At 47.9% G+C, this 136,005-nt stretch overlaps 11 protein-coding genes across 26 annotated transcripts in view; 4 read left to right on the top strand and 7 right to left on the bottom strand.

The window, feature by feature from the left end:
• Positions 1-6,755, bottom strand: part of KCNJ4 (potassium inwardly rectifying channel subfamily J member 4) — a 20,940-nt gene extending 14,185 nt beyond the window's left edge. The window contains exon 1 of one of the 2 annotated variants that reach the window (XM_038155206.1): positions 4,487-6,755. The gene's annotated coding sequence lies outside the window, so the exon portion shown is untranslated. The remainder of the gene's footprint in view (positions 1-4,486) is intronic. The other variant, XM_038155208.1, reaches the window with a different exon arrangement.
• Positions 6,756-9,202: 2,447 nt separating this feature from the next.
• KDELR3 (KDEL endoplasmic reticulum protein retention receptor 3) lies at positions 9,203-17,365 on the top strand. The gene is made up of 5 exons (XM_038155081.1): positions 9,203-10,465; positions 11,401-11,501; positions 12,000-12,158; positions 12,488-12,740; positions 15,636-17,365. The coding sequence occupies exons 1-5, from the start codon at positions 10,375-10,377 to the stop codon at positions 15,674-15,676; spliced, it is 645 nt and encodes a 214-aa protein (XP_038011009.1). The 5' UTR covers positions 9,203-10,374; the 3' UTR covers positions 15,677-17,365.
• DDX17 (DEAD-box helicase 17) lies at positions 16,438-37,157 on the bottom strand. The gene is made up of 13 exons (XM_038155078.1): positions 35,802-37,157; positions 31,623-31,773; positions 29,586-29,685; positions 29,327-29,460; positions 28,641-28,706; positions 28,197-28,338; positions 26,449-26,609; positions 26,188-26,360; positions 25,742-25,852; positions 25,230-25,291; positions 24,699-24,758; positions 20,264-20,503; positions 16,438-19,600 (listed from the first exon to the last, which is right to left on the bottom strand). Exons 1-13 carry the CDS (start codon positions 35,843-35,845, stop codon positions 19,077-19,079), a joined length of 1,968 nt encoding a protein of 655 aa, XP_038011006.1. The 5' UTR covers positions 35,846-37,157; the 3' UTR covers positions 16,438-19,076.
• A 1,171-nt stretch (positions 37,158-38,328) lies between these two features.
• DMC1 (DNA meiotic recombinase 1) lies at positions 38,329-52,714 on the bottom strand. Of its 2 annotated transcripts, XM_038155079.1 has the most exons (15): positions 51,657-52,714; positions 51,050-51,152; positions 49,312-49,399; positions 48,646-48,690; positions 46,278-46,424; positions 45,893-45,975; positions 44,726-44,778; positions 43,804-43,845; positions 42,542-42,614; positions 41,805-41,896; positions 41,215-41,288; positions 41,010-41,124; positions 40,115-40,175; positions 39,465-39,581; positions 38,329-39,023 (listed from the first exon to the last, which is right to left on the bottom strand). In XM_038155079.1, the coding sequence occupies exons 3-15, from the start codon at positions 49,366-49,368 to the stop codon at positions 38,954-38,956; spliced, it is 1,029 nt and encodes a 342-aa protein (XP_038011007.1). In that variant the 5' UTR covers positions 49,369-49,399; positions 51,050-51,152; positions 51,657-52,714; the 3' UTR covers positions 38,329-38,953. The 2 variants fall into 2 exon arrangements, with proteins under 2 accessions (XP_038011007.1, XP_038011008.1); XM_038155080.1 differs by lacking the exon at positions 46,278-46,424 and having other exon boundaries at positions 51,657-52,712.
• A 15,537-nt stretch (positions 52,715-68,251) lies between these two features.
• CBY1 (chibby family member 1, beta catenin antagonist) lies at positions 68,252-71,315 on the top strand. 2 transcript variants are annotated; one of them, XM_038155088.1, is made up of 5 exons: positions 68,252-68,443; positions 69,034-69,143; positions 69,847-69,952; positions 70,036-70,151; positions 70,968-71,315. In XM_038155088.1, the coding sequence occupies exons 2-5, from the start codon at positions 69,066-69,068 to the stop codon at positions 71,046-71,048; spliced, it is 381 nt and encodes a 126-aa protein (XP_038011016.1). In that variant the 5' UTR covers positions 68,252-68,443; positions 69,034-69,065; the 3' UTR covers positions 71,049-71,315. The 2 variants fall into 2 exon arrangements, with proteins under 2 accessions (XP_038011016.1, XP_038011017.1); XM_038155089.1 differs by lacking the exon at positions 68,252-68,443 and adding an exon at positions 68,460-68,712 and having other exon boundaries at positions 70,968-71,270.
• Positions 71,316-71,651: 336 nt separating this feature from the next.
• On the top strand, positions 71,652-73,574 carry TOMM22 (translocase of outer mitochondrial membrane 22). Its single transcript, XM_038155087.1, has 4 exons — positions 71,652-71,812; positions 71,913-72,031; positions 72,327-72,444; positions 72,854-73,574. Exons 1-4 carry the CDS (start codon positions 71,702-71,704, stop codon positions 72,926-72,928), a joined length of 423 nt encoding a protein of 140 aa, XP_038011015.1. The 5' UTR covers positions 71,652-71,701; the 3' UTR covers positions 72,929-73,574.
• Positions 73,575-73,803: 229 nt separating this feature from the next.
• On the bottom strand, positions 73,804-84,615 carry JOSD1 (Josephin domain containing 1). Of its 5 annotated transcripts, none has more exons than XM_038155085.1 (5): positions 84,376-84,615; positions 82,859-83,665; positions 77,748-77,876; positions 77,443-77,637; positions 73,804-76,229 (listed from the first exon to the last, which is right to left on the bottom strand). In XM_038155085.1, exons 2-5 carry the CDS (start codon positions 83,041-83,043, stop codon positions 76,130-76,132), a joined length of 609 nt encoding a protein of 202 aa, XP_038011013.1. In that variant the 5' UTR covers positions 83,044-83,665; positions 84,376-84,615; the 3' UTR covers positions 73,804-76,129. The 5 variants fall into 5 exon arrangements, with proteins under 5 accessions (XP_038011013.1, XP_038011012.1, XP_038011011.1 ...); XM_038155084.1 differs by lacking the exon at positions 84,376-84,615 and adding an exon at positions 84,041-84,093; XM_038155083.1 differs by lacking the exon at positions 84,376-84,615 and adding an exon at positions 83,931-84,067.
• A 423-nt stretch (positions 84,616-85,038) lies between these two features.
• Positions 85,039-104,142, top strand: GTPBP1 (GTP binding protein 1). Of its 4 annotated transcripts, XM_038155077.1 has the most exons (14): positions 86,517-86,660; positions 87,608-88,310; positions 90,406-90,517; positions 92,760-92,940; positions 93,989-94,337; positions 94,795-94,918; positions 96,866-96,980; positions 97,425-97,569; positions 97,712-97,894; positions 98,702-98,837; positions 99,383-99,561; positions 100,060-100,257; positions 101,364-101,405; positions 101,857-104,142. In XM_038155077.1, exons 3-14 carry the CDS (start codon positions 90,412-90,414, stop codon positions 101,947-101,949), a joined length of 1,851 nt encoding a protein of 616 aa, XP_038011005.1. In that variant the 5' UTR covers positions 86,517-86,660; positions 87,608-88,310; positions 90,406-90,411; the 3' UTR covers positions 101,950-104,142. The 4 variants fall into 4 exon arrangements, with proteins under 4 accessions (XP_038011001.1, XP_038011002.1, XP_038011005.1 ...); XM_038155073.1 differs by lacking the exons at positions 86,517-86,660; positions 87,608-88,310 and adding an exon at positions 85,039-85,254; XM_038155076.1 differs by having other exon boundaries at positions 86,519-88,310.
• Positions 104,143-105,396: 1,254 nt separating this feature from the next.
• SUN2 (Sad1 and UNC84 domain containing 2) lies at positions 105,397-116,688 on the bottom strand. The gene is made up of 18 exons (XM_038155072.1): positions 116,563-116,688; positions 116,042-116,202; positions 115,306-115,478; positions 115,020-115,154; positions 114,734-114,829; positions 114,451-114,544; positions 114,202-114,272; positions 113,817-113,944; positions 113,248-113,469; positions 113,092-113,169; positions 112,961-113,004; positions 111,718-111,883; positions 111,406-111,633; positions 109,963-110,047; positions 109,760-109,875; positions 109,446-109,613; positions 108,933-109,025; positions 105,397-108,817 (listed from the first exon to the last, which is right to left on the bottom strand). The coding sequence occupies exons 2-18, from the start codon at positions 116,170-116,172 to the stop codon at positions 108,704-108,706; spliced, it is 2,142 nt and encodes a 713-aa protein (XP_038011000.1). The 5' UTR covers positions 116,173-116,202; positions 116,563-116,688; the 3' UTR covers positions 105,397-108,703.
• Positions 116,689-116,818: 130 nt separating this feature from the next.
• LOC119708547 (extracellular serine/threonine protein kinase FAM20C-like) lies at positions 116,819-128,384 on the bottom strand. 4 transcript variants are annotated; one of them, XM_038155061.1, is made up of 11 exons: positions 124,725-128,384; positions 123,393-123,752; positions 121,763-121,938; positions 121,598-121,676; positions 121,019-121,111; positions 120,718-120,833; positions 120,246-120,426; positions 120,021-120,130; positions 119,268-119,349; positions 119,097-119,156; positions 116,819-119,017 (listed from the first exon to the last, which is right to left on the bottom strand). In XM_038155061.1, the coding sequence occupies exons 2-11, from the start codon at positions 123,692-123,694 to the stop codon at positions 118,783-118,785; spliced, it is 1,434 nt and encodes a 477-aa protein (XP_038010989.1). In that variant the 5' UTR covers positions 123,695-123,752; positions 124,725-128,384; the 3' UTR covers positions 116,819-118,782. The 4 variants fall into 4 exon arrangements, 3 of the variants coding, with proteins under 3 accessions (XP_038010989.1, XP_038010987.1, XP_038010988.1); XM_038155059.1 differs by lacking the exon at positions 124,725-128,384 and having other exon boundaries at positions 123,393-124,324; XM_038155060.1 differs by lacking the exon at positions 124,725-128,384 and having other exon boundaries at positions 118,809-119,017; positions 119,268-119,429; positions 123,393-124,324.
• Positions 128,385-128,536: 152 nt separating this feature from the next.
• Positions 128,537-132,711, bottom strand: DNAL4 (dynein axonemal light chain 4). 3 transcript variants are annotated; one of them, XM_038155062.1, is made up of 4 exons: positions 132,649-132,711; positions 131,367-131,578; positions 130,577-130,660; positions 128,537-129,706 (listed from the first exon to the last, which is right to left on the bottom strand). In XM_038155062.1, exons 2-4 carry the CDS (start codon positions 131,436-131,438, stop codon positions 129,542-129,544), a joined length of 321 nt encoding a protein of 106 aa, XP_038010990.1. In that variant the 5' UTR covers positions 131,439-131,578; positions 132,649-132,711; the 3' UTR covers positions 128,537-129,541. The 3 variants fall into 3 exon arrangements, with proteins under 3 accessions (XP_038010990.1, XP_038010991.1, XP_038010992.1); XM_038155063.1 differs by having other exon boundaries at positions 132,461-132,680; XM_038155064.1 differs by lacking the exon at positions 132,649-132,711 and adding an exon at positions 132,461-132,611 and having other exon boundaries at positions 131,367-131,581.
• Between the last annotated feature and the right edge of the window lie 3,294 nt (positions 132,712-136,005).

Here is a 136,005-nt window from a genome sequence, read left to right as displayed (position 1 = left end):
AACACCCTGCTGCCAAAACTAGACCCCAAAGGGTTGGTGCAAAACCTGCAAGAGCTGAAAAACTGAAGGCGGTGTCCCTGAGGTCCTCACATCCCAGGCAGATGCAGTGCACTCAGGACTTCAGCTTCCCAGCACAACTGCACAGTGCAAAGGGTGTCTTCACTAATCTCCGCATCCCTGGAACTCCCTTCACTGGGCGTCCTGCCCTGTGGGAGCCCTGATGTAAGGCCATTCCCAGCAGCATCCCTTCAGCATCTCTTCAGCACAAAGTGCCTGGCCATGTGAGATGTCTTGATGGCTTTTGGATAGTCAGGGGACAAGGATAATTATCAGTGTGCAGGAAAAGGGGGTAAGAGTGGCTTACATCATCTGCCTGCCTGCTGTAGTTGTGGTCTTGGCAGGGATGGACTGCTGGTGACTCTGCCAAGCACCCAGCAAGGCAGGTGCCTGCAAATAGTTTATGAATGATGATAACAACAGTGACAGCAGCAAGGGCGAGCAATAACCAGGGCAAAGCCTGCTCTGCACCAAGCCCCCGAACGAGAGAGGCTGCAGCCGCTTCTCCGCACCCAGCTGCTGCACGACAGCTGAGTTCCCAGCCTGGCCTGGCTGCTGAGCACTTACCCATCAGTGACAGGGAAAAATCTCCCTTCACCCCCCTTGTCGCTAGGCTAACAGGGAGCTGGGCAGAGCCACGAGCCTCCTGAAAGGGCCCCAGCTACTCCCCTTTCAGCCGTGCCTGCTAGGCGCCAGAAACAGAGCAGAGGGAGCATCCCAGGTAAGCAGAAAATCGCATTCCCGCAAGGAGCGGATCAAGTATTTCACTACAGGTTTGCTGACTTGTATTCCTGCCGCTCGAATACAAGCGGCAGGAATACAAGTCAGGTTTAACAAGCGCACCTGGAAGGTGGCAAGCCTAAGCGCTGCCCAGCTCCCGCAGTACGGAGGACAGCTGCCGCTGCTTCCCCTACCCCCCAGCTCTCCCACAGCGAGGGGCTGCCATCGCGGGCAGGGTCGGCCCGGGGGAGAGCAGTGCGAAGCGGGACACGGCAGCTGCATCCGCACGCTGCCAGGACTGCCACATCCCCCCCGCCGTCACTACGGGTTCCTGTCATACCCCTGCTTCTCCGGGCTGCGACAGTCGCTCCCGCTGGGATCCTGCCTGCTCACCTGCCCGTCGCCTGCTGGCGCTCGGTGCTGCCCGCAACTTCTGCCTGCTCACCTCCGCCCAGACACGAGGCTGTTTCTTGGTGCTGGGAACAACGGGCACAGGAGAGGAGAGGAGTTCTGGGGCCGCTGTGTCTGGTCCCGTAGCAGGCACCGCCTCTTCACAACGCCATCGAGCTTTCAGAGGGGTGAAGCGCCTGCCTGCCCAGCCTCTGGGACCCCCGCTGCCCTCCAGCCCCCGCACTCACCGCGCTGCTGGCGGGGCCGATCTACACAGCTCTCCCGGGGCTCTACCCTCCTCTCGAGCAGAGCCACTTTCGACATCCACCTGCTCTAAGACTCCTTTCAGCTGGTCAGTCTGCGCGGGTGCTTTAGCAGGCTGCTAGCAGAAAGGGAGCTGGAGAGAGAAGAGGGGAGAGCCAAGCTGGAGGCAGGGGAAAGGAGAGAGCAGGCAGCAGAGAGGCAGCTGGGACAAGGCCAGCAGCTCTTTGTACCAATGCTGGTACCGCTTGCCAGGGAGGGAAGGAGGTGGGGAGATGTGTCAGGGTCGTTTCTCTGAGCCTTTTGCAAGGGACAGAATGGGGGATGCTGCTTCCCTCATTATGGCTTCTTCTGAAGTGTTTCAAGAGAAATGTTGCCATAGAAATAAAGCAGCCGTCCAGATTGTGAGGGGCAGACCCACTGCCATGGTGGCAGGGGCGTGGGCAGAGTGGCGGCAGGAGCCCCTGGCTGGCAGCGTGGGGAGGTGCCGGGCTGGAGAGTGCCTTGTTCTCTACCCTCCAGTCTCTGATTTCCAGTGAGAGCAGCAGTGGGGCTGCTATGCCAGCATGGCTGGTGCCAGGAGATGGTGGGAATCTCCGCCCCAGATAAACCAGTAGTGAATGCCAGAACTGTCCCTGAAGCAAGCTGCCTGCTGCCAGGCTCCCAGGAGGACAGGCATGGAGGTGCATGGATCTCTGGGGCCACGGGAACAGGGTTACATTGCAGCCACCTCTCATCCCTCAGCAGCCGGTGCCACGGCACCACCTTCCCTGCTGCAGAATGAGCCTCAGAGATCTGAGGGCGAGAACCAGCTCAAAGGCAGCCCTTGCCTGTCCCAAGCTCCCCACTGCCAGAGAATCAGCATCTCTCCCAAGGAGGGGCTCCAATCCCAATCATCACCATTGAAACCGCCTTGTCTGGCGAGGAAAACCTGTGCCGGTGCCTCTGGGGGTTCCCTGCGAGGCCTCTCCGCCCCGGTAAGGGGCACAGGAGCAGGGACGTCAAGGAGCAGGAATTTAGCCTGACTCAGTTTCGCAGCGTTGCGAGGCAAGCGCAGACGGCTTCACTCAGCCCGTGCCATTCACAGAAAAGCGAGCACCAGCAGGAGGCTGGGAGCCGCGTGGATGAGTAAGGGATCGATTGCTGAGACGCCAGCATCCGTCTATCGATCCCTGGCCGTGCTGCCGGGTTAAGCCAGCCCAGTGCAATAATGGGGCGAGACAGCGGGGCTTGCTGAGGGCACAGGGCCATCAACTGCTCCGCTCTGCGTCCGCACTGATGTCAGCGCACGGCGGGCACAGGTATCCATCGCCGTGCCCTCCTCCCCCTTGCTGGCACCCTCCTGGCACTGACACCACCCCAGGGATGCAGCTGCTTCCCGGGCGTGGCCGATGGCTGAGCTTGGGGTGGCCGAGAGGCTGGAGGGGCCAGTGGGGATCGGTCCTGCCAAGAAACTCCATCCCTCCCCAGCCACCTCCTGGCTTTCCGGTTCTCTTTGCAAACCGTGGCAGGGGGCTGCAAGGGACAAGGACCACTGCCAGCACCACACGTCGGTGCACTTGATCTTAGCACCCAAACAGGGAGAGATGGAAGAATGAAAAAGGTGGTGGAGAGGGAACCCGCTTCCCTCCAGATCAACCCTCTACAGCTTATCCTCTCTGTGGCCATCCTCACCGTTTGTCTCTCCCCAACACTCCCTGTCCCCAGCAGATTCACGCTTCCCCCTAAGGCACATATTTGCCCTGCATTGGTTATTATTTTCAGTGGCTGCAAACAGGAGCAGCCACACACTGCCGGGGTGTCTCTGTGAATGCCACTTCTGATGGTGAATGGAGAAGGGGCACGTTCCCATGTCTCTGCCAAGATGTGTTCCCCATGCACCTGCCTGATCCCTCCCAGGCTCTGGGTAACCCCAAGCCCTGGGCTCACCTCCACACCTCCCACCTCCTGTGGATGGCTCCTCCCGAGAAGCCAAGGAGGGCACAGAGCAGGGCTTGAAGGTAGCCTTGGAGCTACGTCACCTCTGCCACGCGTTCCCGCGTGCACTGCCACTGTCTGCCCTTCACAGCACACCCCCAAGGGGAGGAAGGGGAGAAGGGAGAGGCCCCAGAGCTGCTGTTTGCTGTGCCATGGATGGAGTCAGAGCTGGACAGCAGGGATAGGAAACTCCAGGCTCTTGCCAGAAGGATTTGGATGACTTCAGGTTATTTGCCCAGGAGGGAGGGCTGTGGGGGCTGAAGGGCCAGGGATGTCCGAGGTGATCTGCCTGCACCATGCAAACCTGCCTGCCTGCTCCTGCCCCAGTGGGGAAGCCGACCTTGTGAACAGGGAGCAAAGACGGAGTTTCTCCGGTAGTTTGCTCATGGTTTCCTCCTGAGCTCCTTCACCCGAAGCCACTATCCAGAAGACCCTTTGCACCGTGCCTGTCTGGGGGGGGGTTGGACCACCACCGGCAGGATCAGCCATGCTGGGGACTAGGAGAGGTGGAAGGCAAGGGAGAGGGGGGCAGATCTGGAGCCCGAAAAGCTCCACAGGCAGCGGGAGAGCAAACACATCCACTCCAGCCCCATTTGCACCTGAGAGCTTGGAGTGCAGGCCTCCAGCTGCCTTCTTCTGTGTGAACTGGCCAGGGCCAGCACAGAGAAGAATCTGTAGAGCAGGAGAAGAAAAAGGTGACCAAGACCCAGCCCAGGGCTAGGAGACACTAAGAAAACACGGGCAACTGAAAAAATGAAGAAGTTACCTGCAAAGAGACCGAAGTCAGGGTGACAAGGGGGCGGGGTGGGAAGTTTGGGGAGGTCTAGAGGCAGGAGTCCACCCCTGCCCCTCGGCCCGCGGCCGCCCCGGTAGCTGTGTGTGCATACGCCATGCACACAAGGCAACTTTATTATTCACTGGCACGCTCACACGAAGCCACGCATCTCTCCCCAAGTTATATTTATAGCTGTTCCTCAGAGCGACGCAAATGAAACAATACATTATTTTCCTAAGGGAGAGAAAAACCCTTCCCGCTCTCATGCCGGTGAGGAGAGCAGCGCGCCCCGGCACCGCCTCTTACCCGGGTCCTGCCGAGGGCTGCCGCCGGCTGCAGCCGTGCCGAGCCAGCATCAGAGGAAGGGGAAAGCGGCCGCTCTCTCCATCTCACCATGAAATGTCTCAGCCGGACCGGAGGAATCAGGGAAGCCTCTCTGCAGTCCTCGCTCGCCTCCAGCCTAGGTTTATTTTTTTCCCCTCCGAAGAGCTACTTCTCCGCTGCGACCCGCTCCTCTCCTAACTCTGCCCTGCCCACGCCAGCGCTCTCCTTCTGCCTCTGCCTCTCAGAATTTTTTTGCTCCCAGGAGCGTCCATCCCACGGAGTGCTGATGTGCCTTCGTGGCTCAGCGACGGGTTTAGGTCTCCCCCTCCTGCCTGGCTCCCTCCTTCTCTGGCATTATTTGCCCGTGCCCCTTGCTGCCCCCCTGCTCTAGTCCCCAGATCCCCCCTCTCCCTGACACTCTTCCTCCCTTTGCGCTCTGCTCCCTTTCCCTGGCTGCCTCTCCCCCTCGCTGATTGCTATGCAGTCTGTAGCTGAGAAGTCAGTAACTCTGTGGTAGGATCCAACAGCTTTCCGCTACTTTAGCCCATCCTCGCATGTGAGCTCAGAGCTGCGGAGCCGCCATGGGGGAGACGGAGCGACCATCGGCAGCGGGGAAAGGGATGGTGGGGCCACCAGGTGCCCCCAGGGAGGTGAATCCTCCTCCTGGGCTGCTGCACAGAGATTAAATAACTACCGTCAGAGGGTTTTTTCCCACCTGGATTTGGGGTGCTGGGCTGACACCTCGCCCTGAGGAAGGACCAGGCTCTCCCAGCTGATGCAGAGTGTTTGCTGTGGGGAATTGCCTCCCCACTCTACAGAGCAGGGGATTTCCTGCCGGGATGGGTGATGCTGGGACGGGAGCTGGACACGGAGGCACCAGCCCTCGGGGCTCCAGGATAGTGCACAGCCATCCCGGGAAACCTGTCTGAGAAACCTCTCTTGGGTCTCCATGGCCAGCAGCATCTGAGAGGCTCTAAGAAGGTGACGAGGAGAGAACGCAGGGGACTGTGCTGCAGCAAAGACAGAGGCTGAAGAGGCCCCAGCCTGCACAGGCAGTGGCTGTGGGCACAGGGTCCTGGGGACAGCCCTGCTCCAGGACAGCGTTTTTGACAACATGGTTTCCGTCTTTGTGTCTCATATGCTGTCCCCAGTGTTAAGGCCTGTGCTGAAAAGTAAAAAAAATATTTAAAAAACATATTTTGGAATCTCCTGTGGGCCCCAGTCCTGCAAGGACCATGACCCTCCCTCCCAAAATCCTCCCAAGATGTGGCACAGGGGATGACCCCTGCACAACATGCTGTGCAGCCTGCTGTGCCCCGCCAGTAGCAGTGAACACTGCTGTGGTGAGCACAGCCTGCTCCCACCTGGCAGAGCCACAGCCGGGGCAGCAGAGGTGCTGGGGTGAGGTTAGTAGCTCCTTGCAGATGAGCAACTGCAAACCAGGAGCACATCAGCCTCCTGAATGGGTCAGTTCACCCCAGTGCACCCATGGCTGCTCCCTACAGCTCCTGGGGGGCTGCTGCACCTGGATGGAGCAGGGCCAGCCTGTCCATCCCCTCTGCAGCCATCCCTATGAGGACCTCGTTCAGGTTCAGAGGGGTACTTACTTTCCCAAAAGCTCTGTTTCTAGGGCCTGTTGTGGGGCTGCTTCCCAAGAGCTACTGAGCAGTATCTGCCCAGCTGCTCTTTGGCAGAGTGAACCATCCCTCTGGCACCACAACAGGCCTTTCCTCTTCATGTGGTGAGGGATAAAGATGGGGCTGAGACGCCTTGCTCCTTCCCACAGCGGGCAAAGCCATCAAGTGCCCTGTGGCCACCTCAGCTTCAGGTTGGGTTTCGCCCTCTCTGCCTTTTGCTGCTCATTACTGGCTCCCTGCAAGGCCTCGCCACATTTCCCTCTGCTTTTGTGGCAGGAGGATGGATAGCTGCACCTCGTGCATGGCGTGGCAGCCCGGCACCGCCAAGAGACAGGTGGCACTTCCAGAGCCAGCGAGAGGGGCATGGGGACACCACATTAAGGATGTGACCGGCCCCTTGCTGTCCCTGTGCCCCCCAAGTGCCGTGCCCTGACCGCCCCATGGCCGCCGGCCCCAGCAGCGGGGTGGCTCACACTCGCCACCCCCGCCCGTCTCCACCAGCACCGTCTTTAATAAGAAGTGTGGAATATTTTAGCACCTATGTAAAAGCCACCACAGACGGTGGTGGCAGCCGTTGCCAGGGAGACGCTCCCAAAAATAGCCCCACTCCGCCAACCTTTCCCAGTGCCGCTGTGGGGATTGAGGGAGGTAGAGGGATGGAGGGATGGAAGGGTGGAACGAGGGATGGATGAAGGGATGGATGAAAGGAGGGAAAGAGAGTCATAGAGATGGACAGAGGAATCTTTGGAGGGATGAATGGAGAGAGGAGGAGTGAAGGGTGGTTGAAAAGATGGAGGGAAGAATGGATAGAGAGAGAGAAGGGAGAGAGGGATGGCTGGAGATGGATGGAGAGATGGGTGCAGAGGAAAGCAAGAGCTCCTGGGAAGGTGAGCAAACGCTGCCTGCCCCTTCTCCTGCCTGGGCATGAAGAGAAGAGCTACCTCAATGCCAGCAGCCTCTGCTTGGACACCCGTGGTCCCGCACTCCTGTGATACCAGCTAAGCCAGCACAAACCCTCAAGCCCTCTCTGCACAGAGCAGGTCTGACTTTGGGAGTTTAAACCAGAGAACTAAGTTTTGGGCTCCTTAGCACTGCCATGCTCCCTCTGTGATCTTCTACCAACCATCTCATCTCTGTCCCCAGTGTTCCAGAGCTGCCCAGCCAGCTTGACCTGGTCATGGAGGCAGAGATGGTGAGACACAGAGATGACCCACGGTGCTCAACCCCACCGTGCCCCCCAGCGCCTCTGGGAATGCAGAATCACTTCCCTCTCTTAGACAAATCCCTGAGGCTGCCCACTCTCCCAGGAGGTCTGGATGCAGCCTCAGCTACATCCTGCAGCTGAAATGGAGGGAGACACCCGGAGCACCACCAGGGGCAAAAGCAGAGAAGCCCTCCTGATAGAAGGAAACAAATGTTTGGTTAGGAAATGCCCTTTTGTCCCCCTTCTCATCCCTTAGCCATCACCTGACAGGCAGAGGTGGAGAAGGGCCCTGGATGAAGCTGCTGCTGCCTGGTCCAGGGGCTCTGCAGGAGGAGCCTTCCAGACTCCTGGAAGGCTTCCTTTCCCTCAGCTGAGGCAGAGAGGGAAACCCCAAAAATAGAACTAAAGGAGGAGAGGTTGGGGGGGGGGGGGGGAGGGAAATAAACCAAACAACCCCAAAATCTCATTTTTAATATCAAATCCCAGCTCACTTGCCTCCTTGTCACCCTGGCGACATTCCTTGTGGTCACCATGGAAACGGGAGGCATGGAGAGAGCATCACCATGCGGGGTGGTGGCAGCACCCGGCATTATTTTGGGAGGCAGGGAGACACCCGGCGCAAGGCGCTTTGCATTGTGGCAGGGCGGGAGGAGGGAAGGTTTATTTTTACTTGGTCCCACTCCATGTGCCAATTTTTACTTCTGTAAGAGCCTGGGTGTCCCTTGCCCTGCAGCAGCTTTCCTGTGGCCCTCATGAGCCACACAGGGATGGTGTTCCACGGGGACAGCCCAGCCCTACCACTCTGTTCCAGCTGGGTGAACTTGACTGGGCTGCTCCCATGAAGTCCCCGTAATGGTCACCCCAGCTGGTGGTTCCTGGTGCCAGAGTGGGACATAATGCTGGGAGTTGGGCCCATCAGTTCTTCTTGGGAAGGTGCAAGATGAGGAGAATAAACCTTTGCCACCCCTCTGCAGGGAGCTTCTTCCCGTGGCTGGGACAAGAAGCTGCAAAGAGGAGTACAGGGACAAGACAAAGACGAGGGCTCTCTGGCATTGCACACCGGCGATTGGAAGGGGATCTCTTGGAAGAGAGGACCCCAAATCTGTTCCTTCCCCCCAACTTTACATCCCTGCTCCATGGATGGAGCCCACCTGCAAAAGGACCTGCAGGGCCACAAGGGCTGGGGCTTGGCTTTCACCAGCACCCACTTGGCCTTGCAAAGCTCTGCTGAAATCCCAGGCAGCTCCACTCTGATGTCTGGAAACCCAATTCAAGCAGTCCCTGCCCTTTGCCAATCTTGTCCTTTGATGTAGCCCACCCTTGTCCAACCGCAGCAACCCCTGCCTCAGTGCTCTGGCTGGGAACAGGCAGGGGTGTCTCCAGTTTTGTGGGGCTGAGCAGGTGTTTTCCTGGCCTGTGAATCCATCTGGAAAAGCCCTGTGATGCAGGTGCTGAAGCGTCAGAGAGGGAAAACACAACCGCCAACCTAATGGGCAGGGAGGAAATGTATGCAAATATATTCAGCAAGGGAGCGGTGATGCTAATAGGCTTGTTAATCCTCTCGGAAAGCACCAGGAATAATACTTTTACACCTTGGTTGTTAAGGATGTTACTCCAAGCAAGCCCATAAGGACAGGGAGAGATGCGTAGGGGATGGCCACAGGTCGTGGCTGGGGACAGGGAGGGCAGCAGCCAGCGACAACTTTGGGACAGGAGCAGGCAGGATCACATAATCCAAGAGTAACCAAATTAGACCCATGGCCCGATGTGATTTGCTCAGGGACAAGGAGACAAATTACAACTTCCATTAGGTTGTACTAGAGCAACTTTAAAGTAGTGATTGGATATTGACTATCTAATTGCTGGATCTTGATGCAGACATCCCCCTGCTGCTGCCATGAGATCTCCCTGCGTAACTGCTGCTCCGAGGACAAGGTTCATCCAAAACAAGCTGGTCACCCAGCTTAATTTATTTTCAAATGTATTAAAACTTTTTAACAGTCACTACTGAGTGCCTTTCTGTGAAATCTATAAAACCAGCAGCAACCACGTGCTTCTTTCACTCAGCACATTCCCTACGTTACTTGCAACCCTCTTGCAGGAATCCAGGATTAATATTTTCAGTGAAGTTTGTTTCAAACCAGTCCTTGGGAGGATCTTCTCTGTGCTCAGGGATCCGCACTGCTCCAGATAGGGCACCTGAAGGAAGGGGTGCCTGGTGGGGCAGACACCAGGGAATGGCTGTCCATGAACAGCTGTGGAAGAGCCCCAATGGCTTGATAATTCAAATATCTCTCCACTTCTTTAGCTGCCGGAGCCAAGGCAGAGCACTGATGAGAAGGTGCTGCAGGTGGGATGGGGCCGGCAAGGGCACAGAGCAGAAGGCTGCCGACTGGGAGCAGGACAGAGGTTACTGCACCCGTGGCGGGTGTCCCTGGAAAGCCTGGCCCTCGCCGGAGGGTGTGTCCTCAAGGCCAGAGGATGGGAATCCTGTTCCCTCTGCCTTTTCCCCTTTAACCACACTTCCGTGTGTAACTTGAGACAAGCAGGGGAAGAAAGAAGAGGAAGGGGAAAAAAAAAAGAGAAAGGGAAAAATAGCGCAGTTATTCCCGCCTCCGCCTCCTCCTCTCTCTCCTCCCCGGCCAGCCAGGAGCCACGTCACCGTCACCCAGCGCTGGCTTCGGGGCTGCTCAGCCTGGAGAGCTCTCCGGGACACTAACTCCAACTTCTAGCCCAAAGCAGAGAGAGGAAGGCCCTGGGCTGGGAGAGGGAGAATCCCCCTCGGTGGGAAAGTAAACAAGCGAGACATCCAGCCTGGCGGGGGAAAGGCATCTGCAGCCACGGGGCGGGGGAGACTGAACTTTGTGCTACGAGAAGGAAGAGCTCCGTGCTCAGGGGAAAAGGAAAGCTGAGCAGAAGGAGACCGTTCATTCAGCCGAGGATCGGCGGAGAAAAACTTCCCGCCCTCGCCCTCCCTGCCTGCAGAAAGAGGCCCACTCCCTCCATCCCAGAGGAGTGCCCCCGGCACCATGAACATCTTCCGCATCCTGGGGGATGTCTCCCACTTGCTGGCCATCATTATTCTCCTGCTGAAGATTGTGAAGTCCAAGTCCTGTGCTGGTGAGTGCTCCCATGTCCCAGGGAAGGAGGGTGGCCCTTCTCGGAGGGCAATTCGGTGAACGGTACAACCAAATGGGAGCTGGAAAGGCCAGTGGTAGCCCATAGGAACTGGCAGCCCTCCCCCGTGGGCTCTTTGAGGGAAGTCATCCTCTTTCCCTGGGAGGTCTCCCCGCCAGGAGAGGGCTGTGTTGGAAGGATGTGATGTGGCAAGGCGCACAGCCTCAGGCAGGTATTGGTCTCAGGGTAGCGAGGCGGAGAGGGTGGCAAGGCTGGAGCGAGGTGGAAAAGGAGAGCGGCACCAACACCAACAACCTGGAGAGGAAGCTGCTTTACGTTGGAGGTTCTGCCAGTGGTGGGCAGGTGCCAGAGGCTGCCCCATCCCAGGGCAAGGAAAACGGGACAGCAGCTTCCTGCAGGAGAGCTTTGCTCTTAGCTCCCTCCTCATGAGATTCCGGGGCTGGGCTGCTGGGGCTGTGGCCATTATCACAGGTACAGAAGCGGGTGGGCCCGACTGCATCTCTCTGCCGGCAGCGGCCAAGTTCCATCAGTGCCCCGGGGCTGGTCCTGCAGCTCTTCCCTCCTGTGGCCGATGTCACATCACACAGTCCCTCCCCTGCTGAGGTGGGCAGGCAAAGGGGGAAGGGAGGGAAGAGAAAGGCTTTTTGACAACAGCAAGGACCGAACTGGCCGAAGTGGTGAACATGCCCACTGAGCACCAGTTTCAACAGTTTCAGGGCCATCAGCAGGAAGCTGCCCTGTTACTTGGGAGACTCTGGCCACTCTGGGGTAGAGCTACCTCAGCAGCCACAAACCAGCCCTGGCTCACAAAACAACACACATATCAGTGTTTCCAAAGGAGGTGTAAGGGGAAACCACCATCCCACAGACCCTTCCCTTCATCTGCTTTACTTTCCTTTCATCTCCCTGCCACGCAGGAATCTCTGGGAAGAGCCAGATACTTTTTGCCCTTGTCTTCACAACCCGCTACCTGGACCTGTTCACGAATTTCATCTCTGTCTACAACACTGTGATGAAGGTAAGGAGAGGGCAGTACAGCAGAAGAGGTTCCCCTCAGCTCTCTGTGCTTTCTTGGGGAGGTGAGGGTACACAGTCACTGAGTTTTTCAGCCTGGAAGGGTGGGTAAGGATGCTTCCTTTGGTGCCACTGTCCCTCCATTGACCAAAAGAAACCCTTGCCATAGTCAGTGAGTGAGCTGAGCCATATTTAGCACCACTAAAACCAGAACAAGATGCCATGAACCAAGCCTGGGTGTCCTTGTACAGCAGGAGCATTAACATAAAGCTGCCACCGAGCCAACCTCTTCACAGAGTGCCCCAGAGGGACACAAACATGAGATTTCCATGGTGTGACAAGCTTTACCCGACCACTGGAATATCTCCAGCAGAAGTCAATCTGTAAGGCAACACAGGCAGAGCATTCACCACTATCTTGACTTCTGGGAAAGCCAGCCTCTCTTAAAGCATGGAAAGTGCAATTGCAGGTAAGGTCTTGCCACCTCCTTTCTCTCCCACAGGTCATTTTTTTGATTTGTGCTTACGTCACCGTGTATATGATCTACGTGAAATTCCGGAAAACATTTGACAGTGAGAACGACTCCTTTCGCCTCGAGTTCCTGCTGGTCCCTGTCACAGGCCTGTCATTTCTGGAGAACCATAGCTTCACCCCCTTGGAGGTAAGGAAAAGCTGAGGCAGGAAAAGGGAAGAGAAGCAGCAGCAGCCTTGCGCCAGGCAGCAGAGTGAGCAGCCTGTTGAATAGCTGAGATTTTTACCAGCAAAAGCAGGCAGGAAAGGCAAAGTTGGCAGGCCTTGAAGGCAGTACCATCTATAGAGCAGCTCAGCGCTGTCTCCTCTCACTCCCAGCACAGCGAGCTCATTTTCCCCAACTACAGCAGCACTACTCCTCCCCTTCACACATCAGTGATTTGCCAAATGAAAAGCTTTAGGTCTTAACACATACTAACCAGCACGGACTCCCCACTGCCTTCATTTTGCACCTCACAGATACTCTGGACCTTCTCCATCTACCTGGAGTCCGTGGCTATCCTTCCTCAGCTCTTCATGATCAGCAAGACAGGGGAAGCAGAGACCATCACGACACACTACCTTTTCTTCCTGGGCCTCTACCGTGCCCTCTACATTGCCAACTGGGTCTGGCGCTACCACACAGAGAATTTCTATGACCAGATCGCTGTCGTTTCCGGGGTGGTACAAACCATCTTCTACTGCGACTTCTTCTATCTCTACGTCACCAAAGGTAGGTGAACAGGTTGCTGCAATACTGAAAAGTCCATTCATTCTTGCAGAATAGGATGCAGCTGCAGCTTGCCATGTGTTAATCCTTACATAACTTTATTTTTTGCTGGGTTTGAGGTGCGTATTGTGCACCTGAAGTCCAGTTTAGAAAACATATCTATTGACTGAGAGTGGGCATCACTGCTTGCAAGGCTCTGGATGTGTGTGTGAAACGCATCAAGAATTAAACCAGAGTTAAGCCTGGTTTAACCTCACCTCAGAAGTTAACAACTGAGGTACATTCAATTCTATATATATATTTTGAAAGATTATGAATCATGAAAAAAAAAAAAAAAACAAACCAAAAAAAAACCAAAACCAAAATACAAACTTTGAGGGGGAAAAATAGCTGCAGGCAGACAATGTACCTGAGAAAGCAATTGCAGACATATGGAGATGTTATTAAACCTTTTTTTCCTTTGATAGAGAAGATCAAGTTCTTGATTGTGAAGAACTGATTCTGTAGGAAGATGGGCATCTGCATAGACAAGACACTCCTGTTTTCCAAAATCAGATGCCCCTTCAATTTCAGTGCCATGCTTTGGTAAATGGCCACCAGAGCTTGAAAGTGCACCAAGGGCATAAATCCCGATAGAATGTGCTGTGGTTTGCTGAGGCTGAAGGACACTTTAAAGCACCTTCCTGTTGAGAAGGATGGAATCAGATTAAATTAGCCAAGTGGATAACTATTTTCCTCCTTCACTTTCCCCAACAAGTCTGCCAAAAGCAGTAATGATGGCCCTCGTTTGAAGTTTCAAGGGATGGATTTCGGTAGCTTCATGTAACACCCCTGCTGATAGAAAGGTGACAGGAGCACTGAGCAGGTGGCTGGCCTTGGCAGATTAAGACTTCCTTCTGTCATTAAATATTTTTGCAGCCAGAAAAATACTTTCTAAAACTGCTATCAAGGTGCTCCACGTCAATTCCTTTTTTTTTCTTTTCTAAACTAATTCCCATTTTAGCTCTGCTCAATTCATGTGTCCTGTATTTTGTGAGAAATCCATACCCTTTGTAGCTGTGATGATGGAACAAAAGGGGGAAAAAACACAACTGCTGGCTTCCAATCTCACACTGCTAGTGACAAAGCTGCAAAATTTAGATGATACAGGAGGCAGAAGAAAAAACACTTGTAAATGGGACATCACAGCAGGAAGAGAATTGCTTTTTTTTCCTCTTCTTTTACACAAATGTTCTGGATCATGGGAGAGAAACGGTGTCTGAAGACATGCAAATACTTTGCAATCATTTATGAGAGCCAGCAATATTTTAGCAGGTTGCATCTCTTACATTCTTTCAAAAAAACCAAACTTTCCAAAACATTTCTAACACCAAAGAGCTCAGAAAAAAAAGGACAGTAATGCTGAAAAAAGAAAGCAAAAATGTGTTATATAAAGAAATGGATTTAGTAAGACTTTTGAGTCTATACCAAAGCACTGCAAAGGGATTTTTATAGAAAGCTACTTCTTTTTATCTTGTTTTCAAAACTAGATGAGCTCCCTTCTGTTTGGCACAAGGACATGAAAGATATCCTGAGGAAGCTTTCAGCTCCCCAAAGCTTGTGTTTCACAGAATGGCCAGGGGTGTGGGCAGTCAGGGTAGAGGGGGGAAAATCATCTAATCCATGCCCCTGCTCACATTTTTCAAGGTCCTGTCCAGTAAGGGTTTGACTATCTCCAGGGTAAAGCCTCTCTGGGTAATCTGTGCCACTGCCTGACCACCCTCACTATAAAATACTATTTTCAGATGTTTAAGTGAAATTTCTCATTGTCCCTTGCCCCGTCACTGGGCACCACCCAGTAGAGTCTGGGCCTGTCTCCATTCCTCCCATCCAGCACTTGTGCACATGGGTAAGGTGCCCCTCAGCCTTCTCAACGCTGATCAGTCTCAGCTCGCAGGCTGTGCTCCTACATCAAGATGCTCTTGTGGCCCTTCTTGACTCCTCACCTTATGTTCTGAGAGCCCAGAGCTGAGCCCGCCATTCCAGGTGTGGCCTCCCGAGGCTCAGTGGAGAGGAAGAACTCCCTGCTCACCCTGCTGGCAATGCAGCTCTAGAGGCTGTTTGCCTCATCAACGATGGCACACTGATGGCTTGTGTTCAGCTTGGTGTCCACCAGCACACCCAAGGCCTTTTCTGGCAAGCCGCTCTCCAGCTGGGCAGCCCCCCGCACAAACTGGTGCCTGGGGTTGTTCCACCGCAGGGTAGGATGTGTATTTGGCTTTGGTGACCTTCACAAGGCCTCCATCTCTCCAGCCTGGCACAGTTCCTCTGGCCTCGCCCAGTCCACCAGGCCCTCCTGCGTGGTGCATCCTCAGCACATCACAGCCCTGCCCTTTGGCAGTGCCCACCCTGGTGCCACCCTGTGTCAGGCACAGCCACTCTGCTCCACTAAACACACAGGACAGTCCCCAATCCAGCCACCCCATCTAAGCCTATGGGCCTCTGGCATTTCCCAGAGACATCCCTGCCATCCCAACATTCAGCTCAGACGGGCCGGGAGGGGCTCGGCAGGGATCTGGCCACAGACATTGATTCAGGCCATGCTCTGTATCAAAAGGAGAGAAAAGCACATGGAATAGCACATAATCAAGAAAAATACTTAAGATGGTCCACCTGTGAGAACAAGCAACCATGCAAGTCAAACAAGAACCTTTTCCTTTAGCATAAAGGAGGATAAATAGGTTGTGCTTTCCCCTCTTAGCAGTATTTCATAGTGGTTGTCTCCCATTCACAGTTTGCAAACCTGGCACCTGACTATCTGGCACTCTAAATCACAAGTTAGAAAACATAAAATTGTGGAAACAATAAAACAGTTGAATTCCATTAAATCTACTCATTACCTTGTCTTTCTCTTTGCAGTCCTAAAAGGAAAGAAGCTAAGTCTTCCCATGCCTGTTTGAAGACATCCCACAGGTAGCGCAAGAAATTCCAGTGATGAAGCTGTTTAAGATCACAGCTTTTCTCCCCTGGCCCTTTTTGACTAACGGATGGCTCAGCTGAGTTTCAATCCAGTGCCAGGAAGACAGAAGAATGCTTGTCATCCATCAGACTCTTCCCCTCCATTTTTTTATTTCTTCTCACTTGAATTTGGTGCTAGTACTGGCCAATACTGGCAAATACTGAAGTAGTGCAATTTCTTCTCTCCCAGCTCTTCCCAGCATCTACATTCAAAACACACCTCCACCCTGACCTGAGGCAGCACAAGGGAAAATGTCACTCCCACTAGTCCTCCAGCAAGTGCCCATGGTAAAGAGAACATGTAACACACTTTATTAAAGTGTGTTAACTTAACTGACCCATTTCACAGGCGGCCATGTCTGACACAGCAGATGCTACAAACTGTTACTTTAACTCTGCCTGAACTAACACCCTCTTGAAAATTAATTCTACCTGACCCCTCTCTCTATCCAGGCCCTGTACCATTCAAGAAAAACACATTGCCTTTGAATAACGTGAATCTTAGAATTCCACAAGCATTCAAACATCCTTCCCGCTCACTTATTTTCAGTTTCCTTATGTTCTACAAACAGGGACAATTTCAATTACAATTCAGGCAGTTGCCAAGAAGTGTTTCCACCTCCCCAAATTTGACTTCTAAGAACTGGGAAGAACAGGGGCAAAGACAGCTTTTACATTCCAAAAATAAAGACAAAGTTCACAATTTATTGACAACAGTGTTTTTATTTATACCTACAAAAGAAAACAAGATGGTATCAAAAGGACAATTTACAAACTAAGAATAGTAACATAGCTCTTAGTATCCTGTGCCTCAACACCACAGATCTATGAATCTCTCAATTCAAGTCTTCATTAATACAACAGGAATGTGTTCAGAGACCAGCAGGTGTGTGAAACAAGATGCTGATCCCACACAAAGCTAGTAACTCTTCCATTGTTCAGAGAAATCCAAACAGTAAATTGCTTCAGGAAGTGGGAGGGGAGGAGACACCCAGCTCAGATATTTGACACTCCCACAAACTTTTTACAGATTGAAAACAAAGCAAACAACACTAGAGGCTAATTAATGCTTTATCAACAAGGGCCCTCCAGCTGGTACATGGAGCAGAGCAGAGAGCACCAGGTGGGACAGGGGCAGCACATGCCACGGTGCATTCAGCGGTCTGGTTGACACTCTGAACTGAACCGAGACCCTGGACTTCAGCTGACCTCAACGGCAACACAGCACTGCAAGACTCGGCATCGATGTTTAAACACGCACAAGTCACCCCCAAAAGTGAAAGCTGTAACGGACTATAAGGCAGCTTTGGCGGTCCAGAGACCCTTTTTAAAGCCAGTGAGATGTCCTACTCCTACACCCCTCCAATGCATTTCTGCATTCTAGTCTCAAAAAAAGAAGAAAAAAAAGTTCTACATTTGCTTGTGAGGGAGGCCAAAGACCTATCAGTCAGTGCCTGAATAAACAAAATATTTCTGGCTTTCACTTAACACAAGCAAAGGAACTTCCTGCCCATGCACTGGAAATATAAAATGGAACCAGGGAACTGAGGTTCTGGGAAGGAATCTCCCTTCTCCCTGTCAGCAACCTACCTGTGTACTGCACAAAAAAAAGGAAAAAAAAAAAAAAAAAAGAAGAAAAAAGCACATCCATCCCCCAAAATTTTACTCTGGGAAGAAATTAAATGTTAAAAGAAATAATTTCTGTATAAGCAAGCTCTTTTCCAGGGCTATAAGAAGTTCCACTCTGCTACAGAAGGAGTGGGCTGCCTTGTTCATCCATACGCAAGAATGCCAAGAGAAAAAACCCACAAGCCCCCTGCACTCTCCTAATGCAAAGAGCATGCCTCAAACCAGGAGATGTATCCATCCTTTTGTCATCTTATCAGACCAAGAGCAGCCAACTCCTGTTATTATCTACTGTCTCTGAACCGTCTGGTATTAGAAATAACAAGTCAACAACATGCTTTACTAAAGGGGGAAACCCCCCTCACACCCACCTTAGCCTGTAAAATAAACAAGTTTTATTTACGTATGTACTAAAATGTCACTCTTCCTAACATTTTCTAAAATACTACCTACCTGCAAGAGCTCAGCTCAAAGGGACCAGTGGAGCAGGGAAATGCACTCAAAAGCCAGAGAAAGCAATAGTCAGTTCAAGGTACAAAAGAAACAAAGCTTCAGAATCAAGATGCACTAACCAGCTCACCGCTTACCTCATGAAAAGGAGACCCCAGGCAATCCCCTCCTGCCTTCCTCCCCCCTACCCTCCCCCAGCCCACCCTATTCAAACCTCTTAAATTTAAGTGTGGAAAACTCTGTCACATTTTATTGAGCGTAGTGGCACTCAGAACATTCCCCATGGCAAAAGGGAGTTTGTTTGTGAAGGACAGACAAACAAAATAACACTGTTCATCATTTCAGTTCGGCATAATTTCTAGGTTCTCAAGAAGACTTCTTTCAATAAACCAAACAGAAATTTGAGAGCAGTAACCAATTTAATGATAATCAGGCTCCATGCATTTGCGATGCTGCAATTTAACAACTGCAGGGAAAGAACTTAGCTAAACATTTCAGCAGTGGTACCCACAGCAACTGTGGGTAGATGGGTTTTCAGGGAGTGAATGCAAGACAGGTTTGGTCTCTGACACAGGGTTTCCAAACCCAAGCTCCCTACTGCCGGCTGTTACAGGTAGCAGAAAATGGGGCTTCCAGAACTACAGAAATTGCCAATAATATACCCAAGGCTTTACTCTCAACACCACCCAGCTCAGACAAATGAGAAGAGTTTTCCTATGGAAAGTCACCTACGGTAAGATCACAAGCAGTAATAGTGAGCTATTAAAAAAAGGTAAGACTAGGAGAAGTGAGCATTTCTCCCTTGCATTTATATTTTAAATGAAGTGCTTTTTGGTTCCCCCAGAGTTTTCCATCTCTCTTTATACTTCCTGAAATTAAGTTAATGTGTCAGAGAATAGAAACTTCTTTCCCTCAAAAGCAAATTTTCCCACAAACCTTAGACACCAAGATGACCCAGTTGGGACCTATCTGCCTTATACCCTTTCCTTTTAGAAAAAATAAGATTTCCAAATTCCTCAACATGCAAGACAAAAATAATAAATTTTCCAGTCAACTATACATATATCTTAAAAAAAAAAAAGAAAAAAGAAAAAAAAAAGAGGGCAGGGTCATTAATGTGGGCTGGGGGCCATTTTTAATGGGCTCAAGGGATTTGAATAGTGAATTCTAAGTCTAACCTGCATGAGAGACATCACAATGGGAAAGAAGAGAAAGAAAAGGTTCCTTTAAATGTACGAGGTCTACACTGGTCACCAGCAAGTGGTTTCATTTGCGGGAGGGGGGTGGGGGCGGGGGAGGGGGTGGGTACTGGTAGGTGGCAGTCTGTCCCATATAGCCCATCACGTTAGTGGCAGGGGGCTGTGGAAACTGTTGTGACATGAGCGGCTGTGGCTGCTGGCCCGAGCGCCCCACCATCCCTGCATACTGCTGTTGGGTAGTGCTCTGTGAGGTTCTCCCAGCTGTGGCAGCTGTGGTGCTGGCACCATAGCCACTAGCACTGTACTCTGCAGTGCCATAGCCACTCGTGCCATAGGCAGCTGCTCCATAGCTCCCTTGAGTGTAACCATACTGGCTCTGTGCTGCCCCAAAAGCAGAATTTGGGCTCCCGTAGGCACTGCCATAGGTCTTGTTGGCTCCGTTGGCATAACTTTCACCACGCTCACGGTCTCTGAAGCCACCTGAGTCTCTCCGGCCCTCTTTCACTCCCCGGAGCCTCCTGTCACACTCTTCCTGGTACATCAGGTTAGGGTTGTTTACCGAACTGCTCGTTCGGTAACGAGAACGACCTCCTGGCGATGGATACATTAGGATTTAGTACCACGAACGAGTCTTAAACAATGATTTCTGGTACACTTATGCCACCCTTTGTCCCCCTTGTACACCTCAAATTTTGCTCCCCAGGAGCACCTTCTTCTGACTGACTGTAACTTCTCTGCACAGCTGTGCATAGGCCTCCTTATTTTGTTCAAGGTGTAAACATGAAGTTCAACAAGGGTTCTATGTGCATGTGCTTGGAGACAAAGAAACAGAAGAAATTCAGGACTAATTTGGAAGTATAAGGAAACCTCTTATTCCTTCAGGGAACGGGAAGAAAAAGTCTGTCAGCTCCTGAAATTCAGTGTATCCCTTTACTGATTTCAATTTTGGACGTGCACCTTGTTGCCTGTCCTTAGCAGGAGCTGTGAGGAAGTAATTACTTCAAGCAAAATCAGCTCCCTGATGACCTTAAGAGAGAAAAAAATTCCATAGCCAAGGTATAACAAGGGACTGCCTCTCTCCTGGGACAGAAGCCCTATGTCTGCATCAAGTGTTGGGACCTAAAGTACAGAACAGCTTTATTATTAATGTGTTATCTTAGACCTATACTTACTACTTCCCTACCCTCTCTTAACATTCCCTCCCTCAAAATGAGGAACGTATCCCCGTGTAGCCCTTCTCCCTTGTGCCATTACCTCCACCACCACCTCCTCCTCCTCTGTGGTCCACAAGCTGCATCAGCTTTGGATTGATGGCTTGATTGGCTTCTTCCAAGACTTTGATAAGCTCCCTGGCTTGTTTCAGGTTTCCTGGTGTGAAGAAGGTGTAGGCAGTACCTTTGTTGGTACTACGTGCAGTACGGCCAATACGGTGCACGTAATCTTCGGAGCTGTTCGGATAGTCGTAGTTTATCACAAATTTAACATCTTCCACGTCTTGTGAAGTGCCCAGGAGCGAAGCACAGTGAAAGGGTGGGGTTGAGGAAAGGGGAGAAGAAGAGAGGACGTGCCAACGAAAGGTGGGGAGCACGAATGCAGGTGACAGTAATAAGAAAAAAAAATACAAAGTTAGTAATTGCAGGGAATAAATACAAGACAGACTCATCCCAAAAGAGTAGAAGACTGAAATTTAAGATCATCAGGAACAAAGGTCAGTGTCCTGAAGAAGAACGGCAATTTTAAAGCAGCTTTGCCCTGCACTCAAAGTCATCCTCCCCGGAATGCATTTCTCTGTCTTCTTGTGTCAAAGACACTGATGTTTGTGAATAAGTTAACTGAATTTCACATTTCTTTTTAACACAATCTGTAAAGTGAAAATGTCACTATCAGACAGAGCAAACTGGGGTGGAGGAAGGGCAGAACTGCCATGGTAAAGCTTTTACTCTGTTGGGAGAAGTCTAACAAAAAATAACAGTAATGAGATCACTTACCTTTCGCTCGGCAACATGAAATAAAAGACAGTCTTAAAAATATTTACGTTTACAGTACTAATAAAATACAGTGAACTAACTCCCCTAACCTAAAGCCTTAGGCATTCAAATTACATTAGTTTTATTCAGCCAACTCATTAAAAATTATTCAGACCTAAAGTATCTTAACTCAGCTTTGTAGTTATCACTAGAATGCATTGCACTAACATTTCTGTGCTGCTCTGTCCAGTTCTGCAAGCTTGCACAATTTGGACAATCTGAGTTCCGTAAGCAATTCCCTACTTCCAGTTCAGATGGAAGCAGGAAATTATCAAAATGGCTTTGTATGCAAAACAGTTTTGAAATTTATGAGTTCTGAATTGTGTGTTTTAAGACAAGACTTTGTAAACTTATGCGACAGAAACCAAGTAAACGTTAGTGCAACGCTTCAGTGAAAGCACCTTAAGTACCAAGAGCACCTATTTGCTATATTATACAGTATTTTCAAATGCACCATTCTACAGTAAGAGCCCTAACAGCTCATAAAAAAAAAATAAAATCTGCATTTTAACAAGAATATTCTGAAAATATCCAAGATAAAACACAGATTTTTGTGATTTCCTTTCCTCTTTTTGTTTTGTTTTAAAGAGAGAAACATTCTCTGTTTGTTACCAGACCGATGCACACTCCCTCCTCCTGTGGGAAACCGCTGCAGCCGATCCCGTCTCTTTGCCTTTTATTTTTGGCGGCCTCCTTTCGAAAACTCCGCCCTCTGACACGGGACCACTGGAGCGCGGGGAGCATGCATCAAGGGTCCGTGGCAGCGAGAAGTCCCCACACACGCTCGCTCTGTGAACTGGCTTAGACGCTTCTCTGTAGCCCCATTTGGTTGGGAAGCGCCGGAGAACCTGGGCTCAGGTAAAAGTTTCAGGTCCTCCAACGCTTTTTGTCCCCTATTTGGGGCTCTCAGGGGCAATTGTCAAAAAAATGAAGATACAAAAATCACATCCAAAGGGTCAGACTGCATCTATTGCCCAGACTGCATCAATTTCAAAGGGGTTGTAGGAAAAATAAAAACATTGAGGGTTGTTGTGACAAGAGGGGGACTTAATGTCTGTTTCTTATTACAGCAAAGGGGGGGCTCCTCAGTCTTTGCTGACTCCAAAGTCCTGAATCACACCAAAAAAGGGGAGTGAGAAGGCAGGTTTCACAGGGGGCTGCGCGAGTCTCCAGCTAGGGTCCTTGATGCAACAGTTTTTTTAAAAAGGGAAAGTGAAGTATAGAGAGGAGTACGTGTAACAGATTGCATCTTCACAGCCGGGGTGTAGCTAGACTGACAAGCTCCAGGCTACATGGTCCTCAGCCAGTCCCGTTTTGCACATCCAGTAGCAAGTGACTTGAATTACCAGAGAGGATACAAGGATGTGCTTTCCTGTCAGAAAGCACAAGGAATTGTGGCTGCCAACGCAGACAGAACTGACTTGACTGGGAAGGAGCAGAAAGAATGGGAAGGCATGGAGAGGAAGATGCAAGGGTGTTTTCCAGACTAGAAAGTGGTCCTGGTAGAGCACGCAGCTTGCTGAAGACCAGAGCGTGCCCAAGACTCAGCTTCTCCAGTCTAGCGTGCCCCAAAGTGTTTGTGCACACTCGCAATCCTCCTGCACTTTTAGAGGATAATATAGCAGGATCAGGAATGGAGACTGTAAATTATTTCTGACAGCTACCTGGGAAACATTCCCTTTGTCAGACCATCAGAACACCCTATGGCACAGACAGTCTCCAATTATTAAACGGGACAGATATAAACTAGCAAACATGCTAGTCTAGAGAGCTGTTTAGACCATCATTGTAGATGTATCCCCACCCCTGCACTGAGAATTATCTGCAGCTGATATCAAAGCTTCTGTTAAACAAAACAAAACAAAACAAATTCAATGTTTTTAGTTTAATAGACTGAACAAAAAAAAAGTAAAAAAAATAAAAAAATCAGTGCAGAGAGAGGACCTCACTCCAGGGAATTATCACAAAGAAGTCATTACGGGACTCAGAACTTACCTGCAAGAAGCTTTTTTGAAACCAATGTTCCATTAGGAAGAGGGAAAGCCCTGGTGACTCAGCCAAAAGGCGCGCGCCCCTGTTTTATGTTATTTAGGTAGAAGCCTTCACTTTCCAGGATCTTGGAGGAAGTCGTCCAGAAGTTTGCCAGTTTAGTGACTTACTTTAAGCAGCAAACTCAGGGCCCCAAAACAAGTAGAGATGTTGTTCAGTAACAAGAAACAGACTCTGATACCTTTCCCCCTTAGCTTGGGTGAAGTGGATGATGGGAAGTGAGGAGATTGTTTTCTGAAGTGTTATCCAATTGAGTTGTTTTGGGGGAAGAGTGTTGGTTTTGTTGATTTTTTTTTTTTTGAGGGGGTTGAGGCTGTTTTAAATGTCTAGGCAAGATGCACAAAGAAGCTACCAGCACATAGCAAGCCTGTTTAAAAAATGCTGCTAGAGAAAGCAGCTCTCTTTCATACAAACTGGTTTCAGGCCTCAGTCCCTTCTCCCAACAGGCCCAAGTTCTAACTGCACAGGTCCAGACATGACCCTAGAGGGCAGAGACTGAAGTCCATATAATCACTTCCCGAGGAAGTGCTGGACATTTTTTGAGGGGGGAGGGGAAGGAGGGGTGAAGGTTGTGTGAACAAAGGCTGCCAAGTCTGTTAATAGTCTGCCTGTATTAAAGTGACCATATGATGCACAGCACAGCCACCCTTTCAGCATACAGAGAGTCCTCAGGTAACTGAGGCTTTTAACAAACTAGATTCTCTGAGTTAAATCTCCACCCATTTGCAGTCATTTTGTCTAGAATTTACTACAATGAGACATTGACTCTCAAGCAGTTTATCGTCTACCAAACTCAGGGTGGGCAGAGTATTCAACATCTGTTATTAAACTCAGAGCACTTCAGCAGCCATCCTCCTCTTCTAGGGTGGGCAGATGCACAAGGCCTGTGCTCAGCACATGGTGTTTCACAACACAAATACGCTTATTATAAAAGGGGGCACAACTGATGCATCCAGACAGATCATTTTCATACCACCAGAACAGAGCTGTGCGATTTTGATTCAATTACACATCTGGGTAACAAGATGTTAAAGGCCATATATCATCTCAGTGGTCCTGCCTAGAAGGAACACAGAGGAGGAGGGAAGGTTACATGTCAAGAGCAAAGATCTGGAGCAGTGCTTTCTCAGATGTGAATACATCTGCAGGGTAAACATGCGTGTACACTGGGGTTGGTATGTTCAAATCTGTGGTGTGCCATACAGGGAGAATATTCGCTATTTGCTGTCAAAATGCTCTCCCACAGCTTCCTACTTGAACTTTATCTGACACGCTCTGAACTGAGAGCAATCCATCCCTACCAACCAGCAACAAAAGCTGGATTTGGGGAAGAAGTGAGTGTGGTGGAAGGGTTGGGTTGCATAATTGGACGTCTCTTCTCCCTCTTGGCGATCGATTGGTCATGCCTAGGCCTTGCTGCAGACCAAAGCCTGTTCATTAGGAGCAGGAAGAGACTTTGAATATGAAAGAAAAAAAAAAGATTAATGTTAAAAAACGTATTTCACATGTGGGGGAAAATCACGCTTTGAATTTTTTTTTTTTTAAAGAAACGCTTTTCAGTCCAAAGAAGAAAAATATGCAGCAGTAGGCAAGAGTGGTCTATGTGTACAAACCTAGCCCACGAGATGCAACGTCGGTAGCAATGAGGATAGGAGCCTTTCCAGAACGAAACTCTGTAAAACAAAGCATGCTATGAAGTAAGATTTTCCAAAATGATAAAGTTACTTGAATTTGATTTACATTAAATGCTCATATTCCAGAAGATATATAAGGTGGGTCAATTCCAGAAACCCCCACAATTCAGGATATAATGCCTCATCGATTTTTCAAATCCACCTGCATTAAGCAATTTTCCCACTTTGTTTTATCAAAACAAACAAAAAAAGGAACCAAATACTGAAAATAAGAGCACAAAGGCAAGAGAAATCCTTTTACAGGTGTCTGTTTGGTCTAGAGATAAAAACCAAACCAAAGCAAACCAACAAAAAAAAACCAAAAACCACAACTAAACAAACAAACACCCCAACAAACAAACAAAACCCCACAAAACAAACAAACAAACAAAAACCAGACCAGAGAAAAAACATGTCTAGGTAAATTAGGTACAGCAGCCCAAGTTATTCTCCTGTCAGTGATGGACTCACCATTAAGCACCCAATCTCTTTCTGGCTGACTCTTGTCTCCATGGATACACATAGCTGGCCAACTGCCAAACAAGAGATGTACATTAGTATACATAGAAAGTACATACATTAAAGGAAACAGGAAGCTTTACTGGCATTTTGTTTAAAAGGGAAAAACGGTAAGATCTGAGAAATATTTTATTCTCTGGCCTCTAGCTACCCAGCCTGTGTACTGTATATCCACTACCTACATAAACATTTAAGCCAAATCACATTTGCTATATTGATACAGTCCCCATCAGCGAATCAGGATTCTGATACACTAAAAAAGCTGCACCACTTATAAACATTCTCTCTTGTACTAATGCTTTGATGAAGTGGAATCTTTTGGGAAACAATGACCGAATTCAGCCCAGAAAATAATGGATAAGTTGCTCTCAACAAGAGCATCACAAACATTTAAACCTTGCTTTTGATTACAATTTTTGTTTCCCACTAGGAAAAAAAGTGGAGGAAGGGGAGAAGCTAATCACCCATCTCTGCGCATCCTTCGAGTGAGATCATCACATCGCCTCTTTGTCTCCACAAAGATGATAGTCTTGTTTTCCTTCTCTGCCATGATTTCTTCCATCAGCTGTATCAGTCTAAAACAGACACGAGAACCAAGATTCTTAGCCGCACGTACCAGAACAGAGGATCTCTCTCCCGAGAGACATTGAGGACATACACAACAAACATCCATATAACTTAGTCAGTATCACACAGAATTTCTGCCGGTTTACAGAGGTATGGTCAAAATATACACAAGAAATAAGTTAATTACAGGACTGACTTACTTGTAACTTACTTACTGGTAACACTCAAAGGTTAAATGGTAGTACAAGTAATTTCACTATTTAGAATTTCAAGTAGGCTTTCAAAGTATTGCAGACTTTGAAGTACAACCAAAGAAAGCAAAATGGTGGGAACATCAGCTTACTTATGGTCCTTCTCGCTTTCCATGCATACATCCACTATCTGCAGGATATTGTGGTTGGCACTTAGCTCCAAGTTTCCCACATTGATCTGAACATAGTCCTGCAGGAAGTCCTCAGCAAGCTGGCGCACTTCTTTAGGCCAGGTGGCACTCCACATCAGAGTCTGGCGGTCAGGCTAAGGAAAAGGGAAAACAGATCTGTTTATAGTACTAGATTTCAAATAGGAAAACAAAGGAGACTGTCCTTCCAAAAGGATCACGCACTCTTATCTGGTCAACAATTTTACGAATTTGTGGTTCAAATCCCATGTCCAACATTCTGTCAGCTTCATCCAGCACCAGATATGTACACCGACGAAGGTTGGTCTTTCCAGCCTCAAGGAAGTCAATCAAGCGACCTGGTGTAGCAATGCAGATCTCCACACCTTCAGAAGAGAATAAGGAAAAAGAGTAAGGCTCTTCCTTTGAATGTCAATTGGTATTTTTAGCCAGAATGAATCACCTTCCAGAGCAAAACTGTTTTAAAAAAAAAGCACCACCCTCATTTGTACCCAAGACTGAGTCACTTCAGTAGCAGCTCTAGTTCTATTTAGTATTTTTTCCATTCTGAAATTACTGTTACAGGGCCATTAGAATAATAAATGCAGTACAGAAACTAAAAGGTTACTACCAGAGAACACCTGTGAAGAGCTGTCCAAAAACCAGAAATTAAGTAAGCTTTTACTCAAGCCTGAACCACCTTCATCCAGATTTACACAGCCTAGAGAGGTGTCATTTTCAAACATGAAGTGTTCTTCTTGCTGTACAGATCAAATCACTTTCATTTTTTTCAATATATAAAGTCAATGCATGGGCTTTAATACTGAGCAATTATGCACCAACAGTGAGAGACAACCATCTTACCAATGTTTGTGGGGATAAGAAGAGAGTTCAAATACTCCTAACTAACTAACACCAGGTTGGGCGATTTACACATGCCTTAAAACGAAGACCCGGTTTCCACCAATTCCCAAATTTTACAGGTGAGTATTTCAGTGTCACTGAAATGTCCACAGAAACTAAGCTTCAGGAAGAAGAGGCATGAAAAGGATATTCTACACAGAATATCTATTTTACAGTACTCCAGAAAGGTGAGCAAAAACCCAGCAGGTTGATCCTCCCAAGGACTCTTCATGAAACCTTGGACTCTGCCACTGAAATGCTGGGCTTGAGTTGGAAAGTAACTGTTTTCTTGAACAGATATATCCCACAGACTGCCACCATGCATGCTTTTGTCCCACTACTGCAGTTTGCAATAAGGATCCTGTGAACTGCAGTGGTAAGCTCAATTTTCTGATTTCTTGAATAGATCTGTATGTATATCTGCCTTGATAACAATTCTTTCATCTTTTCACATAATTCCATTACATTTTTTTATCTGGTGAAGATAAAAGCCATCAGCACATTCCTGAATTTGAAATTACAGATCACTGAAGCACTACCATGTTACAGTGGTTGCTTATAGGGTACATAGTGCTTAGTGCTTAAGAACAAATAAAAAAAACCAAACAAACAACAAAAAGTACAAAAAAGGCTGCGACCAAAGCACAACCACTCACTGCTCCTGCTGTCCAAGGAAGCTTCTATTTATTCAGAAACGAAGTTTGATTATTTGAATGAATACAGGCAGAAAACTTGAAATCCTCCTTCAGAAAAATCTTTCCCTAAACACGCTGGTATTTCATTTTCTTAAAATAACCTGTTTTCTTTCTGTGAAGTTTTCTTTTTCCCTTTCTACACCCTGATGATCTTCACAAGTGGAATGCTCAAAGAGCAAACAAAAAGAAAATCTAATATCCAAGTCACTATACAGCAAAGAAGAGAACTACCTCATGAACTATGACTGCAACTGGAAAATGAGGCACTCATTCACCCTCCTCCCCTTCCAGACAGGTTTTGAGAAGTTTTATTTTTTACAGAGACTTTACAATACCACTTCCTTCAGAAACTGCACGCACCCATTTTGAAATTACCTCTTTCTAGATCTCTGATCTGGGGGCCTTTGGGTGCTCCTCCATATATGCAGGTACTCTTCAGTCTTGAACATTTGCCATAATCATCAGCCACTTGCTGCACTTGCTGGGCCAACTCTCTAGTAGGTGCCAGAACCAGACACTGCAAAAGGAAACGATTCAAGAAGAGTCAAGCTGCACACACATCCCTAACATAAAACCATAAGCAAAGCTGGACCATCTGCTCTTTATTAGTTAAAACATTTAAATATCTTTAGACTACGTCAGCAATTGCACAGAATTTCAACTGAGTGGGATGCTCACATTGTGATAGTAAAAATTCCTATTCTGATAGGAATAGGATAGGAAAAGCTACTATTCTAATACATCAATTAAATAAAGCACCGACTTATTAACGATGTCATGCCGTACATACAAAAAGGAAGAGAATCAACAAGCACTTACAATTGGGCCATCCCCTCTCTCCAAATATGGCTGGTGGTTGATGTGAACAATTGCAGGCAACAAGTACTAAAAGAGAAGAAAACAGTATTCTATAATAGATACAAATTGCGCTTCTGCAAAAAAAGGTCTGCATTTATTGAGCAGAACAGAAGACTTTCAGAGCTGCTGACCAACTGCATCCACTTTGGCATGAGCACAAAAATTGGCTGCTCAGCACCTCTGAAAGGAAGGCTCACTTAAAATTGGAGCGTAAGTTAGCAGAATTGAGTAACCACTATTTTAGCCAATGTTTTTCATAAAGGATAAAAATCCTTTTTAACTCTGCAGTTAAAATTAATGTCTATGCTTAAATTCAACCATTTTTTATTTTAACCCGTGTAGTTTATAAAACAAGCATGCTAAAGAGAACATCCTGGTTTTTAAACCATAATGTAGGCATAGACCAAAGAGAAATGACTAAGCATCCAAACAGGAAGATGCACAAAACACACACCTGTGAATACAACCGGCTTGCAGCTGAGCTGAAACTCAAGTGCTCCCATGACAATACAAAAAGCAATACAAAAAGCTTTAAAAATGTAATCATCCCACTGCTAGTACTGGCAAGCCCAAAAACTAACTCATAGGTAATTTCTACCAGGTGAACAGGAAAGCTAGCTGAAGAAATAAAAGGAAAGAATACGCACTGCTAGTGTCTTCCCAGAGCCAGTCTGTGCAATGCCCACCATGTCACGACCGCTGAGGGCTAATGGAAAGCCTTGGCACTGAATCGGAGTGGGTTCTGTGAAGTTCTGGTCCATCAAGGCATCCATCACATACTCTTCAGAATGCAAGAAAATAATAAATTCCTTAAAGGATAACTGAGGCTTTAGAGAACAGAACCAGTAACTGTTCAGGTATTTTCTGACCAATCTTCATGATGTTAAAGATGGCAAAAATACTTACGCGGAAAGCTACACTGGTGGAAGGCAAACACCGGCTTGGGGCAGCCCTCCATTCCCCGAATTGTTATCTCCTTCTTCCTTCGCAACTCTTCAACTTCATACTATTTATGAAAAAAGGAAAAAAAATTAAAAAGTCAAATATCAGCAGGGACTTAAAGTGCATGCTTCTAACTCTCTTCTCATCTCTGGATAACAGCATTGTTAGAGAACTAAATTCAAGCAGAGATCTAGAAAAGACTGCTTTCCTAAAAACTTCAAGTCTGAGTTATTGTACGGATTCTCTCATATTGAAAGGTATGAGCTCTCTACGTAGCTTAGAAGGACAAATGCCAACCTCTTCTTACAACCAACCCGTCTAAAGGAAAACTATGTTAAAGGAGTATTTTTAGGAATTGCACTTCTTTCAGAAGCTAGAAATGACCAACAGCTTGAGAAATTATTAGAGGATAAGAAATATGCTTTACGTGACAGTGCTAAGAATTAGACAAACTAAATAGGTCCTAATATACCATGAACAGAAGGCCAGGCAGTCCTTCTCCTTCAATTAACACATTCCAGAGGCAGATAAATACAGAGTTCTTGCTGGATAACTTGCAACTCAAATGTTGCTTGGAATGTTTCAGATAATTAAAGAAGCTCTGACAACATCATAATGATACCCTAGGACCTCACAATTATTTTAAGGAACTTCTTGTAATATTTCTGAAAAGTGTAGACAAGCACAATTTCAGGATTAGAAAAAGTGTTTTATTTTTGTCTAGGTTATCTTGCAAGTCCAACTACCCTCTGCAACATTCTTCTGAAAATTCATGACCTTATTGTAATGCTTATTAAAAATCAATAGAGACACGTGAATACCAAATATGCACTTTATCCAAAGCAACAGAGTCAGTATTTCTGAGAATCCCTTGAGCTTGAATTAAAAGGCAAAAAAATCAAATTACTTCTGGGTAAAATCCTTTTAGCTGGCTAAGCCAAAGGCAGCTACAGCAGCTGATGCAAACCGTGGTTCAGTAGCTCAAGTTGAGGTTATCTTTAGGAAGTTAATACTTCCTTCAATTTCTTTATGCCATATGCATATTTCACATAAGGATTTGTAAATCTATGAGATCAGATAATGACATTTTGTTTGTTTGTTGCCTCATGTTAAGAACAAAATCTCTTAATTTCTAATAAAAATACACTGAACAAGAAGAGAGTAGAAGACTAGACTCAAGTTCGGTAGGAAAGGAAGATTTCTGTACCTACAGAGTGAACACAGAGTACTGCACCTGCTTTTGAGCCCCCTGTGTGAGAAGGACATTGTTTTAACAGGGCATGTCCAATTATGGGGGAAAGCTGGAGGCTGCAGTACAGACCATATCAAGACATACTGGGAGCACTGGATTTGTTTAGCTTGGGAAAGACTGGGCTAACAGCGACCTTTAACTGCTACTTTCAACTACTTGATGGGTCACTACCGGAAAGATACTCAAAATCCCACGGGAAACATTAAACGCTGAGACAGACACCCAGAGAGGATATAATTCTTCTCACCTCCAGGGATATTCAAACTCAAAAGGACAAGGTACTAAGCAACCTTCTCTAGTTCTACCATTAGTGCTGCTCTAAGCAGAGGATTAGACTAGAGATGCCCCCCAAGGCCTCCTTCAGCTCAAATTACTCTTATGACAAAATATTACTTTCAAACGTTTTCCATGTATTTCTGTCACTTCTAGTTCATTATCTTACATTTTTCCAGGGCTTCTCCAGGACTGCAATTCTCTAAGTTTTATCTCCACTGACAAATTGCTAGACCAGACAAGCATAAAGGTGCATTACAAATGACAAAACAAACTATCTCATACAAAAGCAACCAAGAGAAGCATATCCTTTGCTAATGCTAAATAGTAAAGGCAACTAGAGCCAGTATCCAGCAGAGTACACACGCCAAACGAGCTTAATGAAGAGTCAGCTCTACTTTATATGCTGTCCCAGACTTCCTAGGACAAGTTTTTCAGCTTGTGACATTTTCTATTGGAGACAATATAGCACTTACTGGAGTAAGCCTGGCCACTTCCGGATGTTCCACATAAAAATTCTTCTCAAACTTGGGCAGTTCATTTAAATCCCATTTTTTCTTACGTAAACGTTCCCCTGGATTACCAAATTTCTTTGGAGGAAGAGGACCTCCACGACTTGCTCCAAACCTGTGAAAGTAAATATTAGTTACTTAAAAAAAAATACTACCAGTACTTAAAAACTATTCTGGAATTACTCTGGAATTTTCTTCACCATTTTCTGTTGTGTTTTCCCGAAGCTGACGTACGAGCACAACATTCTAGCAAGTCACCTCCCTCCAATCACTACGACAGTATAAAACTTCTTGAAATAACAAACCTGCTTTGGGTTGGTTCTGAACCTAAAACCATGTTACTGTAAATCACCCTTTAAAGTTCCTGCCTCTAAGACACGGCTGCTGTACACCCATAGCATTTGTCTTGAAACTGACAGTGCACTTACAACATGGCTACAGAAAAGGGATGAGAAAAATCTCTCCTTGCAAATTCCTTCTCTGTCTCTCAAGGTCAGTGAAATAACTGTCTAGTGTAAAACCAACCCCCCTCTATATCTTCTCTCCCTTCCTATCAAGAAGTATGCTTCAAATGAAAAACAGCAGACAGAAGACTAGAAAGTAAACAAGTCCAGCTAAGCTTGCAAGTCCATCTGTAATTCTGTAATCAACAACATTTAAAAAAAACACCTTATTTTCAAAACCCAGCCTAACAGGAAAAAAAAACCCAAAAACAACCTGAGAAAAATCATATCCTCTCTGAAATGCATTGTGATGAAGACTGAAGAGAGTAAGAAGCTCATGTTCACAAAAATAAATTCTGTTCTAGCAGAACAATTCCAAAGTTACTGCTCTTTCTCTCTAAGTTTTCTTTATCCAGTTAATTCTATACGTTTCAGAAGGTAAGAACTAACTGTAATGACTGGCTAATGCAATAGTCAAAACATGAGCTTCTGGCAGTAAGCTGTAAGAGTAACTAAATATCCAGTGGCATGTTTATTTACTGTAAATATCATTAATTGTACTTTAAAATAACATACCCCCCAAAAAAGTTACAGCACTTCCATCAGTCTTGTACAAACTTAGCCGAAAGAACTTATCAAAATGCTTTCAAGTCCATTTTTGGTCCTAAAGGTATGGCTTTATGCAAAACATAAATGCATGAGACAAGCCCGTTTCAAACAACTTTTAGACAGCAAAACCAAAGTGTCTGCACCTTGCCCAGGTGATCCACTAGTAAACAAAAAACTGGTAATGAAATAAACTGGAAGCAACAAAAATCTCTAAGCAACATTCTTACAAGAGTAACTTGTGGATGAAAGAGGGGATGGAAGAGTTACCAAAAAATAAACAAGAGCTGAAAAAAGAGTCTGAATTATCTTAAGTACAAGACTACCTGCTCAAATATTAAGTACATCTCTTCTTTAAATCACTTCCCACTGGAAACTATAAATTATAGTGGCCCAGAGACCAAAGAATCAGAATTCAAATCAACATTTTAGCAGGAAGAAGTGGTTAAATTGTTGGAAAGGCCAAGTACATGGTAGATATAATTGAACTTTAAACCTGCTAAGTTAGTTTTAAAATGTCCGCTGTGTTGCAACTGTGCATTAGGTTTCTTCCCTTTCTCATCTGTGTGTCTGTCAGATCCCCCAGACAGCTTGCAGAGTCATCAAGTTTTCTCTTAGGAAAAAAGACTTTATGTAAGCCCATTATGTTTCCTTTCAGGACAAAGGAAAAAAAAAGGCACAGACTTTCATTTACAGGGAGATTCACCTTTAGTGATGATGTTTGTTACCAATCATGTTAAATTGAGGTCAAAATGTCCAAAATGTCAGTAGCCGAGCGGTTCCTACAAAACCCATAACCTCACTCAAGTCCACTGGAGGTTCAGAGGGTTGAAAGGGGGGTTCTAAGGGTTCTCTTAGAAAAGGGAACATATGACAGGGCTGTCTGCCAGGCTGGACACTGCAACAGCTGGGCACTAAGAATACTTGCTCCAAAGCTACCCAGAGGGAAAAAATGATACATTCTACACAGAACGCTCATAGTTTCAGTTCTCCACTCTTACACACAATACGCCTGGATGCTGACCTGAAGGGAAGGAGGCTACAGCAGCCCTTGAACGCTGCCTCTGTGGGGGGTCAGTGGCTAAACTGGCAGGAACTGACACTTCACATTCTGACTCCAAGTAAAATGAGATTCTAACTCCAATTAAACTCACTTAAATCTAGTACTTCCCTGGTTTGCCAACAGCCCTCTTTTCAAAGGTAAATTCAGGCTGGCTCAAAACATTCCTCCACTGGTGCCATCATTTCTGGGACAGAACTGAACACATCTGATACATTCCAGAGCAAAACACAACAATTTTCCATCCTAAGAAGTCACAGCTCATTCCTGACAGAGAAAACTAGAACCCTTTTATGTGATTAGACTACAAAAGAAGTGGTGATAAACTTGCAAAAGGTGCTGAACCAGCACACTGGGTGGCCCAATATTTTATACAGGTTATTTATGAAGTAAGATAGTTGTTAGTGGTTACAAATATTTTCACATCCTTAAAAAGATGTATGTAGCAAATTGAATGCATCAAAGCTTCCAGGATAATATGCAAAAAAAAAAAAATCATGCAAATGTCCACAAACTTCACAAAGAAGCATGAAGGCACTTTTTTTACTCATACAAAATCCCTGATCTAAAAGAGAATCATCCACTATAATTACAGACTTTACAGAAAATGAAATAACACTAATTTTAAGGCACATCAAGTGTTCTGGCAATGCTTTGGCCAGTGTTCTTTTAAGTAACTGTATATAAATCTGCATACTCAAACTCACTCACTAAACTCCAAAACCAGCTGTGGTCTGATCTATCTCAGACTTGCCAAAGTGCTTACTCCAATGTCCTTGTGTTAAACTGAGCTGAAAATCTCTTAGCAGAAAAACATCAGAACCCTCCTCTCTGTGAAAAAAAATGAAAGTATCTTTTCATTTCAGAATGTTAAATGTGGGTGTAAGATAAAGCAATGACACAACTATCTCCCTCCACAGACAACGAGAAACTGAATGTCAAAGTGCATTGCAAAATATTCTTTAATCTCCCAGTGGCAAGGGAAAACAAGAGGAAAAGGAAGTGGGGGAGAAAAAGAAAAGGAAAAAAATGGAGAGAAGACTCCTTAATTGAGATCTAGCTTACCATACAGCAGAACCCACACTACATGTTTTTTTGCTAATCCTTGAGAACTACTCATGATCTGAAAATGCCACTCTCAGAAATTAGTTTTAACTTTCTCTTTAAAAAGGCCTGGCACGAAAGCCTTACTACTTTCAACGCTTAAAAACCTCGAGATTCAATCTAGTTACGCAGTATAGCACCACTGTATTTATTGCTGTCATTGTCAGAAGAAAAAAAAATCACATCAAATCAAACCTGCAAAAGCCTTCTGCAAGCCAAATCTCCTCTAAATAACAGATTCAAGAGTATCAAGCACTAGGCCTTTACAGAACCCGACAAACAATTTCTGTAGCACTATGTAAGCTTGGCAAGTGTGGTCCAGCACCATGGTTCACTGATCACCCTCTCGAGTGCCCAAGTCCCCAGCAAGGCAGCGTTTCCAATCTCATTTCCTATCACGGTAAGCCTAGGAGCGCAGCTGAGAGAGATCTTCCCCCCACTGCCATCTTTCCAGTAAGTCCAGAAGGAGCAATGACAAGCAGAAGGGCAGACAGAAGGACAACCAGCCCTGCCAGGGCCACCGAGACCTTCGTGGCTTGCGGGGGGGGGGGAGGGTGCGCCACGGGTCTCGCGGGGTAAATAAGACGGCTGGCAGAAAATAATTAAGGGGGCAGGGTGGATGCAGGCCTTAAAATTTAAGCAAGGCTCAGAATTAGTTACACATGAACGGTGGAAAAGCTAAATAAAACAAAAATTTTAAAAACCCACAAAACGCTCAAAACCCACCACTCCGCCTTGGGAACAGATCAGCCTCCAACTACCCCCGCCCCCACACGAGAATCTATGGGGGGGAATCTCCACAGACGGGATTGTGGCTTCCCCAATACCGCCACTCCAACACCCCCCCCCAACCCCGCGGCCTTCCCCCGCCCCCCAATGCAAGCGTTCCCCCATCGCCCTCCCGCCGTGCCGACCCCTCCTCCCCCTTACCCGCCGCGGTCTCGGTCGCGGCCCCGGTCCCCGAAGCCTCTCATCGCCCCCGGAGGGGTGGGTGAGAGGCAGCGGAACGCCGGCCGTGGGGACGGCGAGGGGCTGGGGGTACGGGGAGAGGGTCCAGCCAGGGGCGGCTGCGCCTCGGAGGCCTCGCTTTGCGCCACCTCGCCTCTTTGCTGGGACACAAAAGGAGAAGAGGTGGTCAGTGGGTCCGAGACCCGCTGGGCGTCAGCGGCCGGAACGGCGGGGCTCTCGGTCGGCTCCAGGGCCCGGGCAGTGTGGAGACACCAGCGTCTTCTTCCTCCGCGCTCCCGGCACAAAATGGCCGCCGCCGCCCCGGCCCGCTCCGCTTACGTTACGGGCAGCCCGGCGCTGCGCAAACGGCGGCCCTCCGAAACACCTACGCCTATTCACGGAACTCAACTACGCACTAGGCGCGCTCGGCGAAACACCGCCCCGTGCAGTAGCAGGCGGGTTACGAAAAGTGCGTAACGTTCTTTACTAAGAGCCGGAGCCCTGCGTGAGGAAGGCGGAGGGGAGGAGTAAAGCTATTCCCCAAAGTCAGCTGCGCAAGAAGCGCTCTCCATAACCTCTTCTGCAGGGCAGGGAATACCTGGGCCGAGGCGCATATTACGTAAGTGCACAGCGTACGCAAGGTGCGTAACTCAGGCTGGCGTAGGGCCGGAAGAGCCCGGTCTGCATGGCGTAACATTCTAACGCGGACCGTGCAGGCCGGGCCGGAGAGTTACGCTGGATTCGCAGACGGTTTGAAGAATACGGCCCGTCGCCTACTCGTGCAGGGCCTCCGCTGAGGTGGCGGCGGGGTTGCGGACACGGTGACGGGACAATGGCAGAACAATAACGGGACGCTGGGCGACCGGGCGGGAGCGGCCCTTTGGACCTCTGTGGCGGCTGCGGCGGGCCGAGGTTATTCCCTGTCAGATTAGCAGGTGGATCTCGGCGCGGCGTGGGGGCAGGAGAACAGTGACAGCGGCCATGATGTTTGCTGTCGCCTGAGCGCCCGCAGGCTGGGAGAGAATTCCCCATGTGAGCCAGAGACTCCTCGCTGAAAGGCAGAATCATCCGTGAGGCGATTACGTGGATGGCACAGACCATAAATCCTTTTGTGCTGTGTATGTGCTGTCGCCAGGTCAGTGTGTCCTGGCACAAGGAGCCGTGTCCCATGGATGGTGGGATCAGACCAGCCAAACGCAGCCCTGGCCCACACCCTGTTATCGCTATCAGCAGTAATTTCTGGGCTCTCAGGTTATCAACGCTGGTTGTACTGGAAGAAGGGAAAGTTCAGACCCTTGGATAAAAATAACAGCCTAGAACAACATGCAAATTACCATTTTAGTTTCACATGATATATATATATATATATATATATATATATATATATATATACACACATATATATATACATATACATGTATATATCTATGTATGTATCACATGTGTGAGAAAGCAAAAAGCAATCTGAGTGCTTAAAATAAAATGCAAGAATGTTTCTGTAAGAAACCTGGGTCTTTTAAGTGGGTGGCAGGGAGTCAAGTGACTCTGCACACTCTCACTGACACTGGGTACTTGCCACTGAATACAAATGCCTAGTGTGGGAAAGCCTGGCACATGGGGAGGACTGGACATTGCATTCAATGACAGTGGCTGATCCATTCCTGGCTCTCTCAGATGAACCAGCTTCCCAGCCTTCAGCTCTCTAGTCTTTTCTCCACTGTGAAAAAAAAAGCTTTACCTCAGGAAAAATATCAACTATCTGTTAAGAAACCACTTAAGGAAGGCAGGCTCTCTAGGTCTGTCACAAGGAAAAGCCTGGCTAAAATGTCAGGCTTCTCTTCCATGAATTTCTGGTCATTGCTGCCTTTTTACTTGATGTTTTCTTACATGCATTTGATAATCTAAAAAAAAAATATTTTACCAGTGAGGAAAAGTTCTTTGACCAGATACCAAAATTAGACTCATTGTAATTACCAGAGGACAGAGTAAGACTTCCCCATTGTATCCATGTTTGTGTGTATGTATGTATTGTTTAATTTATTCAAAAGAAGCAATTCCATGAGCATTGGAGATACTCTAAAAGGAACTGTTATTTTGGCCCCAATGCCCTGTTTCCCTCTTTATTCACAGCTTCTTCTTTTGCCCCCTGTGACCTACATCTCCTGCTAGTTCTGAGCTCTGCCTGTGCTGGCTGCTCCCTCAGCAAACTGAATCTTAAGTGACTTTCCCTTGGTGTAAGTGCTGGTGCCAGCCTCTCTTATCTAGCCACAGGATTTGATTTATTCTTTAAAATAGTAACAATATTTAATATTACTTAATAGTAATATTTAATAGTCTTACTTATACTAGAGGAATGACAAGTCAATTATATCAAGTTTGTTTCTTTAGAGAACTAGAAGAAAGGTTTCAAGGTATTGGGTTGCACCCAGATTATTTTTCTCATGGAAGATCAATGAGATTTTTGAGAGGGGAGTTTAATTCAAAGCACCCAAACATAGTCAGACTTCTGTTCTAATTCATAGTCTTTATTTTTAACTTTAATAAGAACAGGTTTCAAACATTCTGTCTAAAAAGTAGAAAATGCTAAAAAAAAAATCAACATTATCTAGTCAAGATAAAAATGTTTAAAAATGTATTCTTAAAACTACTTGTTCCTCTACAGTATGTGAAAATCCATCAAGTTCTTGAGCTGTTGTTCCTCCTACTGCCTTTTCCATCTATATATGACAATTTTATAACTGAGTTTATTCCAGTTCTCTTGCATTTCACACTGTTAAAACCTACCACTTAGACACTCTCTTTGAAATAAATTAGGAAAGAGTATATTCACTCCCATGTGAAAGGACAGGTTTGATTTTCACAAAAGATAGGAAAAGGATTCTAAGAACAATTCACAATCTAATGGCTTAAATCTTTGTGTGCTAAAAGTTCTATTGAAAAACGAAAATACTAGATGACCAAAATTTTAGTTCAGTAAAACTGAACTGTACAAAGTCCATCCCAGTTTTCTCCCAAAACATCTTAAATATCTCCCAAAAGCTACAAATACAGCCAGGTAGTTGTCGACCTTTCACAAATCTTCATCTCAACTGCTCAGCTGGTTTTTAGCTGTACATTTACAGCTTTTTTTTTACCTATTCTTTGGCATCCCCAATCCCTCCGGCAGTTATTGCAAATGTGGCTTCGTTTTCAGGCATCTCAGGACTGGGAGAAAAAGAAACAAGGAACTTGTGGGTTTCTCCATGTAAAATGCAGCTGTGAAACAGTCTCCAAAATGTTGTGGATGTGAGCAACCTGGAATACCTCAGTGCCTTTAAACCTATGTGCAAACTGTAGAACGTGATGAATATCATCAGGATCAGAAAATGTGAAATTATTGTGTCAGGAAAACTTAGGAATTTAACATTTCCAGAATTTTCCTGCCAAGGGACCACCAGTCCTACCAAAGTATTTGATGGTTTTCATTAAGAACTGAGCATCTAGTAGCATTTATGATGAAAGATTATGTTATTTCATGTATGCAATGTGCAAGACAACTTTAATTAGTTGTTTAATCTGTTAATTAGTTTGTCCTTTCAGATTTTCTCCCAGTGTACCATTCAGAAAGTTTCAATACCTTGAAATTCTACCTTCCCTGCTGTTTACCTGTCGTAGATCTTTGCAATACGCAGTTCCCCTCTCCCTTTCCTCAAACTGATCCTAGTAGTTGAAGCATGAGCAAGGATGTGGCCCCCGATGGGCTTTTTTGGGTCTGCCTGAAAGCTGAATTAGCAAGAAAATTGTGGTGATTCACTGTGCAAATTCCAGAGGTTAATACTGTGATTAACTGTGAGACTGAGCCCTGTTCAATTCAGTAACGAATAATCAATAGGGAAATAGATAGAAACCCAACTTTTGCACACTTGTCTCAAAATAATATGTCCATATGTTCAATGCTGGCATCATTTTCCTGTCAGTACATTCAAGAGGCTCAAGAAATACACACCTTAACTATCACATATGAGCTGCTCCAAAGGGAAATGTGGTGCTTTTTCAATATTTTTATAGCTCATTTTCTTTAAGTCACAGTGAAATCACACCACCACACCAGGCAGCAGATAAACGTAAAAAAGCTCATTCCAAAAACTGAGAGAAACTTCCAGAGGTCATTTATGTAGGAATTCCTAATACCACAGGGAACAATGACCAATCTGATCTTTTATTTCAGTGCCTTACAATCTCAGTTCTCATTTCTGTAAAATACGTAATACAAAATACAGGAATTTTTTTTTAAAGAGTGAGGAAAAGTGTCTTACGTCATAGTTGCTCCTGGGTCAGCAGTCATCTGGTTGGTCACAAACACAGCCACATTATATTCTGCAAGAGAAGACATTGCAAAGAAGGTAGACTTCTTCCAGTTAGAATTCCAAAATATTCTTTCATCCTTGGTAAAAGCAAGGTTTCTGCTGAAGCAATTCAAATTTCAAATGAATGAGAAGAAAATATTCTTTTTGACTGATGGCTGCGGTTAATCAGGACACAGCCTAGATTTGCTCTTGCATGGCTTCAGCTGCAATACACCAAAAATGAGCCCTTTTCACAATTCCAGTGAACACGTCTTTCTCGGTTCCTGTCTATGCTCTGTTGGCTCCCTGCCCTCAGCTCCCTCTCCTTCCCTTTCTCTGTTTGCATTTGTTTTTTTTACTTCAGGAAAAAAAAGCATTTATTCATTCCTTATCAACATTTCTGAGACATTCCAAAGAGATGGAACTCTATTCATCCTGTCATCATCCCTCAAAGCATTGCAAAGTACTGAGAAAGTGGCGAGAGGCAGGGCTTTTTTATTTCTCTATGCCTTCATCCTCTTTTCTCTCTGTCCTTTGTATTTAGACTGGTGAAATTGGGAGAAGACAATTACTCTTACTGAGTATTTGTCCAATTCTGCAACCTATTATCTCATTTAGGGCCTGACAGTATTTCTTGAAAAACTCTAAATGTTGGAAAGTCCAGAAGTTTTCTCAATCTGTCATGTCGAAATAATATATTATCAGTTTGATCCTTTTGGTAACTGACAGAGGTGTAAAATGAGGAAAGATCCCTGGCCCAGCACCTGATTGAAAATACACTTGAACTATTAAGTGGTTGTGCTACCAACAGCTACTGGTAGTGACTCCAGCCCATGTTTTCCAAATCTTGCAATGTTCCCCATACCTTCTGATATTTTTTGGAGCCTCGACAACATCTGAGCTAGCTTCTGTTGACGTTCGGCCAACTCTCCACGACCACTAAAATCCACACGGAAAAGCGCCATTATGGAGTCAATGATCTGCATTGTAATCATGCTGGGTAAGTAAATACAGTGAAAGAAAACAGGAACACTTATTCTGAGAACAGTAAGCATACAGAAGTCCTGTACCAATAACTTGAAGATACCAGCTTCCTCATGGAACTTGGCTGCTACATAGTCAAGCAATTCCATCTGATGCTCACCTAGTGGGAAGCAGTTGCCAAGAGAAATTAGGACCAGAAAGAACTCTGAAGGAACAAAAGCCTGAACTTTACAATTCCACTTTAAATGTCTACACTGGTTATATTTTCATTGCCAGCAGTTTTAAATCCAGTGCCCAGTAACAGTGTACTTTGCAGGTTCCAGTTTCCTCTCACCCATCTCACAAAACAACTTTGTGAAAACCTTCATTCTGCATAAAGACAACTTTTTGTTGTGTTAAGAACTGAAAAGCAATATATACATTTTAATTTAATGTTGAATTAAATGACACACAGAAAATGTTTTAATCATTTATGTTTATATTGCGCTCTTAAAGAAGTCTTATTTCAAAATTTCTTGAAGTTTCAAAGCGGTATCTTGTGACAGAGCGTGTGTTGAGCTGTTAATAAACTGAGAAGTGTTAATACACTGAGAACTATTAAAATGGAAAGAGAGAGAGAAAAAAACCTGAGAGAAAAAGCCCCTGGATATCATGCCAGTTGCAATAATGGTCTTACTGGTATATGCACGTGCATAGAGCACGTTGTCAAGCACTGCCTCGTGGTCAACATTGAAGCGATCAGCAATGTCACGCAGGCGGTCTGGTCGGCTGGCATGAGTCAGAGTTAAGGGTTTCTCCTTGTGCAAACCATGCTCTGAAAATAATAAAACTCCATTCCAAAATAGGACTATCGGGGGGGAAAAAAAAGGAAGAATATTTATTTTAGTCCTAGAGAAGAGTGACTTTTTGTCTTCAGGCTGTCCCACGTACCCTAAAGATAGTTTAGGGCTCATGATGGTAATTGTTTTGTGTTTAGGGTTTGAGGTGGAGGGGTTGACATATGGATATCTGTGCTCTAGGAATTTAGCTGTGAGCAAAACCTGTTTATACACAGTCTCCTGCAAATGTGAAGTGTTAAAAATAGTGTTTAGTACTTAGATAAATTTATCTTGAAGAGAAAAGCTGCTATAACCTGTAGGAGGCCTACTAGATTGCAAAACCACAAAACCCCCAAAAAACAAACAAACAAAAAAACCTAGTTAAAATAAAATCCATTTCCTGACTAATTTTTCAGGTTGGATTACATCAAATGACAAAAGAAAAATACATTTCCTTGTGGGCCACTACACACTGTGCTCTCCACGATTTCTGTGCCAGTCATGTTTTACATGTATGAAGCTTCCTAATGACTAACTAAAATGAACAAACTTTGCAGGTCATCACACCTGTAGCTTTTAACAGTCAAAAAGATACAAAGTGTTTTCAGTATCAATGAAGATAATCTTTCCACCTGTGTAGCCATTTGGTCCTGGGAGCTGAGCTGTCACTACAGAGAAGCATACAAGATTAAAAAGAAAAAGCAGGAAAAATATTTTCTTACTCCATCTATCATTATTTTTTAAATAAAATACAACTGTTTACCCATATCACAAAGAACTGTCAATTTTAATCAATGTGAAAATCAGGGGTATCTTGTCTTACTGCCATCTTGAGAATAAGCTCAAGCTGCTTTTCTTGACTGCAGATCAGATGAGATTTAATTAATGGTGTCAAAACTGTTTTACTCAGTACCACCACTAAATCTGTGTATTTTAGGGATATTACTAGTGAGTTCTTACACACAGTCTCCTCTTAATCCTCTGCCCAAATTAATTCTATTGACTTAGTAGGCACTTTTTCCAGCTGCAACTCATATGATCAAAAATTCTTTGGATATGAGTTTTTCCTGATATGCAAATAGTTACTGATTGTGAATTTAGTCTCTTTGGAGTGAATAAGCTGGAATACTCAATCCAGTTGTAATCATTCATGCAAAAGGGTATGACGCTGCTGACCATTACACTGTACTAACCAGAAGAGGCTTTGTTTTTCCAGAATATGCCATATTTCACTTTACAATATAAGGGGTTAATTTAATAGAATTTGCCTACCCAGTGTCTGGTAATTCCAGCAGCATTAATAGTTATATAAGTTATTGTTTACTTCTCTTTACACATTGAGATATATCTCTGGGAAATCAGTGTCCTGCTATTTTTGGCACTGCCCAAATATGGTGACTGCCAAAGTCTGTTGATCCAGTCACTGACAGCCAGTAGTACCCTTTCAGTGCCCTTTCAGAACGTCGTATTCAGCAAAACCTCTTGAAACCAGGACAGTCAAAGAGTTGCTGAGAAAAAAATGTTGTCTCTGCCCTTTTCTGAGCAATGCCCCATCTACATGTGACCCATATTTATGCTCTGCTTTTCCAGATGGTGTTTTTCACTGGTTTATCTAAGACATCTTCACTCTTCTTATGGCAAAACTTTCATGGATGTGAGCAGTATTAAAAATAACCATTTATATGAGTTCTCTACTCAAACACAGTTTATGGAGGTTAGAGTCACCAAGGTCTGTTTCACTGTATTTGTAGAAATAAAAGATTCTGACTTTTCTCTATGTGTTTAATTCTGATACAGTGGTAAACAATGGATTCAGCTGAGAAGAAACATCACTCTATTTTAATGTATTATACTTACCACAAAGAGTGTGAGATAGCTGGGTTTTGCCTGTCCGGAACTCTGTTAAATAAAGAGAAGGGGAAAAAAGAGTCAGGGTTTCTTTTTCCAAGTTTGACAGATTCAGGAATTACTGCAGTTAGAAACTCTTACTTACAAAATTCACCTCAATCTCTACCTTTTAAAATCATTTAACCTCAATTTCTAAATCATATTCTGTGCAGGAGAAATGTGTTACATGAAAAGCAAAATCTGAAATGCCTTAATTTGATTGAGCTTGGCTGCTGAAGTCATTCTCTTGTGTGTGGAAGTTAAAACCATATGGCACCTGTGGAAAAGTGATAATGGGGGGGCGGGGTGGGGAAGAAATGGTTGATTCCATTAACCTAGCTCAGTTTTATTTCCAGTAAAATGATCAAGGAGAAGCTTACAAGTTTATTAATCTCATTCTACCAAACCACATTAGTCTCCAGTTTATCTCTTCTAAAGGGAAGAGTACTGTGTTTCTTGAACTCTTATGGCTGAAGTGTCAAGCACCATTTAATTAGGTGTCCTGTAACAGTAGCTTGATTGTAATTTCAAAATCTTACATAAAATGCAGTGTACCTTAAGTGTGCATAACTAAAATACCTTTTGTGGCAATTTTGTTACACTGCATCAGGGAGAGCTCTGGCAAGTCAGTAATAGTCTTAGTAATGCTATGTTGTGCTGAATCAGCATGCTCAGTAATGATTACTCAGCTCAAACTTAGTCTGCAAGCAAATTAAGAGGAAAAACAGGAAAACATAAAGAGAAGTGGATTATTTACTCTTGCACTCATGCAGATACTCATCTTTGTAACTACAATGTGGTAAATTTGATAGAAGTAATCCAAGTTGAATGAAAATCTAAATTAAGTTGCAATTCTTTGTTTGGTTATACTCATTTAATGTGGTTCTCTCACCTCCAAAGGCCTCAGTGATTGCCATGCTTTCAATCCCACCACCCAGAAGTTTACTGCATAAAAAGAGAGGATTGTGATTTAGTTAAACCCAAAAAAAAAATCACAAGAGGAAAGTAAAACAGAGACATTTTTACTACTTTAAGGAAAGAAATTTCTGCCCCTGTAGCAGGCCCAGGCCTGCAAGGCCTCCCTGGCGTTCAGCAGCCTAAGATGGGAAATGCCGAGTCATGATGACTGGACCTTAGAAGCCCCTCTCTTCTGCCTTTGGACCCTTGCTTATCTCTCTCTAAGGCTACAGGTCACTTTCCTTTGACCCTTACGACAGGACAATTTCCAATTCCCCTATACCCTATATAAAGAGCTACTTTTGCCTAGTTTGTTAGAAGAGCTGTCACTGAGAACCTTCGCAGAAGAGCAATACAGACTTCCCTGTGGAACCTCACACAGCTTTTCTCCTCTCTCTCCCTGCATCTGCCTGTGGCACCTAGCAAGCTAAGAGCTGAAATCACAAATGAGCTGATCATCACTAAAGAGCTGATATCACTCGAGCTTGCTAAGGTAGCCTGCAGCTGGGAGCTGCCCGGGAATTCGGACAGGCCGTGCCGAGCAGAGCTGAGCTATCTGGCTTCTATGCAGCCCTGCTGGGGACACCCCGTAACCCAGCGGAGCCGCATTATGCCCCAAAGCCCCTCACTTGATGCATGAAGTGCAGGGCACTAAATGATCATTGATTCATAATGAATTTACCTCCCTTTTCGTGTGCAAGAGAAAGATCTATACAAATTATTACTGGAAAGAAAGGAGAGAAAATAACATTGAAAATAACATTCCACGAAAATATCTCAAGGGAGGACTTGAAGACTTGTAATTTTGACCTGAAACCTGCAGATTATCTTGATAGGCAAAAAAATTATACCGTCAAGATTTCTGGATGCCAACTATTTATTTACAGTGACTGTACAAAGTGCAGTTTCCTCTCAGAAAAGGAGTTGGTTTTGGTGCTTATTGATGTAGACTTTTTTAAGCCAGCACTAACTCCAAATGCAAGGGGAATCTCTGTGTCCTAGCTGACTATTTATTTCCTTATATTTCTATATCTCATTAAAGACAATTAAGATGATTATTGGGAACATTTGGATGAAGGAAGGATATAAGAGATAAGTTTACTCAAATTCCTGGCTGCCGGTGGAAATATGAAATACCATCTTCCGTTTTTCACTGTACTCAAAGGCAGTGAGGAAGCCTGGTTCCTAAGGAAGACCAAAGAGAACACAAGAGGTTTATTTCAGCTTTAACCTGAAGTTAAAAGTGCAATATCCCACATAAATATCTTCTTTTCCCCCTAGCCTCATGCCCATGGGTTGGGTATAAAAAGCACCACAGCATTCGTCTGGTGGCTGTGGAGTATGAAGTATTATGCCTTAGAGTAACAGGCAGAATAATTTTCAAAATTATTTTGATGATGCAGTGGGAAATCTGCTAAGAGAAATGTTGCACAGCATTTTGGAGAGGCCAGCATAAGTTCAAACTCTCAGGAAAGTGACTGGCTTACAACAAGCTTGTTTGCAGCTTCTTTAATCTTGTCCACTTTGGCCTCTGAGAGCCCCTTCACGTTGCACAATGCCCTTCTCGTGGTCATCTGGATTCCTTTGATTGTGCAAATCCCAACTGCCTTCAGCTTTTTAATATCTGCTACGTTCTGCAAAGAAATTTCCCTTCTGTGAGTACTCAGGACAGCTAACAACTAGAAGGTGAAATAAACCTTTGTGAAATATTTTAAGTTTGCATTCATATGCCTGTGTTTTCACCAAGAAACAGATTTACAGTAAACTTTCATTGTGTCGTTTGTGACACCAACAAAACTAAATTTTGAGTAACATTGGTGTGAGGGATCATGGTGCAGAGAGCAGCTTCTGGTGGTTTTGAGAGAAAGATCTCTGGGTATTTACTTCTCCCCTTTCAGTGTCAGTTTTTCTAGATCAAAGCTGATAGTAGAGAAGCAGTACAGAATTATTTCAGATAGTGTGGACCTTGGACTCCCTGTAGCACTCAGTCTGTCCTTGGTCCCTTAGCACAGATAATGTGTAAACCAGATAATCTGGTGGTGGATAGCTGGGAGCTGATTCACAAGGATCACTGGAAATTGAGTCTAACTGCTGTGCTGTTTGTGCACGCCCAGTTTAAAACACATGTGTCCTGCAGATCTGACTGACACTTTGGGCTGGAGTGAGCTACTCGTTTTTCATAAATTGGGAACAGCACAACTTCAGACAGCACCCTACTGACATATTTTATCTTCCCTCACCTAATTTTATGATTCTGACATCACTGGAAATGTGAAAGCAAGAACAGATTACTCACAAGAAAACATACTATGTGAAAGGTGTGAAATAATACATCAATTTGCCATTTCTGGCCAAGATTTTTTTTTGGAAAAAACTATGAACTGGACATATAATCTATTTATCTAGAATGTGTGGGTACATAGAGCATAAGAAGGGAGGGGAGGGTTGTGTGAGAAATTAGTCATGTTTATTTCAAAGCTTATTTTTCATCCTGTGATACGTGTATGACATTCAGCAGAGGCTGAGGGGTAACAGCACCTTAAATCCTACCAAACACTTTTGATCACCAAATCACAGTCTCAGTTGTTCTAATTCTGATTCTCTTTCTGGGCACACTGGCAGATCCAGTAAATATTTTTCTCTCTAGTCCTTGAAAAAAAATTCTAAACCCACAAAAATTATCTTTCCAGGTAAATGAATTTAACATATATAGGTCATCCTATGTTTGCACAAAGCTTTTAGCTGGCACAGCTGAGAACAAAAACTTCCTCTGAGGTGTGGGAATAACCACTTGGAAGAAAGAAAAAAATAATGGAAAGGAGCAGAAAACCTTTACAACCCCAGAAGAACATCCTAAGTCATTATTCTTAGTTTTCAAACTCTTTCACACATTTGTATCCTTCTGTGAATGCCATGCCTTGTTTCATACCGACAGGGTAGTACAGCTCCCTTCCAGCTCAGGTCACCCTCTTTGAACAACTTGCTAAATTTTTAAAGCAATAATTTGTTTATTTTTCCTATGTTGCCCCATAGTTTAGTTTGAGCTCCCAACCATGTGATCCTTCTTCAGAACGATCTTTAAAACTGCCAATGAACTGCCAATAAAAAAAAAATTGCCAACAATTGCACTGCTGACATGGTCAGCCCAGTGACTACAGCGCTGGCTAATGATGAGTCATTGTGATATGTTCTTCCCATCTTTCTCTGAGTGTAGTCACTTTTATTAAATCTCACATTACTTCAGGCAAATCCAACTTTTTATCCTGCTTGTAGAACCCTGATTATAACAGGATTCCAATCCATGAGCCAGTCTCCTAGATAAACATATAATAACTGTAATTCAAATAAATAGGTGGTGTTTATGTGATGATGGTAACAATGATAGGAGTTCATATTTGATGAAGAAAACTACCCACTTATTTCTCTAGCTACTAATATTTTCCACACTCCTACTCTACCCCCTGCACCAGCATGCTGAAAATAGTATAATAACAATTGTCACAGTGTAATTTCACAGGCACCAAAAATGCAGGAGTAATTACAAAGATTGGCAGGAACAGGAAATAATCTATCACACAGTTTTCAAATAAATTAGCAAGCAGTTGGTTTTTCAAGAGTGCTAGGTGCTAAATACTTTGAGTATCTTGACACTTTATTTAGGAATCTGATGTGAATGAGATTTTCTAAAAATCTGTCTTATCACCAAAGGCAAAATTTATCTCCTCTTACTGAGTTAGAACTCATTGCAAGGAGAAATTTCAATTATTTGCCTCAATGTGTATACAATTTTGGAAACAACCTTACAGTAGCTTTTGAGGGACAATTCTGTGTGATCGTGTGATTGCTAATACTTACAATTCCATGCTTCTGCAGCAGGTCAATATCCTGAAAAAAGGATTCCTAAACAAAATAGCAGAATAAAAATAGATATTGCTTTTTCTTGTTATTACATCTATCTTGCAACGTGACTGTTTCAGATTTGTAAACATTTATTGATTTTTTACAAATAATAGATAACTTTTTAGACAACTGAAATAAGCAGTGCCATAGTGAGCCAAAAAGGCCGACATGTTTCCTATCATCTTCTCCATAAAGTGTATATTCACAGGCAATTAATCCTCTGCTGTGCTAATACAACTTGTGTCAGCACCATCATAATCTGCAGCTTTTCTGCCATAATTTCTCATTCTTTTTGTGCTGATGATCATTCTTCAGAAGCAGAAAATTAACTGATAGTCCCCTTGCATTTAATACAGAAGTGTAAAATATGATGAAATAATGATAATCCCATTAAAAACTGTGCACAGCTTTTGAAAGGTTAATGAAGATTGCTTGAAGAGCAAGGCTGTACAGGGACTTGGGGAATGAGATTTTCTTGGTAGTAGACTGGAACAAAATTTTAAATGCATTGAACTCCCTGATAGTTTTTGGGGACCTCCTGTCCCTCCATGGGTTTCTTAAGACTATCAAAATACCTTTGAACATTTGCTGCACATAGTTTTCAATCAATAACAAATTTACCTCATCATCCTGGTACCCTGGGTCTTCTTGGACTACTTGATCCTCCATGGCCTTCATCGTGAAAGAGCACGCAATAAAGTATTGATCACTAGTGGGAAATGCAAACAAAGAGTCATGGGGAGGCAATAAATGAGTAAATGTCTGTGAAAGGACTTTTAAGAAGTCCTTGAACTACAGAAACATGTCAGTATGACATCATATATGGATTTAAGTTTGGATTCTGCTTCCAACTCTTCATTATTTGACCTACCAGGCCAAAAGGAGAAAATCTACAGCTTTACACTCAGACGAACTGGTTTGGCTAGAAAGGGCTTCACAGGTACTAGGAAAAGAGATCTCATTCCCTTGTAAGAATCTTGGGTCAGAGATGAGTTTTGGAGGTGGGAGCATTTAAAATGAATTATCACTAGTAGAATTTATTCTGGTAAGAATGCTAAAGGCAGTCTGTGTTTTTATAACAAAAGTCAGCAAAGTTGCAGACAGAATGGGCAATGGAAAGGCAATGCAACAGCTCTGCCTCTCCATCTTTATGTGACAGAAAACCCACAAAACAGTGCTGGAAGGCTACAACTCCTTAGTGATGTATCTTGAGAGCAGATTTTTAAAGCTGCATTTGTTTTGAAGTTCTTGCTGAGGTTCAAAGTGACCAATAAATGCTGAAGACGTGCAGATAATGGCTGTAAGGAGTATGCTTGCAAGGAGAGAACAAAAGAAGGTAATAAAAACCTGGAACTTTTATTGTGCAAACCTATGTACAGAGAGCTCATTTCATGTTTTTTCATGGTTAACTTGCCATGTCTGTACTCCAGCACAGCTTCACTGCCCTCTCTATGTGACTTGCTATAAGCAAGGCCTAGAACTGGAACAGGCACTTAGTGACAGCATGGTTAAATGAGCAAAGTGTGACCTCCTTAAATTTTATGAATGCAAGAATCGTGACTACAAAGTAGTTCCTTAGAAACATGATCTTATAACCAAACTACTCTATCATTTTTATGGCTTTGTAAATGGGTTAAATTGCTTCTGTTTAAATTGTGAGTTACACTTGGTGTCCTAGCTCTGGATGATCAAAAGTTTTGTAGACCACCACATCAAAATGTGTGCATATATTTACTTGCTCATTTGTTAACAAAATCCACAAACTATAAGATGGGCTATTTCGAACAGAGGTTGGGATCATTTAGACTAAATATATGCAAAAGGCCTTTTTTTTCAGCTTGTAAATGGATACTAATTTGCTTGCAAGAATCTTGTGTATATAGAGGCTGGGTAAGAAAGGAAGAGGATATCAGAATTTCAGAATTATCTTATTCTGTTACATTTAATGGAAACAACCTTATAAAATCAGTTGTTTCTGATAGTGTCATGGTATATCTAATTTCTATTTCAGAGCTCTTACAATTATGGAGTGACAAAACACACCTTCACATAATTAAAGCAAAACACTAATTAAAAACTACTTTGGGAGATTTGAAAAATCCCCTAGCTTCAAATACTGAAGGAAGAAAAACAAGTAATGCAAGGGGCATTAAAACTATATTACAATCTCTTTCATCGTTAAAAACATCCTCACAAAATGCACATAATCCTGCACTTCAAACACTGCTAAGCAGGTGATAGGATTGTTTTCCTACTCCCCATCCTTAGGCAATTGGCATCTCACAGCAGAAAAACGAGGCAGACCCAGACCTGTGCCTTCCTGCAGGCTTTTAGGGAAAATGGAGAAATTATACCTCACCCTATTAAAAGCTTTAAGTACGAAAAAAATCCTCCTGCTTAGTGAATTGTTGTCCTGCTGCTGGTGCGTGTTGGCACACCTGAAGGATTCCAGTCATCACTACCTGCAGTGAAGCAGATTAAAGGGTCAAAGTCTGAGACCACACAGCAAATCCATGAAAAACCACCACCAATCTTGTGCCACCTCAAGTACTCAAGGGCAGGTGAGCAAGACCTGGATACCGCGGTGTCCCTCCAGCCTGAGGGTGCGACAGGGACCCATTCCCCAATCCCCCCTGGCCTTGGGCTGCCAGAAATGGCAGCAGCCATTGGAGCTCGGCTCCCCGGACCGGGGGCGACCCGACCCGCCCCAAGGAGCTCCACGGCGCGACATCACATCTGTTGCCTCAGAGGAAAATAACTGATTAATCGTCATCAACACACAGATTTATGCGGGTTTTCTTTGCCAGCTGCCTCCTCATGAGATGTCCATTTCTGATCCCAAAGGGCGAGGGACCCTGAATCTCCCTCCCCCCGCAGAGCACCGTAATTCCCCATCAAAATTAGAACAGTAACTAAATCCCCAGCTCATGCCCGGGCAGCTCCCGTGGAGAAGGTGGGTGCAGTACCCGGGGCGAAGGCTCCGAGCCCGCCACGGCGGCCCGCCTCGCTCCTCCTGAGGGCCCGGCCCCGCCGCCTTCCCGCCGGCGGCCGGGGCGGGGCCCTGGGGGCGCCATGAGGGCGGGCGGGCCCTTCCCTCACCCGCCCCGCGCTGGAAGACGCCCGAGTCTGTCTTCAATCAGTGCATCGTTCATGGTTTATCAGCTATTGTAATCGCTGTCTGCCGGGAATATCGCATCGCCCTCACTCTACAGCTGGGAAAGGCAGCATTAATTCAAACCGCGTTGGTTTGGAAGGCATTTAGTTCAACGCAGCCCTGCCTTTTGTTTTTCCTCGGTGCCGCTCACGCATCTTCCTCAACGAGGCACACATGGCGGTTTTGGATTGGATGGCCAAAACCTGTCAGGGAGCTGGAAAAGAAGTGACTTGCCTGGAGTCACAGGACAAGAAAATGAGCCTGAGTCATACACATGACTTAATCTGCCATTTTAAAAGGATGGAAAAGGTGCTTTTTAGGATATGAACGCTTCTGTGAGACATCTGCAGGCTTCTTGGAGACAGTATTTGGAAAGCAATCACCCGTTTTAGCTCGCCTCTGGTGGCACAGTTGGTACGGGACTGCATGTCAAGGAGACATCGCATCTCCCGCGAGCAGGAGTTCCTGGCTGCCCCTTGTGTGGGCTTGGAATAGCAGACGGGACTGGAGCAGCATCTCAGCCTGTTCCAAGGGGCTTGTGAAAACTTCCCCACCCTCTGCCTGTGGGAGGTTAAGGGCACCTTTTCCAAGCCATTTCTTAGCCAAGTCAGGAAACCAAGCAACAAAACCCAGGGCCCTGTGCCATCATCAGCACACCACAGGAGTGCTCGCTCGCAGGGTCCCCATTCGAAACATCGAGCAATTTCTATGAGTACCAAAAGTCCAATCCTGGGAGCCCAAGGCTTTGTCTATACAGAGGAAGCAGCTGGCACAGCTTTTGAAAACTGCATTATTTTGCAAGAGCTATTCCAGAAGAGCACTTGGGCAGACAGCCCTTTAAAGGTGAATTCCTTCACAAAGTATGCTTTTATTCCAGAACAGAATGAAGAGGGTGACCCTTCTGGTGCTGCTGAAAATACCTCACTCTGTAAACAGCCTGCCCTTCGTTATCCTTTTAGTTTGTAAAATGGTTCTCAGAAAGGTCAATGAATGCACAGAATCTTAAGACCATTCCCCACTCCAAAGAGCTATTTTGGGCAATAAATTACATTCTACAACTTCAAAACGTTCTGTGATCATTAGTTGCTCATTTGGCTTCCACCTGGTGTTGTACAGTAACCCCACAGAGCCCATACTGGTAGACATTGGCCCAAGTGAGTAGAGGCATCCCTCCATCTTCTCCTTCCATTTTACAGGTTCTGCTGCTCACCAATGCATCTCCATCCCTGAGGGGCATACTGGAATGAGACACACCACTATGATATGCATTTCCTCTCACTCGACATCTTGTACCTGTTTGGACAAGAACCAAGTCAAAGCATTACCATAAAATATTAACTATCCAGCAGATTTTTTTTTTCATCCGCCCAAACTTCATCCATAGTTGCAATAGGGAAATCATGAGGGGTTTTGTTGTTGTTGGGGTTTTGGCTTTTTTTTTGTCTCTGCTCAGAGCTAAGATGAGCTGCAAAAGCTCTGTGCAAACAATGGCTCTCAGGGTAGGAGTGGCAAAATATCAGATCAGCCAAGCTTTGAAATTCATACTGAAGTAACAGGAGAGCTCTGTTGTTAAAATGGAATCACTGGAAGGAATAGAGATGGTACTGGGAGACTGAGTTGTCTCCATTGCAGTCTTGAGGTTCTTAGGCTCAGCCTTGATGAAAGTATTCAATACTACAGTATTGGGAGCGATCCTGCATTAAAAAGACACATTAAAAGGTAGATTTTTCTACCTCTAATGTATTTTGAGTTAATCACTAAGGACATGTTACTGGATTAGAGATCTCTTCTATCTATCGAGATGTCCTGTCCAGACCACGGTGCAGCATTGCAGCTATGAAGGAAGTGATGAATTAGAGGGCTGTGCCCACTGACATTAAAGAGATGTCAGGTCAAGTCAGGAACACAACAGATTGTATGTGACTGGAAAAGAAGGTAACAGTAATATCAAAACACCAACTAGAGAATTCAGGATTTGGTATTTTTCTAAATGAGAAATAAATAATCTGGATGTCAACTATATAAACACAGTGATAGCAGTCCAAGCCCCACAAGATGCACTATTTTTATAGGTGATTGTGAAATTAGAAATTCTTTATATGTATAATTAAGAATGACATGACAAATTAAAAAAAAAACTGGAAAAAACAAGGCCACTTGCAATTGTTGCAAAACCTAAACTCTTCTAGAGTTAGAGGATTTATGGAGACATGCAGTATATCACATATGATCTATCAAAAAGACAAAGGAGATAAGAAAAACTGTCCATTTTGAGAACGCACAAGGAGTTTTTTATTTAAGATAAAAAACAGTAATAGAGAACAATAGGACTGAAAGAGACATCAAGAGATTATCTATCTCAAAACTGAGTCTGGTGTCCATTTGGCTGGGGAGGCTTTGGATTTTCTTTTATCTTTTGAGAAAGAACAAGACAACTTCAGTCCTTGCCTATCCTTGCCATTACCCTTGTTGTCTACCCTTCCCTGTGCCATGCAATTTTATCTGTAAAAAATATGCAGTATTTGAGCTAACTTCCACTTTTAAAAGTTTAGGTAACAGAGACTCTAATTCTTGCATGCTTTTTTCTACCCCAAAAGAGAAGAAAATGCCAGCATAATCAGTTCTAAAAAAATGCCCAAACATGATGGATTATGTCATAGTGTGTGCAGCTTGCTCTTACCTGCTCGTGACCTTTGGGACTGAAACATGCAACCCTGGAATATGATATTGCCACTCTCAGTAATTTGCCATAAGCTCTGTACTGAATGTGCAAGGCCTCAGGACTGAGATTTGTCAGGTTTGCTTTGTTTGAACTTCTCTCGACCCTTCTGTATCTTTTCCTCCGTTAGCTGTGACAGCAGTTTCCATAATTAACCAGGTCTGTGGCTAATTTGTTTTACTTCTGTTTATCTGCGTGTGGTACAACCATCATTTTATATAAACAAAAGTAACAAACAGTTACTCTGTGTAGAAAAAGAGACTTATGACTAGCACAGCAATGCAGCGCAGAGAAATGCAGGCATGGAGCAAGAGCAGAAACCTTGAGAAGTGGGGGCACGAGATTTGCTGAGGAATGCAGGGATGTAAAGGCAACAGGCAAGGCACAGGCTTGGCAGGGCTGGCCTGATGGCTGTGATCACCAGTGATCAAAGAAAAGCTGAGTTGAATCTGGACTTAGGGGTAACAAAGAGAAAAAAAAAGAAGGAAAAAAAAAGTAACATTCATAATAGGCACTACATACCATAAAATCAGATGTAGTGTGGTGCTGGCAGGTGGCAGTGCAGCAAAGTTGGGGCCCTGCCAGGATCACCTTTTCCAGCCCCAGTATTCCTGGAGCTTTAGGCTCTTTGACTCTCTCAACCCTAAACCTAACCCTAGCCACTACCCTAACCCTTTGAGCACATTTCTAACCTATGCTAATAGGTATTTTAAAAAATATATCTTTTTAAAGCAGCTTTCTCATTTTTAACGCTTCTTTCTGCTTGAGCAACTGGTGCTGCAACCTTTTACAGTTTATCAGTCTCTGCACCAAAAAAAAAAAGAATCTCTATTTTAATCGCTATTGAAAAAAAACCCAAAATGCAGTTGGTAAAATATATTACTCTGAATCATGAAATGCATACTTTGGGAAGTGCAGGTCTTTTTTTAAACTGTGAGAGCTTTCTAAACAGCTGTTGCAAATTCCAAAATAACTGCTCTTTACTAATTCCACATACATAGATTTTTGTTCTGGAATAAGTGCACCTTGTTCTACTTCAGCTTAGTATTAACTTTATGATAAACAGAGTAACAAACTAATTATGAAATAAGACTGCCCACATATGTAGCTAAGTGGGAGTAGTAATTGCAATTGCATATATCTTTGTTCATTTGAATTACCTCCACGATCAGATAAAAATAGGATGAAGAAAGCAATAATAAAATTTATTTGATATGAAACTGTTATCAGTCTTCAGATTCGGTGACAATGCCTCTGACAAGCTTGCATTTGAATCGAAGCTCAGTCACAGCCCTGGTTAAAGTCCATGGGTGAATATCTTCATTTCACTAAGTAAACCAGAAGAATTGACTAAACAATCCTCTGCTCACAGATTAAATGAGAAGCCATGCCCCAAGGGAATGAAGGACATCACATGGCCAGTCTCTGGCACCAGGGGCCTGATCAGAGTACAGAGCTCCTTCGCTGCCCTAATGCCCCATGTTCCAGCTCTCAGAGTGAGCCTTAGCTTTAACCAGCAAGTCATAATGATTTGCTTTTCTCCTATTTGCATTCCCTCTGGTGCTTATGTGAACAGTAAAAAAGGAAAGAGGGAATCAGGCAGCTGGGGAGATGAGGGAGAGAGGCAGGGAAAGACTGCCTTGGCACAGTGCTGGATCAGTTTTGCCATTTGGTGGACTGTCACCGTCCCTGTAGGCAGAGGGACTTCTCTGGGACTGAATGCAGATTCCGGGGGTAGAATTTGACTGGCAGCAGCTGAACACATTGGTGCCTAATAAAAAGAGAGAAGCAACAAGGATTTGTTGCAGGAAGCTGAGTCAGAAAACTTGATTTAGCTGCAATAACTCATGAGAAAGGGAGTTAAAACAAGAAAATGTTTCAGTGCTGCAGAACATAGGCCTCTGTGTGCGTATTCTTCACAAAGAGATTCTGACTTCTAATGCAAACAAAGCTGGAAGTACTGCAAATACTGTCTTAACTGTTATGGCCAAAAGAGTGAATGCTTCTTTAACTTATTCACACACTAGCAGCGAAAATTAGTCTGAAAAATACATGAAGCAAAGCAGCTTTATGCACCAAACATGGGACAACAGAGTTTTCAGTGTTACAGCTGAAAAAAAGCATAATTCATTGAATGTCTTTTTCTCCCCTTTAATGCATTCTAGCTCAAAGAAGCTGAGTGCTTCTGTTGTCAAGTAGGGTGAATAATGACTTTGAGTACACTGTTTTGCTCTGTTTTGTGCTCAGGACAACATTTTCATTAGCATGATTCAGAAAGAAGAATATTTAAAGTGCAGCTGATAGAAAATTTTAAATTTCTAGGTCATGGCAGATTTCACTGGTCACATAAAAAAATATGTATTACAGGAAAAACATTTTTAAATTCACATTTGGAAGAAATTCAGCACTAGTATTTGAGACATTTCTTCATTTAAAAAACACACCAAATTTTGAAGAGCCTCTGCTTGAAAATCTAATAAATTTAACAGTCTTTCCACATTCCTTATCAGTTTGGAAAAGCTCAGGTTTTCCATCTTAGCCTCTCAGTTGGTATCAGCTTTCCTTTTAAACCAACCATGCCACAGAACTGAACATGCTCCTGCAGTTTTCTACTCTTGGCTTTGTCTGCTGCTTCCAATTGAGTTTGTATGTAAACCACAGATAAAAACCCCAGTCTTGCTCCATTTGTATTCCATATGTTTGCCAGGATATTGGCCACAACAGACCATAAGCAGTTTGTTTTTCAAACCTCAACACTTGGATAGGCATTGAGTGCATCATCATACAGTTATTTTTACATTAGTATAATATTTAAAGGTCTTAGGAATTGTAATTGGCTTTAAGATACCGCTTCCTTGATTTTGCTACAATACAGCCTTATTTTTCAGTAATGATCTGGCAATAATTTTCTCCAATCTCAAACCTTTAAACTTCAGAGATTCATTAGCCTGATTATTTCATTGTTCTCCTTTCCATGGATTACCATGGTTTCTTTACCAGCCTTACTGGAAGTGAGTTCTTCATTAAACATTTCTCTGTCCATATCTGAAAAAAAAAAAAGCTGTTAATCTCTCCTTCTCATATTTCTGCTGAATTGGTGATTATAAATGACATATCTGTGTCTCTGAAACTCTGTGCAGCTGCACAACTCCTACTCAATAACAACTCCCACTGGGGTTCAATATACCCCAGTACTTTCCACTGCAGTCTTTCTTTCTATTTTGTCTGTCCTCCACTGTTGTTCTTTCACTGGATTAAGGCAGCACTTCCTGTTTTAACAGTCAGGCAATCCAAGACAGAGAAATAGGTCAGAGTTTCTGAGACCAGAGTTCACACATGACCTCTGTCCTTTGGGCAATGAGCATCAAACAAAAAGGAAGTTATAAGACACTCAAATATTTGATTTCAAAATTGTATTCAGTATTAAACTGCATCCATGAGATGTTCCTAATGACCAGCCACAGTACCCCAGCCTCAGCTGTCACATGCTGTTGATGCAGCAAAAGCAAACTGGAGAGAAGAAGCTGAAGAGAACAACAACCATCTTTCATCCCGGACGTTTGTTAGAAATGACTGAGTGGTCTTGAAGAATGTTTTCTAAAAAGCATCTGCAGATCAGCTCAGGATTCTGAATTGTCTGGGTGAAGGACATTCCTGGGTATCGCTTCAGGAGGAATTCAAGTATATTTGAAAGGATAGGGGACCTGCTTCTAAAGAAAGGAGTAATATCTTCTCACCCATTCTTCTCAGGAAGACAAAAGGGTTTAAGTGGTAATGGGTATGGGCCTTACTGGCTTAGGGACAGAACCTTTGAGAAAAACTGACAAAAAAGCAACACTAAAATGTACAAAGCAATCCCACTTCCACACTGCCTTTACATGAGCAACTGCCCTTAAGAATTTTTTTTTTTTTTTGTATTACGGGCTGTATATGGGTGCCAACAATCAGCTATGTCAGCAGGAGAGAGAAAAATTAACTCAATCTATGGCATCATGACCTATCCTTCTCAAATGCTGTGTCACCTCTCCAGGATGAGGTGCTATTTTTAGTCCTCTAGTTTTGAACATATGTTGAGACTGCTTCCAAACGCTTTCCTTCTTATCCTTTTCAAGCTTTGCATCTTGAGTGTGGGGGTCTGAAATACTAAATATTAGCAGTCCAGATTCTCTGCACTTAGCACATGTCCGTGAATCCAAAACCTATTTTGGATTGAAACTATTTGTGCTACTTAGGCACACAAAGGAACACACCCCCCCACCCACACCCACACAAGCAGCTTTCATGGATTCCAGTGGATTCCAGCTGTTTGGGATTGACAAACACATACCCATCTGTGGATACATGCTCTCCTGGTTCACATATGGAGAGCACGTATCATAGCACAGTAAAGGCCTTCATGACAACAAGCCTGAAAATTCTTAGTAAAACAAGTAGTGGTGCAAATAACTTAATAATTATTTAGTGCAATACAACAGTGTTTAACCTTTTCTTCCCTGTTATATACCTGGAAAAGTCACTGGCTTATATTTTACTTGTTTGGACTTAGAAGATTTGCTTGTTTGATGAGGATGGTACTTGCTAGAAGCTTGTCCATGTCTCAGTTCCTTCAAGAGAAATGAAGGCCAGAAAAACTTTCAGTAATTTACCATATTGTTATGATAAATGCCCTAATTCTCATGCATTCCCTTTAAAAAGTCTGGCCCATCCCCAGGTGAAACATAGCTATCTCTATGGCAAAATACAGCAGCACTAGTGCTAGCAGCATCATGCTGCAGTCATGGGAAAAGGAATAAAAGCATCCTCTCCTGTTGAAATGGCAGGAGAAATTCCAGAGTCATAGAAGGCAATTGTAGACTTGCAAAATAGCTATGACACCAGGGAATGTCCTTATCTAGTGAAAAGCAACTGTTGGAATTATTCTGTAAAGCTCACAGCCGAGTCAGCTGTCTCCAACAGAAATGAGTTTGGAATGTTTCTTCCTTCAAGATTTATTGACTCCATAAACTGCTTTCACAAAATTAACAAATCACAATCCACTTGTGTGTTTCAGTCTGCCGGCCTGGATAGAAACTGACACTAGCATCACATGGTTACTGTATTTTTCTAAGACAGTTTTATAAGCAAACTAATTTCTCCCAAATTCCACTCATTGCATAATTCCTTAGTGAAATATGTTTCCCTCTTGCCACTCCACGGTGACAAAGCAGCACCAGTTAAAAGGCTTTTTCTAACATGCTGCAATGGCAATGCCCTGCCTGTGGCAAGAGGAATGTGGCTGGCAGCATGGCAGTATCACTGGGATGATACTTAAATATAAACAAGGACAGGGCTTCCAAAAAATAAAAAGTGGCCTGTATTCCATCAGCATTGCTCTAATAGTGACTATTGAAATAAAAAAAATAAACCAAAATCAATTCAGCTTGGTCAAGAGAAGCCAAAGATTTTTGCTTCCACTTGTTGACAGACATGTCGCAGCACAAACTTTCATTACAGAAATATGTAGAAGTCAGCAAGTTGAAAACTGAGTAAATTGTGTGTTATGCTGAGAGAAGCCATTGGCAGCATGAGTAAATATAAAAGAAAATGTTTACTATACCTAATTTCAGATTTTAAGGACAATAGCTTGCCCTCCTGCCAGTTTGTTTTCAAGGGCCCTGGATTTTAACAGAGCAGAATGATTTGTGACTGATGAGCTATTTCTTCTCACCCCACCTCTCTCCCTGCTTCTATGTAGGAAAACTCCCAAAGTGTGTAACAATATAGGCATTCTTCTTAACTTCAATTTAAGAGCAATATAATTCAGCTTAGTTCCGAAGCATTTGTCGTGAAATAAATGTTTGGCTCTGTGAACACCAGCTTTGAATATCCTCACAGGCTTCTGTATCCGGTTCAGTGTTCCCAGCCTCTGATTCAATGCAACCTGTGTGCATTACCACTACCATTCCTTCCACTGCTCATACTTTCTTCCATGCTGCTTTGCCCAGATATCCTTCCCTTGCTTTTTTTTACTTCTGCCTTACTCTCTTTGCTCCCTGTGCTTAGAGCTTCTCCCTTTTTTGTGTGACAAATAAGCATTTTTCCTTTTTCCTAAAACACTAACAAAAGACATGTCCAAAATTACAGTGGTTTTCTATTAGACATTTGAAAGCAATTTGCTACTCTCTACTGCTGTATAATGCTGTTGCATTATACTCCATCATCCAGATTATTCAGGTCTAAGATATCAAACCTGGAATTAAATCAGGGGCTCATAATTAAGTAGTAAAATGTTAGTGCAATGGGAACTGCAGTTCCCATTGACTGCAAAATAAGGGCTTATTATGGAGCATTTTGGAAAGTGTGACTACTTACCTAGGTGACTAAATATCAGATTAGGGCATTTGTTTTGGATACTGCAATCCCATTTTTTACAGGCAGATTATCCTTTTTTGCAGCCCACTGCACACTGGCTCACCTGTCCCAGTTTCGATTACAAGCTTTCCGGTGTTCTACACCAGGTTTGACATCCTTAACATGAACCCTGGCAACACGTTATCACTACCAGTTGTTTAATCTTAGAACTGAAGTAGCAGATTACTTCAACTGTAAATGAATTAATGAATTGTGAGAACAGCCTGTCTGCTGACCCATGAAAACAATTTCCCTTTCTTTCAGAGTGACAAGATTTAAATCTTCAGAGACTCAGATTTTCATTTGCTTTTATTTCAAAAATGAATCAAATTACATAAATATATGAGCTGGGAACCAGTTTCTAAATATGACATGCCTTCCCTCCCAATAAAAAGATGAGATTCTTTACAATATTTAAGCACTTGGTGCGTAAGTTAAGTATAATTTTCCCTGTACCACATTCTTCCCTTACTTCTTTTCTAAAGGAAATGTCTGCTGAATCTTGGGTCTTGGCTAGTGAGTACAATATAGGCAGTGAGTGTTGCCTGGGGAATGATGACCTGCAACAAATAAGAATCCTTGAACAGCAGAGAAAGTGCAAAAGGTGCTTGTGGGCATTGTGTTTGAAATTAGGGTGATAGAACCTCTGCCAGGGACCTCAAGAAAGTCTTTCCGAATGGTTACGGAACAACTCCTGTTTCATGTCATCTGACAAATTAATGAAAAAAAAAAAACAACCAAAAATCCAACAAACCCAAACTGACAACCTTTCCAGTTACAGTAACAAGATGAAGAGTGTTGAGGAGCACATTCAGTGCTGGTAGCTCAGTGTGCAGCTGCAGTGTCAGCCGCAGGTTGGGCTCTGGGCCGTGAGAGCCCCAGGCAAGAGGCCAGGAACTGGTGCTGACCTTTGGCAGAACAGAGGGCACAGGACCTGTGGCACAGCCAGGTGACCGGACACTGAGACACAGCAGGAGCTGAGGACTCAGCAGGAAGAGCCAGGACTTTGTCACACATGGACTGGGAGGGTATAAAAACCCAGGGCTTTCTTTGGGGTCCCTTCTTGGAGGCACCCAGCTTGAGCTGCCAGTTTTTTGCTGCACCATGGTTAAATTATTTTAAGGATCCAGATGTCTGAGGCTCTGCTAAGGGAAATCCTGGCTCGAGCCAGTAAGGAAACCTGGTCTGAGTGTGGGAGTGTGGGGGGTGTAGGGAGTCAAGCGAGGCGCCCACTGCTTCGCTGGAGCTGCCCGGTGAGGAAGGGCCTCAGTCCCAGGGTGACCGACAGAGTGGCTTCTGGATGGTCAAACAAGGAAAGTTTCCTTAAGAGCAATGAATACTTTTAATGAAAGCCTGAGCTTCTGTAAAACATCCACTTGCTGGCCGCACATATTTGTCAATGTATTTTTATCCTGCATTCCTACCAGCCTTACCAGTCTTCTCTGAACTGCTTGTCATCTTGAAGGAATCTGGGAAAGGAAGGCAGAATGAGAAACACAGTTCCTAAGTTTAGAATCCAAGAGTTAGTTTATGTTTTATTTTCAGTTTCAGAGAGAGAGCACCCTCCATTATAGCTCATTTTGCTTGGGTATTTAATGCAAACTCAAAATTTATACTTTCAGGATTCGCTTTACCTTGTGAACCAATGGGCTTTAGTGCTGGTGAAAACGCTTGACACTGTGCAGCTACCAAGATCACGTTCTGCCTGGTCCTAATATGTCTCATGTTTGCATCCCTTGCTACCCCAGGGAACAACACAGAACAGGAAACCAAAACCAACCAGATCTCCCATTTATTGCTGTAAGTACACCTGTACCTTGCTTTCACAGGTCTCATAGGAATGGGTTCTAAATCGACATCCTGGAGTAGTGCAGACCATTGGTGAGCTATCATCTGCATTCCTCAAAAGTCTGAAAAGCAATGTCATCTGCATATGAGCTGGCAGCAGATACCCAGAAGGACTTTCTGGGCCACAAAGTCCATTGTCATTTTGTTGCAGACTCCACATCATCTAAAGACCATGTTACTTCCAATTTTTGCATTGTAACACAAAGAATTAGTGTAGAGTAAGACCTATAGATCAAGGCATCCTGGGGGGAAAAAAAGACCACCCAGGTTGGATACAAAATTCTTATTTTGATTAGCAGGGTCTAGGGAGAATGCTTACCTCAGTGTTCTTATGACTCTCTCTTTGGTGACAGCAGTTTGTTCATCTTGAATTTTTCTGGTTCCAACTGGGAATAGTCCCAGTTAGTGTAGCTTCTTAGAGCTTCTTGGAATGTGTCTAAGAGAAGTTATAGAAGGAATGGTGAAAAAACAATAGTCCCAATTATTGTAGCTTCTTAGAGCTTCTTGGAATGTGTCTAAGAGAAGTTATAGAAGGAATGGTGAAAAAACTTGGAAGAGGAAAGGTTAGCACTTCTCTCCCACCTTCATAGCATGTTATACACACTGAACTTCACAGAATCTCATGATGCAGTCCATGATACACATGAGTGCTTGTTTGCACAGGCAAAGCACAGCTGATGCTCTTCTGAGGCCTGAGATGAAACTGCCTTGGCAGGGAATTTAGAATCCAGGCCCTGTTTGCTCTCCCTTATAAACAACACAGCAGCACAGTCCAAAGGCAAACGTCTTGTCTCCAGCAGCTGCCAGTGGTGAAGGGTCACAACAGCACCAAACACCAATCCACGCAGAGAGATGCTTGAGACCCTTTCCCTGGTATTCCCTTTTTCCTGAATCTGCTCATCAGGAACTGGAGCAGACTGGAGGCTGAAGTTTCATCATTTCCTGGAAAGGACATCTTAAGTGAGCCATGGAAACAGATGACTGTCAAAGTAAGAGACAAGGAGAAGAATGAAATACAGATGTGGAAGGAAGCAAAGAGTAGCCAGGTAATAGAAACAGAGTGAAATAAAGCTGAACACAAGCTTTCACTGCTGCGTGGGCTGCACATGCTCCCTGAACCTTTGGTCTCCCAGTCACCAAGGACAACCTCATGGCAAACTGTCAGGAAGCAATGGACTCTTTTCAGAGCATGTGAGTGGCTTAACTGCCTGTGTATTTGTGTAAACTCCTTCAAGTGAACAGCGTGGCCAGAATGGTGAGCAATGACTGGAAAACCTTCTCAGAAGCCTGGGAACTTTGCATATTTCATGCATGGCTTCATTTACCCTTTTTTTTAATTCTTAGAGCAGAGGATACATGTTTTCCACGTTAGTACATATTAGAGAGGCCAAAGTACACAAATGTAAACATGTTGTATGTATGTGTGAATTCAGGGAAGGAGGCCAGGAACTGAGTTTGAAAGACAAGGGGTTACTCTGTTAGCAACTGAGGGTAACTTACAGCTTGCAGGAGCTGCATTTCCTGACAGGAGCAAAACTGTTCTCACCTATCACCCATTCTGAAATTGCATTGCAAAGCTGTGTCTTGGACTCATCAGTACTGAAACATGACCATGGGAAACAAGCAAGACAAGACTTGACTCAGCAGTGGAGAGAAAAATAGATAGAGATTAAAGAAAAAAAAAAGACAACTCTACATGCTTTTTAGTCCAGAGATCATGTACACAGTGTTCTTTTGAATAACAAAGTCTACATTTCAGCCAAGGTAATGAAAAGCTTTGAAAAGCCAGTAGCGAAAAAGTATTGGTAAAAAAATAAGGATAAACCCATTTCTCCTTCCTCCTTTCTTTGAAGTTCTGGTTAGCAAAATAGAAAAATCAGAAAGAGTGTTAGTGCAGATATTTAGAACTTTTGGGACACTATAAAAGGCAGCTGTGAAAAGTGAAAGAGAATTAATAACCTGGGAATAAGTAAGTAGCTAAAAGAGAGAAGGCAGCGGCAAAGTAGCTGAAAGCATATTTGTTGGCTGATAGAGGGCACACATGAGGGATGAGAAATATAACCTGTGCTTTACTGCATTTTGTTATTTTTTTTTAGGTTACTAAGATCCATCCAGAAGACAGAGGCATGAACTGCCCTGGCTATCACTCAGCTATTCAGTAAAGGGTACCACCTGTGACAGACACTCCGTTATCTCCAAAAGTCACGGCATCCATGATAGTTGGATATTAGGATGATTGCAATAATTAATTAATAGATGCTTGCACGGTACTCTGAAAATCTCAATTCATAGGATGTGCATTAATTTCAGATTACTTTTGTGAGGATGGGTTTCTCCACTTCACTCTGCTCGTGTTTTCTTTGCCTAACTGTAAGCACTGGAATGAGGGCCTCCTGGTGGTGGAATCTGTGACAGTCAAGCGGGAGGAAAGCACATTTCTTAACATTTCTTTCTTTTATCTCATGGGTTAGCTACAATGCTATAAAGAAACAGAGAGAGAAAAAGAAGTGTCGGCTTTGACAAGAAAATACAGGTGAGGTATTTAATATCTAGGATTCTAAAAGAAGGGACATCTTAAACTGCACAGCACTTAGGCAACAAGAATTACCTCACTGCTGAAAAATTTAATTGGGCAGGGAATTATTCTTCAATATGCAAAAAAAGTTTTAGTTGTCAGGTTTTAAACACAGGATAGGTAAGGATTTATAAAGTCTTACCTATCCGTAACAACCAGGCAATGTAACAACTTTCAATACAATAACAAAATAAACACTCAGAGTAAGCCTAGATTAAGTCTACTGAGTTCACCAGTCAATGGGGTTTCCCTGTAATTATTGGTATAATACAGAACAATAATAATCCTGCAGCAGATATTAAAAAAAAAGCAAGAGACACACTATGGAGTTAAAAGCAGCTCTGAGAACATCTAAGTTATAGATTCTCTATCACTTTTGAGCCAAAAAGCTGAAGAAGACGCTCCAAATTAGGCTACCAAGAACAGCTTGGGTCTATTCCAAAATTTCCATACTGCCATGTGCTACAGCCTTATCTTCATCCTGTCAATCTCTCTGCCTTCCACTAGTGTTCTCAAAGATGTCCTCCTGGGAACATAGGCAGCTTCCTTACACAATGACTGTAACACAGGTTTTTCCCCATTTAATGGGCTTTTGCAGTTCCTCAGTGATCTCCCTTGTTATTGTCCTGGGAGAAAGTGTGTGTGCTAGGTGTTCTTTTCCCCACAGAGTGACAGGAACAGAAGGATGCACACTACTACACCATAATGCTCTTAACATAGCTGAAAATCGTATGTCAAACTATATATAAATATGTATATGTATGTATTTGCAATATACTGAGAGACAATGCTAGAAACAGCAGCAGCAGTCAGTTCTTGTCTCAGTATCTACCTGATGTAGGTGGAGAAACAATGATGAAAAGCTGCTGCCAAAACACCCTGGGAGGTTGGTGCAGTGAGGAAATTCCATAGCATTTTTCAAAGAAATTGAGTCTGGCAAGAAATGAAACCATGCAGAAGAAAGATTCCTGAAGCAAATCACAGCAGAAGTCAAGACACTGAACCTCCTTCTCTAAGTCTCCAGGGGAAGATTTCTGAACTCTTGTTGACAAGCCCTACCAACTATAAGACCATTCACACAGGTATTACTCACCATGGGCACAGCAACCAAGCACAGAAGGAAGCGTTCACCTCCCATGCCAAGGCAGTGGGGATGAGCTGCCCAGCTTTTTCCAAGTCTCTGCTCCACAGAAAGAGGCAGTAAGAGAATCACTCTGAGACCCCAGATGCATGAGACAGTTTAGTTTTACAATACTTACATTGTATTTCTACGACACTCACCCTGCTCAGGACAAGGAGGAATCAAGCAACAACTGTGCTGAAACATACAGGCTTCTTCTAGGAAGGTGAACATTATTGAAAAAACCACCCCAACCAAACTGAGCTCAGTCCCTCACTTTCCTGCATGGTCTTTGGCTCTTATAAGCACCCAGGTGAGCTGCCTTTATGTTCTCATTTCAAAATTGTAATTCTACATGCTCTCAGCTTTTCTTCCAAAGTTCCTGCCCTCATTTACCTGGACCTTCCTTTCATCTTTCTTACCCAATACATGCATACACATATGGGTATTAAATGGTGATAGAAGCCACAACTACTTCACAAAGGCCTTGCTCTGAACAGCAAGTTTTTATTCTACTTTTAAGGGTGTTGACTTCCCCCCACACCCCATTATAATCACTTCTCTTATTGCAAAAATCACTGCTTTCCAGTGCACAGACTCTGCTATACTGGGTCTGAAAGCAACTGTTTTTATAGCATGTGTCCTGCAAGAAACAGATATTGGTTAGCTGGACTACCAAAAGATACAGCAGCACCAGAAATTTTTCTTGTCTCAAGTCATTGGATTTAACTGTGCTATTTTTCCAATTCTCATTCCAAGTGAGCAATTTTCTGGTTCACTTAAGGCAGGGTGCCAATTAAGCACTCTGGGAATGAAAGTCTGTTAGATAATTTTTTTTTTTTCCTGGAGTACTAATACATGTACAAACCAAATCAAAATGTTGGTGATTATCTTCTTTTCTTCTTCTTTTATCTGCCTGTCCCCTGTTTTCTTTTTTTTTTTTCTCCTTGTCTTTATTGTTCCCTTCTAACTAAAGTTAGCATCTTAGTACCTCATTACTCCAAAATTTTTCAGGAAAGCCCCAAGAAGTCATCAACATAAGCTTTTTTAACAATGAAGCATGTAACTTCAAATTGCTATTCTAACATATTGGAGAATTATTTTATAGTTTAGAAGTGGCATTTTGCCTCTGTAACATAAAAAGTGCTGGTGATATGTGTCACATACCCATGCCATTCATTCAAAATATCCAAACCAACTGCCACTGCCACCTCCCATGGCTTACAAGCCAGCAAGTAACACAAGGAATCTAAATTTATTCCATCATGTGCTGAAAGAGAGGGCTTTCAATGTGCACAGAAAATCATGGCTGCTGGGACTGCTTCAAAGGAAGGTGTGTGAGGAGCTGCTGCTGTGGAGTCACTGTCCCGGGAGGTGTTTGAGAAAAGACTGGACGTGGCACTTAGTGTCACGGTCACGTTCACATGGTGGTGTTTGGCCAAAGACAGGACTTGATGATCTCAGAGATCTTTTCCAACCGAAGTGATTCTGTGATTCTGTACGATTCTGCTCTCTCCAGCTCCTCACCCATCATCCTCTGAACCCGTGCAGTCCAGGACGCCAGACCTCCTCCGCTTCTCCAACGTTCCCAGCCAAGGAAGGGTTCTCTGCCAAATGGCGTTTAGTTATTTATATGAAAAAATAAACAAACAATCCCCGCCAAAAACATTTTTAACAACTGTTCCAGGCGATTCGAGAATTTCAGGGAAGATGTTAAAGAAAGAGCGGTCAGCACGGCACCAGTTTGACGCAGCCCGTGAGCAGGGCCGACCCCCAAGCCCGCTGCCCGGCACTCCGCCCCCGTCTACCTCCACCGCGGGAGGCGGAGCGGAGCCGCGGATCCCATCGCCACGGCAACGCGGCGGCCGCAAACCGCTCCCGGGACACGCGGCGGATCCCACCGGCGGCGGACGCGAGCGCCGGGAGCGGGCGCGGCCCGACGGAGAGGTGCGGCCCCCCCCGGAATTAAGGCGAAGCTCGATGGAACAGCCCGGCCCAACCGCCCCCGCACCGCGGGGCTGACCCTACCACTGCGGCGCGGGGGGGATGGGGGCTGGGGGCTTTCTTCATCGGCTCCGCTCTTGCCGAGCCCGCCGCTTTCGCCAGTGAGATGCCGGGAGGGAAAACAGAACAAAGGAGCATCCCGGTGGTGGCCCGTGCGGGGAATAGCGCCCCGCGGGGCTCCCCTTCCAGCTCCTCGGCGTGCCCGTAGGGTGGTACGGCCCGTGCCCCCCCCGGGGTGCCGGGCCGCGCGGCGCTGGGGGAACCGGCCGGGGGCGGGCAGGGCGGGCCGGGGGGGGCGGGGTGACACCTCGCACCGTCGTCCTCCGGCCCCTGCCCGGCTCGGTCACGTGGCGGTGGAGGTGCGAGGGACGTGGCCGTGGAGGGCCGGTGCTGCCCGGTGGCAGTGGCGGGGTGGCGTCCTGGACCCCCCCGAATCGCTGTCTTGGCCTGAGAGCTGGGGGCTCTGCCTGGGGAGAACATCACTGCTCTTGGCCCACAGCCTCACACCCGTTGTGTCTCTCCTGCTCCTTCAGGAGCCCGCCACAGGCCTGGCCAGCAGCGTGCAATGCCTCTCTTTGGGAACTCCTTCAGCCCGAAGAAGACCCCCCCCAGGAAATGGGCCTCGCTGTCCAACCTGCACCTGGTGAGTCCCAGCACCTGCGGCTGCTGCAGGAGCGATGCCTCGGTGGCAGGGGTGGGTGGCTCCTGCTGTGAGTGCCATAAGCCTTACAAGGGCTCCCAGCTGCTTCTGGGGCAGGAAAAAGTTCTTCACCCAGAGGGTGATTGGGCTCTGGAACAGACTTCCCAGGGCAGTGGTCACAGCACCGAGCCTGACAGTTCAGGAAGTGTTCTAACAATACTCTCAGGCACACGGTGGAGCTCTTAGGGACAGTTCTGTGCAGGGCCAGGAGTTGGACTCAATGATCCCTGAGGGTTCTTTCCAACTCAGTGTATTCTTTTATTCCAACTGTGCTGCTTTCTTCCTGCAGTGCAGCACCATTCCTGATCACTGTGACTGTACATGAAGCTAGAAATGGAATAGCTCAGGGAAGAATCATCATCACCCCACCTGCAGTCCAGAACTGTGTCACTGAAAACTTCTCACCTGTGGTCTCCAAGTGCAGGGAGATGGGTGTGTAGGTGGGAGAAAGTGCAGGGATGGCACTGAGAGGAGCCAGTCCTCTACTGCAGCAGTACATGACCAAAGTAGTACATGCCCAAAGGTTCTGGGTTCCAGGGACATTTGGACCAGCATCTTCCACTGGAATGCCAGTCACTAAGAAATGGGAGAGCAGGGGGTGGCTCTGGAATTCTGTGAAACTCTGAGTGTGATCTTCTCCCTGCAGCTGGATAGATCCACCCGTGAGGTTGAGCTGGGCCTGGAATACGGTACCCCCACAATGAACCTTGCTGGCCAGAGCCTGAAGTTTGAAAATGGCCACTGGGTTTCAGGTAGAGTACAGCTCGGCTTGCTCTGGTCTGAAGTAGCCACGCTGGCTGACAATCTGTGTTTTGACCTCCTCCTTTCCTCCAAGAATCAGGAGGCTTCCTGGGAGATCGCAGGGAACTGCAGCGCTTGCGCAAACGAAACCAGCAGCTAGAGGAAGAAAACAACCTACTTCGGCTGAAAGTGGACATTCTGCTGGACATGGTGAGCCTTTGCCCAACTCCTGCCTGCCCATAGCAGCGGGGTTGCCGGGGCAAAGAGTGCTGGGTCCCCAGAGGAAGGCTGTTCTCAGTGCACCCTGTCGTGCAACATGGGTGTAATGGCAAAGTGACTGTGGGAGTAAAGCCTGATCCCCTCTGTGAAAAGAGGGAAATGTTCCCCCTACATCAGAGCTTGTGAACACTGTGACTGAGGAGACAGAAGCCCCTGCAAGTGCCATGTCTCCTGTTTCCCTTTCTACACAGAATATGACATTTTTCTTGCCACTCTGTCCTCTGCTCTAACTGTGAAACTGAGTTACAGCCACAGAAGGCTGGTCACAGAAGATTAAAGCTTCCAGCTGCTGTCATGAGGGGTGAGACATCTATCCAATGTGTAAAACTGGGGATAAAAGAATTTCCAGTAAATAAACCGAAATTCAACCTTACCCAGAGATCACAGCTTTCATGCTTAAAATCTGGAGAGACATTCAGTGAAATAGAACACACATCTATTTGCAGTTAATAAGTGATTTAGCCTTTATGTCACTCTAAACAAATATTTTATTTCCTTACTCTTCACGTGTTTTAAAACTGGAAAATGGCTTTTGTGGCTGGAACACTTAGCAGAAGCACTAGCTGCTCTCCAGGTTTTCCAGGTGATCTCAGTGAAACGTGACATGGCAGCTTCCCCCTTGCTCAACAGGAGCAAATTGCCTCCTGCAGGACCTGGCTTGTGGCTGTAAATCTCGGTTGTGCTGTGAAGTTGGAAAGCCTCACCAGCTTTTAACTCCCTCCTGCTGTTGTTTGCTGTGCATTCCAGCTCTCTGAGACCACTGCCGAGTCCCACCTCATGGAGAAGGAGCTGGAGGAGCTGAAACAGCACAACAGGAGGAAGAAGTGAACAAGAGATGGCCAAGCTGGTTCTGGATTTTGGCCCACGGGATGCTGGGGCTGGCTTGGGCCTCCCAACCATGTTGGTACTGTGTGGAGGTACTTTTGTTTCACGGGACCATGAGTGCCCAGATGCCTCCAGCGCTGTGTGGTGCCGTGGGTACTGCTAATGGCTGTTTTGGCACCACAGCACTGTTAATTAACATGATTTTCCTCAGAGCACTTTACCTTGCTACGTTTCCCCACCGCAGCCCAGCACAGGTACCCTCTTCTCTAAGGCAGCCGGACAGCAGGCGGTGGGGAAGATCCGTCTCCATGAGGGCTCCTCCTCGCCTTCTCTGCTTTCCGAAGCAGGGAGACCTCTGCCCCTCCCTGGCGGAGCCCGCGGGTGCTTGTCCAAGCCTCACCGTCTGCCTTGGGCGAGCAGGATGCTGGAGTTGCTCGTTCTCGAGAGTTTTGCGTATTTGATATAAAACCTTGCAATTCAAACCCGGTTCTGAGGGTGTTTCTGACGCGTCGCGCAGTGCTGCGGGGCCAGCGCGGGGGGCGGCCGGTGCTCCTCCGGGCCGCCAGGGGCCGCTGCGTGCCCGGGCTGGGTGTCGGGAGGGCGCCGCGCTTCCGGCGCCGCTCTGGCCGCCGCTCCTTCCGTCCTGTCTGGTGGCGATGGCGGCCGCGGCGTCCCTGTCCCCAGAGGAGCTGCTGCCCAAGGGCGGCGCGGGCAAGGCCGAGGACCTGGAGGACGAGCTCGACGAGGAGGAGGAGGACGACGAGGAGGTATCGGGGCAGGCGGCAGGGAAGGCCGGGCGGGCGCGGTGACCCCGCGGGGCGTGCAGGGCCGTGCGGCGGGGCCTGACCTGGTTGGTGCCGCCCGCAGCTGGACGAGACGCTGGCGGAGCGGCTGTGGGGACTCACGGAGATGTTCCCCGAGAGCGTCCGATCGGCGGCCGGGGCTACGTTCGACTTGTCGCTGACGGTAGCGCAGAAGATGTACAGGTGAGGGGGCGGCGGGCCGGGCCGGAGCCCCGCGGAGCGGGCCCGGCGGGCAGAGCGGGGGCGCGGGGCGGCTCCGCCGGCTTTCGCGGTGGCTTTAGCCGCTGGTAGCGCAGTGCGGGGCCTGCGGGGAGCGGCAGAATCAGGTTTTGTTTATGGGCGGCTTAGGAAGGGCGGGGATAAGGGGACACCCCGTAGCTCGGGGTTGAATTTGGAGGCAGGCTTATGGTTGAGGCACGGAAGGGAAACGCGGGATTGTGCCAATGAGCTGATTCCTAGGGTTCTTTATCCTTGATAGATTTTCTAGGGCCGCTCTGTGGATTGGGACCACCTCCTTCATGATTCTGGTTCTTCCTGTCGTCTTTGAAACCGAAAAACTGCAGATGGAGCAACAGCAGCAGCTGCAGCAGCGACAGGTGAGGCAGGAAGGCCCAGCCGTCTCTCGTGGCCCTGCAGAGTTGGCTGGGAGTGCCTGCACCTCGCGCCTGGAGCAGTGCTGGGGCAGCCGGGGCAGAAGGGTGCACTGTTGGACACTGTGGCCTCACTCATCCCGCCAGATTTTCTGGCTGGATGTTCTAATTGGACAATCCTGTCTATTCCCAGTGTCAGGCTGGTGGCAATACCTGGCAAGCACAACCTGGCTTTTACCAGCCAAAATAGGCTGTGAGGGGCTGAAATAGGAGCTGTGGTCGGGCACTGACCTTGGCTGGTGTGGCAGGCGCGAGACTGGTGCTGCAAAGTGCCTCCAGTACCTGTGGGAGGGGGGACAGCATGGCAAGACATCTTGTGTCCTTGAAACCCCTCAATGAATGGTTTTCTTTCCAGATCCTCCTTGGACCCAACACAGGGCTCTCAGGGGGAATGCCAGGGGCCCTGCCTCCGCTGTCTGGGAAAATCTAATTTGCAGAAGCTGAGTTGGATTCATATCAAGTGGGAAGACCTTGCGATTATGATATATTGAACTGTTGATTTGTTGGGCCAGGGCATTTTTTCTTTTTATTTTTGGTTGTCCTTTGGGACATTGAGCTGTTCATAACGAGGGAGGGAAGCCCCCCTATGGACCTGATGATGGCTCCTGTCTGCATCCCCCTCTCCTTTAGGAATCATGAGTATTTCCTTTTATTCAATCACTATGCCATAACCAGTTACAGACTTGGACCGGGGGAGCTCCTCTGCCAGCTTCTTGCCCCCACAAAACACCCTAGGGCCCAGGTCAGGCTTTGAAAAGCAGCAGGCAGACACAACAAATGCTTTCCTGCCTGATTTGGAGCTGAAGGACAGTGGTGGCAGAAGTGTGACTTTCCCAGCAGAGGAAGGAGGGGTGCCGGTGGCAGTCAATACCCCGTGGAAAATACTCTGGGAAGATGCATCTGCAGAAACACTTTCACTGCAGCTGTGTGTGTGTGAGAACCGAGGGAGCAGCAGGCCAGGTTTGAGACGATCACATCCACGCAGATTCTCTGCCTCATAAAGTAGAACAGACATCAGCTGCGTATTTTTTTGTATGGAATATTAAATAAATCCAACCTGAGCAGTGTGGTTTTAATAGATGTCCTTGAGGGAGGCTCAGTTCTTTCAGAGCTGCTGGGGGATTTCTGGGTAGGGATCTCTCCATTTCATGCACAGCCTGGCAGTGTGGAAGGGACCGACGTGGCCTTGTCACCTTCAGAGGGGTGGGGAAGCCATGTATGGCTTAAGGGAATTCTCCGGGAGGTGATCCTACCTCAGCGCCAATGGCCACCGTTCAAGGTTCTTAACGCACAGAAATGTGGTGGTTTTATAACCAAAGAAAAAAAATTTATTTATCCTTTACATACTTTGTTACAGAACAATTCAATTGAACATACAGAAGTGATAGGACATTTATATGGAAACTTTTTTTTCCATTTTTAATATTTGGTTAAACAAAATACATCTCTGTAAACAAACCCAAGACAAGGCTCTAACAAAACCAAACAAGCAAGAAAACAAAGAGGGGCTTCCCCGCTCCCGAGCAGTGGGACTGGACCAGCTCACCACACCCCAGGCACAGCAGCCTCACCTCCCACAGGGATGTGATCATACACTTTCCCTTTACCTGAGCAGCTGGATCACACTGTATCTCCCCTGGGAAAGCAGCTGACATACAAGGAGAGGAAAGCAGCCCCAAAGTATTTTAAAACATCTTTGCATATTGTGCACTGATCCATTGGCTTGCAGTTTCCATGCAAACAGGGTTTTTCTCCAAAGTGCAACTTCAATCAGCATAGAAAATGTTGCTGTTGAGATTTATATTTTCCCCTCTTGAAGAAATGGCTTCAAGTCAGGAGCAGAATGCCTGCAGGCTGAACATCCTGCCTGGAAAGTGTTTAAAAACTCTGCCAGCTGGTATTGGTCATTGGAATGTGTTACGAAATAGGACTTTTTAAAACGTAAGAGCCACTTGCCCTTGACTGTGGGAGGCTGTGCTCAAAGGACTGCAAAAGTGCTTGCCAGATGTCCGGGGTCAGCAAACACCACCGTCCTGTCGTCATGTGGCCTCTGTTCTCTGTCGAGATGGTGCCACTTTGGTGGTCTCTGAGATTTGAGCACCTGCTCATGCATTTGCAGAGCTCTGAAGAGAAAAATAACTGAGAAAAGGTCATTACAGTCCCTCCTTTCACCAGCTCAAACATCAGTAATGAGAGCTTCCTGCACGATGGAACAGGATCCTTCGAGCTCCATCAGGTCCCAGAGGTTGCTGTTCAACCAAAACACATAAAGATGGAAGTGAACAGCAGCTCAGCCAGGAAGTGCTAAACACAACAAAGTGAGTTCCAGATTCAGCATTTGCTCCTCCTGCCGTGGAAGGCATGGCTGAGCTACAGCCCTCCTGGGTGACTGGGAAACAGCCGGTGGAGATTCCTCTTAGTGTATCCGTGTCTAGTCTCTCTTCCCCATGGAAGGCAGAAAAAAGCAATTCACCCATTAATGGAATGTTGGCCAATGCTAAAGGAGAGATTGGTTCAACTACCAAGTCAGGGTGTCTCCAATGCCTGGAAGTTCTGGTGGACCGCCTGCAGCTCCCACACCAGCAGATGGTAGCAATAAAAGGGCAAAACTGACTGCTATAAAGGCTTCCCTCCTCAGCCCATTTTTATTTTATAACTTGACCTCTTTCATTTCACATTACATCTGTGACTGTGGGCTGGACTTCTGGAGAGAGGAAAATAAAAGGGAATTCATTTATTTGAAAACCTCTTCAGCTTTATTCCTCCCTCCAAGGAGCCCCTAAACTACTGGGTGACCATGCAGAAAACCAAAATAACTGTTTAAAAAATAGTAAAAAAAACCCCACCATAGCATGAAGAAACCCAAGCAGACTGTGGCCTCTCTCCAGTCCAGAAACTTGATACTCCTCAGTCATCCTGTGCTTGCTGTTTCCATGTCACCTTAGCCGGACACACACTGCCAACCAACCACTCACCACATACATAAATCCTTGGAGACCGTGGGGAAGAATCCTCTAGCTACCCAAAGAATTTCTTGGAAGATGACTCTGGTTTTATTATTGTTTCCTAATTCCTGGCACAAACCAGCCCTAAGAAGCAGAGGGTTGTGCTGAGCACCGTACCATTGCTAGTGTTTTGAGTGTCCTGAGAGACCCTTAGGAATTGCAAATGTCTTCACAACAACTTATTTTGGAGGGAGAGAACTGTAAAGAGGTGGCAGCGTGCTCAGTCCCTGCTCCTTCCTGACAAGCCCTGGAGGGAGCAGTGTCCCACCACACACGGCCTTGAACCACGTGGGGAAATGGAGGCCTGGGGTTTCCAGGCACTCTTTCTCCCCAGCCCAGTTTTTCAAGAGTGTGATGCCTTCCAGCTGGCCAAAGGGCACTGCAGCTCATCCACCTTGCAATTAAAGTGACTGGCTTCCAGTTTCCTCTGCTCTGCCCTCAGTTCTTCCCCAATCGCCACCCCCAGTGTCCTGCGCCATTGCCCTACTGCACCAAGGAAGGAAGAGAAGAGCCTAACAAAGGAAATTCCAGACGAAGAGAGTCGGGGCACCCATTATCCAGGTTTTAGGACATCAGGAGTTTGGTAAAGGGGAAGAACTGTAGTGGGAGGACAGAGTTGGCCCAGGTCACACGTCAGCTCTCCAGGTCTGATGTGCTTCCACCTCCTCTGGCACCACCAATAGGAGTTCACAGTTCTTTCCTCTCAGCTGGTGTTTCAAAAATTTCCTATCATAAAGAGAAATAGAAACAAGTGCTACTGAATGTAGAACTTTGTCATCTACAACAACAATTAAATATGATCTTAACCTCAGCAGAGATGAGTCTATATAGATGCCACTTTCTTACCTTCCAAGGTAAGAAAAACAGAATTAAAACCAAATTTAGTTTCTTCAAATCTCCAAGATCAAGAATCCCACCTTAACTTTAAATAATTCCAACAAACCTGGGAGGGGCAGAAATCTTTTTATTCTAAAAAAAGAACACCCCATCACACAGATGTCCTTAGCAGTAGCGTACCAGCTTGGTCATTTGACATGTTTTTTTAGCCCCTTTCTGCACATAAGCTTTTTCTAATACCAAATTTGGATTACTTCCAATAAATATGAAAAAGCAATCATTTTCTCCAATATATTTTGGTACAGATTTCCAAAACTCCCAGTAAAGAAAGCCCTAATTTATTGCTGAAGAACAATACACCTAGGATAAAATCCACCCGGACCTCTGCACAGTAGTTTCACAAGAGTTACTTTACCCCAGAAATTTACCAAAATTTCAGTGGCATGGCTGGCTCTGCAAACACTGCACATGTGCAATCCCTATCTCAGAACAAGTCTAGTCAAGGAAGCAAAGCTGCTAGTAGGATTTACAGCAGGATGGAATGGAAGCTAAACAGCAATCAAGAGCGGGTGAAACTTAACAAAGTATTTACAATGACTTTCTTGTGTTAGGATTGAAGAGGAAAGGGGAGCCAAGCCAGAAGGGCAGTGTATGCTTACATAGGAAAAGTGATTCCTCACAAACAGCTCTTACTGCTTTCAGGGATAAGGCTGCACTTTTGGTCTGGAAAGCCTTTTGTTGGAGACATACAGATTGTTACTAAAGAGGCAAAGAATGCTGATACTGTCATGTTCAAGGAGGGAGCAGGGCACAGCACATCGTGTTACAGGTGTCACCCACTAATACCAGAGATGGCCTCTACCTTTGCCACAAACAGAGCCAGACACGTAAGAGGCCAAGTCAAACTCTCCTGAGCTGATAGAGACACCACTGCCAAAAGCATTTCCCTAGCTTTCACAAATGGGGCACAAATCCAAGTGGAGGCAGAAGAATCTTATTACTCTCATATTTTTATAATTGAAGGTCAGCCATACATGTCTCAATCACCAATTGTTTAAGGACAGACTTCTTACCTCCAGGGACGGATTAGAGGAAATCCTACCTGAGCTCACTTTCACCTCCAATCCACTCAGGCACCTTGAGCTTGGAGTCGAGGTTGTAGTAGGTGCCTCCCACCTCCCGGACACAGATCCAGTGCTGTCGCTTGAGGGGGAGCTTCAAGGGGCCCCAGCAAAGGCTGGAGGGCAGATTCATGATGAAGCCCATCACGTTAGACAGGGCAATGGCATTAACATCCCTGAAAGAGTGCAGAACATCAACCAGATTATGTTCTGGTGCTTTCACTTCAATCTCTCTCTCATTTTTACAAAGATTAGCCACCTCCAGAATTACACAACTTCTCAGTACCTGCGCTTATCCCACCAAACCGCCTCGTAGCCTTTGGTCTGAAGTGCTGCCATAATCACGTTCACATCATAGTTCCCATTCCCCAGCATGCTCTTCTTGTGGGGGGTCACCATGGTGTTGGGAGACAGCCTGCAAACAGAAGAGGAGACAGCTCTAGCAGATGTTTGCTGAACCTGTATTCCACAACCTGCTGTGTCCATTTCCAGGGGCTTTGTGTTTAAACACAAGCTATTCCATCCCCCCTTATCCCTCATCAAATGGGCTGAGGGAACTAAATAATGCATTAAGAATAACTTTGATGTACAAAGCCTCCAAAAATCCTGCCTTTGATGCAAAAGAAATCACAAAGCTCTTTCTCCCTGATCCCTTGAACTGGTACTTCTGAAGGATGCTACAATTATGATTCTTCCTCAATTTACAGTTGGAGTAAATGCCAGTTTGCTATTTAGGACAGCGGCTATTACAATTTCAAGAGTCCAACAGTCAACACCAGTCTTGAAGACTAGATGAGAAAAAGAGGTATGGGAGGTTGGCCGCAGGAGAGGTTGTTCTTCTTCCTCCTCCACTGGTAAATGAAAGAAGTATTCAGACACAAAGCTGTGAAGATACTTGGGGTTGGGAGCTTTCCAAAGCTGTTGCAGTTGCTAGATGACAAAAAAATATCTGTTGCTGTAGGTAACTAAACAGATAACCCTGATGCAAACAAATCTCTTCAGCTTCAATCTCTAAGTTTACTTGGACATCACTTGCATTACTACAGTATCTAAAAATGCAGAACTACAGTCCATCACGTTCATACAATCGCAGAATATCCTGAGTTGGAAGGGATCCACATGGAGTCCACTCCTGGTCCCAGACAGGACAGCCCCAAGGACCACACCATGTGCTTGACAGCATTGTCCAAACTCCTCTTGAACTCTGTCAGGCTTGGTGCTGTGACCACTTCCCTGGGGAGCTTGTTCCAGTGCCCAACTACCCTCTGGGCGAAGAACCTTTTCCTAATATCCAAACTAAACCTCCTCTGACAGTACCTTATGCCATTCCTTCAGGTCCTCCAGGTTACTGGTCACCAGAGAGGAGAGATCAATGCCTGCCCCTGCACCTCCTCTTGTGAGGAAGCTGTGGGCTGCTATGAGGTTACATGCCAAAAATATATAACAGCCTTTGCACAAGTTCAGATCATGGATGTGAGACGCAACACGGAGATGTGAGGCAAAAAAGCTCATTAGCCACTTTTATGGTTTTATGTTTCCCCCCTCTGCCTAAGAAACTTTGTAAGGAGGGAAGACAACAGGATGTATTATTATGAAGATGACAGCAGGAAAAGCAAGCCCAGGGGAAACTGGGAGCAGAGAATAACAATGTCATGTAATGCCAATCCAAAGAAAGTCAAGCCTCAGATGAGTTCTGTTGTGATGAGTTGATCTTTCCATTGATAAGGACTCCATTAATTCTGCTAGTGCAAAGTTCAGATTTCATATCATCCAAACATCTGTATTTTACATGCCTCCTCCTCCTGTCAACTCCATCCCCAAAACTCCTAATGCTCCTGCATGTTTTTTGTTCAGCCTTTACCACACTGAAAATTCTGCAGGCATATTTCATCACTGGAAACCCCTCAGCCCTTCTGCATTGCTGCCCTTCTTACTCAACAAATTATATTTCTTTAAAAAGACGTCCATGCAGCAGTGGCGGAAGATGTGAAAAATTCTTTTTAACTTTAGCACAATAGTGCTGAAGTTTGATCCCCATATTTGTGATTAGTTCTGTACCATACTTGTACAAATGCCAGAGATGAATGTGGCTTTATGTTAACTCCTTACATCCGTGGCTAATAGTCTTGTATCAGCTGGCGCTTCCTTATTTACCTCTACAGCCACTGGGATATATTAGCAGATGTCTTAGTTTTGGAACAAAGATAGAGTGCCAGGGCAAAGAATGATAAGAGAAGTGCACCGTGACCTGAGAACATACTTGAGATAGTCTCAAGGCGAAAAGATTGATTAGAGGATCCAAAACCATACATGGAAAATTTGGGGAATGGGATGTCCCCAGATGACCACCAAAGACCCTCAAAAGACCTCTACCGATATCCAAAGTAAATCCATGGAAACAATTAACATATATGCACATATTCAGGAAATACAATGCACTTGTATTAGAAATGCAGTGACTATATACTGGTTTCATGCATATAACCCGGTCTGGTTGTGTGACTGCTGGGTGCAGCGATCCCCACGCACCCAGCACGCTACATAAAGTAATCTCAGCTCTCTCACTTAACCAGCTGTGGAGAGTTTATTTCCCAGTTTTCAGTGACACCCTGACAGCATAAGGCATTTAACAAGAAAGCTGTGGACTGAGTAGGGAGCTTCAGAGCAACCAAGGCAGGAGAGGCTACAGACAGGTAGCCTTTGTTTTCAGCTGTGAGTTTTTCTGCAGTGGAGCAGTCTGCAGCAGAACAGTCTGGGAAGTGTATTCGCTATAGAAGGGAGAGGAGTCCCCAATACCATGGTAAGAGGAAAAGCTGTTAATACCTACATGGGGGTGTATTTTACTAATCACAGAGATAGAACCTGCAGCTTGTCACAGCTCTTCCAGCATCTCCATAAAGCAAGATCACTTGGCTATGCCTAATTCCTCAAGATCATTGTTTCAACCTACCAACTCTCTCCGAAGCGTCAGCGAGCAAAGAAAACCTTACAATGCAGAGAGCCCATTGGGCTGCAGAAGCACCCTCTCATGGCACCATTTTCCAGACAAGTTTATTTAAGAGCTGAAAGAACACATTTATCTTTTCCTTCACATAACTTCCACAGCCCCACAAATGTGATGTGGTGACCAGCATGGGCAACAAAAAACTGGCATGTGTGAGCAAACTTGCCCCAAGAACCCCCTCAACGTCTTGACCCACACATACCTAAGCAGGGTCCACAATCATCAGCTAAAGGCTTCTGACTGGGCAAGGAATTGAATTGTTGTTTTGGTATTTTTTATCTAGCCACTGAGCTGAGGAAGACTGACAAAGCTGGACAGAAATCCAGGTAAATAATCCTCCTGATCTTTCTATCAGAAACTTTCATCAACATGTTGTCTTAACATAAGGGGCTCCAAGATTCCTGCATGCAGTTGTCTTTCCTAATCAGGTCCCAATATGCAGACTCCAGTGAAGCGAAGAGATTTTGTTTGTATCTCCATGCAACACTTGGAACATGCAATCATACTTCCTGCAACAAAAGCCAGAGGAACATCAAAACGTATTTCTTGTTTTAGAGGAAAGAAGAGGGAAAGACTACACAATCAGAGGGGTGTCCAGACCAAGTTTCAGCATATGCTTGAGATGATAATCATCACACTGCCATGGCCTTACACAACAGGATGCAGCAAAAGGGAAGCTAATGATTAAGCAATGTGGTTCAATCATTCTCCAAGGAATGTGGTAAAAGCTAGAGAGCTTAAGTTTATTTGTGATTTTGTTACCTTGTCAACACCAGGTTTAAAAATCAGCCCTCAACATTTTTGCAGGTTGTTAAAAATATTCATCCGCCCTTTATCAATAGGTAGAATGTGAGTAGACACAGGAAAAGACAAGTGACACAAAAAGGGCAACTAAATTCACACTTCTTAAAGGCAAGTCAAAGAGCTACACACAAGTAGTCATCTAACAAAACCAGAAAGGCAGTGGCAATTCTTTTGTATAACTTATAGCGCATCCATGTCCAAGAGGAACATCCATGTGTATTTCCATACTAGCATGGAGCTGAATCAATCTGTGTATCTTGATCTGAATATTAGGATGGAGCAACTCCAGGTTGGAATAAAAGACAAACTCTCCCTTCTAGGGAAAGAGGTCCAACAAGATTAATATCCAGTCTTTTCCTGAGAGGTTTCATGCTGCACACTAATTCTGCCTCACCAAACGCAATGAAAGCCAACTAATTAGATCATCACACTCCTTCTACCACATGAACTGCCTTTGTTTGCTTCAGGCCAAGAGCAATCCAGCTGTGATTAAGATTCTGACAACTGCTGCTCCGGAACAAAACCACAGTGTGTTTACGCTGGACAAAGAGTGCCTTGAGCCTGCCATGGACCAGCTCCACTCCAGCAGCAGGAGTTTTATCTGCAACGCTACAATAAACAGCATTTCAATCTGATACTTGTTATTGTCCTTCGCCACATTCTTTGCCAAAGACAGGCATGAGTTTGATGAGTCAAGCACCAGTTTCATAAATGTGGCAGTTTTCAGGAGAGCAGCAACAGGCCCACAGCTCCCTGCTCAACAGCACAGGGTTCCACGACAGCCTCGTCCCACAGCACGTGCTACTGTGATGTGGGAGCTCCTGCCTGTCACAAACACAAGATGCTGGCAACTGCTGGTAACAGGTATTCACCATAACTTTCACAATGTTTACAACACCTGCAGGTTGAGTGTCTCAGGAGAGCCCTTTCCATCATTTCCTTTATCATCACTTACATTCATCCGTGGTGGGTCACCACAACTCATAAAGGCTCACGCAGGAGAATCTCCATAAAGCATCAAAACACCATAAAATAAAAACTGAGCAAAATATGAGCGATTGCATAGGCCATGTTAATAATTTATATTCATCCCTGTAAAACTCAAACCTACTTTATTAATTATTGGAAGCTCCTGGGAAACATTTAGCAATGCCACAGGAAACAGGCATCCAGCTACTGAAATTAAATCTAGTTTGAGAGAGTACAGAGTCTTGCTGCATGGAAAAAAAGCCCATAATATTTGAAGAACTTCACTGAACCTCTTGAATAAGGAATCACTCATTTGACAAAAATCCTGCACTCCAACCACAACAGTATCTACAATAAAACCCTTGGACCCAAAGCTGGCAGCCAGAACAGGTTAAGAAACAAGTAAAATGAGAAAGAATTTCTGCATGGAGGGACAAAAAAAAAAAAAAAAAAAAAAAAAAAAAAGGCTGGGGTTAAAAAACCAAGATACATTCAGTTCAAAGCAGTGGCACGGTATGAATCCCTCCTTTTCTTTCTACTTCCCCCCAGATAACACCCAAAAATTCCTCCGATCAGCTGAGGACGAGGGGAAGCTAATGCCAGTACAGAGAGCATCCTACCTCTGGAAAATCTCCTGCAGGGTTTCCCTAGTGAAGGCGTTGCTGTCCTGGAAGACATTGTTGAGGGCATGGAGGGCACACAGCTCCCTACGTTGCTTCTCATGGTAAATGTGCTGTGGCGGTAGCTGGGATGGCTCCGGCAATTCCGATTTGGTCTTGTCACCTTTCCATGGCACACAACTCATTTTCTCGATGGGTGGATGGGGAGTAGGTGGTGAAAAATGGAGGAGGCTGAAGTTTCTGCCTCCACAGTCACAACAGCAGCCCACTGCCCCTTTCTTCTGTGGGCTAGAGCTGCTTCCGGCTTACAAATCCTCCTCTTGTGCTTCAGTTTACCCAGTAATTGCCTCTGACAGCTGGTTTTAAAAACCACATGAAGATCTGCAATCTCCCTCCTCCCATACCCCATAAAATGTAGTATTTCCCTCCCCTCCGAAGAAAAAAAAAATTAAAATGTCAAAATATATAATTCTACTAAGTGTCAAGGTACCAGCTGGAATTTATCACATCGCTCCTTTTCTTCCATCTCCTTTGGTCTACAGTGCCACTAAAAAAAGTACCCAGACCAGGTAACAAGGAGCGGCCCACCCCCAAAGTGCCAAAGGGAAGAAGATGAAGCCAGTGCCTGGTACTGCCTATAGGAGCACAGGGTGGTTAAGCACTTATCAGCTGCATTCCTCCATTCCTTCGGGAACGACTGAATCCCGGCAGGAAGATGCCAACAGCTCGGGAAAGGAAACCACTTCTTGCCAGGCCACGAGAAACCCAAGTCCAGGCTGCGGGGAAGGCGACTCCTCACAGGTCACCCTGCGCTCCGACAAAGGGAAGTCTCCGTTAGCAACCAGAGGCAGCCCAAAGCCCTTGGGAGCGAGGGTAGGGCAGGCGGGACCAGCCCCACGGCCTGCCTCGCACCTTTCCACCCCGCCCCTCCCCACCCTACGCCCTCACAGCCACCACCACCACCACCAAAACAACGACAACAGCAACAGCGACCCAGGCGGGAGCCGCTTCCCACGACCGAGGCCCAGCGAAGCCCGCAGCCCACCGCGCTGAGGAGAGGCCCCCGTCTAACCCCCACCCAGCCCTCCAGGGCTCGCCGCTGGGCCGAGGCGCCCGCCCTTCCCCTGGGGAGGGTTGGAGGGGCCGGGCCGGGCCGCTCGGGTCCCGCCGCCGCCTCCTCACCGCCCGCTCGGCCCCTGGGGCCGCCCCGCGCCGGCGCACGCGCACGCCGGGCCCCGCTCGCGCCACTCTCGCGCACGCACGCACACACGCGCGCGCCCCCCCCCCGCCCCCCGCACGCGCCGACGTCGGCCCCGCCCCCTCTGAGGTCAGCGGCAAAACGAGCCGGGACAGAAGCGAAAGCGGTCTCGCCGCCCGCTGAATAAACAAAAGTAAATCCTGCCCCGGCTTCGTTCTGCGCCACAGGTTAACGCCTGTGGCGGTTGTGCCACAAGCGTGCGTGGGGCTAGGCAGAGGAGCAGGACAGGCAGCTTTCCCCGCCGCTCTGTAGGGGTCACCTGCCCGTCCGCAGAGCCCCTCAGCCAGAGAGGTTTCCTCCTTGGCGCTGGCGTCTTGCCTAGAGGCCCGCGCCGGCAGTCTGAACACTAGGGGCTCGCATGGCAAGCAGGCGCAGGGGTTTTCTGTAGGGAGCCCTAGGCGGTACGGGTGGCAGGGTCCTTTGCGAACCCCGGGAGCTGGCGGCACGACGCGCTGAGACAGGAGGACCCGCGGACTGCAGGGACACCAGGCGCACTCCCGCCCTGTTCCATTGGCTGACACAGTTATCAGTAAAAACTCCTCTCTTTCTCATTGGCCAGTCCGAGAGAATCCCCTCCCATCAGGGCGGGTTCTATTGCAGCACTTAGTCCCACCCAGGGCTTTGGGGATCCCTTATTCGATTGGCTGCTGAGGTTGTTTGTCAGGAAGCCCGGCTTTCCTATTGGACAGCTGACCCCTGACACGTCGAGAGGGCTCTGTTGTGTGTGTGTATGTGTAGAAAACAAGCCGAGCTGGCAGTGCGTCTCCCATTGGCTTCGCGCGCTTCGAGGGGGCGTGGCCTCTCCTCATGAATAACCACTACCCCACCCATCGTCGCCACGGCAACATGCAAATTTGGCCGCTGCGCCGCCGGTAATTGGCGGGCGCCGCCTTGGCGGGCCCGGGGGCGGTGCCGGGGCGGAGAGCCGGGCAGGGAAGGGAAGATGGCGGCGGCGGAGCGGAGCAGATCCCCGGTTCCCGGGGGCTCCCCGGTGCCGGCCTGTATGTTCGCCCCGGAGCCCGGCTCCCCGGGCGGACGGCCTCGCGTGGCGGCGGCTGCCTGTCCCCTCCGCGCAGCCTTCGACGGCGAGGACGGCGAGGCGCTCAACGGCGAGCCCGAGATCGACCTCACCAGTAAGGTAGGCCCGGCGAGGGGGCGGGCGGCGGCGAGCGCCATCACCCCGCCTGGCCCCCGCTGCTCTCCTCCCTGCCGGTCGGCCGTGCGCGGGGGGCTGCCCCCGAACCTGACCGCTCCCCCGCAGCTCTCGCAGGAGAGCGAGAGGCTGGGGCCCGCCTGCCTCCGCCGGGACGGGAGGCTCCCCTCAGCGCTCCGCCGGCCCCAGCATCACCTGGGCGGGCGGCAGAGCCAGAGGTGCCGTGTGGAGGCGACCGGGAGAGGCGCAGTAAAGTTGTCCCGTACCCCGGCCGGGGCAGGAGGGTGCTGGCAGGCCTCTCCGCCCGGCGCCTTCCCCGCCTCGGCTGCTCGGGGGAACGCCGGCCCGCAGCCGGTGTAGCAGCCTCGGGAAGCGCAGGGTTTGGAGCTGTCAGCTGCTGCAACGTCCCGCTGACGTTTGCTTTCCGCGCTGGGTCTCTGTAGTTATCTCTGCTGCCAGTTGTACTAGTTCCTGGGACTTTCTCCACAATCTTAAAAGGAGGTCAGAGCTTGTAACTTTTGAGCACAAGAGCCCAGTGACAAGGGTGCTTTGATCTTGCAGATAGGGTTAAGTCAACGCAGAAAAGGCTTGTTCACCTTGTGCAGCTCCCTTCTGGGATCCCAGTGACAAAACCGTGTGGTGGTCTTATTTCTGTCAGAACCAGTTCTCGCTTCCATCCTGCAGGAATGTACATTGTAGTAATATGTGTGCACCAGGGCCTGCCACAGAGTACCTTAGTTGTCTTTTGTCACTGTCTTCTATTTTTTTTTTTCCTAATTGGCTGATCTCTTTAACTGTATACCTTTTGCTGCCACGGGTTTGGTGTACTGTGGTGCTATCTCCCACTCTAAAGTCTCCTCAAAACTTTATTTGATCCACTTGTAATTATGTGATTCAGAAGTCAGCATAGCTGTTGTTTCCTCCTAGTTTTCTGTCATCCCCCCTCTTCATGCTTCCAGCTTTAGTTGCTCCGGAGTCCTGGACTTTCTTGCCCTCTATGCACAGAGAAGGAAAGAGGAATTGTGTCTATGGACATGGAAACCTTTTTCTTTTTAATGGCTATTTTACAATATGGTACTGTATTAAAACAAATGTTACGAAGATGTCTTGTAAGATAGTGAAGAACAGAAATCAAACCTGTAGTATCTATTGATTGTACCTTAATGAGCTGGACAAGATTTTTATACAGGATGCCAATATTGATCTGTGCTTTGTCTTGGACGTGACTGCTGTGGAAGAGAGCCAAGGACTGCATCACTGATTCTTGACAGCCAGGAACCCGACCAAAACTCCAGCAAAGAGAGAAGAGTGCTTTTCTCCCACAAACTCCCATTTGTGTTGTCAGTCTGTCTTCCGTTCCTAGAAATCTGGAGGTGCTGTGGAGGTGGTAGGTAAGCATTTTTTGGACCTTTATTACAATTTACTTTTCCAGGCAGCATTGTGCTTCTGCTGTCTTTTCCCTGGACTTTTCATTCATCCCCACCTTGGATGAGAGCTGAAACTGTGAACTCTGCTCCATCTTTCTGAGTTACTCTCCCACTGTGTGCTCAAAACAGCAGTCCCATGTGGTGAGAATGCAGTAGCTAACCTGTGCCTCCCTGACCGCCCCCCCAAATCTATTCTGTCTTCCCAGTAGAATTGTTCCACTCCAATCCCTGCTTAAAATGGGGGCTCCCACTGCAATCTGTTTGTTTGATAGTTGCTAGTTCTGTCCTGGCTGTGTTAATACTTTTCCCCTGGTCCTTCCCTTTGCGTAAGGTGAGCTCTTTTTAGAGAGGAGCACTTTGGGATTCTGTTATCAAGTGCATCTTGTCAGCTGGTCAGGGAAACAGTTCTGTTCATCAGCACAAATTTGTTACCGTGTTGATCTTAATGGGTGTTTGTTTTCCCTTCAGTACCAGCACACCGCAGCAGTAATCAACTTTCACGTCAAAAACCGTAGCACATAAGGCTATTAGTGAAGCTGATACTTCCTTTAGATCTACATTGACAACAGAGCATAATAGCACCTGAACAATGTATGACTACAGGGCATAGAAAACAAAATATGACATTACAGAAGGTGCCTTTCCCCCAGCTCCTCGATGGCTGATGGTGGCTTGCCAGCTGTGCCAAATGACAGGCTCTATTTTTCCAGTAAAGAGCAGCACTGTGTACCCCATAGTATTTGGTTTGCCCCTAATACTTATAATTTGTCTGCCCCATGGAGGTAGGCAAAGCCACCTCTCCCCAGAGACTGGGAAGGGACTTGAGAGATGGCATTTCAAACTTGTGAGATATTTCCTTCTGTTGTCTTAAGAATAAAACAATAACTGGTTGTCACTTTTTTGCCCTATAGGAAACCTGAAGTTGCTGGACCCACATGGCTCCTACTGATAACTGCTGAGTCCCTGACGAAGTGGAAAGACCAAAAGTGAAGATTTTTGACTTTGTGAAAGCCTCTTAAAAACATGTATTTGTAGTGCAGTCATGGAGGGGTTGCTCAAAGGTGAAAAGCAAAAAAAAAAGCAGAGGAGCCAAAATGGAGGGCTGGCAGAGGACAGACTCTCTCTGCATCCAGGAAGCTAAAGAGATCTTCAAAACAGTACATCACATCTTGCAGTGACCCAGGAAACTATGCAGCTGGCTGCGGCTGTGACTGCAGAAATAGTTGTCAGAAATGCTGAGTGGCATTGGAAGGTGTGATCCATGAAAGCTGCTGTTTTATCTACAGATACTTCTCTTGATGTCCTGCTATGTCATACGAGCTGTGAACTTCATGGGCTGCGGAGTAAACTGTGGAGGCAGTCTTCTACTGGAGCACCCTTCAGGAGCACCTTGCATGGCAGTGAAAGCAGCAGTGTGGGGGAGCAGTGTTGTGGGCTGATATCAGTGAGCCTGTGCTGTTTGGGGCCTCCAGCCCTCCTGCCTGGCAATGTGAGGAAAGGGTACAATGAGCTGCTGAGTGCCCTGGAACTTGTCTGAGCACCCTGCCTGCTCACACTGCTGAAGCACTTGGACTCAGAAGAACAAAGCTGGTGACGAGACTTGAAGAAACTGAAGTTAGTTTGCCCTGCGCTGGTGGCCCCTGCTATTTTATTGATCTTTCTGTGTGTTACAGCCTGTTCAGTAGATCTTCCGGAGTCCCTAGCTTGGGCTGGTGCACTGGCCTAAAGAGTGAGCTTGTCTGCTGTGCATCCAGGTATTCCTGAAAGTACTTGCGGGGCAGAATGAGCCCTACACATCAAAACGCAGCCTTCCAGTCCTGCCCGGTCTGAGCCTCTCAACAGTTGTTGATTTCACTCTCAGTGCACTTACATCCAGTGGTTTCCCTCAAGAAGAAAATGAAACTAAAAGGAAAACAGAACTGAAAGAAAAACTAATAAAAGCAAAACTCATTCTTTTATAGCATGAAATAGAAAGACTGTGACCTTGCAGAGCAGAGTGCTTTGGTACGCTTTGCAGGTCACGCCAAGTAGTTGAAAGGCTTAGGTAGGGCATGTGTCCAAAAGGGGCATGTGAAGGTGATTGTATCTCTTGTAGCTGTCTGGCCCTTGCAGACGCATCCCTGCTGTCTGGGACCCTTAACATCTGTGGAAAAAGTTGGTTTGGCAGCCTTAAACCTTCTAACCAGCACCTGCTGCCTGTGCTTCAGTCTCCCAGCATACATCACTGTGGTTTTGGAAACCTGCTTAAATGTTATTTGCGAAGGGTTGGATTCCTTTACATTCTACATTTCCAAAAAAAGGCCTTCATCAAGTGTGTGATAGTGGTGGTAAAGGTAGTTTCTCATTGAAAACACATAGTGTTAACTGTGCTAAGCAAATCAGGCTGTGTTAGGGAATGTTGGGCAGACTTGAGGATGTTATTGTCAACTGCTCTAGACCGTATGTTTTAGGCAAACATCTAATTTAGCACAGCTTTCAGTCTCAGTGCATAGTGAAGGGAAGTGCTTCTTTCTGGGTGTGATTTTGGGGCGTGTATGTAGGGACAGCTGTGGGTGTCACTGGGTGTTGGCACAGGTGTGCCTACCTTTAGGGCTCTTGGTGGGTGTCAGCCTTTAATAACTGTTACTAAAAGTGCCTTTTTCACAGAAATGTGTATCAATTGCTACAGCTGTCAGGCTGCTGTACTGGGATGCTCAGCCCCAGTAGATTTGTAACCATGGAGCAGCCAGAGAGCAGGTGGAGTGGCTGGTAGAGATCTCCTTGGTCTGTCACCGCCATGCCACCATTGTGGCTGCTCTGTGCACGTGTCCTCAGCTGTACTGTGTGAGCAGTGCAGGTTTCTGCCAGAAATGGTGCTATTCCATTCTAGGAAAAATCATTCCTGAAGCACTTTCTTGTCCTTATTTCCTGCTTTGTTTCTGTTTTATTTTTTCATTCTCTTGATGTTTCTGCAGGGAAGGGCAAATGAAGTTTGATTATTGCAATAGCTGCAGTCAAAGTTTGTTGGTAGCACAGCTGCTGGCCTACAAAACTGCAGCTCTCCACTGCTGAAACCTCCAGATGTGCTCATACAAATTGCTTTGCATGTCTGCCCCTCAGCACCATTGTGTAAAGTACATAAAATTTGAAAATAATGCTTATTTGTCTTCTCTTTCCTTCTGCCCCCTCAGAAAGCAGAAAGGGACATCAAATGTGTGAAAGAATTAAAAGATGCTCTGGATTTTGGTGCCCAGGTGCTCTCTGCAGTGAGGTCTTGTTGGCTTTCTCTGGCTGTCCAGTCATGTTTCAGGGGAGCAGCAGCACTCTTTGCAGCAGAGACTGTGGAGTACCCAGCTAAGGAATTTCTGTGGAGAAAATATCTGCTCCCCTTTCTGTTTTCCTTGAATGAAAACATATTGGAGTGTTCACTTAAATGTGGCTTTTAAACATTGGTTACATCAAAATGAGATGCTTGGTGTTCTTACTTGCTTTGAAGTGTATTTTCCTGCATAAATGAACTCTGAGCTCAGACAACCTTGTGCAGTGTCACAAGGAAGTAGCTGTCAGCAAAACTGGCTTTAAAAACAACACAAAACCACCACAAAGCGGTCCTGGAAAAAGAGTCCTTCTCTTTCAATAAAGCACATAGATTGATTGTGCTTGTAACTAAAGCTGGTTTTGAAATTGTTTGCCTGACATCTGCAAATAGATATTCAATCTTTTTTTCCAGCTGGTGATGGTGAGTCCGACTTCAGAGCAGTATGACAGTTTGCTCCAGCAGATGTCAGAGAGGATTGATGAGGGATGTGGGGAAACCATCTATGTCATTGGACAAGGATCAGGTGAGTATAGCTTCCCCAGAAAACCAAAAAATTATTACAATTATAAGAAAAACCTGGTTCATCTAACTAGACTGCTGCTCAAGTTAATGCTTACTTTTCCAGAATGACTTGAAAATGTCCATAAAATATAGCAGAATATGTGGGACAGATTATTTTGTTTTATTCCTGCCAACAACTGTCTCATGTAGGGGAGCTAAATATATTTTTTTATATAAAATCCTGCAAGTTCTTTTTTAGAAATAAGGCATATCGTGTCTGAGCACACCAGGAAAAGACAAAGAATCTAAAATTATAATAACAGCTTTAGTACAGATGTCATCAATGTTTGTGAAGGTCTTGTTCTGTCTGATTATGTTCACTGCTATGTTGGAAATAACAGATTTTTACCCCACAGGAACTTATTATAGATACTTCACATAGCCAAAATATATGCTGCTGACATTCTGTGGTAGTATGTGTCTGCTATGGAGGGAAAGGTTTTCCTTTGCTCAGCATGAGACCTTTATTGTCACATTAATTTGCATGAGACTGCAGTCATTTGCCTTTGCATATTTTAGCAGTTAGCATGGATTACATTTTTGTTCTTTTTGACAGTTTGAGTATTTTTGCATCTGATGCTGGTGAAGGGCAAAGCATGCCCTTGCTTTGAAATAGAAATTTCTGAATATAAAATAATTGTCTATGGTTATCATAAGGTGAAAAGCCTGTTTCAAGTATACTGGATATCTACTGAATATGAAGTTGTCACGATCAGACATTTGCTGTGTTTAAGGAGAAATATGAAACCTTGCCAGGATTGGCTGTAATAATGGAGAGAGGGAGCTGTGTAACCTCAGAACTGTGTGCTTTTTGGGTTTTCTTGGTTTTGTGAAGCAGCCAACATAGAGGAGAAGTCAGAATTAGATGGCCAGTGTTCATGCAGCCAGGGATTATGCTCTTGCCTCCAAGCAAGCTTCCCACATGTAGACTGTATCCTTGGTGTTTGGGATAAGCACATCTGTAGTGGAGATCGAGCTAGTCAGACTAGTACCTGCTTTCTTTTTTAGGATACCTTGTGAGAGTGTTAACTGGTAGTTGTTGCAGTGATTTACTTAGAAATAGGCGTTTGTTTCTTAAAATATGAGGTTAAACTTCTGACTTCATTTTGGGTTGCAGTGTAGTCAGGGAGGATGGGGATATTTTCAACAGAGAAAGAATCTTGGTATCCCTGCCATGGTCACTCCCCCTCATTCCCTTTCAGCATGTGTCATTTTGATCATCCCAGATACCCAACTCAGCTGACAGAGAAGCAATTGAAGACTGCCACAGGAAGATTATTAGTTCACCAGCAGTGACCTTTCCCTTTCTCCCTTGGATCTTGCCATCTCCTGTCCCCTCTTCTTTGAACTTCTCGTTCCCCTCCTATAACCCAAGGCTCGTTTTAGTTTTCCTCAGTCTCAGCTGGCTTATGAGCAAGGTTGGAAACCGCCCAGTAACTCAGCTAGTTTTAGAGCTGGGCAGTAATTAAAATGCTGATAAGTTCATGCAAACTGCAGTTCCTGCTTACCAACCGATGAGTCAGCCATGCATGCGAACATGTACACATGATAATAACTTTGATCATCCGTGTGCAGTGTGGCTCTCCACCTTTGCTTCTTGTTTTGTGGGCTTTTTTTACCCACAGAGGAGATTCTGGGGTCAAATCTGTGCACCTTCACAGCACCCAGATTGGGGAAGAGACAGTGATGGCCTTGACCCCGTCTAGATAGTTGCCACTGGAATGCTCTGACTGTCAGCTCTTTTGCTTGGGTGAGCTGCTCAGAGGAAGCAGTGCCACATTTACTGGCTAATGGTGGTGATGCTTCACTCAGAGCTTTCCTTTTGTTAATGCTTTACCTCTTCTTGCAATGTGAGAGGGAATACTTTATCTGACTTAAGGACACAAAGTACCTAGAGCAGGTGAAGTAAGGGAATTAGACAGAAATGTGCCTTTGTTGCAAATCCCTACATATTTGCTTGTAAAGATTGGGAAGAAAACTCCTCTAGATGAAACATGGTGGTTTTCTATTGTCTTTTAAGACTTAGATTGAAGACCATCCCTTTTTATTTTGGGCCAAGGGTGTTTATTCTGTGTCCATGGCTGACACCTCCAGTCCACATATAAGTGCCAATGGATGTGAAGGTCCCAGGCAGGATGACAATGCTGCTGCCTGTTGCAAGGTGGTGCTCACTGACTGCCTTTGTCTCCTCCACACCACCCCAGATGGGACTGAGTACGGGCTGAGTGAGGCAGACATGGAGGCATCCTATGCCACGTTGAAGAGCATGGCAGAGCAGATCGAGGCAGACGTGATTCTCCTGAGGGAGCACCAGGAGGCCGGGGGCAAGGTGCGCGACTACCTGGTTCGGAAACGTGTGGGTGACAACGACTTCCTGGAGGTCAGGTGAGGAGCCGGGTGGAGACAGGGTTAGTCAGCAGCTCAGCTGCATTTTTACCCTGTGAGCAGCGCAAGCTGCTGAGCCAGCAGTGCCGCTTCGGTCTGAGTGTTGGAGCTACTCAACAAAGGGAGTCGAGCTTGACCACTCCTTGCTGATGAAATTGCCTTTTTGTTGTTGTTGCTGTCTCTTTTGTGAGCAAACTGTTGGTGGAAATTTTCTTGTGTTCAGCAGAGGGCTGTTGCTCTCTGGGTGACAGCCTCACGGTCGGGGGCATCTTTTAGTGTGCTGGGTTGCCAGAGGACACGTGCACATGTGGCTGGTGTGTATGTCTATATATGCACACTGCTGGAATACAATACTTTTGACAAAGGATCCAGTTCTGTTCCAAGACTGTGATGATCCAAGTCACCTTTTAATGGGCATATACTAATTTATATAACTGGCTTGAGAGTCTCCTCAGACCTGTATGGAGAGGATTTCCAAAATTTGCCAACAGCCATAATAGCCACATTGATCAAAGAAGGAACTTGCTGTAGGACATGGCTTTCTCCTAAAATATTTCTTTTTTTTTTTTAGCTTATCCTTTTCTGGGAACAACGATTTTAATTTTTGTGCTCTTATTTGCGCTTGGTGCTGTTGCAATATAAGAAATGTGTGAAAGGCAGAGGTGTTCTAGACCAATTTGGGATTTAGTCTTCCTTTTGAATTGCCACAGTGTTTGTGTTGGATTGCAGAGACAAGGAGTTGGAATAGAGACACACTGTGTGGCATCAAGCGACCTCACGTTCAGTTGACTGTGTTATGGACACCCGTGACAGTGTTTCCAGTCTTCCACATCCCAGTCTCCAGAGTCTGGGATCTCTGCTGTTAGTTAATAACTGTAAAAGAACCTCTGCTCTGCTTGTGAAGCTCTAACATTTCTTAATCTCTGTTTGAAGGATAGGGAGCAAAAGCCAGTTATTTGCAGGAGCAGTGATGTTTGGGTTTTTTGGATCACTTGTTCATTTCTTCAGGTACCGTATTTTACCAGGCTCTTTATTCTTTTCCCTGCAGAGTAGCAGTAGTTGGCAATGTGGACGCAGGGAAGAGCACCTTGCTGGGTGTCTTGACTCACGGCGAGTTAGACAACGGCCGGGGCTTTGCTCGGCAAAAGCTCTTCCGCCACAAGCACGAGATTGAGTCAGGCCGCACCAGCAGCGTGGGCAATGACATTCTGGGCTTTGACAGCGAGGGCAACGTGGTGAACAAACCTGACAGCCACGGTGGCAGCTTGGAATGGACAAAGATCTGTGAGAAATCCACCAAGGTCATTACTTTCATTGACCTGGCTGGTCACGAAAAATACCTGAAAACCACCGTCTTTGGCATGACCGGCCACTTGCCTGACTTCTGCATGCTTATGGTAGGTAGCAAGAAAGATGGACCATACCAGCTGGAGTGGGGCTGTTCACAGCTTTAACAGCCTCGACTCCTTTCCTGTTGCAAAGTGCCTGTGGGGTTTTGGAGGGAGGCAGCATCTCACAGTGTACAGGAGAGCAGAAGCCTCTGTGGCTGTCTGTCCTGAACTGTGAGGCAAGTGCCTCAGGACTGTTAGTCCCAGACAGGCCCAAGGTTTGTGATTCTTGAAAATGGTAGGATTTCTGAATTGTAGAAAACCTTGTTAAAACTGGGGAGAAATGAGTCAGTCCTCTGCCAGTGTCCAACAACATCTAAGAAGAGCAGGGTCTGGTGATATGACCCCAGTGGCACATCTACAACCTAACCACAGTCTACTGCATGTCTGACACAAGGCCTTCTCGGCAGTCCAGCTTACTGCAGCAGAAACATTGACATCCCTGTACTTTATATCCCTGGTGTAGGTTGGGAGTAATGCTGGGATTGTTGGAATGACCAAGGAGCACTTAGGCCTGGCGCTTGCACTTAACGTTCCTGTCTTTGTTGTGGTGACCAAGATTGACATGTGCCCTGCCAACATCCTGCAAGGTGAGTCTTACAGGCTCTCTCCAGGGCTGTTTCTTACCTCTGTATGTGTTGCTGTCCTCTGCTTGAGTTCAGGAATTACTGCTGGAAGAAAGCTGCTTAATCTGGTTGTGACTGCATCCTAAATACCTTCCAGAAATCTATCCTTTTCCCTCGCTCATTTTGCGGGTGGTTGACTAATATTCACCATGTCAAACTCAGCCACAATGGGGACTCAGCTTAGCAGTTCAAAAGTGTTTGCTACAAGGTTTTGCTTAATTAAGCTCTAAGAGGAGCAGCATACAGTTGGTGTATGGGCTTTGCTTTCTCTCTGGATATTAAAACCTGGAGGAAAAGTCTGGAAGTTCTTTAGAAAGCTGCTTTCCTCCCTGCCCACAGTTTGAGTGTGATCTTAAGCTGTGATCGGACCTGATCTCCCCCTGCTGTCAGTGAAGGGGCAGCAGCTTGTTACCTCCTGCTCACCTGGGCACTTCTCAGGTATGCTGGCATAACTTCAGCAACTCCTTCCTCTTGTCTGAACAACCAACCAACACTTAAATCATGGTTTAAAGCAGCTACTTATGCAGGCTGTGGTGGCAGGACGGGAGGCAGGACTAGACACAAGTGGGGATGGCAACAAGTAGCATGAGCAAGTGATTTTTTTCTCAGCAGAATTAAAGAAGCACCTCTAACCCCAGCAGTATCCCATTAACCCATGCATGATGTTTTTTCAGGCTGTGACCTAGTCTCACTTTTAAAATTCTCTTTAAGCATTTCTCATGTCTTCAGAAACATGCTGTGGTTAATTGGAGCAATGGGGTTTTTTTATAATCAGTCCTAAGAATCAGAAGTGAATGCTTCTGGTACTGTCTGTAGTTCAGTGCATTACTGTAAAAATCCTAAATATGTTTCAGGCAAATAGATGCATGTGATCAGAAGATAATCTGTATATCTCCATATTATGCATTTGGCAAATAAATGTAAGGCCTGACCATAAGATAATAACTGGGAAGGAAGGAGAACCTTTGGCTCAGCATGAGGAGAGAAGAGCTGCTCTTGGGTGAAGCTACTCTAGTGATGTGCTCTGTTTAAATTAAATAGGCTCAAGATTTGACTCAAGTCTGTCTGTGAAGAGCAGATGGCCTTCACAGGCCATCTGATTAGATGTTTGTGTTTCTGTATCCAAAACATTACTTTCCCATAGGCAATCATTTGTTTACAAAACATGTCTAATTGGATGACAATTGTAGAACATAAATGATTTGCTCTTTTAAGCCCTTAGTACCCTTTTCTGTTTTTTCTTTATTTATTGTCAGGTGCTTTGTAGGAGGTTGATACTAGTGCATCAAGTAATGCCCCTGCTGGCTGCTGGGTATGAGGCTTAGAAAATAAGTTAAAAAGAGGCAAAAGCTGAAAACTGGGAGCCGTGAGATTTGTCCCAAAACACTGATTTCTGGATATGGTCCACCCACATTGTCCTAGTCTATGATGATAATCTTTACCTCTTTCATGCTTCTCCAGCCTCCTATGGCCTCCTATGCCAGGGAAAATGTATTGAGGTTTGTTTGGTCAAAATTGATTTGCAATTAGCAGATTCTCAAATATTTCTGTTACTGAGTCCTGATTTTCAATTAATTTACAATGAAAAATCCTTTCTATAAAGAGGAAATAAATACCTTGTTACTGCTTAAAGCTACTAATAGCTACAAAATGTCTACTTCACAGCATTGCAAAGGTGTCTGTCTGTGAGTGTATGGCGGCGCTTGGCAGCAGGCTAGCTGGCATGAAATGGAAGATGGAATGGCTCCTAGTCCTACCTGGGCTGCAGCAAACTCACAGTTTCACCTTTAGCCATCTTCTCCTGTCTTATCTGTGGCCAGAGCACCCATCTCCCTTTGGGGAGAGACCCCACAAAAGTGATTTGTAAAGAGGGGAGATGCTGCCCTAACAATATTCATTTCACCCTTTAAGAAACCCTGAAGCTGTTACAGCGACTGCTGAAGTCCCCAGGGTGCAGGAAGATTCCCGTGCTGGTTCAGAGCAAGGATGATGTCATTGTAACAGCCTCCAACTTCAGCTCAGAGAGGTAACGGGAGTAGAGGAGAATCATTTCTCTTTCAATCCTATGTGGAGACTGGGTGAGGAGGTTCAGAGTGTCCCATTGTCTAGATGTGTGAAGGTTGCATCTGCCATGTGGAGTGTGTTCCATAAGAGTGTGTTGATTTTGAGGTTGACCTGCTTGTGTTACCCTCTCTGAGGCAGAAATGAGAGGCTGCTTCTGGGCAGTCTGCAGAAGACAGCAGGGCTTTTGGCTTCCTTCAGTCCTTTCTTCAGAACCTTACACCTTTTCCCAAATGTCATTGGAAGGCAGAGGCAATGTTGCAGGTTTTCAAACATGGGGTGTTGTGCCAGGCTCTCCCTTCCTAGCACAGTATACTGAATTAGTCCCGAGATTTTGGATGTCTCCCTACATGTGGAAAGCCAGGCAGGAAGGTGAACTAACTCCATTTTCATCAATTTTCCTTTACAGGATGTGCCCAATTTTCCAGATTTCAAATGTTACTGGGGAGAATCTAGATTTGCTGAAGATGTTTCTTAATCTCTTGTCTCCACGGACCAGTTACAGGGAAGAAGAGCCAGCAGAATTCCAGATAGACGATACTTACTCTGTCCCGGTAAGGGGCCTGGTATTTGGAAGAATATTGTGCTCCCTTTTTTAGGCTGAAGAAGGTATCTTCTCTAGAGAGGAGAGTTGTAGAGCTCTTCTGCTGGCCTGGTAGAGTAACCACAATTACTGTTTTTTCTCTTTTGGTATAGGGTGTAGGAACAGTTGTCTCTGGGACGACGCTGAGAGGCCTAATCAAGCTAAATGACACTCTGCTGCTGGGGCCAGATCCCCTTGGCAACTTCCTCCCTATTGCTGTCAAATCCATCCACCGCAAGAGGATGCCCGTCAAGGAGGTGCGCGGAGGCCAGACTGCCTCCTTTGCCTTGAAGAAGGTGAGATGATCTCCTCTAGACCCCCAGAACAGGAACTGCCCTCTTAATGTTCGAGTGTTCTAGGAGATCAGCTGCAGTAAGGCTGTTTCTGCAAACATCAGCTGCCTCATGGTACAGTGGAATGGAATCCCATAGAACCTCTGTGGTTCCACATCCTGGTTTTTCTTCCTAGGAGCTGCCAGGGGATAGCAATGCCACTAGACAATGATGTTGAAGATATCTAAGAAAGTGGAGGCATTGCAAGGGAAGTCTCCTTTTGTGCTGGAACTGCATTAGTAACCTGCACGGTGTATTTACACTACTCCTCTTGGCTTGTAGGACAGGCTGCATGATTTGGGATGTAAAAATCAGCAAAATTTGATATGACTCCTCTTGCAAAAGGTTTCTGTCAATAGAAGCTTCACTGATTTTAAGGGGATATAGTTTAAGCTACACCATACTTCATGTGTTCAGGCTTATCATGTTATATTAACAGACATCATGATTTAGGAGAGATCATGTTCTTGGATAATGTGCAACCGGAATATATGCTTTGCTTTTAAAGGATCAGTGAGGTAAATGTGTCAAATGTCCAGCATTTCCAGTACTCTAAAAGTACTTTATAAACTTCAGCTGAATTTGATTTTTGCAACCTTTACATAATGTCTTATACATAACATACAGCTATGCGGCTCTTGCTTTGCCTTTTGCTGGGCATGAGGTAGTATCTGTGAAATTCCTTAGGATTCTGCTGGATGCAGTCAGCCAGAGCAGCAGATTTCTTCCCTGGAGAATCATGCTAAGGTTTTTTGTGTCTCTGCTTTTCAGATCAAGCGTTCTTCCATCCGGAAAGGCATGGTAATGGTGTCACCCCGCCTGAATCCACAAGCATCATGGGAGTTCGAAGCAGAGATTCTGGTGCTCCATCACCCCACCACCATCAGCCCACGATACCAGGCCATGGGTACGTGTGTCAGTGTTGGATTGTCTTTGTTTCTCAGTGGTAGCATTTTGTATGAGATCTAGCCTAAGACAATTTTGCTCCTGATGTCTCTGCCAACCTGAATATATGCCATAGTTCCTGGTTTTGCCTTTCCCAGCATTGTGGAAGAGAGTGGAAGGGAGCTTACAAAGAAGAGTGGGGGAGGCTATAAGGTAAAAAGGAGATGTGTGCTCTCAAGTGTACCTGGAGCCTGCCTGTGCTATATCTCTGTAGTGCAAAGATTCTCCACTTTGAAATGCTGATGGAAGTGCTGATGCTCATTTTGGGTCCTGTCCTCTAGCCCAGCTGCTTGGTGTGGAGGATTCTGTTGAGGGTCCTTCAGGACAGGCAGGAGTTGAAGGCAGCTGTTCTAGCTTATGTGCATGTTCTTTTTAGGGATGGAGCAAAGGCAGCTGCGTGACCTGTACGGTCTTTGCTGTAGGGTGAGGAGCTGCCTCAGATGTGTCTCTGAAACTCATTCTACTAATGGGCCTGGCTGCTGAAGCCTTTGTGCTTTACATTCACAGTGCATTGTGGCAGCATCCGTCAGACAGCCACAATTCTCAGCATGGACAAGGACTGCCTGCGGACAGGGGACAAAGCCACGGTGCACTTCCGCTTCATCAAAACCCCGGAATATTTACACATAGACCAGCGGCTGGTCTTCCGGGAAGGCCGCACCAAAGCTGTGGGTACCATCACTAAGGTAAAGGCTGCCGAGTCCCACCTGCTTTTGCCCATTAGTGACTTCTTACACTGAGTAGCCAGCAGGAGAATCAAGACAGCTCAATTTTCCAGAGGGAAGAAGCTGTGCTTCAACCACAAGCATTAGGCCTGTCGTGGGTCAAGGATGACCGATGTGCTTTGTCATGTGGTGGGTCTTTAGCTGGTGCGAATGAGGGAATGGAAAGGGAGGGGCTGAGCCATATGCTGCTAGTTCTTGAGGCTCAGTCTCTGACATCTTGTAGCTGGTCCATCTGAGTCATGTTGTGGAGGTTAGAGTGTCACCTCAGCCAAGTGGCCCTTTCCAAAGGTGGAAGATCAGAGGTCTAGGTTTCTTTGAACAGCTGCTGCTGCAATCTTCTCCTTATGGTTATTTTTACAAATTCTCCTGAGGCTTTTTGTTAAAAAGCAGCATTGAACCTTGCCAGATCACCTTGGCTATTTTAATGCTGAGTTTAGCCTCTCCTTTTGCAATTTGCAGCTACTCCAGACCACCAATAACTCACCAATGAACTCGAAGCCACAGCAGATCAAGATGCAGTCAACAAAGAAGGGAGCTGTTACAAAACGAGAGGATGGTGTTCCCACCACTGGGATGTCAGCTGGAGGCCCAGCAGCTGGGGATGAGGCTCCCTCGACAGCTGCAGCACCACTGACACCTACTGCCCTGCAACCATTGGTAAGTGAGGAAAATGCCATGTCTGTTTGTGTCATGGTTTCACCTGTTGGAGGAAGGGCACTCTAAAGCACAAGTATTATCCCCTCATACCTCGAACTCACCCTGCCACAGGAACAAATAGAAATATAAGCAGTCTCACAGCAGGAATCATAATTCTCTGATGACTGGATGACTCTTTGGCTGACCTTCCAGCAGACAGCAGCTCAGGGTACTGGGACAGTTCAGGTTGGACCTCAGGAAGTGTCTAGTCTAACCTCCTGCTCTAAATAGGATTAGCTGTGAGGTCAGACCAGGTTGCTCAGGGTTTTATCCACTCATGTCTTAAAAACTCCCAAGGAGGAAGACTGCACAACCTCCCTTGGCAACCTTTTCACTGCTTTGTCTATGTGCACAGTGAAGAAGTGTCTCTGTATACCCAGTAGCTGAACTAGTGAAACATACAACAACCAGTCATAGAACAAGCCTTCAATGTCTGAATGAGAGGTAGAATATCCCTACACTAGAGAAACTACAACCTAAGTATTAGGTACAGGTCATCTACCCTGTCGAAAAATAAGGAAGGGGATGGGGACATCCAAGAAGAAGGAAAGGCTTTAAATTTCTCTTTAGAGAAGTTTATCCAGGTTGTTCTGTTGGTTAGGACTTCTCAGTTCAGCTTGTCCATGGAGGATACCTAGTCTTTCTGGCCTGAAAGGAATGGAAACTCAATTCTCACTGCAGGCCTACTGATCAGCTTTATTACTGATAGAAGAAAGGTCCTCTCCTTGGAGGGTACTTCCTCAGGAAGTGAATGGTTCAGGAACCCACTCTGTCAAGTGACAGGGTGTTCCCCTTCTTAATTCTAGCTATATTAGTTGCCATGGTCAAATCTCACCCTCTTGAGCCAGACTGCTCAACAAGGGAGGTCCCCTAGCAAGGATTCTCTCCCTCTGCATATGCCTGGGGCTTCACACCAGTCCTCTATCTCGTCCTTGTCTTTCTGTAGTGTCACTGTGGTTGTACGTAGTGGTCCCAGCTTGCTCTTTGTTTCATCCCTCCCCCTGAGGCTCTGGGTTGCTTTTGTTCTTGCTTACGTCTTCCTCTCTCTCCTTGCTGCATCCCCTCAGCCTGCACTGGATGAAGAGCCCCACATCCGTGAGGGCAATAAGGTATTTGGCTGCTCTCAGAGAGAAACAGTTTCTCTCTGAGAAAAAACAGGGTTTGCTGAGGTTGGGAAAAGTTAGGTAGAGAGCCATGGTAGGGGGTGGGGGGCTCTCCTTCAATTCTGTACAAAGTCAAGGAAGCCTGAGGCCTTGATTTCCTGTATGCTGAGCCTCATAGCACTCGCTGGCTCTCATGAGAGTGAAACATTTAGAAACTTGGGAAATCGAAGTCTTCCCAGCTTGAAGGGCAAAACTTCCTGATGCATCTGTCTCTCCTCCTTCCCTCATGGTGTGTCTGTCTCCCTCCTACCTTATCTCCTTCCTGCAGTGGTAGAAAGCTGAGCAGTCACAACTGCCCTGCCGCTGTCTGAATGCGTGTGTGATCCATCTGAATTCCTCCTGTGTTGATATCCCAACTGAGGGGTTGCTGTGCACTAAAGTCACTCTTGTTTTTCAGTCAAAAGTCGGAGGAGGAGGCCGTCGACGTGGGGGTCAGCGCCATAAAGTGAAATCTCAGGGAGCCTGTGTGACTCCTGCCAGTGGCTGCTGAATTTCTTATTCCTCCTCTCTCTGAAGAATTCCTCCCCATCCCTTCATTTCTTCTCCAAAAGATCCAGAGCAGCGTAAACCAAAACCCATCCCAGCTGATTGGCTGCAGAAGAATCATCCCTCCTCCCTGCCGGAAGCAATGGAGAGGAGCATAATTTATAAGCTAATGAAGGTGATAAGACAGAGAACTGAGTAACTGACACCTTCCTCCTCCCCCTGTCGACACATTTTTGTACATCATGGGCTTAGTTTTTATTCTTATTAGTTTTTATTATATTTTGTGTGCATGAAGATGAGAGGGGAGTCTGGATAGAGCTGCAAAGAGCCAGTTAGTTGCCTCCCTCCTCCCTCACCTCATCCCCTTCTGTCCACAGGACTTGCTGCTTTCCCCTATTTGCTGTCTCACATCCAGGGGTTATCAGATGCCAGAAATTTCGGACTTGCAAAGGTTAAAACAGGTTGTTTAGGAGGGCTCCATGGAGCATCGTTTCATCACCACTGTGGCCTTGTGCCAAATATGTTTTGGATTCCCTCCCTCCTAAACTATTTCTAAGTGGATTTAATTTAATGTTGTAATGACTGAAGTTTGAAGGAGATGGTGAGAAAGTTCCTTAGTTGGGGATCTAAGAGGGAAACAAATTGGAAAGCAGTTGTTGATGTTAAGTTCAGGGATCCTATGCTCAATATCTTCAAATAATGTTGAAAGCACTTAAAATTTTAACTAGCGACAGAGTTAAATGAGCAGACATTTAACCACCCAGTTCCCCTTCCCATCGTGCTGCTTTTACCAGTGTTTGTTCAGTGCACATTGCAGCAAATCCAACCTGCCTCCCAAGGCTGCAGCAGCTCCACTGACAGTATTAAGAGCAGTGCAGGAGCACTCAGTCCGTCCCTTGAGCCAGAGAAAGCCTTCTCACCTCGACGGACGGAGGTCACAGGTGGTAAGATACCTTTGGAACAGAGACACCAGGGTAACACGATCTCCCCTTGATTTTGTTTACTCCAAGATTTCCAAAACCTTTTTGGAACTCACTGGCCAAACTTTGCCGTGGCAGAGGTAGGATTTGTCTTCTCCCCTCTTGGCCAAAGAGGGCAGTGACAAATTGGTACCAAATTTATAGAAGTGCTTTCAAGGTTGGAAGTACATGGTAATTTTTCTGACTTTCACTGATTTTTTTTTTTTTAAGATTTTATTTTTCTTAATGAGAAATTCTGGCTTCTCCAAGAAGGCCCTGCAAGGACAGTTTTTAAATTACTGTTAGAATGGTTTTTTTAACCATTTAATGAGTTTTTCAAGTGATTGATTCCCTGCTTATTTTGATCTCTTTTCTTGATCTCTTTTCTTCTAACCCTGCCTCCTCCCTTGGCTCTGGTGAGGACAGGAATTATCCTCTGCCAGCTTGTGGTGAGCTTGTGGTAGCATTTTGAGGAGGAGGTGGCATCCTCGGCAAATCATGGCTTCCCCCGGCAGGCACGGTCAGGCTCGGTTTCTCTGAAGGCTTCCTCCTCCAATGAAGGACTTTTATTTTAATCAGAGAGAAACTGCAAAGTTTCTGTCCCTCCTTAGCGGGCTGTTCCTGTTCCTCACTCTGTGTCACCTGTGTGGAGTTCGTTCCAGCTCACCTTGTGACTCGGGGTGGCTTCCAGGCCGGCTGAGCGGCAGAGCGCGTCTCCCGCTGCCAACACCAGCACTCCAAGAGCATTAAGCGGCACGGGAGAGGCAAGAAACGTGGTTTGGAGACCAGGGTCCTTTGCCTTAGAGACTGCAGTGGGTGGAAGGGGGAGGTCAGACAGTCCTTTTCCAAGCTATGTGCCTAAATACCAGCACTCTCCTGGCGAGGGAGGAACTATAGGCGGCTACAACACTAATAGCACCCGCATTGTGAGGGGGTGTGAGGTGTGGCTGAGCAGGGCACAAGGGCCTGGCTTGTTTGTCTTCTGGCCCTGTAGCAGCATCAAACTGCATCTGATTTCACTGCCCTCTGCTTCCGAAGGGAGCAGGGAGCTCCAGGCGGTTTTCTCTTTTTCCATTCCTTGTGCTCCAAATGAAGGAGACTGCCAAGACTGAAAGAAGGTTCACTTCAATTTGTGCAAAGGAGGTGGTGTGATCTCTCTTTTGTGACCAGCATTTACAGATCACTCAGGCTGGTGTGATCTATAAAATAAATTTTAAAAAAGTTTGTTCCAAGTAAAAGCGTGTCTTCTTGATTTTTGTCCTTCTGGAAAACCAGGCTGAAATCCAGAGGAAGCAGGTTTGCCTGGCCCCGGGTTCCTTTGCTGGTTACAAGAGGAGCCTGTGCTCATAGTGACAGCAGGGCAAGGCCTGGCACAGCACAGGAGAGCTGCTGCTGAGCCTCTGCACAGCCCTGACAGCTTTTACTCTGGCCAAAATGAGGTGCACCTCAGTGGCAGAGTGGCAAAATGAAAAGGTGGGAGTGGTGTGAGCTGTGCTGTGTGAGATGTGAGTGGGTGTGAAGAGCAGCTCTAGCAACTCACATGAGGCCAGCCCCATGAGAGAAACTCTGCTGGAGGATGCAGCATTAGCACAGCACTAGGAGTGCCTGCCTACTGTGCTTCCTGGGACATGCACCTCATCTGTTTCTGCAAATACAGTGGGAGTCTCCAGGGTTTGCCTTTTTGTCTCCTCAGTTGATCTCAGAGGTTCACAAAGGCTTTTTCTGCTGTGCACAGCCCTTTCATAGGTAAGTGCTGGGCTGTGGTAGCCACAGCTGAGGCCCACACAGTCCTTGTCCTCCTGGAGAGGGCTGGTCCAGGGCCGGCAGAGAGCAAGCCTGGCCCTAGCGTGGTCTTCTGGGAGGAGCTACATGGGTATTCCTCAACATAAGCCTTCCTCCAAGCCCAGGTTAAGGAGACAATGTTGTGACCCTCCTCAAGCCGGTTCAGTTTCCCATTTTCCAGTCTTTTTTATGCACCAAGTTAACTTCCTCACACTAAGGAAAATTAAGTATTTCCTTTCTGCTTGCTTTGTAGCTGATGAGTAGTTAACAGCCCATGTGAAGGAAAAGAGAAGCAAGATCCCCTGAATTAGGCTTTGTGTCTGGCTTTGTCCCTGCTCACCCAGCCTCCCTTGCTGCTCTTCAGGGCTAAGCTGGGCTCTGCTCATGGGAAGGCTTGGGAGGTGACTGCAGAATGAGGACAGCCATGGTATCACAGACTTAAGTCTAGTAGAAGTTTTGAGTCCCAAGGAATCGGAGGTTTTAGGAATAAGTCTTGTTTTCAGCATTGTTTCAAGGAGTTTTTGCATCCTCAAGCTTGCTGAGTGACAAGGTGATAACTTTGTTAATAGCCCTAGAGTTAGTACATCAGGCTGGAAAATAAGGATTTGCCATAAAACTATGTAGAAGAAGAGCTCCAAGAATAGCTTTGTCTATCTACTAGCTGTGCATCATTCCCAACAGCAAATTTGGTTACAAAACATCCAAACCACTCTGGACAGTTTTGATATAATTTATGTCTTGGTCTTTTTTTTTTTTTTCTTGCATAGGCATAAATTACAATCTGTTGATTACAAAATAAAAGGAACAAAACAGTGCAGCATTTGCAACAGGCTACAGCATCAAACACACACGCCTGTCTGTAACCATCTGTTTCTGGAGGGCTAATTTGTAACACGTGTGTAGGGCAAACTGAGGAGGAGGGGGAATAGAGGAGGGAAATGGAGTAAAGAAGAGAAATCTGCTCCCACAGCTGTTCTGCATTTCTCCTGCCTCACCAGGCTCATCTTCGGCATCAGCTCTAGGATTAAATACCCCTGGGCAGAGAAGCACATGCTGAAGCAGCAGTTTTCTGTGCCCTCTTCTTTTGCAGCTCTGGGGAGTGCTGCAGAAATGCTGTAAGCTACAATCACAAGAGCCAGCGGCTTCTGGCACTTGGCACAGGGGCTCAGGCTGCAGCCCAGCACTGATGATGAATCTGGGGGCTTAAAACCCACCTGTGGCCTCAGCATCTATTCCTGGGGATCCTTACACAGATGGTGTGGTGAGGCCTCTAAAACCAGCTAGAAAAGAGCATGAAGCCCCAGGATGAGCTCTCACTGGTAGCTCCAGGGAGCTTTGCTTCAAACAGCAAAGGTTTTCATGTCCAAAGGACAGGGCAAGCTTGCACTGTAAAGCCAAATGCTCCCTAACCCAGACACAGCAGTTAACACCCACGTGGAAGGAGCAGAGATCCCACTACAATTCCATTTTCAGGGGAAGAGGTCACCTTTCCTGCCTCTTATCAGCATGCTTGATTTACCACAAAATCATTTTTTTCTTGGGCAAAGACCGTGTCTGTTCTTACAGTCCAAGCCAGAGACCAGGGAGCCAGAAGGAACATAAGAAAAGGGGTTTTCCCAGGCTCATGGTTGTAGCTCTTGCTCCAGGAGCCAGAGAAAGGTGAGAAAAAGGGAGAGCTTCATCTCTGCTTTCTCTTTATGATTCAAATAAATACAGGAGCTGGTCTGCCAAGCCCAGAACAGGTCTAGGCATTCATAAAAGCACAGCTCCATGTGCTCAGTGCGCTCATGGACAGGACTCCAAGGCAAGCGGGCAGCTGTAGACAAGTTTAAAATAACTCTGGCTGTGGGTGCCAAGAATTAAGACTACGCTCAATATAGGAGAGAATTTATAGTCCCTGGCTCTGGCTCCAGGTCAGCTTTCTCCCTGCAGCAGGGCCTCCCAGCTCTGCAAGAAGCTCCACAGGGTAATTTTAACCTGTTGGAGACAGGACTGTGCCCTCTGAGCTCGCTTCCCCTGCTTGGAGCAAGAAGACCCCTTCAGAAGGGATGTGCTGCCACCACCCTCACCCTCCCAGGCTGGCATGGAGGGAGTCAAGGCTCAGCAGCTCTGCCTGATGCCCATCAGGGGATGCTGAAAGGAGACACTTCTTCAGCCCCTTGTCCTCCTCCTCTATGCCTACAGTGCTTCCAGCAGAGACCACCAGAGTGGGAATCAATACATGGTGCTCTCACAGTGTCAGGGGAAGGATGATACCAGCACTGGACAGGGCTGAAACACTGACCATGAGCCCTTAAGCTCTTCTTTCAATGAAACACAACACAAACCTGGAGGCTGTTAACACCATCCAAGAAAATAAGCCAAGCTGTGTGATGCAGGCCGGGAGGTGGAGGGGCCAGATGGCCCTGGCACCCCTCAGCCTGGGGAAGGTCCCTGTGCATCCTTCCTGCAAACCCCTGCTGTGCCTCCACCCATCCCAACAGTACAGGCAAGATTTACGTGCCCACTGCAGGCAGAACCCCCCCTCCTGCAGCCAGGGCTCAGAGAACAGTGCAGTGCCAGTAAGGAGAGGTAGGAGGAAAAGGGAGCCCTTCCAAGAGAAAGGAGGTCAGCCTGCACCAGCCATCTGCCATCGAGGACCCCAGAGCTGAGGGAGCCCTGCAGGCGGGGGGTGGCTCTGCATGCTGGCACCTGCCAGCCCTGGCGATTGCCCTGCCTCCCCGCCAGGAGCCCTGCAGAGCCCTGGGGCAGCAGCTCCACTTGCTGCTCACAGTCAAGTACACACAGATGCAGCCACGGGCAAGAGGCCACAGCCACACATTGCAGTCTCAGAGCACATCCAGTGCAAGGAGGGCAGGAACGCCTCCAGCACCCCACCAGCAGCAGTGCACAGAGGACCCCAGCTTCCAAGTCTAGCTAGCAAGCCACCAGCAACGTGAGGCCTGTATTTTAAACAGCTCTGCTCATCTTATTCTAGCTTATCCTACTGTGTATGCTATTCTACTAAACAAAGCTCTAGCCCTCTCCACATCTAAGCCACTCATCCAAGTGGCACCATGTAACATTCTCTGGTTAAGTACAAATTGCATGGAAAAAGTCTTTTTTCCCTTTGTTACTACAAACCTCCCCACCCCCTCCCCCGAAAAAAAACAACCCCAACACCCCAACTGGAAAATAGCTCCCCTCCCCACCCCTCTTTAAAAAAAGTATCAGAACAAACCCCAAAGAAAAAGCAGGCAACAGGAATTTTCAATAGCATCACCAAGCTTAACACTGGGGAGGCAGCCAGCCAGGGAGGCCAACAGCATCAGTAAGACCCAACTCAGCTACTGTCAGCAGGAGGGCTGGAGTGGATGGATGGCAGCACCAAGGTGGGCTCTGCCACCAATGTGTGCCACGCTCCTCTCCCCCCGCTGCCCCAAACCATTAGTTTTATGTTAATACTTCGCTAATACTGTCTTATTTCCTCTCTGCCGGCCCAGCATTGGAGGGCTGGAGATCTTTACCAAAACCAACACCAAGGCAAGAGAAGTGACCCTGTGTGGAGTGGACTTGGTGGCCACCACCAGTGGCTCCCACCTACTCTGGCAGCACCGAGTCAGGCACCGTGGTCCCACGCTCTGATCTCCTCCAGCCAAGCCCGCATGAAGCACATCACAAAATGACACACCCCTTTCCCAAGCCCTGGCCATGCTAGAAAGGAGTGGGACAACAGGGAAGAGGGGCAGCGCAAACCCGATACAAAGTTAGCTTAAAAAGTTAAAATGTCCCATGTGCACTGAAAACAAGCCAGGCTGCGCTAGGACCCACGTGGGATGCTCTTGCCTCACCACCCCGGTCCTTAGAAGAGTGAAACCCTCACCCCTTCAACACCAGCTCTTCTCCTCCCCCCAGGGGAGCAGCTTCCAGGGGCGGCTGCTGGCACATGCCAGGATTTCCAGGTGCGAAGCAGTGAACCAGACGCATCCCCTCCTGCTGTCAGCCCGGCAGCATCCTCATCCCGCGTGGGGCCGGGGGTCAGTGCGCCGGCTCCCCGTGCACACGGAAGCGGTAGATGCAGGTGTATTCGGGGTGGCCCCAGTTGCTCAGCACCCGGAGCTCCACCAGCTGGTATGTGCCCATGGACTCACCCTTGGGGGAGGAGGGAAAAGAAAAACCCGAGACCTTGAGGGCTCTCTGCGGCTCAGAGACCCCAGAGGCCCCATTTTCTTCTCGGGGGTCAGGGCTCCAGGGGCAAAGCATTTACCTCCAAGTAAAATGTTTGGATGGGGTCACCATCATGGTTGTAGGTGAACTGTCCAAGGAGAAGGCCCTCCTCCTCTCCTTCTTCCTTTAAGCCCTATGGAAGGGCAGGAAGGCAGAAAGGGAGAACCAGGGGTCATCAGAGAGGGAGACCAGAGGTGATGCACACATCCAGGGCAGAAGAGGGAGAGGGAGACGCAAGCGCGCTTAGCCCCCGCTCCTGCTCTTCCAGGTCAAAATAGACAAATGGGAACAGGGACCAGTGGGGAAGGATGAAGGGGGGGGAAAGACCAAAAGTTACACCTACTCAAGCCCCTTTGTCCTTGTGCCCCCACAAACACTTTCTGAAACCTAGTGCTGCCCCTCTCCCCACCAGTATTGCTTCTTCCTCTTCTTCAGGGTAAGACCACCCCCCCAGAGCACCCCACAGCCAGGGATGGGGTTTGTTAGCCATCCCTTCCAGCGCCCGCCCACGGTGTTCCCCCCGCCCCGCTCAGGTCTGGGTGAGGGCACTCACATAGACAGCAAAGTCCTTGGGGGCACTGGGGATGGTCCCCTGCGGTGAGAGGGCTTTCGGGATGTGCTCCAGCGTCACGGCCGTGGGGCGGATAATGCCAGAGAGGCGGATGACAGCAAAGCCCTGGGAGCCACGAAATGCCCAGCAGTTCCCAGGGTTGACGTCTGGCTACGAGCATGGAAGCGAGATGCCAGCAATGTTACCGCCATCAGAGTAATTTTTCTCCCACCAGCCCGGCTGCTGGCTTGGAGCAACAGCCAAAGGCCAATAAAAGCCCCGTGAGAACCAGCCCAGCCCTCGCGCTCAGCGCCCACCTGCAGGATGACACGGGGGGACTGCGAGTGGTACCACAGGGGGATGCCGAACAAGCTCAGCAGCGCCGTCCGCGTCTCGTAGGTCTCTGAGCAGCGAGTGTTGATGACGCTGGCCCCTGGCATGAGGAGATGGCAGCAGGTGAGCTGCGGGCCAGCCCCTGTGGTCACCTCCCCAGGACAGCTGGCTCGTCCTGACCACCTACCTGCTGACTCGAGGGCGTAGTCAACCATTCCCACGCGGTCCTCGCTGTAGCGCTTCAGGGCCTGGCCCACGATGAGATGCACTTGCTGCAGCGGGAACAGAGGGCACAGGAGGGTGACAAACTGGGGCGGGCATCCTGCCCCCCACCCACCTGTCCCCGCAGGGACAGAGGGTGCAAGGACCTTCCCGCACAACAGCCACGGGATAGAACAGCCAGGGGATGAATCACCGTGGCAAAAATAAGAGAACACGCATTTGGCTGGGAAACCTCGTTCGAGGTTTGCTAAAAATAGCCCAGGGCTGTGCAGTGAAGGGGCAGCACCCGGGCACGCTGCACTTGCCTGTCCCCAAGAGGGCCTGGCCCAGAGGGAGGAGAGGTAGCGCCAGACACAACCCGAGAGACCACCCAGAATCATCTGCTCGTCTCTCCTGCCCTATCCCACAGGATTGATGGGAGCTCTCCTCATCCAGAAAAGGAGATGGCTGGAGCATCCATCTGGAGCCAAAGCCAGCCTAAGGAGCTAAGACCCTGCAGCACCACTTTGAGTCTAAACTTTATGGAGTGCATAAAGCGCTCACAGACTATGGGGACTGCTAATCCCAGCCTGATCCCTCCCTCCACTACCTCCACAGGGAATTGCCAGCAACTCTTTCCAAAGCAAGCAGGCTCATTTTTTCCCCTCGGTGTCATTCTGCTGAAATGCTTTGCACCAAACAACTCCGCAGCACTGCTGAAGAATGGGGATAAGCAAGATGCTCCACCCATGGAAGCCTTGATGGCACCTCTCCCACGTTCTGGGTCAAGTATGCACAAGCAGAAGCTCGGATTTTAAGACCGTAAGTGTGAATGCTGAGAACTGGTCAGAGAAGAAAGTCAGATAAACTTTCCCAGACATTCCTCTGGGAAGTTTTGAGAAAGTTCAGAGAAAGAATTAAAATAGTCCTGCAGCTGGTGTTTTGAACTTGTTGTTAATTGTAAGATGTTTACAAGAAGGGTGTTGTTCCTAATTAGCCAAGGGTGTGAGGGATATTGACTGAGGGCCAATCAGGTCCACCTTTATTCTAACTGTCTATAAAAAGAATTTGTGGTTTCTAATAAACTCAGCTTTTGCCTTCTGAGAAGACATAGAAGCCGTGTCACTTTATCCACCCATCCTCAATAGAACAGCAACAAGTAAAAGCCTTGCAGGGCTGCAGGCATTAGCACCCGTGACCCCTTCCAGAGCACAGAGCAAGCACAGACTGAGAAGAGAGTGGCAGAGAAGGAGTTTCAAGGGTGCTCTTGCATCCTGCGAGCCCAGGATCAATATCCCAGCTGTGGGGGCTGTCTCAACGCCTCTGCCATCTGCCAGGCACCCGTGCCAGCCCCCTGCACACACAAAGTGGGGCACAGTCCCCGACCCAGGGGTCACCTCATGTCCCTGGGGCTCAGGCCAGTACTCACCTCCTCCGTCACTCCCGCAGCCCCTCCTTGCCGCAGGGCCACTCCAATACCAGCGTGAGCATCCCGTGCTGACAGTCTCTGGTCCTCCAGGACTTTGGCAAGGATCTTGTGCTCCAGAGCCTGGAGCTCCGCTTGCAAGTCTTCCCGCTGGAGGATGATGGCAGCAGCACCATCCTGCTGGGGCTGTGACAGGAACCTACTGATCCACACTGGGAACTGCGCTTCCACCTGGAACGGTGCAGACAGAGCTCAGCCCCAGAGCTGGGACCCTCGCTCGCCTTTCTGCCAAACAGGCTGGGGACGGGGACTCACATCAGCCCGCACTGTCTTCAACTGCTCCAGTATCCCCTTCACGTGCTTCCCCATCACCTCCTGGTCTGACTTGAGGCTTGCCAGCTCCCTTCTCAGCACTGCCACCTCCTGCTCCAGCTTGCCCACCTCCTGCTGGAAAGTCCCTCGCAGGCTCTCCTGTACCGAGCTGTGCCGAGAGAAAGGTAACAAAACCTCGTGCCAATAGGCCCAGTTCCCCTCTGCAAACTGGAGGAAGAGGTTCATCCCACATCACCTATGCTCAACCCCATCTCCAGACCCAGTTTTAATCCCAGTGGCAGTGACCTCTTCTACTGCATCCCATGGGAAAGCATCCTCAGCTCACTCCTCAGCTGAAGGACCACATTCACAGTGATGCAGAATGACAGTGCCAAAGGTCGTTTGCTGCCATTGCCCTTGGAGCCCTGCTGCCAGCCAAGAATCACAGAATGGGTCAGGTTGGAACACACAACAGCGGGTCATTTGGTCCAACCTCCCTGCTCTAGCAGGGTCATCCCAGAGCACATGGCACAGGACTGCATCCAGACAGTTCTGGACTATCTCCAGTGAGGCAGACTCCACAACCTCTCTGGGTAATCTGCTCCAGTGTGTGGTCACTGCACAGTAAAGAAGTTCTTCCTCATATTCAGGTGGAACTTCCTGTGCAGCAGTTTCTGCCCATTGCCTCTTGTCCTATTGCTTGGCACCACTGAGAAGAGCCTGGCTTCAACCTCTTGTCACTTTCCCTTCAGCCACTGACACTGATGAGGTCCCCTCTCAGTTGTCTCTTTCCAAGGCTGATCAGTCCCAGCTCCTTCAGCCCTTCTTCGTAAGAGACATTACCTACTCCCTCCATGCTCTCCGTAGCTCTCTGCTGGACCCACTCCAGGAGCTCCGTGGCTCCCTTGTACTGCCGAGGAGCCCAGAACCAGACACAGCACCCCAGAGGTGGCCTCACTAGGGCTGGGTAGAGGGACAAGATCACCTCCCTCCACCTACTGACAATGCCCTTCCTAATGCACCCTAGGATACCACTGGCCATTCTGGCCGGAAGGGCACAGTGCTGGCTCCCACAGACACCCACATATGTATCCGTTCTTCCTTTCCCCCCAGACTATGCCTCTTGATCTCTCCTTTGTCCCCAGCCAGGCCTGCAAATCCCTCCTAAGCCTGGCTGAGGGGAATTCACCCAGCCACCTGCCTGCCCCTAACAGAGCAATGGCCCTGCCCCACAGCCAGTGTTTACCTCTGCCACTCCGAGTTCAGCTCCAGCAAGCGCGCTTCCATCTCCTACCAGGAAAAGGGGAAGGGGTGAGACCCGTGACACCACTGCTGAGGGTGTCCCGTCCAGGTACCGCCACACGCTCGTCCGCTTACCCGGGAAGCTTGTGCCATCTTGCCCAGGCGCCCGTCTAAATCCCTCTGCACCTGGGCTCGGAGCACATCCAGCTCGCCCTGAAGGATGAGGAACAGGGTGGAATATCAGAGCACGGCCCTGCCCCCCCATCTCCCTGCACTCCCCATGTCACTCACCTGGAGGTGGTTGGCCATGTCGGTGCGGAGATGCTCCTTCAGCCCCGCATCCCGGCGGCTCACCAGCCCCTCCAGCCGCGCAAGGATGTCCCCTGGGGGTGGCTCTCCCCCGGCTGTCACTGCTGCCGCCCCACGACGCAGCTCCCACCGTGACAGCTCGGCCTCCAGGGCCTCAAAGCGCTTCTCCAGGGACTGGAAGCGAGCCAGGAGTTGGTGTCCCCCCTGCAGTGACAAAAACAGGATGTGATGCAGCCCCCTGGGGAAGTGCCTGCTCCACAGGACCCCTGTGAAAGGGGACCCTGACCACCCATTCCCCAAAGTCAGTGGCATCTTATTCATCTGTTGCTTCCCAGGAGAAGGTAGATGTTCCCCCTGCTCCATCCCAGGGACACCCCAAGAGTGAGATGGCCACAAGCTAGGGGAGCCAGTTTGGAGCCATCCTCTGCCCCATTCTCCACCGTTCCTCACACCCTGGAAGCAATTGTTCAGCCATGGATCACACTGTCCCAGCTCTCCCTGCAAGGCACTCATCCCACCTGGGCCACCATCATGCCTTTGCTGCAGCTTACCTGGTCCAGCGTGGTCAGGTCCCCTGCCCCAGGAGCATCAGAGGAGGAGGAAAGCTTTCCAGCTCCCCACCACGGGAAGGAAGGCAGGCTGAGTGTCGACAGCCCGTACGGGTAGAAGTACCAAGCTCCTGAGCACAGAAGGATGAGATGGTCAGAACCACCAGGCTGGTAATGGGCCACAGTAGTGGACAGGGTGGACATGCAGAGGCTCAGCCATCAGCATCTCCAGGGACAACCAGGAGATACTGGCATGAGGCTGCAGATGGACTGGGTTACCAGAAGACATGAGCACTGAGCTCCAGGCCGGCCCATCCCCCAGCTATGGCAGTGGGATGCTCTGCTCTGCCCCAGATCTCAGGGCAGCACATCTAGGGAGGTGGCTCACCGTAGGCGGCAGCAGCGAGGAGCAGCAGGAGCAGCAGCAGCAGCAGGGACCTCTTCAGACGTGGGTAGCGCCTGGAGCATGGAGAAGAGAGAGGTGCCTGTAGGACTGCAGCTACCTTCCATCACCTTTGGATGGGGGCCAGAGGGAAAGCAGAGACACCCACCACCCCAAATGTGCCTCCCTTTTCCAGGGTCTTGCAGGTTTTCCCCATGCTTACCCCAGCCCGGTGTCCACCCCCCGCACACTCACCTGGAGAAGGGGACGTTGTCCGGGTGGGAAGCCGTGCCGGTGAGGCGGCACCAGGCCCCTGCCAGCCCCGAGAACAGCCATCCCATGAACTGAACTGCCAGGAGAAAAAACAAGCCTCAGGAGGGGTCCTGACAGATGTCCCCTCCATGCCCAAGGGTGGCACCACAAGGGGATAAAACCCCTCCACCCAAACAGGGAATAGCACACACAGCACTTGGAGAGTAGAGATGCTGACTGGCAAGAATACTGCTGCTAGAAGAGCCCCTGCCAGCCCTCCACTCACCTGGGGAGGTGAACACCTGCCAGAGGAAGGAGCCCACCCGGGAGGCTGCAGTTCTCAGACCTGACCCAGAGCTACTCTGGCCTGAGTAATAGTGACCTGGAAAGGAAGCAGCAAGTCACCAATGCAGACAGCATCTCAGTGCACTGCCCACAGCAAAGGCTTTGCACTGGGGGTGGCATCTAGTGGGGACCGGCAGCACACCGGGCACAGCTAGGCCCTGGGTTGGTCCCTCTGGGGATGCCTCCCCTGCATTCCTGCCACTACAGACAGACTAGTGCATCCCTACCAGCGTAGTCGTCCTCCGAGGAGTACCCAGATGAAGATGTGTAGGTGTCATACGTCTTGCTCTCTAGCACTCCATTGATCTTACTGGACTCCGTGTCCCCTGTGCCTCTTCTCCTCCTGGTAGAGAGCTCTCCACCTGCCCCAAAACACAGAGTTCCACTGAGAAATTGCCCACCATCACTTCCACAAGGGGCAACCCAGACAGACAGCCAACCTGGGCAGTTGCCCCAACACTCTCCAGTGTCCAGGGAGGTCCCCAGCTGCCCTAGGAGAGTGGGAGGGCTCACCCCAGTACGTGCTGCTGTCCAGGTCATCATCCAGCATGGAGCTACCCAGGGCAGCAAGGCCCCGGCTGCCCCCCAGGTAGGACTCGCTCATCATGGACTCGCTATAGTAGGAGGTTTGGGTGCTGGGGGCGGGAGAGAGGCGCTTTGTGGTACTCGATTTCCTCCTGATCGTCCTGTGGGAGGCGAAAACAGGCTCATCAGACACGTGTGGTTACAAGGTGGGGGGGGGTCACAGTGCACTCATGGAGGGAAACGGGGAATTCACCCCAATCCCTCGACCAGCATCACTTCCCTCCACACCGTATAGCGGCCGCTGCCGGAGGCTGCAACCTCCGCTCTGCAGAGGCCTCCCGCCCGTCCCGGGCATCGCTTCCGCTCGCACCGCTGCGGTTTTCCGGCCGGCACTCGCAGCGCACCTCCCTCCTCCCTCCCTCCTGCCTCTCGCCACCCAGCTGCAGCTGGCAGCTGGCACCCGGCCACCCACGGCAGGCTCCCGTGCCGGGCCCGCGGCGACGCGGAGGTGCCTGCGCTGGGAGCGCGGGGCTTTGGCTGCAGCAGGGGCACAGACAGTGCCAGGGCGGCCATGCCGGAAGGCGCCGGGCTCACCGTCACGCTCCTTTTGCAAGCTATCCCCACATCCCACGCAGGAAGGTGCCCGGTCCCCGGTGTGGGATGGAATGCCCCGCCCCTGCCAGATTTGGGCAGGGGGAAGCCCCCAGTCGTGCCCCCCACTCACCTGCCGGTGGTCTCCTTGAAGGGGAGCTGTGTCCCACCCAGCAGAGATGCGCTGCTGCCGCTGCTGGTCGCGGCATCATCGTCCCCGGGGTAATAGCGGGTGGTGACAAGGCGCTGGCTGCGGCGGGACATGGCGGCAGCACGGAGGGGAGCTCGGCTCACCTGGGGGTGGGAAGAGGGCGGGCGAGAGAGGGAAGTGTCAGCGGCGGGGTCCCTGGAGGGACGCACCCAGCGGGATCCCACCGGCGGGGACCCCGCCCCTGTGGCAGGGGTCCCGGCCCACGCCGAACAGCGTCCCGAGCTGGCGGCCGTGGGGTGCCCCGGGATGGAGCCGCCTCCCCGTACAGGCCGATAAACCCTTCGCCTCCTTTCACCTCCGCGAACCGCCCGCGCACGGAGCGGCTGCCCCCCGCCCCTCCGCGCCCCCGGCCCGACACATTTTCCCCCAGGCCCGGTACGGAGCCCGCTCGCCCGCAAGCCCCTGGCTTTGACCCCGCCGCGCCGTCCCCCTCGCAAACCCACCGGCAAGCGCCGCGCAGCGGAGAAGGATCCGCTCCGTCCTTCCCGGCCGCTCTCGCCGCCGCCGCCGCCGCTCCCTTTTGTTTGGCGGGGGAAGGCGGCACCCGCCTCCCGCCCTCCCCCCGGACACCGCCGCCGCCGCCCCGCCCCGCCCGCCGCCGCGGAAAGGGGGGCAGCCACCGCTCCCCCGGCCTTTGGGGACCTCTTCTTTATCAACGTCGTTATTGCTATTTATTATTATCACCGCCACAGGCATGTTCTTTTTATTTCATTTTCTTTTATTTTCATCATCTTGGGGGGACGATGAGAGCCTATCTGCACTCTGCTGCCCACCCGGACCTGGTCCCCAAACACCTCAGCCCTGGGGTTCCTATGCCGTGCCCAGCACGGGCAGCGGGCAGCCCACGCCGCCAGCCAAGGGCGTGGGTGATGCCAGCCCAAAATGGGAGCTCCCAGGTGCAGGGCTGCACCCCAGCCCCGTTTGGGCTTTTCTGGGGTGGCTGGTTTGCTGGTCCTGGTGGGGTGAGAAATCCCCGCACCCCACGCACCGCCCGTCACGGCCGAACCTATCCCTGGGGCGTGGGCAGCGCCGCTCGGCACCCGTGCGCCCACGCCGCCTCGACTGGGCGGGCGAGCTCTGCTGCTGCCCGGCCCGCCGGCCGCAGACAGCCCGCTGCCGGCGTTCTGCCCCGCGGGCGGCCGGGCAGGCTCGTCGGGGGCGTGTGAGCCAAACCGGGCTGCTCCCATGGGACCTTGAACAGAGCTTGTGCAAACTCACCAGGCTGAAAAAACCAGCCACCCCTCCACACCTCGCGTTTTAAATCTGACGGCGCCTCGGAAAAATAGTTGCCTGGGGAAGCTCAGGGAGTCAGGGCAACTGGTCACCTGTGTCTGGACGTGGTTGTTTAGACTATTTCTGTGGGCGGGAATGGTTCCCTGGCTTTGGATATGGGGCAAAAAGGTATTTATAGAAAGAGTTAAAAAAACTACGAAGCTGGCAGAAGGGAAGTAACCTATTGCAAAACAGCCCTGAAACCCTTTCCTCCCTGTGCTGGGCTTTGGGGCACAAGCCAGGGCAGTGGCAGGAGGACGTGCTGTCAGCATTGGGGGGGCACACCGCAACAAACCCCCAATTCAGCGTCCTCAGCCCTGTTGTGTAACGCAGACAGATCCTCTTTGTCTCCCTTTTCTTTTTTTTTTTCCCTTCCTTTTGAGCCCATTTTTTGTTCCAGCCAAAATATCTGCCTAGCTTTTCCAGCTCCATCTCCCACTGTGCCAGCTGCCCTTTTTCACCCTCTCCCGTGGCTTCTCATCCCTTTGCAAGTATCTGGCTGGGACAGAGGACATCTCCCCTCCCTAGTGGCACCTTTATCTCTGGCCATGCAGATGGCAATCCTGTGTCCCAACCTGGGTACGCCGGCAGTGGCTGTCACAATGGCACCTGCTCCAGCTGACGTAACCCTGCATGGATTAACCCCCCCGGGAGGCTCAGGGGATAAGCTGGGTGCTGAGCCACCAGGCACTAAGTAGGGTGCACAGCCCCAGGTCAATCCATCCCCTCCTCAGGAGCCACTTTTTTGGGTGTGAAGGGAGTCAGTGGCAGCTCCTGGGGGATTTGGGAAGATGTTCTCAGGGCAGTGGGGTTTGTCCTTGCTGCATCCCTGGTCCTGTGGAGGAGGTGGTGATGCCAGAGCCATAGGAGTTTTTGAGTGGGTGTGGGAAGACCGGGGCAAAGATAAATGGTGTGTAGCTGGGAACTTCTGCCTCGTTTTCCCCACAGCAGCAGTGGGGAGTCTCAGCTCTCTTTTTGGGGTCACCAGGGCATCACCGTGCTGGGGGTGGGGGTGGGGCAGAAGGGGTGGGGCCAGCTGTTCCAGTTTGGCAGTTCTTGCTGGGGAAAGGCAGGAAAAATTCCTACCCTTTCCTAAAAGGCTTTGGAGGGCTGACGTGACACATCCAGACATGCAAGGACAGGCCAGGGTAGGGAAAGCAGCCTTGGTGGGGAAGATCACAGCTCGTGTCTTCTCCACTAGGCCAACCTTTTTATTTAAATTCCCTCCCTGTCCCACCTATCCTTACAACCTGCTTTCCTGGTTCATCACGCCACCAGCTCTGGCACTACCAAAAGCTGATGCTACGCAGAATCAGAGCTGCACATCAATCCCCACATCACCCTTAGCAGCACACCAAAACTGCCCAGTCCAGCAGGGTACCCAGCCCCCATCACACCCACGACCCCACATCATCCACCAGCACCTTTTCCTGGTGGGCTGCCCTGGCCAGGCAGCGTCCCACCGCCACCAGGACCTTTCCCAGGCGCCGGTCCAGTGCCTGCAGATGGGGCTCAGCCAGGACGGGGGCCAGCGGATCTGTGGCCAGCGCCTCCCGCAGCACGTCACTCAGGCGGTAGGGCTGGGTGGCCAGCAGCTGCAGCCGCAGGTAAGTTGACTTCTTGATGCTGCCAGAGATGAGGAGGGAGAGGTCTCAACAGGAGGAGCCTCTCCCCAGCAGCGTATCCGGGGTGGGGGCTCCCTTACCTGCAGCATTGCTGGAGAGGGGCCAGGATGGACAGTTCATCGCGTGAGTGCGTGCCGAAGCTGGGGATGGGGAGAAGTCCATAAGGATGCATCAAGGTGGCATTTCGGCAAGACTGGAGGTCTCCCCCCACCCCTTTGCTGTGATTGCTCCTCCCTACTCCCCAGCTTTACCCGCGACCGTTGTCCAGGTGGAGCAGGAAAGTGTCATTCCCAAATTTCTCAAAGGTCTCATAGTGGTGCCGGTCCATGTTGCCTGTGGCAGGCCAACAAATTTGGCATCAGGCTGTGGGCTGGAAGATGGGAGCATAGACACGGAGCACTCTTCTGGTGAGACTGAAACCCAGAGCCCAGGGAAAAGGGTTGGAGGCACCTCTAACTTGTCCATCTGGTGGCCATGGCCGTGCAGGGGAACTGAGCAGAGACCCTACGGGCTCCCCTTCTCATCCCAGCAGGCACACAGAGGGACAACAGTGGCAAATGGAGCAGAAGTAATGGCAAAGGCATGGCTGGGTGGTCAGGAATGAGGAGATGGGAAACTCTTACAGTCAGATGCTGGTGAGGGGACAGCACAGGGAGGAAGAAGTGGCCCAGGGACAGGAGAGGCAGCAAGAGCCCTGGGCAGCATCATCTCCACCTCTGGCTCTGCAGGGGCTGCAGGCAAGAGCACGCTGGAAGGTGCTTCCCATGTCCAAGGTATTCAGATGGGATCTCCCTGGAATCTCTTGACCTTCAACTTCTGCCTGGGAAATGCCCTAGTGGCACAGGCCTGTGCTCTCATTGTGAGTGAGACTGGCTCACTGCATCCTGAACAACAGTTTGGCCAACAAGTCTCACACAGCATAGTACCACGGGACATGGAGCCATTTGGGCCTCTAGGTCCTGAGAAACCTCCACAGCCCTCGGCACAGGCACGGAGGGGCTCACCCATGAGGAAATCGAGGATTGCCATGTCGATGAGGTCGAGGAGGCGATGGCCCCTGTCGTAAGGCGGCGTCTCTCGCACCTGAGCGCAGTAGTTGGGGTTCAGCTCCCACCTGGTGGCAGAGGCCGGGGAGGGCAATGGGGCCATGAGAGTGGCTGCGGAGAAGCCCCCTCCCATCCCATGGCTCTTCTGGCCCATGTCCCCACACCCCCCATGCCCTGTCTCACTCAGCCTTCTTGCTCTTGTGGTAGGAGCGGCGCCAGGGGCTGCGCCAGGAGTGGCGCTTGGCCAGGGTCTTGTCAGGGAGCAGGGCAGCCATGGAGCCCTCCAGCCGGTCCGGTTTGCCGCAGAGGGCGTGCTCGGTGGAGCAGTAGTAGGAGCACTCCCCGTAGAAGCAGACGTTACCCGCTGGCCAGGTGACAAAACAAAGGTTGACAAAGAGAAGGAAGGCACCCCCAGGCAGAGCGGTCCAGCAAAGAGCCAGGGAAGGATGCTGCAGGGACTCTGGCCATGTGCCACCAGCAAAGCAATGGCAAGGAAGGCTGTGAGGAGCAAAGGCCTGTGGCAGGGTACCCGTGGGAGCTGGAACAGTCCCCAGTGGGATAGTCTGTCTGAGTGTGGGGGGAGCCAGGGCAGCAGCAGCCAGCAGCAGGGGAGCTCCATCCAGGTGGCCACAGAATGGAGAGCATGAAAGTTCACCTGGGGAGATGAAGAAAGTCTTGGCCAGTTTCTTGTCTGTGGTGATATCCTGAATTTCCTTTGTTATGTTGACCAAACGGCCAGAAACTGGGGGGATTCGCCGGAAATCCAGGATCCTGAAACACAGAACTTGGAACTATTTCTCACTGACTTCAGCTGGTTTAATAACAGCGGGTTATCAAAACTGACAGGAAACACAACCTCCCTCACAACCAAGGAGCAAGAGGTGGGATGAAGGAGGAGTTTCCCTGGTGCTTTCCCAGTATGGGAGGGCAGGCTTGGGTGCAAAGCTTATGCTCACCTGTCCAGGTGGAAGGCTGCAATCTCTGCATTGTGCCGCTCAAAGTCTGAGAAGTAGAAGAAATCAATGGGGGTCTCCTGGTCCCGGGTCTGCCTGGAAGGAGAGGGGACAGTGGGGGCAATCATCATGGCTGGGGTCACGCCAAGCATGGGATTAGTTCCTAACCACCATTCACCTTGTGTTCCCTTGTGACACTGGAGACACAGCCAAACCCAGTCTCCTCAAGTCACTTCCTGATGGGTGGGTGGCTCCAAGCCCCCTCCAGGCTCCCAGCTCAAGGGGTGGGGAAGCCCTCATGGACTGGAGGCTCCTGGATGATCCTCATGGACCACCTTCTTCTTTCCACCACTGGAGGTCACTACCCCATCACAAGCTGCATCCAGTTCCCAGCAAGCACCGCCAGGGAAGGCAAGGGAAACGGGATCATTCTGCTCGCCTCAGTTTTCGGATGGAGGTGCTGAAGCGAGGCAGCACATGAAGCATTTCTCCATTTCTCCCTCCATGATCCCCTCTGGCCACTTCTTGCTACCTAGCAGGACCGTGTGGGTGAGGTATAGGGTTGTCCCGGACTCTACTCACTTCATGGGCTTGAAGAGGGCCTGCCCGTAGTTCGGGAATGTCATGATGAGCTTGAGCTGGGTCCCACCGGACTTCTGGACTGAAAGGAGGCACATGGGGATGAGGGAGGCAGGCAGCAGGCAGCGGGGCAGGGTGTGGGCAGGGGTACAGGCAGGGAGGTGGTACCCGAGCTGACGATCCTCTGCGTGGCCAAATCCCGGAGGAGCGTGGGCAACAAGGGGTCCTGGCGGGGGTACAGCTCATAGCGGTTGATGCCGACGTGGAATTTGAGCCAGGGGGGGTAGGTGTCATAAGCCGTCTTCCCTGTCGGGAGGAGCGTCTCGGCTTTACTGCTGCTGACCCTGCAGCCCAACAGCCACCACCACCCCAACAACAATGACAGCTTTTAGTTGGGACAGGATGAGTCCCGTGTCCCCGGACCCTTCCTGGGAGCCAGTGCCTGGAGGGTGAGGTGGGGAGAAAGGCCAGAGCAAGCCCTGGATTTGTTCCAGGTTTTGTGGTGGCAGAACTCCCTCCCCCATATGGCCTCCATGGGGCTCTTGGCACCTGGTAAATCCCACCCAAAGTTGGTGGCCAGGAAGACCCACCAGCATGGCTGGATTGGACACAGTGTCCTCCCTCCATCCCCCATGGAAAATCCCTGGGTTGATCCTGTTTCTCTCATCCATGCATTTATTGCCCTGCTGGAACAGATCATCTCACTGTTTTTCCCTAAGAGATTGGCTCCCAGGAGTACAGTCTGCTACACTCCTCTGTGTGCTTACTGGGGACACGTGTGTGTACACTGAACAAGGGTGGAGAAGCATGGGCTTCCCAGCCATCCCCAGCACTGACCTGAACTCCCATCCTCAACAGCCCATTCCCCTTGGGTGAGTTTCCTCAGGGGGATAAGTTTGAGTTAGCACTATCCCTGCCTCTATGGATCCCTCAAATTTGCAGTGTGCTGGCATTGAAGGGAGCCCCTGGGGGTATCTGCCCCACCTCTGTGCTAGCACACACTGGCACTGCAATGGGACAGTTAGCCCAAGGCATCTATAACCCAAACCCATGTCTCTCTCTAGGGAAACACAGACTGTGCATTGATTTCATCAAACCAGACCCAAGGTGGTCCTCAGAGATAAGGCAAATGCTCATTTGTGGAAACTAGCTCTTAGGCCAGCTTTTATTCTCTCCCAGTTCTAGCAGGCACCACTTTTGGAAGGTGTGCTTTCTGCAAGGAAGGTGCTATGTGTTACAATGCTAAAGCTTTTAATATCTTGCCTTCTAATTAGAGGTTAGTAGTCCAAAGATAAAAATAGACAGCTGTCAGCAGTGAGCTCACCATACGGCCGAGCCTAACAAGGTCAGGCAATATCCTGCAAAATGCAGGACAGGAATGGTCTCATGGTTAGAGGTAACCTAAATTGCAAGCTTTGCATCTCCAACATACCGAGAGAGGGGGATAAAACTGGTTAGAAATCTGGAGTGGGGACTTCCTCATATACAGAGAGAGATACTAAGGGCTAGTCTGCATTGGGGAAGGGAAGGAGCTGAGGAGATCACCTAATATCTGTAATACAATGAATAATTCAAGAGTCTCCTTTAGCTTTGCTGTGTGCTACAAGCTTATGGGGAGCAGCCCAAAAATTCAGGGCTAGGAGAGGATTTGAGATATGAGAAGAGCATGCTCAGTAATGGGGGCCCCTCTAGGGTAGGATGCTGATCTACAGAAGGGACCTATGTTTGGTCCCTGCTGCTTGTTCCCTGAAACCCACATATCCCCCAAATGCAAGCTAGGGTTGAGCTTGCTCCTCACCATTCGTCACTCCCACTGCTGTGCAGGCTGAACTTCTCCATGGGGTTGACGATAAACAGCTTGTCTTTCTCTGTCACCTCTGGGACGGGGATGTTGTAAAGAGGATGCTCAAAAAGTGCTGCCAGCTTTGATCCTTTGGTCCACCCTGCATTTGCCTCTTCATGCTGCTGTTGGAACCCTGGCTCTCCAGCCCTTAAGTGCAGCCCCACTCTCTCTGGCTGGGAACTTTTCTCCAAGGAGCCGTTGCTTCCACTGAAATCCTGAAGGATTCGCAGGCTCAGCTTTTTGAGGCCAGCCAGCATGGGGCTGCCTGACGGGACACCCGCAGATTTTGATGCTTTAGTATTGCAGCCGCAGGACCTGTGGGTTGTGGGGAGAGCAAAATCCATCACCATGTGCACGAGAAGGGCCAAGAACAGAAGAAAGAGAAAGCTGATTTTAAGTTTCCTCTGGAACAGCGTTTGCAGCCGCCGCCACCGCATTCTTCCTCACACAAAACACCCAGCAAGGGATGGGCACGAACACAGGGTTAAAAACGTTGGTGTGGCTGCAGCCTCTGTGCAAAAATAGGAGAGAGTTTTCCTGGATTTAGAGCATCACAGCAAAAGACCAACTGGTGCATGGGAAGAGTGGCAGGAAAGATCTGTCACCACGGCACCTCACAGTGTGACACCACCAGGATGAGACAGGAGGTTGTGGCAGGGTTTATCAGTGCTGATAAGGGTGGAGCTGGCACTGCCAAGGTTAGAGTGAACGGGGCAAGTTCCAAATCAATAGCTGCAATGCTGGCTCAGGGACAGCAATGGCTGCAGACGACTCCCCACTGTCCTGTCTTTCTGTGCTGTCACCTGCACAGGGCTGCACAACATTTCTTTGAATACAGGGCATTAAAATGGCTCTGCCCCTCTGCAGCACACACCCTGCCAAGCACTGTGTAGTCCCATTCCCCATGTTCATCATAGCTGCACTCTCAGAATCCAGAATTTTTTCCCCATTGCTCGGCCGTATCAATTTTATCACCCTCCCGCATCCATTGAAAATCAGTTGTACTCAAGCCCCCTTTCAAAAATCACTAAAACTGGATAAAATGGAGGGTATGTGAGTATCAACATTGCTGTAAGGGGAAATGCTGGGCTGGCAGCATAAGGAAGGGCTGCCAGGCAGGTGAGTTTCAGGGCCAAGGATGTTCCCAAGGGCCTCTAAAGCAGGTAGAAGCAGGACTGGGGATACTACCTTGGGCATTGGCACAGAGGGGCAGTGGGACCCACGAAGTGCTGAGGAGGACTGGCAGCTCGTGGAAGGGAAGAGCATTTCTTTTTACAAGAAACTCACCTTTGCAGAGACACCCAGGGACACAGAGCTGGGATGCTTGCACAAAAATAGTTCGTGACTTGTAGGGATGGAGCTTTGTACTTGATAAGGGACAGACAAGCACGGGACCACCTGAAATAAGTCTGGGGGCTGTGGTACAGTCTGGCACAATGTTTATTTTCTCTTTGCTCTTCCAAAGGATGCAGAAGGCATGTGAAATCCCATACATCACGTAGTTCTTCCTTGTCAAGAGATGCACCAGCAGCCAGCTTGGAAATGCTCGCTCCCAGCCAGGGAGGGGTGTGACGATCCGCGGGCCGGAGGGGCTATTCTGGAGACCCCCTCCTCTGCCGCCATCCGTGCGCCGCCCCCTCCGCGCCGTCCTGTGCCGGCTCCTTCCGTGCGTGTCGCGGTCCCCTCCCAGGCGGCGCGCGGAACGCGCTGTCCCCGCTGTTCTTGGCTCGCGGGTCCCACGGCGCGACAGTTGCCTGGAAACCGCCTCCGGCTGACACCATCGCCGGCCCAGATCCAGCCGGCCCCGCGTTCCCGAGCCTTCTGCTCGCAAGATGGCCGAGGAGAGCCGGGGCAAGCGAGGAGGAGGAGAGCTTCCCAGCCCGGCTGGCGAGCTCGAAGCCCCGCAGAAGGAGCTGGTGGAGGGGAGCAGATGGCTTCCCTGGGTGGAGGAACACGGCGTCTTGCTCCGGGAAGTTCGCTGAATTCAGTCCGGACACGCGTTTCAGACAGAAGGCCCCTAGGAGGGGCTGTAGCTGGAACATTAGGTCACGGCTCAGAAAAAAAGCGACCGACCAAGCAAAACACCAGCTCCGTGTGCTAACTGATCGCAGCAAAGGAGCTGGGCTCGGCGCCCGGAGCCGGGCCACAGGTTCCATTAATCCAGAGCCAGCCCTCAAGAGAAGGAGACCTCATTCCAGTGCCCCAAACCAGCTCCAAATTGGGCTGGAGGAGATAGAAACGTCCTTCTCATGTCCTGGAGTCAGATGAGCACAGGGACCCTATGGGCTGAAGCTACCCTACTGACTGTTAGTCCCATTCCCAGATAATGAAACTTGCAATCCTACCCCCTCACCCTGATTTAGCATCCCATTCCAAAGCAAAGGCGGGGGGTTTAGGTGAGGCATTTGCCACCCTAAGCACTCAATGCTGGCATTAATATTAACCAAAAGATTTTTCAGCGAGTCAGACGTGAGCCTGCAGCAACAGAGAAGGGCTGGAGACCTTCAAAGTCTGCCCTGATCACCTGACTTGTTGCCATGACATCATCATAGAGACAGGGCTGAATTTGCACCTCTTTCTTCTCATCTCCCCCCTCCAGCTCTTCCTCCATCTTCCCAGCAGGTTCAAGTCACCCTTGGGGCGGAGGAGGAGCCCTACATCCGAGGACATTTTTACTGCTGGCTCCAAATCAGGACTCATCAGCAGCTGATAATGATGTTCCCATCTCCCCTCAGCAGGGAGGGATGAAGTCATGAGGCACAGCCTCTGAGCCACTATCACAGCTTTAGGAGACGGGTGGATAGAAAGAGTCATTTTGGCTGCCACCCATCCATCACCCTGCGTTTTTCATCTAATTTTCTACATCTGACTCAGCCTGATGCTTTGACAGGTAATGGCAGCAATATGCAGGAGGGCAAGAAATGAGAGGGAAACAATAGCAAGCAAACTGTTGCAAACTTTCCCAGCTTTCCACTGAAAATCCATAAGGAAAAATCCTCCAGCAACTGAGAGCAGTTCTATAGTAAAAAGTAGAGAGGCCTTAGAGGCTCCAAAGCCTCAGAGAATCATAGTTTGGGTTGGAAGGGACCTTTAGGGGTCACTCAGTCCAATGTCCTTGCAATGACCAAGGGCACCTTGAACTAGATTGTATTGCTTAGAGCCTCATCTAACCTACCCCTGAATGCTTCCAGGGGTTGGGCACCCACCACCTCTCTAGACAACCTGTTCCAGTGTTTCACCACCCCCATTCTAAAAGACTTCTTCCCTTCCCTTATATCTGATCTAGAACAAACCTCTTTTAGTTTAAAACCTCTAACCCTTGTCCTATCACAACAGGCCCTGCCAAAAAGTCCCTCTCCAGCTTTCCTGTTGACGTCCTTTAGGTACTGGTGTAAGGTCTCTCCAGAGCCTTCTCTTCTCCAGGCTGAAGAACTCCAACCCTCTCAGCCTGTCTTCATCGCAAAGGTGCTTCAGCCCTCTGATCACCTTCGTGGCCTCCTTTGGACTGGATCCAGCAGGTTCATCAGCCACAGAGGGATCTCTTGTGGGAAAACACAGGACAAGGTTCCACCTCTGATCCATAAACCTTACTCCTCTTAAAATTACAGATACGCCCAAAGATGTTCCAGCTCCATGGCAAAAGTAGGGTGAAAGTCTTTTTTCTAACGCTCAGGAGCCAGCAAAGCATGGCTCAACTTGCAACAGGCAGGACAATGGATTTGATTGAACACTTGCCTCAGGGCAGGGGCTCTGACACACAGCCACATTTTGGGAGGCTGAGGCTTGTGCTTTCAGGTACAATGCCAATGACAGGAATACAAACCAGCTAACAAGGGTTTGCCTCAAGGTAACTTCCTGTAGAAAAGCTGTTACCCTTGTGAATAAAAATAGCCTGCCACTCTCCCGTGAGCCACCTTGCACTTACCTGGAGAGAATGGCAGTGCGGGAGCTGACTTGCTGCACATTCACACCCAGCTCACCTCAATCTGTTTGCACACTCAGGCTTTGAGAAGGCTGGGGAGCACTCACCCTTCCCTTGTTGCCAATGAGGTCATGGAGACATCAGCTTTGATCAGCTGGTGGCCAAGAAGATAAACAGGCAGCAAGTCCAAGAGACTGTGTGCTGATGTCAGCAGCTCCCTGTGGTCATCTGCAGGTCACCTCGACCCCGCAGAGATGCCCATGACCAGCGTGCCTGTGCATATGCACAGAGCAGTTAATTATTCATTAGTGTGAAAGAGGGACAATTAAAGTGACCGTGGTATGGCTGAAGGGATCATCCCACTCCAGCCTGGGGCATTTCAAAGACTTTACCTCTTGCTCTGAATTTAGAAGAGACAGAAAGTTGCAGAAGAGGAAATAATCTTTTTCACCTGCCAGCTGTAGAAAATGTTGTCAATAGCACTATCTTCACATAAAGGCAGCCAGCTGGAGGGACACAGAGCAACTGCACGATGAGACAGCTCAGAGGATTTGGGCTCTTCTACACAGCACAGCGATCCCGATCATGGGGCAGGAATCAGGTAGGTACCAACCTACCCTGGCCCCGCCAAGCACAGATGGTCCAAATTTGAAATAATTTTTAGATGTCTTCATATGACTCCAACTCCTGGCTCCATGACACAATGAAATTGAGAAAGACCATCTCTAGCGTAACATTTGAGGTTCAGAAAAAGGAACAAAAGGAATTGTAAGACCAGGTTGATCCACCACAGAGAGATCCTTCAGACTGGACTAGAGGTGTCTGCTAGCAACATTCTCAGAGGAAATCTGAAAATTAAGGAAGCTACAAATATGAGACTCCAACACACTGGTGTTGAGCAGCAGACTGGTGAGGCAGCAGACATTACTGTTACATTTCCTCACTGCTACTGCTAAGACAGCTGCCTGTCAAACAGGACAGAGGGACAGCACCATGGGCCTGGCAACCCTCCTCACCACCGTGGCTTGCACTGGTAAAAGGAACTGAACAGGGAGGATGAGAGTCACACAGGAAACCAGCAGGATGGAACTTTGTCACTGGCCTCTGCCTGTGCTACACCATGGCTTACTTATTTCCATGTTTCTTGAACTACTTTGCCTACATAAACACACGCAAAGACATTTTACTAAACTTTTATTGTAAAAACACAGTTCCCCATGTTTTATAAATAGGCCATACATGTAACATAGTTACACTCATTCGATCCTCCAACACCAACAGCTTTAAAAAATGAAACGGGCTAAAAGAATGCAAGTCCAGAAAGACATTAGGTTTCTGATGACCAAGTTATATTTCACATGGAGCCTCCTTTCTCTGTCAGCCTCCAAACAAGATGCTGAAAGTACACAGCACTTGCAACACCCCCAGGAACTGACAGGGAGGCATTTGAGCCTTAAAAAGAGCTCTCACCCACTCCTCAGGCATCGTCAGCCGCCTGTGTTTTCATGCTGTCTCAGTATGCTGTGGGTGAGAAAGGAGGGGGCAGTTTGCATAGCAACCTCCTACACCCAGGCAGCTCAGCTGTTGTACCCTCCCAAAACAGCAGGGAAGGGCAAGCTGGGACTGCTTCCCTGTGGCTCACACCTCCACAGACAGCCTGAAGGGAGACCCTCGGTGCTGTCAGGTCTGCACAGACATCTTAGAAGAAAGGAAGAATGTGTAAGCAGCATCCAGAGAGGGGAAAGACAGGTGCTGGTCAGAGCCATACTGCATGGTAGCAGAAAAAGCAAAGCGAGGAAAGCTATGTGGAATAAAGGGCAGTTAAGAAAAACCATGGGGCTAGAGAGCACCTTCTTGCTTTCGCTTTCCCCTGCTAGCGCTGCTGTTCAGTGTGTTGTGAGATTACCTATTCCTCACTTCCCTCCTGCTCCAGCTCAAACACCAAGGAAAGAGCCACAGACAGATGAGAAATCCCACAAGCAAGGACAGGACAGTTTAGCAAGTTTATACACACACAAATGCACCAACTTTATGTATCCCACAGAACTGTTACGTCAGTATGAAAAAAAGAAATCTTGACATTTAAGTATTAAAAATAAAGCCCCACCTCCAGATCATACAAAACTTGTCAAAAGCAGGAAGAAATCTCTTGTATTCAGCAAGTCTGGGACCCGGACAGGGGTCAGGAGCACTTCCAGACACACACAGCCAGGCTGCCACCAAAGAACATGTACAGCAGGTTCTTCACCTCGTGGGTAATCTCAAAGCCAAAACCTTCCCCAATCACCACATGCCAGGAGGACCCAAATTTCTTGTCCATCGTCTCTTTGATCATCTTGGCAGCGCTCTGGAGAACATTAAGGAAGACAGCATAGGGTAAGACAAAGCAACCAGAGAGGCTTTAAGCAAACATCCCCCTAATGTTCTCCTCCCTTTAAGACTACTCAAGCCATGGGCAACAGGTATAGCAGCTGCACCGCAGGAATTGGGAGCTCCCTAGGTATAAACCCAAGGGTAGAACTGGTCTCAGCAGCCTGCAGCCCAGCAGCTAGAACTGCATCACTTCTGTAGTTCACACAGTCTGAAGCAAGAGCTCTGCTTTGGATGCTGCTGGAGTTATAATGGTTGCAGTGACCATGAGAGCAGATTCAGGTCACTAAGCTGCAGCTATTTTTACAGGAGTCCATTTTTTTTTCTTCAGCTAATTACCAAAACACTGAAAGTAGGCTGAGTTTTAAAAGGCTTGCTTCTCCCAGATCACACCCTGCTTGATCCTAAAAAAGGCAAGAGGAAAATTCTTCAGTGACAGGCGGTACCCTGCCCATGAAGCAAGGTATGTTTTCCCTTGATCGTTGGTCCTAAAGCCAAGAGGGAATACTTAACAGACTTTCATCCCCAAAACGAGAGACTCCAAGCAGTTCAGAACCAAGCCCTAAGACACAAGGCATTTTATGAACAGAGTGGAAGCAAGTCTCAGAAGGCAAGATAAGCAAGGAGGTATGTTCTGGGAGCCAGCACCACTACTAATCTCTGCAAAGTCCTATTATAGATCTTGCAGACCAAGGGAACCGAATCAGAGCCAAGCTCTTTGCCTCCTTCCACCCTAGCTCAGTGCAGAGAGTAACAGGATGTCAGGACCTGACTCTGCTCTGCCCCACACCCTTATCCCTGCTGCTGCAGCATCAGCAGGGTGCCCGTTTTGGGAGGTGGCTGGTACCTCATTGTTGGTGGCATGCTTCTCACAGGCTGTGACGCACAGCTCCATGGTCTCCACGCGCATCTCCTCCGGCATGTCCGAGTGCTGCAAAGGGCAATCAGACAGGACAACTAAGCAGAAAAATAAGAGCTGCACACATGACAACAGTAAGCTGCTCTCACTTCTGCACTGGCTCTACCGGGGGCTTCGATGTAGTAAATCTGAAAAGGCTTATTGCACTGTAAGTGAAGCATTCCTCCAGCCAATGAGGAATTCTTCCCTACCCACATGAAAACCAGCACTGCGTAAGCACAGCTTAAAGGAGGAAATCGAGACATTTGCTAGTTTTTCTGCTGTAAGATAAAGGGGAAGCACACTAACACTGTTGCCACCACAGTCCTTAATTATTGCTATATGAGTATCAAAGAAATCTAAACTAAACAGCCTTTTCTTCTGCTGCTGGCTGTCTGGCTGGCTAGCAAGATCTTTTGCTGCAGCTTCTCCAGGACAAAAAGCAAGCTGCATCCAAAACACAAGAGAGGGCTCCAAAGGCAGCGTGCTCTCAATCTGTTTGATGGATCGCTTTGCCCCAGGCTTCCTCTGGCTGTCATGGGGAACACCGGAGCGATTAGATTTCCCCAGGAGAGGTCAAGGACAGGGAGAAAGCAGCAGTGACAACCAAGATCTCTCCACAGGACCGGCAGTACACATGTTCTCACAGTAGCTACACAGCAGGAGAAAGACAGTCAGAACGAAGGCAGATTTTCAGATCTCTGACATTGGTAAGTGTGTAATCCATCTCCCTCCATACCCTAATCAGAGGAAAACTGTGAAGCCTTTTATAATCAGCCTCGTCCTTTTTTTCCTCCTCAGTTTCTTCCATGGTCCTTCCACAGAGACTCCAGGAAGGGGCAGAGGGACTACCTGGAGTTCAGCAAAGTGCTGCAGCACAGCCAGCTAAGAGGAACAGGGCTCTGTGTTCCTCTCTTCAGCAGGAGGAGTCGCTTCTTGGCCTAGAGGACACTGCTTCAACAAAAACAAACACGGGCAAGAGACAGATGGCTTTCAATTAAAACAAAAGGCAAATGAAACTGTTACGAGACTATCATGCTATCTCACCACTTGCCATTTCCTCAACAGCAACTTCACACTCCCCTGAGAGTCTTAGCTTATGGACCATTAATGCAAACAAATTATTAAACCATATCTTTTTCCATAAGTGAGGAGCACAGCACTTCCCAGAAGCACCAGTGGAGCTTGAGGGAAGAGCTGAGCCAAAGTACAGCTTTCAGGAGAGGACAAGAGAACAATATATCAGCTGCTACCACTCTTGATTAATTCCAAAAGGGTTTTCCCAGGACACTATTATCTGCAATAGTTTCAAACTGCACATGACAAGAGAAGGGTAGGAGTATTTTAGGCACAGAATCTGCGTACTCGTCTGGACAGAAATGTTTAACAGGAACATCTTGGTCTCGTTTGTGCACTTGCTCCTCAGATCCCCGAGCGTTTGTCAGCTGGGGAGAGCCATATGGGGAAACTCTGGACGTGCCTCAGGGCCTCATTTCCAGCCTGCCTCTACCGGGGCATCGCAGAGGCACGGCACTGACCGAGAGATTCAGAGCATTTCTCCGCCGTCCTCCCTCTGATTCCTTCCCCCACAACAAAACATCTTCCTCTCCTACACAGGGGAGCAAGGGTGAGCTGATATTAAAAGGAAAACGAAACCAACACGGTGCCAGGCGACACACCAATCATGTATGCCACGAACACAGCGCTGTTGGCTAAAGCACCGAGTCAGACCACCAACCGTCTCACGGGGGCCGTGGGACCCAAACCACGACCTCCGCAGGACAGAACCCCCGCCCGGCCGGCGCCATCCCCGGGAGCCACTTCAATACCCACCCCCAGCCCGGGGCGTGCCCGCGGCCACTGCCCGAGGGCGTGAGGCAGCGGAACGCGGCCCGAGCGGACCGCACACCCGAAGCGGCCCCGCCGCGCCGGTCCGCCGCCTCGTCCCCGCGGAGGAAGAGCTCGGCCGGCGGCACCGAGCGGCACCGAGCGGTACCGAGGAGCTGCGGGCGCGGCCTCACCTGCGCGACCGCCGCGGCCCAGCGCCGTTGCTAAGGAAGGGCCGCGTTTGTCATAGCAACCGGCGCGGGAAGTCCCGCCCCCCGATCCCCATTGGACGGGACGCGCCTCTCGGCGCGTCTGATTGGCTGGCTCCCTGGCGGCCGCCGCGCGGGGCCTTGGGGCGCTGGCGGCAGTGGGGTGGCCGCGGAGCGCCTGTGCTGCGCCGCGCCCCTCGGCCCCCCGGCCGGCCTCTGACGGCTTCCTGTTTTTCTGACTTAAAACGCCTTAGGGGCCTAGTTCTAGGTGGTTTTTATTTTAAAAACAAAAGGATGAATATAAGAACAAGGGGCGATTTGGGGCAATTTTGGTTGTTTTTTTGTTTTTTAATCGCAGACTCAGGTTAGAAAAGCCCTCTGAGATCATGGAGTCCATCCTGTGACCGAGCTCCGCCATGTCACCACACCGTGGCACTGAGTGCCGCGTCCAGGCTCTCCTCAAACACCTCCAGCGACGGAGCCTCCACCACCTGCCTGGGCAGACCGTTCCCATGTCTAATCACTTTCTGTGAAAAAAATTCCTGCTCATGTCCAGCCTGAACCTCCCTGGTGCAGCTTAAGACTGTGTCCTCTTGTCCTGTCTAGCTGTCTGGGAGAAGAGGCTGACCCCCACTTGGCCACAGCCTCCCTTCATGGAACTGGGGAGTGATCAGGTGCCTGAGCCTCCCCCTCTCCAGGCTGAGCAATCCCAGCTTCCTCAGCCGCTCCTCACAGGATTTGTGCTCCAGACCCTTCGCCAGCTCTCCTGCCCTTCTCTGGGCATGCCCCGGCACCTCAATGTCCTTCCTGAGCTGGGGGTTCCGGAGCTGGACACAGTTCTCGTTGTGTGGGAGAGGCGACAGCTCATGTTTGCATGTCAACAGGAGTGTAAAGAAGGAGAAAGTGATGCTGTGGGGATGAATCATGACTTTGCAAACAGCTCCTATAGCACCAGCCTGCATCCCCACAGAGAAAATTGCCTTCCTTTCACCCTCCGTAGCTTTATGCTTCTAATGTCTGTTTGTTTTGAGGTTTTTCTTGGCTCTGGGCTTGCTACAAAACCTCTGTTGTCTCTGCACCCTGCTGGCCAATCACCAATTGCCTCTAAACCAGGGCTTACACAGTTTTCAGGGAGGTCTAGCGTTGCATTCATCTGAAATTCACAAAGATGGAGAAGCAGCAAGCTCCAGGATAGTACCAAGGGAAAGACTGCTGTGCAAAGCTCCAGCTGCTGGGTGTGATGCCTGGTTTTCCATCAGTGGCCGTCCTTGTCTTGCAGAGTGGCTCATGGGTCTGATTTTTCATGGTGTGCTTGAGGCTGGTGTGTGCTTGAAATGTTCTTGCTGATCGCCGCCTCCTGAAAGAAGAATTTGCTTTCCAGCTGTTTGAGAAGGAAAAGAGGGGGGGAGGAACAATCTGAGCACTCTCCTGCCCCTGCCAGCTGAGGAGTCCTCTTCTCTCACTGTAGCACCAAGCTGTGCCCTGTGATCACGGGGAGAACAGCACCTTGTTAATCTTTTCCACAGGTTCAGCAGTGAATCCGACCTCCTGGCTGTCCTCTGCCTGACAGAGCGGTGCTGGCGGCAGGGAAGCTGCCTTTGGGCTTGGGAAGACAAAGCTGCAGTGATCATTTGTATTTTCCTTTTCTGACACTGCTGGTGGTGACAAAAATGAAGCACTGCCTCCTGTGTCACTTGTTCTCGTACCATTCTTGCCTCCTGGGCTAATTCCTTCTCCTTCCTCTTTTGGGCCTCTTGCAACAGAGCTAAAATTGTCAAGAGACAGATAAAAGCTGGGAGATGATCATTTTTTCTTTTCAGACAAGATAATTAGAAAGAAAATCTCTGTGAGGAAGAAGATCTTTCCATCATCATTACTTTATCTCCAGGCAGCTACTCTCATCTCTCCAGGGACACGGCTCTTTCAAGCACCGTATTCTCGCTGTGGTTTTTTTAATGCTTTAATCCCTGTGTAGTTCACCCACTTTTACTATCAAGCAGCAAGTGAGTGTGAGCTGGGCTGTTTGTGTGCATGTGCCTCTGTGTGTGGGGCAGGGGGGAGCACGCTTGCCTGTGTGATTCTGGGTTCAATTAAATTGCTTTGGTTCTGATCAGTGTGACCCCCGGGAGTGTTTCCCTCAGGGAATGTGGGGACTGCTTGTGAGAATTATTCATCAGTGGCTCCTAGGTGAGAAGCTAAAGGAAAATGGCCACACAAAAACTGCACCGGGCCAAAGGTAGGGAAAAAACCATGTTTTTGTGATTGTGGTGGGTGATACAGCGGGGCTCCAAAATAGAAATGCCTCCTGAGGAAGGAGAGCATTCTGCTGGCCTGCCTCCATCTACTGCGGCTTAACAAAATGTGAGCAGTTGGTTTCTGGACCCTCAAGTGCAGGGTTTCCACAGGCTGCCTCTGTAAAACTCTGCAAGCCAGTGAGAGCCTTGTTGAGCTGACAAAGGTTACGTGTACTGCTCCTTTTGCTGCTGGCTCTGATGGCACAGACAGCACATCGCCTGATCTTTGGTTTCCAGTACTGGCGGACCAGGTACTCTTCTGTAGGTGAGAGCAAGTCCAGAGCAAGGGTTTGCTTCAGCCCTGTGGGTCTGTAGGGAGCTGGAATTGTTGCTTTGCTCTGGCTGGTCATGCTTTATTTGCCACTAATCAAAGGTGGAAACTCTTTCATCCCTTTGTTTTCAGCAGCCACAGTGAAATGCATTGAAACAAAGTACATTTGCCTTCTGACATGAGGGTGTGTTGTACTCCTTAGCTGAGCACAGAAGAATAACCATTGGCTGCAAAATACACATATATGTAGTAAATATACTGCCTCATGCTTTCTTTTAGTCATCTTCATTGACCAGGCAGCAGGCTGACTCTTCATCAGGTGGAGGACATCCTTCTTTTCTTTCTTTCTTTTCTGACCTGCTTCTGGCCAGGTTTTGGGACTTCCCCATTGTCCCTGTGGGCACAGGCTCTGCTGTGCCCCATCTCCTCTTTGTGGTAAAGCAGGGGGGCTGGAGCTTGCTGCCCAGCCTGTGAGCCACAGCCCAGGGACTGCGCACTGCTCTGTACTGCCTCGAATGGTAACAGAGGGCCAAGGCTGGGGGCTTGGGTCACACCGAGATGCACCCTGCAGCCGCCCCAGGATGGTGTGGAGGCAGCTCTCAGGAGGCTCTGTGGGAATGCTGAAGCCACATTTCACTGGGGTCAGAACCCCCACCATGCTGAGCTGAGGGATGAGGAGATGGGGATGCTGGTGTGCAGGAATGGGTGGTAGCAGGGAGCAGCTCAGCCTCTGTGCCAGAGGACAGGGCAGCTCGCTTTGGGATAGCCTGATCCCCC

This window comes from Motacilla alba, chromosome 1A, assembly GCF_015832195.1.
Source record: "Motacilla alba alba isolate MOTALB_02 chromosome 1A, Motacilla_alba_V1.0_pri, whole genome shotgun sequence".
Taxonomy (NCBI): domain Eukaryota; kingdom Metazoa; phylum Chordata; class Aves; order Passeriformes; family Motacillidae; genus Motacilla; species Motacilla alba.
This window is presented reverse-complemented; position numbering and strand designations above follow the sequence as displayed.

Excerpts from the sequence above, each read along its gene's own strand:
- JOSD1 (XM_038155085.1), bottom strand. The coding sequence starts at position 83,043 with ATGAGTTGTGTGCCATGGAAAGGTGACAAGACCAAATCGGAATTGCCG. Across the intron at positions 77,877-82,858 it reads CTGCAGGAGATTTTCCAGAG|GCTGTCTCCCAACACCATGG; the intron begins GTAGGATGCTCT and ends TTCTGTTTGCAG. Across the intron at positions 77,638-77,747 it reads GTTTGGTGGGATAAGCGCAG|GGATGTTAATGCCATTGCCC; the intron begins GTACTGAGAAGT and ends GCACTCTTTCAG.
- GTPBP1 (XM_038155073.1), top strand. The coding sequence starts at position 85,060 with ATGGCGGCGGCGGAGCGGAGCAGATCCCCGGTTCCCGGGGGCTCCCCG. Across the intron at positions 94,919-96,865 it reads CCCTGCCAACATCCTGCAAG|AAACCCTGAAGCTGTTACAG; the intron begins GTGAGTCTTACA and ends TCACCCTTTAAG. Across the intron at positions 99,562-100,059 it reads CTGTGGGTACCATCACTAAG|CTACTCCAGACCACCAATAA; the intron begins GTAAAGGCTGCC and ends TGCAATTTGCAG.
- SUN2 (XM_038155072.1), bottom strand. The coding sequence starts at position 116,172 with ATGTCCCGCCGCAGCCAGCGCCTTGTCACCACCCGCTATTACCCCGGG. Across the intron at positions 115,155-115,305 it reads GGACAGCAGCACGTACTGGG|GTGGAGAGCTCTCTACCAGG; the intron begins GTGAGCCCTCCC and ends GTTTTGGGGCAG. Across the intron at positions 114,273-114,450 it reads GACAACGTCCCCTTCTCCAG|GCGCTACCCACGTCTGAAGA; the intron begins GTGAGTGTGCGG and ends TCCATGCTCCAG.
- KDELR3 (XM_038155081.1), top strand. The coding sequence starts at position 10,375 with ATGAACATCTTCCGCATCCTGGGGGATGTCTCCCACTTGCTGGCCATC. Across the intron at positions 12,159-12,487 it reads ATAGCTTCACCCCCTTGGAG|ATACTCTGGACCTTCTCCAT; the intron begins GTAAGGAAAAGC and ends TGCACCTCACAG. Across the intron at positions 12,741-15,635 it reads CTATCTCTACGTCACCAAAG|TCCTAAAAGGAAAGAAGCTA; the intron begins GTAGGTGAACAG and ends TTCTCTTTGCAG.
- CBY1 (XM_038155088.1), top strand. The coding sequence starts at position 69,066 with ATGCCTCTCTTTGGGAACTCCTTCAGCCCGAAGAAGACCCCCCCCAGG. Across the intron at positions 69,144-69,846 it reads CGCTGTCCAACCTGCACCTG|CTGGATAGATCCACCCGTGA; the intron begins GTGAGTCCCAGC and ends TTCTCCCTGCAG. Across the intron at positions 69,953-70,035 it reads AAATGGCCACTGGGTTTCAG|AATCAGGAGGCTTCCTGGGA; the intron begins GTAGAGTACAGC and ends CTTTCCTCCAAG.
- LOC119708547 (XM_038155059.1), bottom strand. The coding sequence starts at position 123,874 with ATGCGGTGGCGGCGGCTGCAAACGCTGTTCCAGAGGAAACTTAAAATC. Across the intron at positions 121,939-123,392 it reads AGCAGTGGGAGTGACGAATG|GGTCAGCAGCAGTAAAGCCG; the intron begins GTGAGGAGCAAG and ends GTTGGGCTGCAG. Across the intron at positions 119,018-119,096 it reads CCTCTCCAGCAATGCTGCAG|CATCAAGAAGTCAACTTACC; the intron begins GTAAGGGAGCCC and ends CATCTCTGGCAG.
- TOMM22 (XM_038155087.1), top strand. The coding sequence starts at position 71,702 with ATGGCGGCCGCGGCGTCCCTGTCCCCAGAGGAGCTGCTGCCCAAGGGC. Across the intron at positions 72,032-72,326 it reads GTAGCGCAGAAGATGTACAG|ATTTTCTAGGGCCGCTCTGT; the intron begins GTGAGGGGGCGG and ends TATCCTTGATAG. Across the intron at positions 72,445-72,853 it reads AGCAGCTGCAGCAGCGACAG|ATCCTCCTTGGACCCAACAC; the intron begins GTGAGGCAGGAA and ends TTTTCTTTCCAG.
- DMC1 (XM_038155079.1), bottom strand. The coding sequence starts at position 49,368 with ATGAAGGCCATGGAGGATCAAGTAGTCCAAGAAGACCCAGGGTACCAG. Across the intron at positions 41,897-42,541 it reads ATTGATACTGAAAACACTTT|CCGACCAGACCGCCTGCGTG; the intron begins GTATCTTTTTGA and ends GACTCATGCCAG. Across the intron at positions 39,582-40,114 it reads GACCCAGGAGCAACTATGAC|CTTTCAGGCAGACCCAAAAA; the intron begins GTAAGACACTTT and ends TTGCTAATTCAG.
- DNAL4 (XM_038155062.1), bottom strand. The coding sequence starts at position 131,438 with ATGGAAGAAACTGAGGAGGAAAAAAAGGACGAGGCTGATTATAAAAGG. Across the intron at positions 130,661-131,366 it reads ACAGTTTTCCTCTGATTAGG|CACTCGGACATGCCGGAGGA; the intron begins GTATGGAGGGAG and ends TGCCCTTTGCAG. Across the intron at positions 129,707-130,576 it reads AGCATGCCACCAACAATGAG|AGCGCTGCCAAGATGATCAA; the intron begins GTACCAGCCACC and ends AATGTTCTCCAG.
- DDX17 (XM_038155078.1), bottom strand. The coding sequence starts at position 35,845 with ATGAGAGGCTTCGGGGACCGGGGCCGCGACCGAGACCGCGGCGG. Across the intron at positions 31,774-35,801 it reads CGCGACCGAGACCGCGGCGG|GTTTGGAGCAAGTCGTGGAG; the intron begins GTAAGGGGGAGG and ends TTACTTTCACAG. Across the intron at positions 28,339-28,640 it reads AGAGAGGGGATGGCCCAATT|TGTCTGGTTCTGGCACCTAC; the intron begins GTAAGTGCTTGT and ends TTCCTTTTGCAG.